The following is a 142,308-nucleotide window of genomic DNA, read 5'->3' on the forward strand; positions in this document are numbered from 1 at the left end:
CTTAGGTGAAGTAGATAAAAGTTTCTATTCTCTTACCTTTCTTTTCTTCCACACTCATTTAATAACGTAATAATATAATATTATTTCTTTCAAATATTTTTAAATTAATTAAACACATCAGTTAATTTAGACGTGTTCTGTCAAAATGACATAATTAACTGACATCACGATATTATAGGTATCATTTTGTTGCATATTTAATTTTGAATTTTAAAGTGAAAATATACTTAAATTACAGGGTAATTTTTTGTATTTTGCCAAAAAAAAAGTCGAGGATGACTCCAATTCCCATATGCCATGGTTCGGCATCATTGAGGATGAAGCGCTAAAGTGAAGAACTGCTTTTACTTGAGACGCGTGACATATAGCATGCATGCATGCCTCTGAACATATAAGCCCAATGCATACTCCCATACCGTTTTCACAAAAAATTAAAAGATCATTCTATCACTTTATCTTTATAATTATTTACTTATGAAATAAATTTATACATTATATAATATATTAATTTTTAAATTCTAAATCTGATATATATATATATATATAACGCTCTACTAAGTAAGTAAAACTCAATAAATATGCTTGCTTTAAAAAAAATTATAACGATAAAAGATTGATCAAATGATCATTTTCATCATTTTTATATTTCCTAGGAATTTAAATTCTAATGAGAAATGGCTAAAACTAGGGATGTAAACGGGTAGGGTACCCGTAAAAATTAAACTATCCGAATCCGAACCCGATTTATATTAGTAATATCCGAACTCGTTCCGAACCCGATTAAAAATTAATTTAAATTATTCGAATCCGTCCCAAATCCGATTATTATTATCCGAATAAAACCCGAACCATTTAATTTTATATATTTTAATTAATAATTTATATAAAAAATATTTTTCATTAATAATTTTTATTTAAAAAATTTAATATTTTTAAAAAAATATTTAAATTTAAATTTTTAAATAAAAATATATAAAAAATTTATAAATATTATTGTAAAATATATTTTTTATATTAAATTAATTATTTATATAAACGAATTCGGATAGTGGGTACCCTGTACATAAAATCCGAATTCGATCCGAACTCGTAACGGGTATTATTTTTAAAACCCAAATCCGTTCTATTAGGGTTCGATCGGATCGGGTACCCAAAAATACCCGATCCGTTGCTATCCCTAGCTAAAACTAAAGTTATTTAGCACACTTAAATTATTTTACAGTTTCATAGGAATTTGTCTATATATATGGAGAGAGGTGTTTAACCCAATGTTGTTGGATCAATAATTGGAGTGTTATCTCTCTTCCTCTTTCATTTATATATCAGAATAATTAAATGTTAAATTTGATAAAACATATAGTATCTTAGTAACATGGATATGAGCTTTGGCCAAAAGGGTGTTGTGGGTGGGATTATACAAGGAGACCTAATTAGAAACATCAATCATTTATTATTCATTAGGTTGCAAGTTACCTCACTTGATATGAATAGGCTTTTATATTTTTAAGAGTAATGGTGGTAAGCAAGGTGCACATTCATTTCTTGTCAACCTAATGCAAAGAGTGACTGCAGCATGTACCATTGGTATTGGCATGGTTTTGGACCCATCACCCTTCTCCCATATATACATAAAAGCTGCGTAAATATTTCAACACGAAAGAGTAATTCCAATCAATTTTAAAATCAGAGTAAAAAAGATTACTGAGCATGCATAGATGAGTGAGATTAGCACAGTGAACATGATTTTTTTTTTCTTACAAATGTGCATGGCTAACAAAGACATTCTAAAGAAGCAACAGAGAAAAATAAAATAAAATAAAATGCAACAAATATTACCAATTTATAAGTAGCCAAGTCAATTCAACAAGAAGCTTTACATGACATCAAAGACCCATCTTTTAAGCATTCAAAACAACAATCAAAAGATGAAATCATAGATTACACTGCTCATCATATACCAATTTTGCCCCATGCCATTGCCAACTCACACCATTCACCTATTCTTCTCCACTCTTTCAAGTAAAACATCGTCATGCAATTATTCTTGTATCAAGCAACCATTTCCATGTGCCAAAACCTTAATCCAATTGCAACAGCCCTCCAATTCTTTTAACCACCACACTATTACACCTACTATCTTAGATGTCCATTGAAGAATCATTGGAACTTACAGGATTAGGATCCCTGTTCTGGTGCTGAAGAAAGTTGGGCTCGTTACTACGGGTTCCATTTCCAGGGGGTGGTCCACCAGGTGGATAATAGCCTTCCTGGGCAATGTGATAGTTCTGGAGACTCCTTCGGACAGGGCTTGATAAAGCATTTGAGAAAACTGAATTCTTGGGTTGTTGATCACAGTGCTCAGATCGAGTACCTTGGCCAGCAGTTATGGGACCAGATGAACCTGATGAAACAAGGAAGCTAGAATTTGAGAACTGAACTGGCTGGGAATTCTGATGTTGTGGGGCACGTGGTGACATCGGTGGCTCTTCTCCAGCATAGTCCAGTTCATTCTACATGAAACATTTCATTTCACACAAGTACAATGTCATAAATATCTACATCCATGCACAAGACTAATATGATTCTTGTACATATTGAAGTCTGCAACTAAAATAAAACTAAGCAACAACAGCTAATATTCCTTTGGTTATCAACAAACCAAGCCCAACAAGTTACTAGTAGGCACAAGGATCAAATTTTATCAATCTTTCAAGTAGAGTAACACAAATTTTAAATAATTTTCAAGCTATAGCTGCATGATTAATAGTAGTCTCAGGTTCTCATCTTGTCATCTGAATCTATGCTTCATTTTTTATTTTATTGCGAAGGGTAAACATCTTCAAACACAAATGATACTCCAGCCAAAACTTTTTGTACTTCCCTACTTATCATCTGTTTTAACGAAATGATTTGTTTCCTGCTACATAAGATTAAGACTCTTTACCTAACAATCTTGTTGGACATCCGATTGGAAGATTAGGAAAAAAATATCATCGTCATATTCAAGAATAGGACTTCAAAGTTCAGATTTCATAATTTGTTAGTTGTTCATACATTCTCTAATGTCATAACAATCATATACCGATATACCCTTATTCTCAATTGTCAATGTTGAACCCTTATAACTGCCCCTTATAAAAGTCTTAAGCACTCTTCTCCTTGAGCTAACTTTTGGGTAGACATAAACCTGACTGAAATTTAACATAGTATTAGAGCCTCCCACCATTGCTAGGTCTCCCATAAATATTTCACAGCCCCAGGCGTGAGAGGAGTGTATCGAATCACATATCAGTTTGGAATAGGGTAATGTGCCTCTCATGTGGGTCTTAAGCATTCCTCCCTCGAGAAAGATTTTAGAACGAGTTAGACCTGACTCAAATTTAACATGGTATTGAAACCTACCCATCGATGTTGGGCCCCCGTAAATATTTCACGCTTCAATGAAATTCTTAGCGCCCCTTGTAACACTTCTCCCCTTTAACTAACTTTTGAAGCGAATTAGACTTGTTCCAAATTTAACAGTCAAAATGGGCATACTTATAGGATGTGTTATCACTTATCACCGGGAGTGGGTGTAGTCCAGTTTCAGTCCTAAGGGCCACGGACCAAGTACTCTACCAAATGGTTCCCCTAGGTTCAGGTCCTAGTCTTGGTTTGGCTTGATTTTGGTTCAGTTCAATCTGGTTTGAATCATTTTTTTTAAGAGGCAGCCAAATTCAGTTTTGGTCCAGTTTAAGACATTTCCAGTCCAAATCCAGGCCATACGCAATTACCCGTTCTAGTATCACTATATATATGCATTATTCTCTATGCGTCAAGTTGTTGCTCTTTAAACTACAATAGTGATTTGACTGCTAAAAATTTTCAGAGCAAGGGGAGAAGCTCTTTCTGAAGAATCTGAACCACCATACACATCCTTTGGATAAAGTAGCTTATCTAGTTCAACATTGTATTCAGCACCCATAGGATAGGTTGACCAACTAGCCTTCTAATGTTTTTTCAGTATGCCTATCTCAAGCAATCACCGAGTTTTAGTGCTTAGATTTAGACCTCCATTAGAGTGTGAAAAGAAAGAAATTTGAGGTTGTTTGGGCTAGTGAACTGCACCTGCAATATTCTAGCAACAGAGGAAAGTAGCAGCAGCAGTGGCGAAGGTAGAGACGAAGAGAATGGAAAGAGAAAAATCAAGCATATTCCAAATTAAGCCAAAGAAATTCTACCACCAAATAACTAAGAAAATAGCTAGCCATATTGGTAGTCTTAAATAACTTATTGCACAGCTGTTAGGATTAGGAATATCAAACTAGGAAAAATTAATCTAAACTAAATAGAAAGCAAAACAAAGCTTTTTGAATATTTCTAATAAAAACAAAAATTCCTAAAACAATACTAAAAGTGTAAACTTCCTAAATAGAAAAATTAGAAGAAAATTTTAATTATTAAGGATTGAATAACATAATCCCTAAATTTGGTTTTCCTTGACTGCATTTGTACCAGCAGAGAGTAAAACATGCGCACATAAAGATGTGTTTATGACTGTAACAAAATCTAATTCAAAGCACTCGCATTTGGAAATCTAGGTTACTAATTCTCACACTCAGCACTTGGACAGACACAGATACAAGCAAAAGTAGATGTTCGATATTCAGAAATATTACAAAGGCACAAGGTATTACAACCATGATGCATCAAAAAGCCTTTTACAACACAAATATGAAGTCAAAAGAAAAAGAGAACAGATTGTAAATAAAGGAGGCAAACCTGAATGTAATTGAGTATATCAACTGTTGCTATTCTTGATCCTCCCTCTTGTTGTCTCCAAATCCACTGATAAAGTTTTTCCTGAAATCAACATGACCCTGTAAGTTTGGCAAATTCTGTAGATTCGATTAAGAGAGGAATACATAGGTCCAGATCAAGGCATGACAAGATTGTATAATGACACAGGTCATCACTGCCTAATGACTATCAAGCAATAACCCATGAGCAACTAAAAGCATCAAACAAACAAAATAACTGGCAGTAGCACAACTCATAATTCAACAAGGAATGAAGAATTGGAGATGACCATTAAATTTTGTTTTGATTTCCAAATATTTTTTATTCTTTGTTACCACATTTCACCCCTTTAAGACAACTATTACTAAAAACCTCTGTTCCAAAATTATAGTTCACAATTCCTATCCTAGAGTTTTGTATCATTTAACCACTGTCAAAATTTAATGATAAATGTCACTATTCAATATTTTATAACACAAGTTCAACCATTGTGCAAAGATATCAGAATACCTGTTTTTCAGGTTCTCAATTCCCCAAACAGGGATTTTCTTTACCAAACTAAACTACCTCATTTTCATTATGTAGATTACCATAGTTGTATTTGTTTGAGGTATATTAGATATAAAATTAAGTCAACCATGTGCTTGCTAATTTGTCCTTTATTTGGAATTTTGTAATAGGATAACACAAGGCTTCTTAATCATTTATCAGAACAAGTTCATACAACACCACATAGACAAATTGACACCCATTATTTTGTGCCTCTTGCTCACAGATTTAAACTATAATTCCCCAACATCAAATCTTGATATCAAAATATCATGTCAAACACATACTTAAGTATGTTATCCATTACTGAATCAGATAGTCACACTCTGTGTTTAAGACAACAAATATTTTATCACCTCATTTCAGTAATCCGATAACTCTTATTAGCTTATACAAGGTTCCCATCATTCTCACAATCAATTTCATTCTTTAAACTCCTAAGATTAATTTTTACTTCCAAAACCAAACTTCCCAATTACCATCCCATGATTCCTCACTGAACTTTTCCATAATATTTATCCACTGTCAAGATTCACGACTAGTAATCACTGAATTAATATTTCAACAGTTCAATAACATAAATTCAACATTTGTTCCAAAGCAACACTAGAAACACGAAGGATTTCAGCCTCACCAATCTCCCCAAATAGGTTTTTACACCAGCTAAGCCTACCTCGTTTCTCATTCTCTAGGATAACAAAATCCATTTACTAGAATCAACAGATCCAAATTAGGGACAATATCAATGTGATGTCATAAATACCATAATCCATTGTTGGTTTGCCTTCCTGTGTTTGCATTATAGCATAGTCCTCTTAATTGCCTAACAACTTCTCAAAATACTATCTATTTTCTCATCCAGACCCTATTGAACCTCAGGGCTTCTCGACTCTCACTAAAGAATTAAGAAAATAATTCCATAGATGAACGCTTTCTTCAATTCATTGCGCAATTTGACAGCGGTACGACAATTAGATACAAGTAGAGGGAAAAAAAAATTTCTTCCACAATTACAAGGTCGTGGAGACTGTTTGTCATCAGCTGAAGTACAACACTCATATCCTCAAGTTCCAGTTGCTTCTTCAAGTTTTAAAAAGAAAAAAGGAGAAAGAAAGTTGAAGAATTGATGCCAGATTCAATCTAGCTCATCGACAGTCTAGTGCAATGGAGTTTCCATCAGCCTCCATTCATTTACAGTACAATCCACCAAAAATAGATAGAAAAGAAAGAAAGAAGGAAAAATGCAAAACCCCATCAAATTGTAAACCCAACTAACAATACCTAAAATTAAGAAGTGCAACCAACCCATCATTAATCCCACGGGAACCAATCCATCAGCTTTTCAAATCGTTAGAATCAAATTAGCAGTAACATTTACACAAGAAGAGAAAAATCTATCCTAAAAGAAATCCAAAAAAGGTAAAATTTTAAAAAGGGGAAAAAAGAAACCTACCTATGTGCTTGATTAATCAAAACAAAAACCCAAAAATCAACAATCTCCACCAGATTGTACAAAATTACAAAAAAAAGACACAAACAACAAACTCCAAACAAAGAGAGAGAAAATCTCACAAGGCCGTGACGTTCACCGGCTTGGAAGGAAAGTTTCTGGTGGTTCATAGCCTGGGTATAGAGCTGAGAGAGAGAGTTAGCAGCGCTGCAAAATGAAGCGTACATGGTCCGATCCACCTCGTCCAGGCTTGTGGCTATCGATTTCCTCTTCTTCCCCATATCTACCAACACTCGAATTCCACTGCAAGAATTCCCGATTCCACCGATAGATTTCTATTATTTCCCCCTTTTAATTTACACAATCACTTAAACAAAAATCTTCTAATTTTCCGTAAACCAAAAAGTATCCCCGCGAAGAAGAAGAAGATAATGATGAAAAGGGAGAGGAAAAGTGTTTGTGGTTCTTCTCTTTTATAAGCGGGAAGGAAGGGCGTACAGTAAGTAACCTGGGGTGAAACACAGTTGATTAGAATAAAACTGTGTCGTATTACAATATGTTTTTCGACTCTCGGCAAAATAAGATTGAGATTTTGGTAGAAGACATATCGGAAACGTAACGCAAAGAGTACAGTACAAAAGTAAAAGCCAGTTACATTTGGACACGTATTATCCACTTGGAGTTTTCACGGCTTTACATCCACCGAAGACGTCCAACTTAATTGGTTATTTGGGCTAATATTATCAATTAATTATGTAAAAAGTAAGGGCAAATTTTTGGTGTTTTTTAGTAGCCCTCTTGTAAACTTGCTTTATGGGCCTTGAATGAAATTTTACTTGCATGGTTAAATTTAAAATTAATAACTATTTGTCGAAATTTGAAAAAAAAAAAGAAAAATCTAATTCAATTAAAAATAAATGAATTTGTTTTTTTTATTTATAATTTTTTTATTAAAAAATAACAATCATTCATGATTATATAAAAGTTCATGTAATTTTTTTTATTTCAAATAATTTATTTTAGACAAAAATTTTAATGTTATTTCTTTATAACAATAAATTTATTAAAACAAAAACTAGTTAAATTTTAATTGTAAATAATGTGATAAATATAAAATTTATATATTTATGTTACTTTAATAAAATAAAAATAAAGAGTTTTTCCGCTTATAATCCGATCCGTCAATAGGGATTTTTATTAAAAAAGGATTCCCGGTAGATATATATAAATATGCAAGTCTCTATATTTTTTATGATAGCGAGTACCTAATCGAATTGATCGGGTCATATATGAACAAGATTCAAGTCTACCGGTCTGTTAAGATGTCTCAGTTGCATATATCACTGCACTTCCACTTGACACCTATCCTAATGATAAATGGCTCGTCTCGCCGTGACCTTCTCCTGAATTCTCAAAACTTCTGTCACTCCATCCCCGCAGGGGCAGAGAACCCGTCGCTGTCTCAGCTATGCTACCGAAGGTTCTGAGGAAGTCGAAATAGAAGAGCACTCATCTTGGGGTGGACTTACTATTTAGATGCTTTTAGCAGTTATCCGCGGACCGAATGAATAAAATATCTATAAAAATTTCTAATTATAAATATCTATAAATATTGGATTGAAATTGTTTAAATAAGCTAGATTACCCTATAAATATTGAAAGAAGTTTATAGCTCAAGAACATAACAACCTATGTAGACATTCGATTTTGGAATAAGGAGAAGAATAACATTTATTCGGAAATCATTACAGAATCTAAAGATCCCTTTTAAAATTCAAAATTTTATTTGGCGAACTTATTATGAGTGTCTTTCTACGAGGTCAAACTTATATACTAAGTATATGCAAGTGAAAGTGTTCAGTGTATTTTGTAATTCAATGAATAAATTTTTTGAATATGTCCTTATTTTATGCATTATTGTCTGATAATGCTGGTAAGCAGCTATACCTTCAAATAGTCCAAATTTAACTTTTCAATTGTGGTTGAATCAATTCGAAATTGTGTATGATTCTGTGAGTTATTTGAGTCGATTAACTCATCTCAAAAGTTAGTTTAAGAGGGAGAAGTGTCTAAAATTTTTATAACGAATACATTATCCCTATTTTAAATCAACGTGGGATTCAATACAAATTCATCGTCTAATACTATAAGTTTTTTTTATTTGTATTTAATTTATCTTCCAATCCTCCCTTTCTTTCTTAGTTTTTTGTGTGGACAAAAATATAAAATGCAAAAAATGTGATATTTCCTCTTTGTTTCTATTTTCATTCTTTTTCAATGGATGGCTACATCAAAGTTTTTATTGAATTTGATCATGTTTAATTTTTTAGCAATTTTATTATTATAAAACTAAAAATTTTGTTTTTTAAGAGATAAATTGATATTTAACAAATTTTATAAAATTTAAAATTTAATTTAGGAGTGCAAATGAAATTAACCCTTTTAAATTATATAGCAAATAACTTGTTTAAGATCCTCCATCTTGATTTATTGTTTTCAGTTTGATACATCTAAAATTTTTTAATACAAGTTTTTTTTTTTTTAATTTGAAATCAACACAAGTTACATATAGGATTATGTAGTTATTAATTTAATTGAAATTTAATAAAAAAATTATCATATTTATTTGTAAAGTACTTAGAGTTTTTAATAAAAAATTTATCATTAATTATTATTTTAATTAATAATTTTATTATATTAATCCTTATTAAATTTAAATTTTAAATTTATAGCTTTTAAAAACGATTGTAGTATTATTAAATTAAAATTATTAACAATTTAATAATTTTTTTTTGTTCTTATATTCATTTCGCTGACTAAACTCTCTCTGTACGATTTTACAATGTAAAATCTTATATTACTCAATACATACAACTAATTTTTTGAATTAGCTTTTGTAATTGGGAAAAAATAAATAAGTTTTACATCAATAATAATTTTTTAATAAAGAGAATGATAATATAAATATTTTAATACCATCTAATTGGGTAAGTTATAAGATTTCTCTTTTGGATAAGGCCAAATATATAATACCATCTAATAAGAATCAAATTATATATTTAACTTTTATTTTGCTAAAAAATAAATATAACAATCAATTTTACGATTAATCTAATTAATCTTTCTTTATTTTCAAGTATTAAAAAGTTTGACAGAAAAAAAAAAAAAAGTAAAAAGAGACTTTTAAATTTAAAGTATCTCTAGCCTATTAGCCAGTTAAGCTGTCAGTTTAATATTAAAAATTTTATAAAAAATTAATTTAATTGATTTATTTTTTAATAATTTTTTTATTTAAATGAATGAATTCAATTTATTTTTATTTAAAAAATTTTCACTTTAAAAAGGAAGTTGAAATTTTATATAATTTTATAAACCTTTATTTAAATTATTTTTTCAAAAAACAAATCAGGGAGTATGAAAAAGAAAAAAAAAGAACTTCGGAAACGAGGCAAAAAACTTCTAATTTCCCTAATGGTTGATCCACCTCAGGTTGGGAATATGCAAAAATGGGAAGCTCTGATGCTAACCTTGTAGTATAAGTAATCTAATTGAATATTAGATTGAGTAGTGGCGTGAGAACATGGGACCAATTTTGCGGGCACGAAAGTTAGGTTCGGTTTCTTCATCAAGGGACCTTGCCAAATAAACCTTTACTTACTTTTTAGAAATTGCATTCGCTAATATGATGTAACTCACAGAATTCATCATGACTAATGACTATGATAAAAAGAAGATAAATGCCGTAATAGCTTGAAGATGCATAGGAAATAAATAATTATCATAGTTTATATTCCTGAACAAGCAAAAAAGAAAATTACAGACTAATTCTAAGGAAAAAAAAAAAAAAAACTCCTTTCCCTTGATAGGATTTAGTAAAAGAAAAACAAGAAATAATTGAATAAAGAAGAAATTAATTAGCATCAAACCATGGAATTTCTACTCTCTCAAATGATTCATAACTTCTGGAATTAGCTATCCTTGTATGCTTTAACTTGTATCCTACATGAATGATTTAAGCCTTTGCATCATGTTCACTGGCTTCTGACAAACTAGTGTGTTTTTGTTGTCTGCTTGTAGGTAGTGAAATGTTCCAACGCTCCTTTCCTCCTGGCTTAGATGAGGCATTTCCATACCAGATCATTCCCACCACTGCTATGACCATACCTAAAACTACCTGTAGATTCAGACCCTCTCTTCCGAAGAAGAAGAATCCCATTATTAATACAAGGATTGTCTTCATGTGACCGAGTACTTGAAATGACACGGCTGTGAATCTGCCTATGCAGATGAACTGGCTGAGGTTGGTCCCAACCGCAATGGTGCATGATAGAATAATGAACGTCTGTGGAGATCAAGATGAAGATAGAGTTGTAAGAGACGATTTTTGTGAACTAAGGAAAGAAGCACACACACACTAACAGAACCGAGTAGTGAACAGAAGTTTATTTCATTTGTACAAGCAGAAAGTTTCATGCATTTTGCAATATAAACTAATTCCAAAATTTAGGTTCTTATAAAGCCAAATCATATCCAGCTTGTAAGCCTACATTAAAGTGGAATGATGAATTTTATTAGCCATATGAAAGCATAGACATGAAAATAAACATAATATGAAGATCAAAACAATAATGAGATAGAATCAGACATCTGGTGCCATGTAGAAATGATAATAATCATGCATCTATGTACATACTCATGCAAGTGGTGGTCTGATCAAAAGCTTAATCTAACTATTCTAAAGCATGCATTAAAATCAACAAACCTGTCCAGATAATTACAAATTACATAAGCCATTAAGATAATAACCAAGATTTTATGCATAATTAACAATTCATACGCTACTAAATCACTCACCACAGAGACTATATTATAGTTGTAAGTGTAAACTCTTCTGTTTGTCAACCAGTAATCCAAAAATGGGCCTATTAACAGCAATGTAGCAGCCTGGGCTGGAGCAGTATGACCAAGTAGGTTAAAAGAACTAAGTGAATACTTCCTTTGAAGGTAATGTACATACTGCAAATAAACAATTCAATATAGTTATAAAAAGAGCAATTCTGAACTGAAAGAGAATTCAGAAAACTAGGTTGGTTAGATAGAAATCAGGTACCGTCACATATGTACAAATAAATAGATGAATGCGCATGGACACTAGCATGCATGATAAAAGGATGTATAAAGGACAACTTACATACTGTTGCAGAGAAGTGCTCCAGACTGCAATGAAAGCAGCAACGAAGCCCTTGGCGTTCACACTAACATCAGTGATAGTGCAAACACCAACCCCCAAGAGAACAACAGCTATACTTAGCTTTGTGTCTCGTGAGTACCGAATCTTGTCAAACAACACTTCCAACAGGCAGGACACAGGAATCATACTCAGCTTTGCTATCTGAAAGTTATAACGGAACATCATGTAATGGATTTATTGCAATAAAGAAATAGCCAAACCCAGGATAACAAAAATTTTACCTGATAAAATCCTACTGAATTCCACATTAGACTAACATTCATTCCAACAATTGAGAAGTTTGCAAAGAAGACAAATTTCAAAAGTTCTGGGAAAGGTAGATGAGAGGCTTGGATGTATCCCAGACCCCTCAGAACCAAAGCCAACAAGGTAGTGGTGGCAAAATGCAAACCGGTTAGTGTAGTAGCTGCAGGAAAGTATATAAGTAGTGAAAAAAATGTTAAGAATCAAATTGATAAGCAGTTTACTTTCAGATAAATTACATATAATATAAAACCCAGATGCCAAGATCCATTCTTTCATCAATTTAATTACTGGTCCCAATTCAATATCGCCACTACAAACAAGAAAATAGCAATCCTAGTTACTTTCATGCCACTTTTATAGAAGAAAAATAACATTGATAAAGAGAGAATTAAATTCACAAGGCTATGCAGTTTCTCCCTACAAAAGAAAGAGGCACAAAAAACAGAAGGTTGAAGGCATTTTTGCCTTTCATTTTTTTTCCTCATTACACTACATATCCTCTATTCCTGATGGACCTATAAATAAGCCATATCATTCAATAAAGGAGTAATCATCATTCAGCCAATAGTTTGACTCAACTCATCTTAGTTCCTCAGTATAACAAACCAAATCCAAATCCAAATCCTACAAGTTAGCTACTAGGGGGATTAGAAAATGGATGGGAAAAAAAGCTGAATTACAAAATTTGCAACTTGCAAGTAAGGTTGTATATTGTAGCCTTATGATCATCAATACTGTTGACCTAGTATTAACCTTTAAAAAGGCCATCATTCACCACAGTCCTTGCACTAAAGAAGCCAAACTATCCACAATCTCACAATCTAAGCTAATCCATACCACTCCAACATTCGAAATATTCACATATAAGCTAAACCCTCTTAAATATCTACAACAGGGTAAGCACATTAACAAAACCTTTTCACCATCCAAAAAAAAGAAGAAGATGGTATCATTAACAAATTGCAAACAGGAGAAATCATAACGAATTTCAATGTCCAGAATGAGACTCCTCTAAGTGGCCTTATTCACCATCCTACAAAAAACATCGAACATACAAGTAAATTAAGGAGAGATAAGGATTTCCTTAATCACACCCCTTGAAGCTGCAAACAAACATTAGAGTCACATTCAAAGACACTCTTCAATATATTTTTTTATTGGGATAGATCTGTCTATATTATATACCAACCCCCTGATATCCATAAAAAAAAAAAAAAGAAAAAGTTGCTGTATATAGCTAACAGAAACCACAAAACCAATCTTTTCTATGAACTAATGACCCAAAAATGTTCCTGCCATTTACCTTTAATCAGTTGAGAGAAAAGCGAGTTTTAACAAACACATCCACCTGGTAAAATTAAGTAATACACAAAATACTTGAGCAAATCTTAATTCCAAACTAGTTGGATTAAGCCATATGAATTGCTTTTCTCCATTTTATCCAAATTAGGACACCATCTTCAAAAAGATCTAGAGCTGCTAAATCCTTAATATATCAGATAAGTAGCTGATGCGTAACTGCAAGCATTGAGTAAGGGAAACAACACGATAAAGCAGGACCAGAGGGTTCTAGTGCTCTACTTGAAGCTTTAATCAATAAATATGATCAAACACCATAAGTATAGGTTGTTGACGAGAACAATTATCAAAGCTCTATAAGACCATTGCAAACCTAAATGTCACTAATATTACACTGCATAATAACCAATGACCACAAACTGAAAACTCTTGCAGGCACAAAACATGAGATTCGAAATTGTATAAAAGTAGGGAGAAAGTGTTGTGCAATAGATATTGCACAAAACATAATGGGCAGCAAATTGTGATTGTAAAATTCATAAAAGAAATAAGGAATTGCTTTCTGGATAAGCAAATATACAAGAAGAACAAAAAAGCATATTATTTACTGTTTTCCATAATCAGAAAAGAATTAATAGATGAGTATAGGCAGGAAAGAAACCCACCATAACTGAAGTCATAAGTGGCCATTAAGGCTTTGTTGACAAGAATAATCCCAACAGAAGTGACAACGTTGAACATCCATGCAGCTGCATCCACTGCAGCCTTTTTATCAGCCTTGCTAGCTGGAGCCATTCCAAATTACTTCAAAATGATTATTTCAAGACTTCACCCTTCACCCTCTATGCATAGTTCCATCTGCATTCAACAGAAGTGACAATGATGGGTATAACAGTTGTCAGAAGCTAGAATTTAACAGTAAAACTTCAAATGGAAACTTCACCAAACAAGGAAGCACATAGATAACTCTAACAACTACAAGTAGCAGAGGACGAGCAGTAACACTTCCACATAAAATGTCAATTCCGTCTGATCTCATCCATTTTTATTTCACTACCCAGAACACCCTTTCAAAAATATCTAACCACCCAGATTTTGAGCCAAAATATCACTGAAAAATTGCCTTAATACTACAATTGAATGCTTGAAAATAAAATTTAGAAAAGAAGAACAAAAATAAAACAATCACAAGCTTGTCCAACAGAAAGATCGCATCTCACATTCATAAATCAAAACAATTTCATCGATCACCAAAACAGATCTCAGATAAATCACGCAAACACTCACAGCTAACAAAAATGAAAATTAAACAAATTGAAAACACAATTCAGATACCAAACAAATCCACTGAACGAGACGAATCATTAACGAGAAGAAAAAAAACAGATCTAAGAGTGAGAACACAATAGATTTCGAATGAATCAAAAAAAGGCGCGTACCATGGAAATGAAAGGACAAAGAAGGCGAGCAATGTGAGCTGTGGAGTAGTGTTTGTGAGAAGATTAGATTGAAAATGAGGAATTGCAGAGAATTGGAGAGAGAGAGAGAGAGAGAGAAGTGAAATTTCAGTTGGGAAACGAAGGGCTCGTGGGAAGGTGTAAGTGAAACATAACATGGACGTTACCTTTGCTCACACATGCCAAAATATTTTTGGCCAATTACGTTCATAATATCTCTTGCTATTGGAGATTCCATTAAATATTTAAATTATAATTAAACATTTCAAATTATAAAAGTTAAAATAAAATAAACATCATTTTTTAAATTTGTTTTTCAAAAATTGATAATATGGCTAATTATTTTAATTATTAATTAATCTCAGCAGAATTTATTGTGTGTGTATATATATATTAACTATTTTAATGAGGATTTTTTAATTAAATTTTAATATTTTTTTATTTCATATTATTATTTAACATTACAGTCCTCAATAAAATTAGTTAATTAGCAAATAAATTTTGGCATAAAAAACTTCATATTGTAAGAGAAAGGATCATAAAATTCATTTTTGAGTGTAAATTTATAATTTTTTTATTTTAATAAAACATGAATTGTAAATCACTTTTTTGTTGTATTCACATTTTTAATTTAGTGATAGATATATTTGAGTAAATATGAGAGATTTCAGATTTTACTTATCTCGATTCCAATTTAAAAAAAAAAGTAATTTTTTACTAAATTAATGTGTAGTATTTTATTAATATTTTTGATGACCGTTGGATTTCACCACCCTGTAAGAGGCTAAGCCCACAGTGACAGGGCCGGTCCAGGACCTGCGGAGTCCCACAAATGAGAAGGTTCAGCCCATTCATCCTTGAGGTCGGGCTTTTCTCCGGACTCAGCTTATTATTTCCGAGCCCGGCCTGGAAGCTTAGCAACATGAGGATCATTGACCCAATCCTGAACTGCTCGATTAACCCGCGTACCGAAAGGGAGAATTAAATGGCCGTTACGCATGGAGCGTATGGCAGAGACAGGTGACCCAATGGCAGTGAGACCCTTACACGTCACTGACAGGCCAAGAAAAAGAATAAAAAGAGATGAGCACCTCCTCTACGACCAAGCTTATAAATCCCTTGTAAAATTCTATTTTCTAGATCTTATATTATCATTTTTAATTTCCTTTTTCCAAAAATTTATGCTTAAGAAAATGAACTTGCTTTGCTGTGATTGAAAAATGTTAGATATATTTCTACGGCTATAAATAAATGTTGGAAGTGTATAATAATAGAACTTTGTATTTATTTTGTACTCAATATTTTTACTATTTAGTCCATTTCACCTTCCATTCTTTGTAATCAATACTGCAAAGTAAAGCTTGAAAATAGGAATACAAATAGGCCATACATTATGAAAATGCAATACATCCTTAGACCATTTCACTTTCCATTCTTTGCCAAGGCCTTCAAGGTTATGGGCAAGCCACTCCTGAGTCTAGGAACATGTGTTGTCCTTTCCATGCTCGGGTCTCTATTTTCGATTCTCCACCTATTTCATATCCAGTAACGATTTTAATAGTATTAGCTAATACTAAGAACATATATGAAATTTTATATGAAATTTGATAACTCACTCGTATCCACCAGTGAGTCGGTGTAGAAATACTAATATTGATAGTTTTGCCATTTCTATTCCTAAGCATGTGCGAGGTCCAGCGCCGAATGGTAAGAAGCTATATGGCTTTTGCATTTCCTATATTAAGAGATTATAAATTGTTAATTGGAATACATGCATAAATAAATAAAATATAAAATATTTATGGGTAAACTGTAATTTAGTCTCTCTGATTTAGTGAAATACAACATTTTGTCCCTCTGTTTTAAAAAACTTTCAATTTAGTCACTGTGATTTTTAAAAATTATGCCATTGGTCTCTCCCGTTAAATTTTCAGTTAAATCATCGTTAATTTTAATTAAAAGAATAAAATACTCATTCTCTTTCCTTCATCTTCCTCTTCTTCTTCTTTCTTCTCCTTCCCGATCTTCTTCTTCTCCTCCCGTGGAGGAGATCGGAAAGAAGAAGATCGGGAAGAAGAAGAAGAAAAAGGAGATCGGAAAAGAGAAGAAGAAGAAGAAGGAGATCGGAAAAAAGGAGAAGAAGAAGAAGAAGAAGAAGATGAAGGAGAAAGAATGGGTATTTTAGTCTTTTTAACTAAAATTAACGGTGATTTAACTGAAAATCTAACGGGAGGGACTAATGACATAGTTTTTAAAAATTACAGTGACTAAATTGAAGGTTTTTTAAAATAGAAGGACGAAAGGTTACATTTCACTAAACTAGAGGGACTAAATTACAGTTTACCCAATATTTATATGTGTCAAAAATATCTAGAGGAAGACCAAGAATTTTTACATCAAATCTTGAAGGGTTGAATCTCATAGGATCTTCATACAAATCAGGATCAAAATGTATGCAAGTTGCATCAACATTTACGACCCATCCTTTCTTCATCTCAACACCTGAACATGACAGCATGGAAACACAAAGTTAGAAACTTCCATTTCAGTTATGTCAAGATTTATACAACACTCTTGGAAGGAACTTGCCATCAAGTGTGCAATCATTTTGTGCAACCCTGGGAAGCCATAAGACAACATTTGACATCCTCAGTGTTTCTTTGACAACCTGGAGAAATGTTTTTTTTTTTTTTGTTTCTTTCAAATGTTAATGACAAAGAGAAAGTGATTTTGTTTCATTGCCTAACCTTTAAACCATAGGACATCTTGTTTATGTCTTCCATTGAAAGTGAGGTTCCCCCTTGCTTATTTTTAGCTATCTCCAATTGTTCTTCCTGTAAATTCATGAACTTGTCAGGTTTATTACAGCATCTATAGATATTGTCCTTTTTGTTAGAGAATTAAAGGATTTTTAAAAATTTATTATTTAATCCCTATATTATAGAAAAAATTTATTAATTGGTCTATCTATTTTAAAAAATATATTAAACTTTCTTAATATTTTAAAAAATTTACTAATTAATTTTTTTATTAATTTTAATAGTTAAATATTATAAAAACATTTCTGATATGGAATCATAGATTAGTATATTTTTTAAAAATTTAAAAAATTAATTTATAAATTTTTCAAAATACAAGAATTAAATAGTAAAATATTTTATAACTAAAATTAGTGGAAAATTAATCGATAAATTTTTTAAAATATTAGCCATGTTTAATATATTTTTTAAAATTGAGAAACTAAATTAAATACTTAGAGAAATGAAGTACGTAAGTTTTTCAAGAATTTGTTACCCTGAGCTTGTCCAGGACTTCACTGTTTTCATCTAGGAACTTGACACTCCACATCATAGCAGCTGCCGAGCTGACCTGTCCTGAAACTAACAAAGTTAACAGGTTGTCCATGATCTCTGAGTCTTCCAGCTTTTCACTAGATGGACACGTGTGTCTTTCCAACAAGTACTGCAGAAAATCATCTTTCTGCTCCTTCCCACTTCGCCTTCTGTCAATCATCTCTTTGAAGATCTTCATTAGCCTTTGACGTGCCTGGTTTCACGATTTGAGTTTATGTAAGAATTTCACAGAACAGGATTAAAATTTTTTTAAGAATTCCAAGAATTTTGGCTTTCTTACTTTCATCCCTTTATAGTAAATGGTTCCAGGAATCATCAGAGGAACAGATAGCAAAGCATCTGAAACAGCAGCACAGTCACTCAGAATCTGATCCAGCAAGGATTCTTCTGTAATGCTCATCAGCATGTTGCAAACTGAATCTAACGTTAGCTGCCAGTGGACATTCACATTCAAACATCTTTTAAGATATTCAGTTTATGAAACTGTAAGAAAATCCTTGTCAAATGTTTGCAAGTGTTTTTAGTACCTTCATGGTGAATGGAAGCACTGCAAAACTTTTCCCAGTTTGTTCTAATTTGTTCAACCTCTGAGATATCATTTGATCAAATTTCTCAACAAATTTAGAAAGAGAAGGCATGGAAAAGAGAGCAGATAGAATATGTCTGATCCTTTTATGGGTCTCAAGTGGTACTGCAAAAACACTCTTCTCTCCGACCACAGTTGCCATTGATTTGATGTAACTCTTGTTGAATTCTCCAAAATCATTAGTGAAAACTTTTCTTGCAGCTTCTGTACTTGGGACAAAAACATGGATTTTCCCAAACATTCTGCTCTTGAACCACTTCCCATACCTTCTTGTTCAAGAAAATAAACAAACAAACAAACAAACAAACAAATAAACAAAAGCTACATATTCAAAGATTAACGGAAACAGAAGAGATCATCACCGACCATTTTCGTCGGAGCCTGACAAAATCGTAACACCCTCTTGTGCTGTTGGTGGCTGAAAGAAAAGAGAAGGTTTCACCAACGAAAGGCAGCCCAAGGCTCCCTGGGATTTCGTCTTCTTCATTGATTGTATTAACTTTTCTCCGAGCTTTGAAGAAAGCAAATATTGCTATTGAGAGGAAGGCAGCCAAGACAATATCGTACTTGTTTTGTACGAGGAAGAGAACATGTTCCCTGAATAGCTTCAACATCTTTAACTTGAAATTCTTCAATATCATAATTGCTGAATATAATGGCTTTTTATATCAAGATTTACTGGAGATTGGAGAAGTTGGTTTGGGTATGAGACAAGAAGAATATAGATTTTACATTGTTTTGATTCATGGCATCTGTGGAAGGATCTATATTATGCAGAAAGAAGATTTTCTACCTTTTGCGGCAGGGTCAAACCCTAAAAAAGAAGATAGACCTAAATTCCATCCGACTTTCTTTAGGTAGACTGACCCAATGTCACGAGCCTAAAGGCAGATCGGGCCTATCATGAGTCCGGATCCAACAAAAATGATATAAACCGAAGGAGAATTATTTCGCAATTCTATTCGCATGCGTGTCGAGAAAATTAAATAGTATACATACAAATCTGAGTGATAAAGACACTGTAACACAAAGTATTAAACATCTGTAGCAAACAAAAAAGGAGATAAAAAGAAGAGAAATGTTTTTTTTCTCTAACCAAACTTATACGACAACTGTAAACTCTATTTTTTAGATCTTATAATATCAAATGTGATAAGAAAAAAAAGATAATTTCTTTATGTTCAAATATTATTTTAAAAATCTTTTCTCAGATAAAAACTAACTGAAGTTATTTGCAAAATTTGTATTTTAATTTGTGCGTGGATGATAAGCGTGAACTCATCATTATTTTATTATGATTATTTTTTTAATAAACTGAAAACTACATTCTGTTTTAATATATATTTATTCAGGGAAAGTGAGATGCTTGATAATACATTATTTTATAGATTAAGCAGGGAACCATGCATTTGTCTTCATATTAATCCCAGAAGAAGCCGCCATGCACAACCATACGTTTCAGAATCCAGCTCAACACATTTTTTACAACTTCTTCTGTCTTTTGCTCACAGAAACAACAAATATTTATTTATTTCAAAAATATATAAAAATCACTTTCACAACCATACGTTACATTTAAGGGAATTTCTACCACACCGAGTGTTTGACTAAGTCATACACCGCCCAAATGGAATGGACGATTTCATTGCCAGAAACAAATCACATAAATTAACTATTTTTTTATATATATTGTTGGTTAGTTGGCTAAACGGCAATGAGAGATGAGTTCAATGGCTGTGTCAATATATAGAAGCACATGGGCCGGACCTATCCAGTAAGAATCCGAACACTGTAGGCCTACTCATATGTTTTAGTTAAAAATATTCAAATCGAGTTAAATTAAATTAAATTAATTTAATTTAATTTAATTTTTAATCAAAATCAATGACGCGTCCAAAATGATTTTAACAATTAAAAAGATTAAAAGTGGAAAACTATAAGGAGACTAGTGCTGACTAAATAGAAAAACTTGGCTAAAAACATAAAACTCCATGTATTTATTCTAGACAAGAATTTCCGGACTCCGGTAACAGAGGTAGAAACATTCCAAGTTATCGATGGTGTCTGCTATGCCAATCTGTGAAAAGAAATATAAATTATATCTGATAATCTACACAACAATGTTACACCCAGGCCTTTTTAGCTGACATACACATCTGGTATAGCTTTAAGAATGTCTGTGAAATTTTATCATGGCCCTGTCTACTGTTTTCACTATACACTGTTATCCTTGAGGCCTTAAACCTAGAAGCATAAAGTGAAAGTTATTTCTCTGGCCAAACATGTCCTTCAAATCCAATTACTAAGGTCTTTTTCTACCTGTAAATGTCTCACTCATAAGGAAAGAAATAATACAGATCAACCTGAAATTGTTACCAAAAGCTAGTTGATGTCAAATGGAAACAGTACAGCCTAGTTCCTTTGCAGCAGTTTCAAGAAATTGAATTGCCATTCCTGTTGCAAGTCGGCTATGAGCTTCCCAAGTTAAGCACTTCTCTATATCAGCTTGCCAATCGATGACATCTACCTTGAATAACTGATAAGAGGGTCCGCGAATATCATTTATGTCTGCTTGGTTAGCTGTAGGTTTTATCGAACAGGTATGCAAAATACTGCGAAGAACTGATGTGCTAAGAGCACGGACATGGGCACTTGGGTGCGAAAGGCATCGGATTGTAGCTGGTAGACGACACTGCATGAATCAGTCAAAAAGTAAATCAAATCAGCAAGTGTGAGGTCTGGATGTCATCTAGCAAAACATCATTCAATCAAAAGCTCAAGCTCTCAGTGCCAGGGGTCCAAGAATGTTTCATATATATTTTCTCAGAAACCCTTTCATACAAAAGTCCACAAAGCTTGAACCTTTGAAATTTAATTAGTATTACAGCGGTATCCCTTTAGTACTATGTTAAAGAACAGTTTAACCTACGAGCTTAATTCGTAACTAATATGAGATGGGTTTAATATCTTTAATAGTTTGTGTAGTTTGTACGCATATGCAATCTTTGGACTGTGAAATTTGATAATGAGGAGTGATTTTTAACCTTCAAAAGATTCGAGAGGCCATCTGCAACTGCAAATCCAGATTCTCCCCACTCTAGCACAGGCTGAACTGCTCTAGCTGTTGCTTCCAGTAACTGCCACAAATTGAAGATTGAAGCATCAAACAGCAGATAGTAAGTGATAGAGAGAATAAATTATGGATGTTAAAAGAGTTGGTCATCAGACTACGTTGGTGAATATAAAAATTACTTAGTTATAAAAAATTTCTTACCTCCAGCTGTGGTAAAGTGCAAGCTTCTCCATCCACAAGCATCCCATCTGTGGCCCGTAAAAGTAGGTCAGACGCACTTGCCAAAATTACCAATGATTCTGGTGTATCATGATTTCTCATCAGTTCTACCATTAATCTAACTATTCTCTGGTTGATTCTCCACAGCTTCTGACCCTGGTCGTCATCTTTGGCAATCCAAGGTTGCAATTCCCTCTCCGCCTGACAAGCACATAAGGCAGTGAAAGTGACTATGCAGAGTTATCGAGTAAATAAAAAATGAAAAAAACAAAATTACTGGAAGTTCAAGCAAGTGACCCTGGAAAAAAAACCTAAAAGCTTCCATTTTTTGACAAAATTCACAAATTGAACAAATTTAGACCTGAAGAACAATTGCTGTAGCTGCTTTTGTGGGCGATGCTGATACAACATTGCAAAGTGCATCCACAACCTAAACACCACAAAATAAGATGATCAATAGATAAATTTCCCATTGAAATAGCAAAAGAAGTTCAAATAATATATGGACCTACTGCACCAGTTGCCCACAACATGGTAGCAGCTCATGCATCTTAGTCATGCTACTTAAAACTTCCACAATCACTTCCTTTCGTTGCATATAGTACAAGTTAAATGTTCCTCTGTACATACACACATACATCCAGAAAGCAGTGCAGACAAACTGCAAGAGCAAGTAGACTTCAGAATCCCGGGTTAATAAGTACAGCCTATTTGGAAGATTGATTAGTTCAGCTAAAAGGAAAAAAAAATTGCACCACAAAGTTGCTGTTTAATTTGGTTAGAGGCAATTTTGTATGTTGTTCCCAAGTCCCTTGGTCATCAGCTTCTTCAAGGGCCTTTTTTCCAAAAGGATGGGTATGGGAAAACAAATTCCTGAGAAGGTGAAATATTACTTTTGCAAACGGGGTAAATTTGGCTAGGGTGGAGCCAACTAAATCAAGATATCAAGAAATTGAGCTCAAAAATCATGAAATCGAGCTTCTTCTTTTTTTTATCTAAATTAATAAATCAAGAAATTTGGCTTAAAATTTTTTACTTTTGGAGCTAAATTGAGCTCAAAAAGGAAATTTCTGGGCTAATTTGGATAAAAAAATTGAAAATGGCTAAATTAAACTTCCCCAATAAGTATAGGGGTAAACTTGAACATTTAGCCATTTACAAATTTCAATCCAAACTTTAGCAGAATATTTCTTTCCTCAAATTCTTGCTAATTTCTAAATAATATCTTGAGATCGGCGTGCTGAAAGAAATTATTCATCAAGTAGAAAATTTTGAGTGTCCAATTTGTAGAGAATGACCACTAGAGCTAACATGATTTGGTCTTTAATATAAAGTTTCCCCCTAAGGTTTCATGCATGATACTACATTATCTCATGTAAACCACTTATCAAACTAAAGCTTATTGTAAAGGTAGTTAAAACTCTAACCCAATTTTTCCAAACCAAAAGAAGAAAGTTTGAAAGAAATTAAAAACTGAAAAAAAAAAAAACAAAAAATTTCCCCTAATCCATGGTTTCAAATAACAGCCGTTACAATATTTACAGGTTTTTGAGAGGTCGTGGCCGTTAAGGCTGTTAAATAACAGCAATAAAATTTTGTTAGAGTAACAGCCGTTACAGGCCGTTACTTTCTATTCTCTGCAGGAATTTGCAGAGAATATTGTGTTCTTGCTGGAACAGCCTTCTTCATGTGATATTTGAATAATTGAAGGCTTGAAAACTATCTTTTCAGCCTTATCACTTCATTTTTCCCAAGCCAAATTGCCAAAACTATAAAAAAAAAAATTGATTTCCCTCAATTCTCAAGCTTTCTTCTCAACTTTCTTCTAAATTTCTGTAAGCTTGACTACTAAGGACTGCAGATTCCTCTGTTCACTTCTTAAAGTATCAAGAACTCTATATTTTTATTTTAGAGTGGTTTCAAAATCTATTGTGCAAAAAATTTAGTTTTTATTATTTTTTTTCAACAAATGTTAGATATTTTTTGAATCATTGTTGTAGTTAATGCAAAAATAAAAATAATTAGAGGTTAGAATGTTAGATAACTTCAATTACAAACTCAGAACTTAAGTTCTTATTATTTTTCAATAATTTTTAAATAATAATTTTTAGGGTTTTTTTGAATCCCTTTAGTTTTTACTTTGTAGTGGATGTATAAATAAAAATAATTAAAAGTTAAAATATTTGATAACTTTTAGCAGAAGAACAAAGTGGACCTACTCAACAACCTACTAAACATTTATTTTGATGGTAATTGAGGTTAATTATCATGCATGATGTTTAAAAATTGTAAATTTTGTGTTTATTTGATATATTTATATTTATTATTAAGTTGTATAACTTAGTTTTAATTGCACCTTTAAATATTTGTTAATTTCATTAATTTTACAAATTTTTCAAAAAAATTTGCATAGCGACGGACCGTTACTATTACGTTATGACTGTTACAGGCCTGTTCCCGTTATCAGCGACCACGATTTAAAACCATGCCCTACTGGCTGAAATTCTAGAACTGTTCACAGTCTGAATTTTAATTATTTAAATATTAGTGTCATAAATTGATTCCTTGCTATTGTTCATTTAATAATTTATCTATAAATAAAAATGACATTGCATTATATGAAACAAAGAAAATTACCTGTCTCCATCCTTGTTGTGCAGAAGTGCTTACTGCACTAGGTTGAGTTTCTGGTGCTGCAATCATTTTGTGCCATAGAAGTGAGACAACAGAGAAACATAACTCCTGTTTCTCCACAAGCAAGGTTCTTAAAAGAACTTGTGCACTGAAGTTGAATCCAATGTGCCTGTCCATTGTTAAGAAATTGGCCAAATCTGAAGCATCTAATGGGAAAGCTGCAATATCCTTGCCCAAGGTACTTCCTGAACCTTCTTTCGAGCATGATGATCTCTCAGTTATAATAGTAGCGTCTGAATGAGTGGATTCTACACACTGTGAAGCAGATGACTGACCTGAATCAAAGCAGCGAATGCTTAATTTTTTATTTTGCCTTTTGCCATCAAAACACACAAGGGAATCTTTCCAAACAGGTACTTGCAAGTGTGCCTCTAAAGGCTCAGCTTTTGTAACTATGGATGCAACAGCTTTGCTGTGAATGTCAATGAGGTTATATAGTGATGATGCCCTGGTGTAAATTTCATTATCCCACTTGCACCGCATCAAAACAGAGAGAGCATGCATACAAGCCTTTGACCGTCTGAATAGTTCAGAAACATGAGCAGCAACCATAGCTGCAGCCACTATCTCATTTGAACTGTAACTCCAAGAGGTACCAACAGAAGATGGTTTCAAAGAAAACAGTGCCTCCAAGATTGCTAAGATTCTATGAGTATGGTGAACAGCAGAGTCAAAGCTACTTTGGAACTCGCTACTAGATCCATTGCATCCATTTAATTTTACAGGCTTGGCCAAAGTCCGTGCATTTTTAGAACTTGAATGATTACTGCCCCTTGAAATAAAGGGGAACAATTGAAGCTCGCAGGCAAGAGCACATACAGCGGCAAGAACATAAGAATCAAATGCGGCAACAGGACCTTGTTTTTTCAACTTCCTATATTTCATGTTTTTTTGCACTTCAGATGTTAGTTGTGAGGGCTCATTGCTATCATCTGTTGGAAGACTTTCCTCATCTCTTGGTCTCTTACTCCCTTTGGATTGAGCTTCATGACTAACACACACAGTTAATACAATAAATAGTAGGCGTGAAGCAAGCTCTACAGAAGCACATGATTCTAAAAAGAGAGAATGGACCATTGTCCGAAGCTCTGCCACAGCAAGATTTTTGGAGGCAGATCCCAAGCCAGAAAAATATCTAGCTTTTCTGGTTTGCTCTCGGGAAGACTGAGGTGGAAATGTTCTTGTAAGTATAGCTTCAACAGTAGCAACAAATATCTTCATAAGACATGCTTCAGATGGACTTCCACGAGGAAGGTATTCCAAGACCTTGAGGAGAGGTATGTACAGGTTCCATGATAATATAGGAGGCTGCAATGGAGTTGCTACTACGATTTCAGGAAGATCAACTGCTGAGGAACCTAAAGGAATCAGGCCATAAGCAGCTTCCCATATGGTGCAAATTCTCCATTCAACCTCAGGGCCATGGGCACAAAGCATAGATGCAATCCCTTGGGCAGTTGCTTCTATAGTTGCTTCAGCTGCAGGCACTTCAATCTGGTCATAAATTTTTGAGATGGTATTAGGTTCAAATAACTAGTGCAAAGCTGTAAGTCATGGTCTTGAAACAAGAGTTTCCGGTTTAAGACATGGGAGCAACCACTTCATGCAAAAATGCGCATAAGATTACATAAGATTGTCTCAGGCTTCCTTTGGCAGGACATAACTGCGCAATGGCCTTTTTTTTTTTCAAGGTAGGTTTAATGGTTATAATTTAACAATGACAGCATATGAAGTGCTTTCATCATCTGAAAGCACAATGAATGACGGTGATAAATTCACTACCATTACCATACCTGCTTTCTGTAGCTTGAAAAATAACCACCCAGAGGTTCAAGTTGAACTTCAACTCCCTCAACTTGCCTTAGTGGAGGAAAAAGCAACGCAGGCTGTGAGAGAATGCGAAAAAGTAAAGCTGCTGCAGCATCAGCAGCAATTCCTGCTCTCATGGACATTGCGATCCCAATTGCACGCAAGAAATGCAAGTGCATCCAGTTCCTGGGAAGCTAGAACAGCAAACAAATAACAATTAAGCAGAATCTAATGGGAGAAAAAAAAGGAAAGATAAGTTGATCGAGTTACAACCAATCTAGAAATCTACACATTGGTGCCCAGAAAAATCAATGAACATGAAAAAATCCTGTTCATACCAAAGAATTTATTTTTTCTTTTCTGTTAGAAACAGCTCCATTCAGTGAAAATTTGTCTACTTTCAAGATAGGAGGGAGGCGGGGAGAGCAAAAAAATATGTTCAGTACAATGTACTAACATCTACTTATTGATGATTTAAAAATTGTGTAAACACGAGCATATGTGTATGCTTTGTTTTTTGTGCAACACTACAACTAGCTCTGACCAGGGTTTCAATTTCAACTCTCAAGGTCTCACAGCCTAAGAGAAAAGCTCCAATACTATTTAACTAAAGCTCATTGGTGGCACCCGTGTATGCTTCAACTCATGCCCAAAGCTCAATGAATCCATGAACCCATGAATAAGCAAGATTCACAGATTATTTTTTTAGCAAGGATACAATGTTATTAATATAGAAAGGAGAAATAGCAATTGGAGGATAGAATATCCTCCTGTCCAGAAAGCAGAAAAGCACATCAGAAACTAAAAAGAAGGATAATTAATAAGGAGTCCTTGAATTTAGAAAATTTTGCAGGTCTGTCCACCTTTTATGTTTTTGATCCAATTATAAAACAAATCAAACAAATTCAAATTATAAATGAAGAAAATAGACTAGAACAACCCTTAAGTTAACATGCCGCTTGTTCACTTCCCATACAATTAGCACTAAACTGATACATTTAAAAGTCTAGGTACTTAGAGAAAGATGATAATCTAGAGGATTCAATTGAAGACTTGTTAAAAGTTCAAGGATTCCCGTCACTCTCAAATATTATCATGTTTTCAACAAGCAAAAGTAACATCATACACCTAAATGCCACTAGAAATACAAGGATAAATAAAGGATAAAATCCACCGTAAGAAAACAAACATTTCTCATTTTATTAATAAAACTAAAGCATAAGAATAAACTTTCACATAAAGATAGAAGAATAGCAGCACATCAACATGGTGTAGATTGTTGGGGAACGCATATAACAGTTTTACTTATAAAACTAAAGCATCACTGTGAAAAAAACATTCATTGTTGTGGCAATAGGACCAAATATATCCTCATAATCAATATTCACCCCATAAGCCTAGGCCAGATTGACAACACATGGTGCAATTCCTATATATTTTTCAATGCAACAAAGAATTTAAACTAGTAAGGACGTTCTCTTTCAATATGACAAAGCATTTAAACTAGTAGGACCTTCTCTTTCAACCACGAAACCAGACTAGGTATTAGTGACAGATAATTAGCATGTTCCACATATATCTTGCAGATGTGAAACAGTAGCATCCTCATCATAACTTTTCACTTTTGGACTAAATAAATGTCTAATAAGCCACTAAGATGAGGCGTATTTAGTAACAAGGTGGAATTCTATAATGATGTAAAATTCACAAATAAATTTCTAAACTATAAGTAAAATGATCATTTTGATGGTTGTTGAGGAAAATTTGAATTTCAACTATCAGACTAGCCAACATACCCTTATGCCAGATGCATAATCTTCAGCAGCTCGGAGGAGTTCCACAAGTTGTACAGCAGCATCAAGTGCATCTGGAGCCCATGAAGGTGGTGCTTCTAAAAGTCCAAGAAGAAGCCGCTGGGTGGCACTTGGAGTTGCAATGGCATAATATCTGACCCATTGAAAGAACAAATTTAACACACTTCAATAGAGGAGCTTCAGACTAGTAACAAGTGGCACTTAGACACGCATATCAAAAAAAGTGGCATTTAGACACTTGAAACAGAGGATCTTTTCTATTTCACTGTCTTGGGTCACAGGTATTTAAGTTTCCACCTTTATCTCTTGCTCTTGTACATGATACCCATTCTTAAAAATGTACTTTTATATAGAACAGGCACAAAAGAAATATGTCACTGTGATGCCCAAACATGGCACATGTGTTCTAGACAATATGCAAAAAGTATTTAAGAAAGGACATCAAATACACATCCACTAAAATACTCACCTATGAAATAAACGTGCATATGGCTCAAGAGCTGGTAGCCCAGCAACTAAATGTTCGTCTAGAGCTGTTGTTGGAGGAGGAAGTAAAAGAGCAGGGACAGCAGCTGCAGTTAATGTAGCAGTTTCATAACGAGCCACTTCATCATCGCACACACTTAATATAACCCCAGCACCATTGGCTACAGCCCATCTAGGGGTTGATGGCATGAGCTGAGGATGCTTCCCAGATCCGCGAGATGAAGCTAAAGAAGAACAAAAATGAAAGAAGATGAATAAGTTAGTTCACTGTGATATATTTTTCCCAAGTGGTAACCTCCCATAATATTTTTGTGCTGCAATAAAACATTGATTCCTCAGTAAAGAGAATATTAACTGTAAAATACACTTTTCAACATTGTAAGACCATAATGCAATTATTGGAAATCTTCATCTCAAAGAATCAACATCTTGTGTCAGTTTCATATCTCCAAAATAATAATATTAACCATGAGAGGTATAATTCAGGATATTTCAAACCGAACTCCCTGCAAGCCTACAAATTATAGTAGTTTGTAAGATGAGCAAATTATATTCAATATTAGACCTAATTCCTATCACTAGTAACAGCTTAAAATCACAAAAGTACTAGTGTTGTATGTACACTTATTTACGGGCACATTTCCACAAGTTACCACTAAATTTTGGCATTTTCAGCAAATTCAATTTAACCAGAAAAGGTCACTATTGCCAAATTTTTTATAGGAATTTTAGGCATTAGTGAGAAATATCCTATTGTTAATTATAGAACTATACTAGAAAAATTTTACTTGGTTATCCTATCAAATTTTTGGATTAAATTTCCATCAAAATCTAGCAGCATTATCCTTAGTGAGTTAAAACTAAAGTGATTTATTGACAGATTGAAGTTCAGTGAGCAAGCTGAAATAAGGGATGAGTACAACAGATGGGCAAATTAACATGTGTTTATATGCCAATTCACAAAAATGCTAACACTACAACAACTGCAAATGCTGAATTGGAATCAGGACTTCGGGAGTTAAAAAAGAAGGAAAAATAAAAACTATAGATAGAGATCAAATTACACAAACCATAATGCATCTACATAACAAATATCAAGCTCCTCACAAACTACTATAGAATTAAAAATCATGTAAACTTTGATAATTAAAAAAATAATAATAAATAAAATAAAACATAATAGGGTATACTTCAAGTCCTCAATAGTCAACAATCCTCCCTCCATCTTGCATTACTGATTTAAAGGGAACTCTTGATAAAATCAGAAGAATAGAGATCTTCAGAAGTAGACCTAATTAGTAGGCACTGGGTAAGGGGGTCTAAATAATATCCTACCTAGGCCCAGCTCGCCAATATAATTAAGAAATTTTGTTTTGAAATTAAAATGTATATTTTTAAATAAAATATATTTAAATATAAAATTATTAAATATGTAATTTTTATGTATATTTGTGTATGAAACAATGTACCAGTTAACTCTTATCCAAGCTCTAAGGACCAAGCGGGTGGGGCCTGAGGTCATGCACAAATCTAATCACATGGTACCACTTTCTAAAAGAAAAGCTAGAAAAGCTTTTAACATTTTGAGAATCTGAACATATTCTTAAATTAGATTATCCAATTCAAATATAATCATAGATCACCTTATGAAAAAGGAATCCACTTCTTGAGGAAATTAACTTTAACCATTTCACCACCAGAGCAACATTTTTAGCCATCAAATTGGCAAAGTATAATAACCTCCATCCCACCCAAAAACTTAGGCTTACAAAAGGTTTCCCAACTTAAAATATAACTTACTACCCTACCTCAAATGAAAGGAAAAGATATCTCATGATTGACTCAATTCTCTGAACCACTCCAACAAGTAACAAAGAAAGTGATCGTGTGTATATATATAGACAAAAATATTTACATTGAAGAAGGAACAGGATGAGCAGTTAAAAATAGATATTATTTCCCTAGAGGTAGATTTAACAAACCAGTTATAGGTGGCTTGAGCTCTCCAGCTGCATATTTACCCATAACACCACTACACCTGAAAACATTTTAACAAGTATGATTAAGGGCATATTCACAAATTGCTAAATTTCTACTACAAGAAATGTTTCACACAATTTTAGCAAATTGTAGTTATTTAAGCAAGATTAAAGAGGAACAACTTAAAAAGGTAATAAATATGATTGGTAGTCCATTAAAAGTCAATATCACTGCAACAAACAAACAAATTAAAAGAAAAATAGAAAAACCATGGTAAACAAATTAAGAAATAAAACAATTGCATCAAATACTGTCATGCAAATAATAAAGTTATGAACCCAAAATGACTGTCAATTATGTTAAAAGGAGGGGAAAAAAAAAATCAAAATTTCAAACTTAGACTGATCTAAATCTCGTGTTTTGAAAATCAGTAGAGGGCACTATAACCTCAACTTCATAACAAATTATCAAACAACAAAAAGAAAATACCATTGCTTACATTACACAATCAAGCGGTATTGGCTTCATATAAAAAATTATAAGATTAGGAAATGAGAAGATTATTGACCATATCAAAAGTCTTTCTGAAAGGAAAATACATGTCCTATCAGCCACTTTATATTTTATAAAAGGAAAGAAATAACAATATACTTGAGTTGCGAGTTCCTATGGGCTCTCATGAACAACATCAACTCTTACTCAGCCACTCCACCTATTATGTTGTAAGCCACACTAGATTTTATATCAGAAAAGGACGGGCTGCTATGGCATTATCCAACCATCATAGAAAGACAATTAGATAGCAACATAGAATTTTTCCGAGTCTCATCACTGGACTAATAGGTTTAAGATTCTAAACCTTTAGAATGTTGATTCTCCAAAACAATGTGATAAAATTCTAAGTCATACTAATTCTAGCACTATTATGAAAATGCCATAAATAAGCCATACAAGACATTAGCATTTTTCCCCTTATCCATCCCAAAAATAATACTTAATCACATTCATCATCCTCAAAAAGCCATCCCACCATCTATTTGTCCCTTCAATTAGGACTCCAGCCCAAATCTTATATAAACCAACTAAAAATTGCTTGTGATAAGGCTTTTAATGGAAACTAATTATTGTCTCTTCTATTAAAAAATTGTGCAATTCATCATTTTGGTTAGAATTAAATCTAGTCCTTTACAAGGCTGGCCATTCATGCATGACTAAGTGTCAGCCCTTGAAAATCAATTACTTCCTAGCCAAAAAGAACAACAAATATTGAAAAAAACAAGGCACTCACCATCGGAAGTAATCACTTCTAATACCCAAAGGTGCAGCAAGTAATATGTCAGTGATCCACGGGGATAAAGGCCTTAAAGGTTTCCTCTCCTGTTGTACTGAAGGCGTGGGACAGGATTCCCTATCTACTGAGCCACTACTTGTAGCATGGTTGCCACCATTGCTTCTCTCTGTTTCACTATTCTGTTGTTCCACCTTATATACTGGGCGATTGTAATGAGTCAAAATTCTCAAAATCTCTCCACATGCCAAAGCCCATTGTTCAGAATATTCATTCTGTACAGCAAATATACATAACATATTTAAATATTCTTTCTAGCTTGTGAAGCAATACAGTTAAAAGGAAAAAAAAAAAAGCCTCACTGAGTGGATAAAATCCAAAAGTGAATTAGAAACTATTATTTATCAAGAATAAAAAATATTGTTAAAGAAAAGGGAGGAGAGGAAGAAGATGGACAGATTTGAAAGCTATGTTCATCTTTTTAGGCAACTTGCCTCACTGCTTGGGCAGACCAAGGAAATGAAAGAGGCAAATGGAGGACTACTCCTATCATACACCAGTCCATCTATTAAACATGAAATAATTGGAAGAACAACTGCATGCCCGTGCTCCGGATGATGGAGAACAAATGTAGCTGCAATCAATAAAATGTATCAAGCAGTTACCATGAAGCTACAAGAATGTTTTCTGTTACTCCCTTCATCCCACAAAGATATGCCTATAGTTATTTTCACATAGATTAAGTTAATATAGTTAAAAATAATAATTTTATATTGCCTTTTCCAATATACCCTCCATTTGTTACTCCATTACTACATTGTTCTCGTAACTAGTAATTTTCACTTTTTTAATGTATATTAAATAAGGGTATATTGGGAAGCTAATAAATTACCATCTTAAAAGGGAAAATGGCCTATAATTTGGGACGGATAGAAAAGAAAAGCAAGCCTATCTTTGTGAGACGGAGGAAGTAATATGGTACTCGATAAGTCTAAAATATGTAAGATAAAGAATCAATACCCAAAACATCATCAAAGAGGCGTTTCTCCTTTGATGGATAACGATTACGAATCAGCTGTCATGTCAAAATAATATGCACATCAATAAACTATAACCTCAATTGAATAGGATATTTCAACATCAGGTATATGCATATGAAATTTAGCATGGTGTTTATTGACATATCATATAAATAAGGAAGCCTAGCAAAGATATGAAACATACCTCAGCAATATCATCAGGAAACTGTTCAGATGTGAATTGCCCAAAGTACTCAACATATGCAGTAATTTGTGCCTGCAGAGTAGGAAGGGGCAGATACAAATTTGCATTTCAATTCTTGGAGGAAATATATTTTATCTTCTAAGGAAACATGGACGAGAAATTTCCAAATCACGCACATTTTCATGTTAATTAATCTAAAATAAAGAATTTTTTGATGCACAAGCCATTGGAAAGGAAGAAATGGGGTGCTAATGAGAGATCATCTCAATCTCAAGCCAAAGTCCAAATCAGTATCAAAAAAAAAATCAAAACATATATTAAGAAGCAGCACCCTGCGATGAGGGATGAATTAGCTCTTAGTTTCTGTTCCACATATCTACTTGCAGCCATTCTTAATTCACTTGTTTAGATAATAATGTTCAGATGTTGAATTTAACAAATTCCAGTGATCTGTGCTCTCTTTTGTCTTTTATGATCTAATATTGAATGACTATATCTGCAGTATTTGATCACGGAAAAATGTCATGTGATGCAGAACCTAGGATCAACTCGTGATCAAAAACCCATCACACAATTTTATATCTTGCAAGGATTACTTTACTACACTAACCAACAAATGTGATTAGAAACATAAATAATTAAGCAATTTCAGCTAAAAACACCACAAGAAATTCATATTAGACCGTCACAAGGTTGAACCATATAAGTTGCTAAACAGCGGAGAAAATGAAGTTCAACTAAGAATTCTCACTATGAGAAAATATCAACTTTTTAACTCTCCTAACTTGAAAAATATCACAACGTTCTTATACTTCAAGCAGTTAAAAATAATGCCCCCTTGTGCACACATCATCATGGCTTTGCATATTGTAAAAAGTTAAGATGCTAGTCATCCTTCATGAATGAAGAAAATGTCCCCCGAACGAAACACAGGTCACAGTTGTATGTCTTCTAAAATTATAAGAATGACCCAAGTCCCGAGTCCAGAGTCTCAAGGTTGCTCGCAGATCAGAAATAATTTTGCTTAAACAATTGTATTTGCTTTCCTTTGAAATGCAAAAAGGGTAGACTGACAGACCTGGTTGTAGCGGAGTGACACTAAATATATAGAAAAATATACCTTAAAATATATCAAAGGTCAAAGGTCACGCCCCTAAGGATCAAGGAAAATAATGGATGAGAGGGAAATAAGAAATGAATGCAAATAAGTCCAAACAGTGCATCTGGACGTTTAGTCTATTTGGTATCAAGGTTGAAACTACTTCTGTCGAAAAGCACAACTTTAGATGCTATATTGTTTAATTTGAAATTGTTGCTTATAGCAAATTTGCGTTTAAAAAAATTTAATAGCTTATAATCAACATATTCAATATGTTGCTTTTCTCAATAACTCTTCCAACAACAATGCTTTCACTCCAAGATATTTGGTTACTCTGTTCCTTCCCAATACACAACATAATCACAAGGAATCTACTCGAAGTGATGTCAGCAAACTAGAACACAAATATTAAACTACTACAAAACTTCATCTCTATGACACGATCTACCCTATTAACATCAAGTAGTAGTAAAAGGTAAAGTAGAGGAACAAAGCACTAGTGTCATCCTCATGACCTTTGCATATTCTAACCTACACTACTATCTCTCATGGTGAAAATGTATTCCCCCGGCTGATCAGATTTTTGAAGAGGCAAATAGATTCGCACCAACTAACCCTTATGCCCATGCTAAGCAAGACTTTCCAGTTCCCACACATACATAAGAACATATGTAGCTTAGGCACAACGAGGTCATAGAAAATAACCCCATAGATTATCACCTCTAATTTGCAAGATTCTGGTATCCAACCATGAATGTCTATCTAGCATTCCATACATCTGCAGTTAGATTTTAACTGTCTTATTACAGTTCAAATGCTACCTAGCATCGCATTAAAAATAGGCAACGTTTTGGAAGCTAGAAAGATCAGTGAACCAGAAAAGAAAGAAGATTAAGTATCAGGACTCTGACATCAGCTTGACATACTAAACATACAATTAAATGCATTTGATATTCATCACCAATAATAAAGTTTATTTATTTATTAAGCATCAAGACTTCTGCAATGAAAGCTAAAAGTGCCTGAAATATTTAATTTCCAAAAATCATTTTATAAGTAAAAGTTAATAATATAAGATACAGTGTCTAGAAGCATAGCACTGAAAATAAGGATTGCATCAACTTTTGCTTTCAGTTCGACATAGTTATTCTACCACCAAATCTCCTCCACTTACATCACCAAGAGTTTCCACTGCATACTGGCACACTTAATTCTCCTCAGAAAGTCCAAAAAGATTATTTCAAATGGCCAAGCTCACCTAACATAGTCAGAATAAAACCTCATGGAACAGAAACCTGACATCCTAATACAATCATCATTTGGCTTTTCTCCATAGACACTGCATAAACAAAGAGAACAAAGATGCCAAAAAATATCATAGGCTTTTCTGCATATTCACCATGGTAAAATAGAGCAACTTTATTGGCCCTGGCAAGCTCATTCCAACTGTAGTATAGAACAACTTCCATCCAATCAAGAATAATTTAACCTTGGAAACTACTTTCTACTTGTGTTTTATTTCTTGTTTGTAGTAGTCGGTTGAGTTATGTAGCAGGATCATTTGCCCTCCATGGTGGACTACCATTTCTTTCTCGGATAAATTTCCTTTCCTTGTCTAAGAATAAATACATAATGTCCACAAGTAATACATTTTGATATATAACAAGAGGTATTTGAATTTAAAATTAGTATTGGTATATATGATTTCTCACTTAAAAAGCCTATGTGAAACAAATTCAGATCCACTTCAAATCCAACTGCACATCTATTCAAATGGACCCTAAGAAGGAATATCATAGATTCTTTCACTTCTGAATCAAATAAAGTGAAGGTGAAACATACAATTGATTTCAAGACAACAATGAAATATAGTACTAGAAGAAAAACTGGTAATAAAAATAAAATACAAAAATAAATGAGAAATTTTATTTATCTGACCTTTCGTTGCTGGGCATCTTGTGGAGGTGGCCAAAACAATGATGAGAACTGAAGACCATCAATCCATCTCTCAGAAGAACTTGCCATAAAAAGATATTTTCTTTTCTTCCAAACAAACCCTTTTCTTTTTATGCCAAGAAATAACAGAACCAACAAGAAATCCCACAAGCTTCCCTTCCAACAACTACCAATCAAGAATCAATATGTCGTAGTTCAACATTCCGGCCCAATGGCTCCCTGAGCCCCAGAGTTGTCAATAGAGAACCAAAATTGAGCTTGATTCTGCGCTGAAATAATTCAAAAACAAATCAGTTCACCTCTCTCATTGAAAATTTCGTCTCAGTATGTTATTTTCTCATCAAAACTCGAAGCCTATGCTCCTGTATAGTGTTAAACGTCCAAAACCTGATAGTTGTAACTCATCTTACTATTGGATTCAACTGCTCTGCAACAAGAAATTAAAATTAAAATTAAATTAGACTTATACGATCAGATTCTGAGAAAAAATTAAAGCAAATACAGAGTTATAATCAAATTAGGCTCAGAAAATCAGGTATCTGAAGAAAAAATTAGAGAAAATGAGACAAAAATTTTATAAAAAATGGAAACCCACAAAGAATCAGAAGAGCCATTGATTCAAACATAACAAAGAAACATCATAGTAAGAATGGCTTTCAGGTAACCATTTTCAGCTGGTAAATTAAGGGTAAAATAAATCATGAAATTTTAGGATTTAATTTAATTTAAAAAAAAAAAGCAAGCAAAAATTATACCCATAAGAAAAAAAAACCAACAACTTTGAACTAAAAAATCCAAGAACCCAGAAAAATAGAATCAGGGTAAGAAGCTGATAATTAAAAATAAATTTAAACAAACAAAAAAAGGAGAAGAAGAAAAGAAGACAAGGTACCTGGTACTGGTGTAGTGGAATTACTAGCATCTGAAACTTGCTTCGATTTTGCTGATTTATTTTGGATATTTGTTTCTGTGACTTGTAAAAATGAGATTTTTCTTTTTCTTTTTTTTGCTTCCAATTTGTCACCGAAATAAAATTTGTTCTTTTTTTTTTTCTCAGGAAGAATTATTAAGAGGTTGTAGTTCGTGAGAGAGAGAGAGAGATAGAGAGAGGAGGAGGAGGAGGAGATCTTTAGAAGGCCTCTAGCTCTAAGATTGCCAGCTGACGTGGCAATGATATTTTCCTCTCACCTGAGAGGCCCAAGTCATCTCCCTTCATATCCATGCATACATACATACATACATACATGATTTGGCATACGACACGTGTGTCCGAAAACAGGCCGAATTTGACGAGCACGAGGTGGAGAAGCTAGAAAGCAACAGAAGGACAAAAACACTAGGCTTATGAAATGACTAAAATGCCCCCAACATGTTAATTATAATATTGTTAGTTGCTGTTTGGAATTATTGCAGGAGTTGTTTGGGATTAAAATATTGGGGTTGGGTAGTGGAACTGTCCTAGATATTTTTCCCTGGGTTTAGTTGGATTTCATTCTCACGAGTACGTCTACCTCTAAATTTCAAATTTATTGTCTAATGTGCTATTATTTTTAATTTAATTATTAAATATCTACATGAAATTTAATAAATTAATAAAATAACTACATATTTTGAATTTAATTATTAAATATAATTTTTTATTAATTTTTAATTATATGAGACAGGGTATTTAAATAAATTTAAAAAGTCTTAAATTCTATTTTTTCGATTATTATTTTAAAAAATATATATATTTATTTTAAATATATTAAGAAATTTATTAAAAAAACAATAATTTTAAAATAATTAAAAAATAAATAAATAAAAATTATGGAACATAAATAATATAATTTCCAAATAAATGAATGAACTTTAAAAAAGTGATAATTAATTAATAATTTTATATTTAAAAAAAATAACTATTTTTATATAAATATTTGTATCATAGTTATTTGCTATACTATGTAAATTATTCTACATGTCTATAATTTTTCATAAAATTGACAGATAGTGAAACTTGGTGGACTTCATGAAGTGGAAAACAACACTAAATGAGAAATAAAAGAAAAGTAATATTTTTTTTGTTGACTTTTTCACTATTTTATAATAAAAAATAAGATGGGTGGTGTAGTTGACTCATGAAAAGTGATTGAGCACTTCATTTGGAAATAACTTTGATGTTTGTAGTGGGAAATACACGCATCTTGATGAAGAGTCGGTTGATATAGTGTTTGAATTTTTCTTTTCACGAATAAAATTATTTATTAATTTATTAATTATATAATATTATATAATTTATTTTGAATGATTATTATAAAAATAACAATAACAGTATAAATTAATTATATTGTTAATGGGTTTATTTAAAAAAAATACAAATTATATAATTATTAAATGTTTTTTTACTTTTACAACATTAACCATAATTATTAAATGTTATTACATTTAAGTACTCCCACTTTAATAAAGTCCACTCACTTGATTGATTTCTATGTTTCAATCATGTTATGTGTTGATGAATTAATGTTAAGATAAGCACAAAATGAAACAATTAGATAAAGTAAACAATAATTTATTATTAATCTGAAAAAGTATTTTTCATCTAAATTGTTAGAAACATCAAGCTTAATCCTCTTATCTTCACTATGAAATTTGTATGCATTTTTGCAAAATTGACTCTTTAATTATTTTTAAAAATATAAAAACGATGTAAATACACTACATTATTAATTTTTATTTTTTAAAAAATATTTTCTATTTTATAATATTTAAATTATTTTAAACACATGAAATTATAAGAAAATAATCTCATCTTTTAAATAATCGTCTATTTATTTTGAATGATATCTTTTTTATTTGATGAAATTTTATTAATATAATAAATAGTTTTATTTTAAAAAAATTAATAGTAAAATATATAAATTTATTAATATTTTTTATTTTTAAATTATAATTAAAATAAAATAAATTATTTCTTAAAAGTATTTTTATAAAAAATAATTTTTTAAATTATAAGTTGTTTTTTTAAAAAAGCAAAGCATATATATATAGTAACGAGTGAATGAAAATGGAAGGCGATTATCCGAATATATTTCACCTAAGACCCAAACGATTCCGTTTTCCCTAGGCGTCTAACTTGGCATCTATCTAGCACATACTGATTCCTGGATCTGGACCCCACCAATTTCCGGGAACAACGGTCAACCGCATCGCACCATCCTTACGCGACACGTAACCACATTGGTGGCTGGGAATTCGCGGGCAGAGATTACGGGCAGATCCCATAAATATCTGGAGCCAAAGGCCCGCCTTAGCATCCTCCATAGATATTTTGCTTCAAAATAGTAAGAAAAATAAATAAGTTACCTAAAATTAATAAATAATAAAAAGAAAAAAGAGTGACGTGTGACCAATCAGAGAAGAGGTATAGATATATATAAAGCATTGTAAATCTCCTAAACACGTGGCATAATGCTGTGTTAGGAATATATCTTGCTTTGATCTTGAGTTTTTGATCCACTTGCCCTCGTGACCTTGTTGTGGGGTCCACTCTTTCCACTGCGTTGCATGTGATGTGATGATGATCATTGTGTATCATCATGTATGTGCATGCGATGTAGGTTCTATTAGCATGAGGCGTTAGGTTTTGGGAATTGCATTGGTAGTAATATGTCGCCTGGCGCAACGGTTGTCGACACGTGTGTAACGAAATTTTGCAATACACGGTTTACGGAAAAATATTTTCTAATTTTTTTAATATTTATAAATATAAAATAAATGAAAAATATTTTTTAATTAAAATAAAAAGTAAACATTCTTAAAAACATTCTATTAGAAAAGCTATTTTTCGTTACTTTAAATGTTTTATTAATTAATAATTATTTAATACTTTTAAAATATCAACTAACATAAACGATAGAATATTTTTAATTAATAATTATTAATTTATTAAATATTTTTATTTACGTATCGTAATATAATTAATAAAAAATATAATTTCATCATGTATTATATAATTTAAAGAGTTATATTTTAAAAAAAATGAAGGGTCATAATAATTTTTTATTTGAAATAATTTTTCTATTAAATCTAACCTATAAAGTTTAGAAATGATATCCATATTTTTTTAGTTTTATAATTTACTTTTTTTATTCCAAATTTAAATAATCTAAAATAATGTTTTCTTAAATAACTTTATATCAAAGTAATTAAAAAATAAAAAAAAAAGCAAAACAACCTTGCTGGCACACTGAATAATGGAGGTTTTGAGTATTACTAATATACCCTTGAAAAATCTTAAAACTTCAGTAAACTAATTTATTTCGATTGTTTTGATTTTTATTTTTAAAAATTTTAATTATTTTAATTTAATTTAATTTTAATTAAAAAATTAAATTAAATTAATTAAAAATATTATTAAAAATTAAACTATAATTAAAATTTAAATATTTTAATTAAATTTTAAAATATTAAAAATAACATATAAAAAAATTAAATAATTAATTTGAAATGAATTGAATTAAATTAATTTGATTTAATTTAATTTTTACTTTCATTTTTATAAAATATTAAAATTTTAATTTTAATTTATTCGATTAATTTAATTTTTAAATTGAATTAATTAAATAGTTATTTTTATATTTAATATATTATTTATTATTTAATTTAATTTAATTTATAGTAATAATTTAAAAGTAAATTTAGCACCAAAAGATAAAATTGGTAGTTTTAGCCCATGTTAATTTAGTCTAAACCTATTTTATATTCTAATATTGATTTTTTATTATTTAAATTTTATTTTATAAAATAAATAGAATCTGTTAATAATATTTTAATTTAAAAATAAAATATCCTAGTATTGATTTGTTTACTATTTAAAGTTTATTCTATAAAATATAAATGGTATATTCTATTTGAACTTATATTAAACAATTTATAAATTTTAATTTAACTTATCCTTCTTAATTTATTATTGAGTGAATAATTTAATTCCCTCTTTCTTCCATATATATCTCTAAATTTTAATCTGTTAATAATTTAATTAATAATCTATTTTATTTAAACTATAATATAAAAATTTTATTATTATTATTATTATTTTATTTTTATTGTACTATGCTATAGATATCTCAAAAGAATTTATTTTATAAATATAAAAGAAAATTCAAAATTAGATAAAGGGACTCTATTTTTCTATGATCAGTACATAAGATTTTTCTATTAATCTATTGAATTTAATAAAATATTATTAATTATTTAATTTAACACAAATAAATTAATTAAAATAATTTAATATTTTTAAATTTATTAAAATGATTTAACACAATAAATTAATTAATACGATTTGACATAATTTAATATATATTAATACATTGACATAATTTAATATTATGACACATTTTGATACATATTTAATATTTTTAAAATAATATATTATATAAAATTTATATATTTATTTTTAACATTCATAAATTTAGTAATATGCTAAAATAGAAATCTTAACTATTCTAATATTAAAAAAGTAAAATTTTAATATTTAATAAATTAATATTTTAAGAAAAATATTACAAGACAATATAATATAAAAATATATCTTATATAATTTTTCAATAAATAAAATAAAAATAAATTATAAAAAACATGCTTAATTATATAATATATTAAAATTACTAAAAATAAACTTAATTATCGTAATATGTGAGTAATGTAAAATTATAAAATTAAAAAAAAAAACAAAAATCAGTAAAAAAAGATTTAATTGATTCTGTGGGTTGATTATGATATGGTTAAAGAAATCGAGTCTACAACGGAACCTTATATAATGGCAATAAATAAAGACATAAAGCAAAATAATGAGGTGAATGTCGGTTACACACTCACTATAAAATAACCGAAAATTGACCAATAGCCAATCGCCACGCATTACCTGTCGGCGCCAAAACCCCAAAGCGACATAAAGTTAGTCATTTATTTAACTCCTAAAACCTCTATCACGAGTTGTTTGTTAAGGTACGTGTTCCTTCGTTAACCGTACACGTGTCCACCTTTTGGTCATGGTCGGCGGGCCCGTGGACTGTGATCTTTTGTAGGCCAATGATAAATGATTTCAAAAACATTGGACGGCTGGGAGATAATTACAAGCTTTGATTGATTTTGTCTGACTGAGCTTCCATTAGTTAGAAGTGACAGTGTCAGCTTGAGAAAATTAACATTAAACAAGAAAGAAAGAAAAACAAAGAAGAAGCTTGTTTGGGCCTTGTCAAGTTCTTGTTGGGCCTTGAGAAAATTCTGTTCCAACTGCTGATAATGGCTAAGTGACAAAGGTTCCTTGCCTGATTGTTGGTTTTGCTTGTGTAATAAGCCTATAACCTATTTGACCCAATGTTTGGTTTATACACGATCTCACATTTTACTTATAGAAATCAACCAAGCCCCAGTCTGCCAACTTGAACAAATCATAAAGTATCTATTGGTATTCACCCGGCAATTTGTCACGAGCTTCTGTTGTCCTTCATAAGGTTGGTTGTGAGATATTTATCACCTTACTTTGTTGTTAAATCAGTAGGCAGAAAGATAGATATTTCATGTGCAACTCCCTTTCTGTGCTTCCACCTTTGCTTGTAGAATATTGCCTTACAAAAATACTCATGCCTACTTATCTAACTTCTGCTCACAGATCTGCTTCATCACATGGTTTTGCTTCCCATGTTACGTTTCCTTTGGATTGGCAATGATGTTGCGATAGAAGTATTCAATCTCGCTGAAGAAGAGTTGGGATTGGCAAGCATTAATGTCCCCTTGTGGTGCCATGCGATGCAGTGCTTTTGGAGTACTTAATTGATTTAATCCAAAGGCGTATGTCTAAAGATGTGGAGAAAGCATTGATGATATCTATGGCTAGCATTCGCTGCAGATCCTCATCAAGCAATTCTAAATCAACAATTACCAAATCTGCAGCTTTTAACACTCATTATTGATGAGTAATGGCTCGGATCGCCAAGCCTACTGCAGTCCAAACCAAGGAAGTCTGGGCCGATCCAATACAGGCTCACAATGTGTTGCGTAATAGACTCAGACCAACTGAATTTCTGAGTCCACAGGCCAGATAAGGTTCGAAGGAACTCAGGGCAGAGGAGTCCCCCTAATCATTAACAACCATAGTAATAGGAATCATTTTCAAAAGGAATTAAAAGAAATTAAATAGCCGTTTTACGAGAATTGGAACACCGTACTCACAGGGCTGCCGTATAAAAGTGACCAACCGGTAAGGGTGTTTAAACAGACCTAATCCCAGACTTATTTTCGATCTCAATCATCAATTGTGATTTTGTTTTGGTAATTGATCTACATAAGCGTACGTGTATTTATCTATGAAAAAGATTTCAAAGATCATCACTAGTGTTATTTTTTCTTGAACTGTTATTTTCATGTAAATTTACAAGCAATCTCAAGCAGGGAATGAATAATTGTTCTTCGGGTTTAAAAATGACATGCGAAGCAGAAGAATAAGCTATCTGTAGCAGCTTTGTTTCTACAAAATGATTGAATATCTTATTCAAAAGGATACTTAAACATTCACATGCTTGATACAAATGAAAATTTTCAGATTTCCCAGTTCTAAAGAAACTACTAGCGTTTTCCTGCTTGACAGTGGAGAAATGATCATGGGACAGATGCCATGCAGGTCAATAAGACATGACTTTACGTTTTTCACATACTTTGTCGGTCATCTTCCTCGTGGACCAGCTGGTTTAGCTTGAGAATCAATAAATCAAAATCATCTTGGCTTCGGATGAGGCTGAGACGCACATACCGATCTCCAGCGAAGAACAAACCACCAGGCCGACCAGTGATATTGCCTGCTTGAAGAACTGCATAACAGTCTTTATCTTCTTCTCTCTCACACTTCACCCACGCATAAGCTGAAATGAAATCGATGTTTATCGAAATTATGTTTAACATAAACTAGATCCTACGTGTTCATAAATGTCTGTAATCTTAAACCGAGAGTTACCAGGTGAAGCTTCCCTGACTTTATGGAAAAATGTGCAGTACTGGGGTGGTATTTTCTGGACAGAGAAGCGCTTTGACATTGACATTGTCTTGCTCAATCTTTCCCAACGTTTCCTCATTGTTTCATGTCCAAACTCAAATATGTCCTTTCCTCCTTGAAGGACAACTTTCAGGAGCTGCAGAGCTCTTAATTGAGTTTCCCGAGAAACTCCCATGACTGTTAATTGCAAATACGATTTCATTCTTTGATATGTGGCCTCATCCTTTAATACGGCCCAACTGTACAACAAAAGACAAAAGCTATTGGAGTTGTTCAGGGAACAAGAGAGTTAAAAGTTTTATATTTACCCAAATCTAGAGCCAGCATGACCAGTGAGTTTAGAGAGAGTAAACAGCATCACTTCTTCATCTGCTGGAGCTGGAATTGCTGTGAAATGAGGCCAATAATAGGCACGATCATAAATTGCTTTCACATTTCGGCCTTGAAGAACTGCCTCGTTCAGCTGGCCATCAGGGTTATTTGGAGAAGTTACAAACTCAATTATATCAGTATTAGTGTCTGAATAATTCTTCCACAAGGAAGCATCTCCTTCAAACCTGAAATCCATCGACCTGAATAAAGTTGTCTGCGCTTCATAAACCTGTAAAACGCATTTTAACATCACGACCTCAGTATAGATTCAAGAATCAAACAATGAAAATTCAAGAAATGAACAAGTACAAACCGGGTAAAAAGGGATTGAAGCTACAACTCTGGCAGGGGATGAGGCATTATAAGGGGACAAAGCATAAACTGCAGCATTAAGGAGTTGGGTTGAACCAACACCAAAAAGAATGTATCTTCCTTGTGTTACTGCATTCCCTACAGTGTCATGCAGCTTGCGAATGTGGCTTTCTAGCACTTGTGAGATTTGGGTTTGATCTGCGTGTAAGTAGCTCATCCGATGCCATCCTGCTATAACAACTGCACTGCTGGCTGCGTGCTGCACCCAGAAAGGCTCCAAGAATAATGGATCTCCACTGTAACATTTAATCCAATGTGGATGAGAACATAACTATGAATAAGAGTACAATTACGATAGAATCAAGGATAATTTCAACTGTAGGGTATGAGTTTTAAAGTAATAGGTTTGCTTGGCAGCAAATTCCTTAAGAAAGATCGACATTTTCGAGACTTTAAAATTTCCGATGCACAGTGAAATTTCTTCACATACCTATAAACCATTAATAAATGAGTAGAGATGATTCATGAATACTTCTACTGATTTCTATGATTCTATAATTATCCTATGGTTGGATCAATTTTGCAAGAAAATGGAGAGAAATTATACATTTAAAGCTTGCGTGTGTTTTTAGTTTGATGTGTGATTGACAGAGAAAGAGAAGTACCCATTAGCATTTACAGAACAGTGAGGGAAGAACTGGGAGCAATCAGGACCTCCATAACAACTGTGACACTCACAGATCGGTGGTTGTCCCCTATGAAGAATGAGGCCGTCCAAGAAGGCTCTTCCATGGCCTGAGCAAGAAATGGCTGCTGCTGCCTCAGCTTCTGCTGCTGCTCTTCTTGTCCAACTCACTTGAGAATCCTCATACCATTTGTACATAAAAAACAGATTAAGAATGACGGATGACACTAAGCACCACACATAGAGATGGTGAGTTTTTCTTGAATTTTCCATTTTAATCCGATTTTATTACTTGTTTTGGATCGGAAGGGAGAGCTTAAGATCTGTGTTTAAGAGAATAACGAGCTCAACATGCTCATTTTTTAAATATTTTTTTGGTCAATTACATTATGTTATTGGCGATTATAGCTGTTGGGATTACTTCTTTAGTTCATAAAACGAGGCGGCGGGAGGAGGGGAAGCTCACCCTAACGGATCGCACTCATGTAATTTTTAGATTATAAATTGCAAGCAACCAAAGGAGCATCATAGAAGAAAAAAAAATACAGGTTATCTCCTCTCATCTCTCTCTAAAAGTATAATTCTATGCTTATAGCTATTACAAATCTTTCACTAAGTTTATAAGCCTTTCAATTGTTATAATTGACTTCCACAATCTCAAATTTTAAAAAATGAGATAAAATAATACGAATCTCTTGTTTTTTCGATTAAAAATATTAAATTAAATTTTAATTATAAAATATTTTTAAATTATGAAAAAGAGCGTTTTAGTCATTAATGAATATACGTATTACATTAGCTTTTCTCACAAGCCATGATTATATTTATTAGTTATTTTTTTTATTTTGCATATTATAATTTAATAACTCAGTTTTATAAGGCTAACGTGCTCAACGTGTTCATTTTTAAACATTTTTTGGTCGGTGATTAAATTTTAATTTTAAAAATTATTAATGAGTAACTAATAATATGTATTATATAATTAAATTTCAAATTAATTTTAAATTATAATTACTCGAATTTTAATGTATTTTTAATTTAGTCAAACAAATTTAATATTTTTTAAAACTGTTTTAAACTTTAATTTTACTTTTATTAAATTTTCTTTTACCTGCTATTAAAAATATAATTTAAAAAAGTTAAATAATTAGATGTATTTAAAAAAAATAAAATTAAGTGATTAAATTAAAAACACATTTAATACATATTATTAATTACTATTGAATACACTCTATTTACATTAGGGTTTCATGATTAGTATTTGATTCTTGACGAATCCATGATTAGTGTTTGATTCTTAATATGGCCATAGAAATCACAAATAATAAATTTTTTAAAATATCAATATATCACATTCATAAAATCACAAATAATAATTTTTTTAATAAATAATAGAATTAATAAAATCTTTTTTAAAACTTATATTATACTAATTATTTCATTTTGGTTAATAATAATATATAATAATAAAATACGAAATTCACATATGAGAAAATAAAAACTATGTCTCCATGCATGTCCAGTGTGGATTTATTACATTTTCATGATCAATAGGCATAATAAAGTTTAATCTCATCCATATTAATTTTTTTTTAATATGAAATTGAGAATATGTAAATTTAAATATGAATTTTCAAAATAATACATGTTGCTTTGAAATGTAATTATACAGTAAAAAATAATATATTTTTATGAAAAATTGAGTAAAATAATTAAAAAATACAAAAAAAAATGAAATTTAATCAAAATTTTGATAGATTTATAATAATAATAATAATAATAATAATAAAAAGGACAAAAACGTTACCGTTGCACGACTTGAGCAGACCGGTCCCAGAACCCGATCTAACTCAAACCTTGAACCATCCCTCTCCAGCAACAATCAATCGCATCGCCTTGCTTAAACCTCAAAAACCTAACAAAATTAGACGGCCTATCCTCATGCCCCTCTACTCCCTCTGTTTTCCTTCGTGGCTCCGTCCTTCGCGTCCAGTCGCAGTGGTTCCAAGCTCATTTCTGTTATCCTCCATCAGTTCAGAGGTCGTACGTGGATAAAAGTGGGAATTTTTTGTATAGCTTTTGTTGTTTTACCCAACCGAAATGCTCGAGGCTGCCTACAGAAACAGCTCAATCGAGTGGAAGCCTTCTCCTGTTGTAGCTCTAGCCACCAGCGTAGACGACTCCCAGGTCGCTGCCGCCCGTGACGATGGCTCTCTCGAGATTTGGCTCGTGTCTCCTGGCTCCGTTGGTTGGCATTGTCAGCTGGTACTTAACGCTTATGTTTTATCTATGTATATGCATATTTTAGGTGCTTATCAAGTTGTTTTTACTAATTAGCTAGTCTTTTGGTTGATTGTTTTTTTAGACTATTCATGGAGACCATCTTTCGCGTGTCTCATCACTCGTTTGGTGTCGAGTTGGCTTAAAAGGATTGCCTTGTGGAAGGTTGTTCTCCTCGAGTATTGATGGTTCAGTTTCTGAGTGGGATCTTTTTCACTTGAAGCAGAAGGTATAATTTTAATTGCAATGTTTGCTGTTTGTATTTATTTCACTCAATTCCTTTGCATTTAATAATCAGTTAAGTAGCTTTTTTTTTTTTTTTTTTTGCTTTTCTCCACAGTTTTAGATAAATTCTTGGCTGCATTACTAAGAAAGTTAGATTTTTTAAGTATATCCATGGTTAACAAATTGGAAATGAGGGTTTTCTTTTTCCATATATTTCACCGCTGGAATGATATAGGTGTTCAATCTATTGGGTTATACTTTCCTAGTGAAAGATATACTAGAAGGGTTATCTTTATGCTATTTGGGAGCCCATTTAATGCAACCAGGTTAGATATTTTAATAATTTAAATTACCCATTGAATGACCTGTATTTCTTTACATCTTGCAGACTGTCCTAGCGTCAATTGGGGTTTCAATATGGCAGATGGCTGTGGAACCCTCTAGGGATCCCCCAAGTCAAAAAGATATTGGGTCCAAGCACCTTGGAAATGGATATTTAAATGATAAACACAATGATATTAATGATTATCCATCCAGTGAAAGTGAAGATGATTCAGACTCAGATGAACTTCATGAGCAATCCATTGTTCAAGATCCACTTGTCGCAATTGCTTGCGATGATGGCTGTGTGCGGATATACACTATTCCCGACTCAGATGAGTTAATATACAATAAAACATTGCCAAGGGTCAGTGGTGAGATTTCTTTACCTAGCGAACTGCTCTTCTGCATCATTGCTTCTTCCTTTATGAAGAGCTCTTAACTTTTATAACTGTTTGCAGGGCGAATTTTAAGTGTGACATGGAGTTCTGATGCAAGTAAGATATATTCAGGAAGCAGTGATGGGTAAGTTTCACCCAGACTGGCAATGTGTATGTTTATGCTTGTGATAGATAAGCTTTCAGATGCATGCTTTTAGCCAATAGTTTCCCCAGACTAACAGAAAGTTGTTGCATTTGCTGTCTAGAGCCTGCTTCTTCCTTTTTATGTATGCTTTTTTTTTAGTATATACTATCATATGACGTTAGACTTCTTGCAGATTTATAAGGTGCTGGGATTCTAAAGTAGGTCATGAGATATATAGGATCACTGTTGGGCTTGGTGGTTTGGGCAGTGGACCTGAACTTTGTGTGTGGTCTTTACTTGCACTGAGGTAGAAATGGAAGCATTCTGTATTTGTGTGCTTTGGTATCTTCATATTCTAGCCACAACTAAATTTTGTGGCCTTGCTAATAATCAATCATTGCCAATTCCAGGTGCGGGACCCTAGTCAGTGCAGACAGTACTGGTAGTGTTCAATTTTGGGACTCTCAGCATGCAACACTCTTGCAGGCGCATTCTTCTCATAAGGGTGATGTGAATGCTCTGGCAGCTGCACCCAGTCATAATAGGGTGTTCTCTGCTGGAGCTGATGGTCAGGTACAGGCTTTTGTTCTATTTGGAATACTAACTTGTTATGATTTTCTTCCTATGTTCTGCTGATCCAAGTAATGCAAATAACAAATTCAACTCCTGGTTTGGAATATTCTTTATGTTAGGTTGAGTAGATGTTGTCTTAACACAAATTCATATTTAAGCATGTTATGCTTTACTTTTCATTTTAGTTGGGACTTGGGAATAGAGTTAGGCATCCTGCTAAAGTTTATTTGTTTCTGTTGATAGGTCATTCTGTATAAGCTTTCTAGTGAGACAGTTGGATCTAGTGAAGATTTGTCAGCTAAAATGATGAAGAAATGGATATATGTTGGTTTCGTAAGAGCTCACACACATGATGTTAGGGCATTGACGGTGGCACTACCAATCAGTCAGGAAGGTCTGTGCAAGATTTAGTTTTATATCTTTTATTTTTCGTAGTTCTTGCGTTGGTTCATTAGTCAGTATTTACATTAAGCATTTTCACACATCCACACCTTTTGTTGTCAGACTCTACGTCTCAAAGCTTCTCAGTTAACTAAATTGCATGCATAACTTGGCAGATCCATTGCCTGATGAGAAGGTAAAAAGAGTTGGTAGAAGGAAGAGAACCATTGATTTTAGTTATCGTAAGTGGGCTCATCTGGGAGTTCCCATGCTCATCTCTGCTGGTGATGACACAAAGCTCTTTGCCTATTCTGCTAAGGAATTCACTAAGTTCAGTCCATATGATGTCTGTCCTGCACCTCAGAGAGTGCCTATTCAGTTAGTTCTTAGTACTGTATTCAACCAGAATTCTTTGCTTCTGGTTCAGGGATCTTATTGGTTAGATATTCTGTGTGTTCATATGAGAAGTGGAATCATGCCTGATATTGGTCCTGGCCCTTCAAGGGGCCATGCAAATACGGATTTGGTAGCTCGAATTAAAACTAAATCATCTCGGAAGATCATATGCAGTACCATTTCTAATGCAGGAACCCTATTTGCTTATTCAGACCATGTTAAACCCAATCTTTTTGAGTTGAAGAAGCATAGTGGCCGAACTGCATGGACTGTTAATAAAAGGCTTCTTCCTCAACGATTACCATATGCACATTCCATGGTTTTTAGTTCTGATTCTTCAAGGTTGATGATAGCAGGGCATGACAGACGAATATATGTAAGCTTCAGCACCTTCACCTCTCTTTTTGTTAAATAAACTTGAATACATTATAGATTAAAGATTTATTTTTATTTTTTGAATTGAAGGCTAAATGTATAATAAGGATTCTAGATATTAGCAAGTAGGCTTTGTTTGAAATATATTCGGTCTTGTTTACAATAATTGCTGCAGGTTGTGGATGTTGGTAGCTTTGAACTATTACATGCCTTCACCCCTCGGCATGGGGAATATGATGAAAAAGTATCACCCGCAGAGCCTCCTATAACTAAAATGTTCACCAGTGGTGATGGGCAGTGGTTAGCTGCTGTTAATTGCTTTGGAGATCTATATATATTTAATCTGGAAACACAAAGGTATTCTAGCATGCTTTGTATTCTCTAACATCATTTACGTTTCTGTCATGATCTTCTGTAATTGTATTATTCTACCTATAACTTGTTCATGAATGCCATACTTTTATGACCGTCTTTCTGTTGCTTGATTTACTTGGATATATTAGTAATATTTTATATTTTTTGGAACAGGCAGCATTGGTATATATCACGATTGGACGGTGCTTCTGTTACAGCTGGTGATTTTTCTCCTCAAAATAATAATATGCTTGTAATCACGACCTCTTTAAATGAGGTTTATGCATTCGATGTGGAGGCAAAACAGCTGGGAGAATGGTCCATGCGGCATAAATTTGTTCTCCCCAGGAGATACCAAGAATTTCCCGGGGAAGTTATTGGGCTCTCTTTCTTGCCTTTGTCAAATCCACCTTCTGTTATTATCTACAGTGCCAGGTGCTGCTCTCCTAATTTCATTACATAACAAATGTTTTTATGTTAATTTCTTCATTGGTCAGAGGAGATGATACAGGCCAGGGATGAAACAGTTAAGCCAAGAGTTAAATGGGCTGAAGAAGCCGAGGGTCTATGCAAGGGGAAAGTGCATGAATGTGCAAGAAGGAAGGGTCGCGTCATATGTGAAGGGAGAAGATTCTGGTATAGGGATTACAGTAGAATATAGAAACAGCTGGCAGAAATTAGTTATGCAATGATTAGGAATGAAATATTTATAGGTTTTGTACAGGAAGAAAGGGGGAGGCTATTTTCGATTTTTGATTCATTCTAGTAGTTGGTATGAACGGTGAACCCCCGAGATTGATCCGGTAGATTGAACCAAATTGTTATAGAGTTGAGAACATAATCTAAGAACACAAGACGTATCAAGCAAACAAGAATTCCAAAGCCAATAGCAGAGTAGGAGATTGCTAGTTTTTTACTGAGAAAGGAAGCCAAACAGCAATACAACCATGAGTATGTATCTCAGGTCTCTAAGCCTTAAGGCTGAAAAACATAAAATATCCTCCTCCTTTCTTCCTGTTTAAAATCCATAAATATTTTATTTCTAATCATTGCATAACTAATTTCTGTTAGCTGTCTCTGTGTTCTGCTGTAATACCTGTGTCAGAATCTTCTCCATTCATATATGACGTGCTCCTTCCTTCATGTAGACCCTCAGCTTCTTCAGCCCATTTGACTTTCGGCCTAACTGTTTCATCCTGGGCCTGTATCAGTAGATAACAAAGATATAAGTTCCATTTGATTGTTTTTGCTAGAATCCGCTCCTACTATTCTCTGCCATCTTTTTAAAATTTTATTTTATGATGAATCTAAAGCTTGGATTTTGCTTATGGTGTAGGGCAATGTGCTTGATTAACTTGGGGATGCCATTGGATCGAGAAGAGGACAAAGCTTTGGTAAAACTTCATCCTTCACCATTAAAGAAGTTACAAAATAATCTTATTAATGGGAGATTGAAACGTAAGTTGAAAGACTGTCACACAGAGGCTAAACATCAAAAAAATTTTGAATTTCTTGCTTTCAGAGATCCTGTTTTATTTATTGGAAACCTTTCTGAAAAATCTATATTGATCATAGACAAACCATGGATAGATGTGGTTAAAGGTTTGGATGCCCCTCCTGTACACAGACATATATATGGGACATAATAGCTTCAGCTATGCTATGGTAGTTTACAGCTAGATGGGTGAATGCTGAGTTGGCATTTGGTCCCACAACTTTTGACATTAGATTTTAAGTTTTTCCATAATTCAAGGGATTAAGGGAGTTGGAGGGTGGGAGGATTCATTGCATGTATTCTATTATATTTCTAAAAATAATTTCTGAAATGTTAAAGTAGCATTTTTGTCTTACCATGCTTTTCCTTGTTTAACCATGTTCAAACTCATGGTTTGGATTTTTTTGAAATAAATTTTTAAAAATTCATTGAATTTTTATAAAATTATATATAATTTTTTTTCTCTTTAAAAAAGTTGAAAAAAATTAAATAAAAAATTGATAAAAAAAATAAATTTAATTAAATTTGAAGTATATATTTTGTTAATAAGTATATAATAAGTTCTTACGTTAGATTACATTTCAGCTATTTTAAAATTTGAAGGATCTTTTAATTTAATTTTAGAATTTGAAGGGTTTGTGTAGGGAAATATATTTGACTTTTTGTTTTTTAAAATTAAAAGCACTAGTGGATTTATTTTAGTAGTTAAATGAAATATTTAAATTTATATAATTTTTTATTTATACTACCCGAAAATGACCGTTGCCTAAAAACTATTTATTTTGAATCATTTAAAAAGAACAAATAAATTTTGAATGAAATGATAAATTACTAATAAAAAATAAATTATTACCAGCAGACAATATAAAATTATTAACGTTATTAGTAATAAATATACAGAAAATTTATTCTTTAGTTTATATATTATAAAAATTTATTAATTTTAAAAAATTTATTAAAATATTTTTAGTGTTTATTAATTTTAAAAAAAAATTCTAAAATGCACGGGATGTAAAGAGATTAATTAACTTTTTATAAAACTGAAAACAGAGATTAAATAATGAAATATTTAATTATTAATGTAAACGTGAAAGAAAGGAAATAAAGATAAAAGAAATTATTAATAGAAAGAAATAGATAAGAGAAAAATGATTTGGTTATATATATAATTTGAATTAAAATGCAAATTCAATGTCTATATAATTTGATTAAGATTCGTTTTGTAAGTAAATAAATTATATTTTATGAAAGAATATAAAACTCTATTTGTTTTCAAAAAATAATTTCTACTTAAAAAATATTTCATAGAAAATAATAAAAAATATTTTTCAATTAAATAATTTATTTTTTATTATTTAATTTTAATTTAAAAAATAAAAAATATAAATAAATTTATATATAAATATTTTATAAAATTTTTAAAATATAAAAATTGAATTTTTTAAAAAATTATTTTATTTAAAATAATTTAATTATTCTTTTAATTAAAAAAATATTTTTATTAAAAATGTGTTTTTTTTTTTTTTTTAAATATTCTCCCTAAAATAAACGGTGTTTAAGTGGAGGACTTCCAGATTGTGCAAATGAAACAATTTGGGTGGAACAATTCAATTCATTTCAATTAATTAATTAATTATTGTCTAAGAATAAAAATGGAAATAGCCAAAAGACGACTTTGAGCACTTGACTTTGAAAATATATTGTAAATAAAAAATGTATTTTTTTTTCGATTAATTTAAAAAAATTATTAAAATATTAAAAAATCTACTAATTAATTCTTGATTAATTTTAGATATTAAATATTTTATTATTTAATCTTAAATTTATTAGTTGATCCTTAATTTTATAAAAATTAAATTAATTATTTATTTATCTTAAACTTTTTTCATTATTTAATGGATAATATATTTACTATAAAATTTTCATAATTATTATTATAAAATAAATAATAATAAAATAAAATTATTCTATTATTAAATTTGAAAATTGTGTATTTAATAGTTAAATTATTACTTTTTAAAATTAAATGATAATTAATATTATTTTATATTTAAAAAAATAATAAAATATTACATATAATATACAACTAAAATTCTCATACTTATTATCATTCTTTTATAAATAAATTATATTAAATATAATAAAATGATGACGTATATTTATATTATATATTTTTCTTTCCTTTAAAAATATAAAAATTTTTCTTTAACATTCAAAATAAATTTAAAAAATATATATTTTTCTTTAATTATATATATTATATGGTTTCTAAAATTTTAAATATTCATATCATTTAGTTTCTTTAATCAAAATTAAATAAATTAACTAATATTTTATTTGACATAATAATTGAAATGTTTAATTTCACAAAATAAATAAATATTTTAACAATTTAGAAATAGGAACTAAATAATTAAATTTAATAAAATATAAAACCATAATAGTAATTCTATTTCTTGCAACACAATATCTAAAGGAGAAGAAACTCAAATTAGCTAGAAAACTGAAGTATAACCTTCTAGACTCTATTATTATTATTGTTATTATTAATTAATTATTAATTCTATTTTATTTTAATTATATTTTTATTATTATTTAATTATTTATATATAAATATATTATCTAAATTTTCCAAGGAGATTGGAAAGCGTTGATCAAATCTAATTGTGAACAAGGAGACAAACTTAGGGCAATTAATTATTGCCTAATAATTAAATAAAATGCAACTTATGGTATTAGAAAATTATAATTTAATGAGATTAAAATTATTTTTATATAAAATTTTAAATATAAATGTTATATGCGAACATTATAATTTCTGAAATGTGAGTCAATTTTTAAAAATATATTAAAATATTTTTGATATTTTAAAAAATCAATTAATTAATTTCGTTAATTTTGTAATTGAACATTTTACTATTTAATTTCTATAATTTTAAAAAAATTATTAATTAGTCTTTCAAATTATTAAAAAGTTTATTAATCAGTCCCTTTGTATTAGACGTATTTTAATTTTTTTTTATAATATTTAATAATTAAAATTAATGAAAGTACTAAGTATATTTTTTAAAATGTAATGATATTTTAATATTTGTAGGAGACGCGATCGATGAGAGATGCAAATGGCTGAAGACACGAGAAATGAGCGACGCGAGCTGTTGGAGATGTGATCAACGAGTGGCCAAATATGCAAGGAGTGAGTGACGCAAATGGGAGGCGCATTGAGTGGCAAGCAACAGAAACAACTAGCGACTCGAGCAGTGGGCAACTGGAATAGTAAACGGTGAGCAGTGATTGATAATGAGCAGTATGGTATTATAAATGCAACTCGTATTGAATTTTAATTTTTTATTTTTAATAATTTAAATTTTATATATTTTAATTTTTATTATATTTATTGAATTTAAATTTTGAAATTATTAAAGTTTTTATTTATTTATGAAAATTGAGTTTGAAAATTTTTTTTTGAATTCTGACGAAAAATTTAAAACTTAAAAGGGAATAAATTTGTTAATTATGTTATATTTTAAAGGATGGGAAAGTATTTTTTCCTTAATTTTTATTGTATTATAAATTTAAATCTTAAATTTATTAAAATTTTTATTTATTTATAGAGATTGAGTTTGAAATTTTTAATTTATTACTGAAATTTGTAAATAAGATTTTATTAATTCAATGTTTTTTGGAAGACTTATAAATTTGCAAAAATTAAATTTTAAGTATTAAAATGTTAAATTTTAAAAAATAATTCGATCATGTTTTTTTTATCAATAACAATACTTTTAATGGAAAATTTTTTAATTTTAATAAAATTAAATTTCAAAAATCAAAGTGTTGAGTCTTAAAAAAAATAAATTTATTAATTATACTATATTTCAGCGATAAAAAAAGTAATTTTTATAAAATAAATTTTATATGATTATATTGGATTTTTCAAAATAATTTTTAAAATGAAAAAAAATTAAATTTAAACATAAAAAATTTAGGAACATTAGTATGATATTCTTGTCTCTAATCAAGAAATTGGTAAAAATTTAATAGTTTGATATTCTTGTGTCTAATCAAGAAATTAATAAAATTTTAATTTAATTAATTTCTTTCCTTAACTTTATGCAAATGAAATTCTGGTAAATTACATTGCAAGTAATCAGGTGGGCAATTATTAGAAGATTTAGAAGATGTTCAATGTAATTTATTAAAATTAAATTATAAAAATTATTTTTTTTTTTAAATGGAAACCGGAGATTGAAGGACAGAATATGAATATTTTTAAATTTATTCAGAGCTATTTACCGTTGCGAAATTAAATTTGTGAGTGAAAAAAAATGTTTATAAATTATTTAAAATTTGTAAGTATTTAAAATTTTAAATAATTACAAGCAAGGGTGAAACCAGCTTTGTTAATAATGGGCCAAAAATTCTCTCTCTATATAAATTGTATTAAAATAATTAATTATATAATTATTAAAAAAATAATTTGAAAAATGTATATTGATCATCGAATGATATAGTAATTTATTTTATTAAATTAATTTATAAATATTATAAAATTGGTTCATTCCATTTATTTTTTAATTTATAAACTGAATTTATAAATATAAAAAAAATATTTTAAATAAATAAATAAACTTATTTAAAAATTTATAAGTTGATTTGATCCTTTCATAAGATAAACCCTTAATTAAATTAATGTCATTCAATTGCCGCCGCTGTCCTCATTATTTTGAACTGGCCTGGCCTTCCCATTGGCCATCAATATATTTTTTAATTTTCTAACTTTTTTATTATTTTTTCCCTATTTATAACTAGGCTGCGTAAGTCTTTTTAAAATATTAATTATTAATTATTATTATTATTATATATGTAATGATAATAATAATAGCAGTTGTATTCAACACCCAATAACAATTGAAATAACTATCCATGATATTTATAATTATAAAAAAATATCAATTAAAAATATGTATATATATATATATATATATATATACAAATTAAATGTAATTAATTATGATTTATTTTTAATTTCTATAATGTGTTTTTTTTAAGAGAATAATATGAGATGTATCAAATATTAAATATATTTAAAAATAAACTATATTTTATTATCATTTCAAATACAAGACACAAGATTGAGCTATTATTAACGATTACAAAAAAAATTAAAAAATAATTGAAAAATCATCGATAATTTTATTGCTGGTGCTTTAAATGTATTAATAATTATTTCTTTTAATAATAAAACATATAGTTTTTAAAATTTAGGTAAATTTGATTTTTTATCTAATTTTTTAAAAAAATTTTGTGACTTTATTATTCCATCGAAGAAGGTGACAATAGAAGGGAATTACCGTACTAAACTCTTAAATCTGATTTGGAATAAGCACCATTTGCTAACAAATGGATAATTATATTCGCAGATCTATTGCTAAAATAATATTTAATATCAATAATTTCATTTAAAAGATATTTATAATCACTGACAATTAAATCAAAGTATGATCTTACGGTAGAATCTAATGAGTTAATTGCTTGAACAATTGAAAGTGTATCCAATTCAATTAAAATTCGCTGTCAAATTTCACTCTTTATCCAACTTAAAACTTCAATATAACTTAAAACTTCAATAATACCTATAGTTTCTGCGTTTTTTGTTGATAAGAAACCTAGATAACGCCAGACTTTGGTCGTCACAAACTCCCCATATGAGTCACGTACAATACCATCTAAACCTACAAAACCCAAACTTGAACCAGTAGATGCATCCATATTCACCTTCATCCATCCTTCCAGTGGCCATTGCCATGAACGCAAGTGGTTTGGTGCAGTCTATTAATGAATTAACACCTAGATACTGCCATCCTACATCAGTTTACACCCAAACTTCTTGAGCAAAAGAATATTGAATTAAAGTATGCATTATAATCTCACTTTTACATTTACAAACTGGACATACATTATAGATTTGCATCTGACGTCGTTGAAGTACATCATAACAAGACACTACATTCGAAAGTGTCCTCCAAACAAAATTAAGAACTTTAGAGGGCACCTTACACTTCCAAAACTTGCTCCAAAAGCCTGAGATAGATGCAGAAGGAGAAGCATAAGAACACTGCAATTTATAAGTACTTTTAACAAAAATTTCTCCATCACGTTCAAACTTCATGCTAAAGACTGACCAAGTGGAATTGATTCATAAAACACAAAGGCAATAATAAATAAATTCCAACAGTTCTCAACAATTAAATCAGAAACATAATTAATAGCACAAGGCTCAGGAGAAGGAGGTATAGAAATAAAAGAATTGTGAGGATTAGATAACCATGGAGAGTACCATACAAAAATATCACTATTCGAATCTACTCAGCAAACAATATTTTGTTGTACCAGCGACCAAAACTCTCAAATAGAACGCCATACATAACTAGAATTATAAGCATGAAATGCCAAACTTGAGTTCTCATTCTGCTAAACAAGCCAATTTTAAATTTAGGTTTTAAATTTAGGAGTTAAAATCGCGACTAGATTAATAATAAAATAAGCATACATAACTACCACAATAATGTCAGTATTCATCCTAGTCAAGAAAAGATGATGATGTAAATAATATATCATCGTATAGAATCAATAATATTAAGACAATGTAAATTAAAATTTTAATTTTTTAATTATTTATCCTAACAATGATTAATTTAGTATACCACCTGGATTATCTAATAAGCAAGGACGTTATTAATTATTAATGGATCTGCAGTTTAAAAAAAACAACGTAAACGTGGTCTTTCTTTAATTAATTACGTATTAACACGCAGGATTAGGTAATTAATTAGTGATTAAACTAAGTACAGTTGCCTTGTTTCCCTGCGGTTTCCCATTTGTGCACATGTAAACTTTTTTAATGATTCCTACAGCCACCTACGCGGTCTGCTCTATATAATACTTTTTACACTTCTGTTCTGTGTCTCTATATATAGCAGCTTCATCCAAAAACAACGACCAGGTCACTGGTCAAGATGGCTAAGCAGACACTTCTCTTGTGCGGTTCATTGATTCTGAATCTCTTATTGATTAATCTGTTCATGCATGGCGAGTTAGAACGAAGTAATTGGACTAAAACAGCAGCAGTAGAAGCTGAAGCTGTTGCTTCCATTTCATGCTCAGGCCATGGACGGGCATTCTTGGATGGTTTATTAGGTGTTGATGGTAAACCTGTTTGTGAATGCAATTCTTGCTTTAAAGGTCCTGATTGCTCAGACCCAATTCCGAATTGTGAGGTTGATGCAGATAGGTAGGGTTCAATGTTCATAAGAACATCTATATGCAGTGGCGGAGCCAGGAACTTCCCTTTGGTAGGGCACCACCGGCTGCGCCGCTGCGGCACCTTCATCCCCTTCAAAATATTTTTCGGTCGCAGGTACGGCACGTGCCCCTTGCCGTACCCTCCCTCCGTCCCTGCCTAATATATAAAAAATTGAAATAGTGAATATTTTCAGTACTAAAATATGAATAAATACATTCATGAAGTATCAGAAAAATCACTCTATTTGAATTTGATTAATATAATCCATACTCAGAATTCATTTTAAATTTAATTGAAATTTATTATAAATTTAATTGAAATTTATTACAAATTATTCAACCCGTCAAAAATTCAATTATTATAAACTGAATATACTAAATTTATTTAATTTTATATATTTTAATTAATAATTTACATAAAAATGCATTTTTCATTAATAATTTTTAGTTTTTAAAAAATTTAAAATTTATTTTTTAAATAAAAATATAAAATAATTGATAAATATTATTATAAAATATATATTTTATATAAAATTAATTATTTATATAAATAACTTCAAGTAAATTCATATGTATAATATTGTCCTAATCTTTGTAACGTACAAATTGGAGTCCATTTAATAAGGCTGATTTTACACAACTTTATTTTTTGTATTAATTATTACACTAATTAAATCCCTAAACAGAGTCAATAATCAATAAAGAACCACATAATCACGTGAGACATGACGTGGCCCAATTAAAACCCAAAATTCGGTGAACGTGCAGTGACCTTATTATTTCTCTCTTTTGACAGAATGAAATGCGCTGCCACCGTCTTCTATTACAACAGCAACAGAAAAAAGATTTCACTTTTCCAGCTAAAAGAAATTCTCAATTTGCTCTCCCTCGAAAAAGCAGGCAATTGCGACTGCGGCAGCTCCAGCAGCGGTGAACGGAGGAGGCAAGGTGACTTCTCAAGCTTATTTGGAGAGTATTGCTGTGAAGGACACGAGGGTGTTAATCGCTGATCTCTGCCGCCAGTTCTACAACCTTGGATGGGTCTCTGGGACAGGTGGAAGCATCACCATCAAGGTCCACGATGATTCCATCCCTAAGCCTCAACAGCTTATCTTAATGTCCCCTTCTGGTAAATATTGTCGTTGCTATGCTATTCCCAAAATTGAGCTCCTCTGTTCATCTGTCTACATGTGTTGTCGGATTACTGCGCGGCACCACCGGGGGACGCTGCAACTGCACTGCTGCGGCACCACCGGCTGCGCCGCTGCGGCACCTTCATCCCCCTTCAAAGCATTTTCCGGTCGCCGGTACGGCACGTGCCCCCCCTTGCCGTACCGTCCCTCCGCCCCTGTCTATATGTGTCAATAGTTTGTTAATTAGTTACTAAACTCAACGTTCTTACATCTGCAGTGGAGATCCCATGTTCTTGGAGCCCTTCTGGTTGAAACATGCTGCGAGTAGCTCACTGGTGTTGCCTGGATGGCATCGTATGAGCTATGAATTCGAAGGTGGTTCTCTGATCTCAGAAGAGCTCAAGAATCATATTCGAAGACTGCACTCTGTGGTTGGGAATGCAAATACAGATGGGAGATTTATTATTTTTGGTGCAGGAGCAACACAACTTCTTAATGCTGCAGTGCATGCTCTTTCTTCTGATCATGATGGTGATGCTCCATCTTCATCGCCTTCTAGGGTTGTAGCTTCAATCCCATACTACCCAGTAAGCTTCATTATCTTCCCTCATGTGCTTCATCCACCAGATAGTTAGATTATGGTTAGATTTTAACAGTTGTGTCTATCTTTTGACAGGTTTATAGAGAGCAGACAGAGTTTTTCAAGTCTGAAGCTTACAGGTTCCATGGAGATACTATGTCGATGAAGAACGAAATGGATTACTTGTCAAGCAATTACATTGAACTTGTGACGTCGCCCAACAATCCTGACGGTCAGTTGAAGAAGGCAGTTCTTGGAGGAGCATCAGTGAAGACGATTCATGATCTTGCCTATTATTGGCCTCATTTTACTGCCATCCCAGCTCCTGCCGACGAAGACCTCATGATTTTTACAGTTTCCAAGCTCACAGGTCATGCTGGCAGCAGATTCGGGTAAGCTTCAGATTCTTAATTTCAGTAACTATATATATTTTGCATGCTTCATAGTATAAAAGTTTCTGACATCTGACATATGATGTTTCTTTGCAGATGGGCAATAGTAAAGGATGAAGCTATATACCAAAGAATGTCAACTTATATGAGTCTAAGTACCTACGGAGTCCCTCGAGAAACTCAGTTGCGAGTTCTGAAACTTCTGAAAGCAGTTCTTGAAGGAGAAGGAAAGGAAATGTTTGAATTCGGATACAAAACAATGGCCAATCGATGGAGAAAACTGAGGAAGATCTTTTCAGCATCAAGAAGATTTTCTCTCCAAGATCTTGATCATCAATACTGCTCCTTTTCCAAGAAAATCAGGGGGCCTTCTCCAGGTGAATTTTATTACAACAAAATCTGATAATTTACAAACTGCAAGCTTTAACGTATAATAAATTTTTGCATGTCTGACACAAAGTTCATAATGATTTGCAGCTTTTGCATGGATGAAGTGCGAGAGAGAAGAAGATAAGGAATGTTTCCAAGTGGTGAAATCAACAGCCAATGTCAGTGGACGCCATGGCAGCTTGTTTGGTAGTGAAAGCAGATATGTGCGTCTCAGCCTGGTGAAGAGCCAAGATGACTTCAATTTATTACTTGAAAGAATGGAAGCGTTAGTGCAACAAGAACCTCACAACAAAAAAATCCAACAAGGAAATGAGAGAAATGCATCCATGACATTTGGCTTTGGCCACCATTTTCTGCAACACCCAGATCTTGTTTCATACATTAACTCTTATAAATCCATGGATGAAGATATGTAGAAGCATTGCGTACCCATATAGATGATGAGAGATAGAGCATACGGCATCATAGATAGGTATAGTTTTTTTTTTTTTTTTTTTTTTTTTTTTTTTTTTTTTTTTTTTTTTCAAAATAAAAACTCTGAAATTTACCTTCCAAGTGTAAATAAGACTAGCTTAATAAATATATTTTTTTAATAGTAAAAAATTATTTTTTTGTAATTTGAATAAAATTATTTTATATTTTTAATTAAAATTTTAAATAAAAAATTCAAAAATAGAAGTTAAATATTAAAAATTTTTAATTTTTTTGAAAAAATATTTTACTAAGTTAGATCTAAATAACTTATTTAGAGAGGAGTTATTTGATAAAAATATTAAATAGGGTTTATTTATTCTTTGATTATAAGCTCAATAATTTATTTGGTTTTTTAGTAATAATTTTAAGGAATCAATAAAGTTTAATTATTTTGATAAATATATTCCGATGGAATCAATTATCGATTAATAAACTTTAAAATTTAATTGTCAGTTTGATTATATTTAATTTGTTTAATAATTAAAGTAATTGAAATAATCAAAATCTTAATTAATATATTAATTATAAGATATTATTATTTTAGCAAAATGTTTAATTTATAATATTATTGTACCAAAAATAAGTTACATTTATTATTATTTTTTTATAAACAATAGTTATTATTAATTAATTAATAACATCAAATATATATCTTCTTTTGACTCAATAAATTCAACGATATTCATTGATAACCGCTGGATTTTTTCAGGCCATTCGCCTTGCAGGACCATTCGCACGCGTGTCCGGGGAGAATCAGGAGTCGTTACGCATGGGGCAGCGATCTGATTTTCTCGTACGTCCATATCAATGTGACAGGGACAGGTGGCCCAATGACATATATTCTGTTACACGTCACTAGCAGACAAAAGAAAACATATAAAAGGAGAAATACTCTCCTATAGGTCTAAGTTTCTCTCCAGTTTTATATAATCCATTGTAAAACTCTATTTTCTGAATCTCAGATCATCAACCAGAATTATTTGAATATTTTAATTTTGATTAATTTCTTTTTTCTTCTTTTTAATTTCGATTTGAATTGATTAACAGTTAAAAAGTAAATTAAAACTTTTATTTAATTAAAATTTTAATTCAAAAGCAAAATAAAAATAAGGCAGAAAAGTTATGATTCTTAACGGTTGAATCCCTTTTTTCAATTTCATTAAGAAGAAAAAAAGAAAAGAAAAAAGAAAAAAAGGGTTCGACAGGAAAGTCGTTTCGATTCAATCCATTCTTGGGGTCCCTCTGCTTGGCATCAGGGACTCCAGAAATCCTTGTTTCCCAATTAAGTGAATTACATAGCTATACTCCAAGATAAACGTCTTCGTTTTGTTAGTCCCTGCACATATCAACCTAAGATATTTGCATAAGTCGGCCTAAATATTTTTTGAGGTAATTTACATAAACGGTATATTAACTTAGAGTTATAATAAAAAATTATTTAATATTTTAAACTAAAAATCAAACAAATTATTTGATTGACTTTTTTAAAAAAAAATTAAAAAATTTAATTTAATTAAACATTAGAGATGAAAGAAAATATATTTATTTTTAATTTAACAAGTGTTATATCAGTGAATAATTTAAAAATCTATTAGTACATGTAATATGGAGTTTTGTGTTATTTAAATAAAAGTGGAGGAATTTTATGTTAAAAAAATAAAATTTATACATTTTTACTGTTACAACTCTTTTTTTTTTTTTTTTTTTTTTTTTTTTGAAAAAACTGTTACAACTCTTTAAATGGTGTATTATCTGTGTAAATTAAAGAAACTTGATTTTCAGGCAACAACCCAGTAAAGATGCTTGTCAAGAAGAGATCAGACCTGATTATGTCTTGAAAATTTCAAACTTTTGCATGGTTACGTGAACAGACTGGATTGGCTGAGACAAACTGAACTCTTGGGATCATATGGTGCTCATGCAAACAGTCATGTTATAGCATGAGAGGTTCCAGTCCTTTGAAGCTCACAAAAGGAAGTAAAAGATATTTTCATTGCCAAAGCTATCTATCTCATCCAAATCCAACTTGTATAATGAAATAAAATGTTCAAATCTTCTATAAACATCATACAATGCTATCAAGATATTTTCATTTCAAGAAGAAAGTGTAGACATGGCATGGAGATTGCTAATGATGCTGTCTATTAATGCATGTGAGCCACTGGTAGCTGCAAACTTCAGGTGTTTAGGGGCTTGAGCTCTATCAAAATAAAATTCACCTGATACTAGCTTTTCCTTAGGCTGTAAAGCTAGCCAAATAACTGTGTCTGCACCTTGTTCGCTCGTTCTTAGCTTTCCTGAGAACCTGGAATCAATTTATTTACAAGGAAAAAACTAACGTTCAGTAAAGTTGTTGATGTATCTTGTTCGAAGTGTATCTATCCGAACAGGTACTTACGACTTGCTAAAACTCGGTAAACTCTTAGCAACTCCTGGTGTCTCAGCCCAACCTGGGTGCATTGAGTAGAATGAGATCCCTCTATCCTTGTATATTTCAGCCCACTTCTCAGTTAATGCCACCTAAGAAGGATCACATTATAGAACCGCTCAGTACATAACAGTTGGACCAGGGTCCAACCATGGGTTGCAACATAGTCACATAGTAGCATAGTTGAAACTGAAACTTCATTTAGCAGCCTTGCCCAGTCACACAGTCAAACAAGCATTTGCTCAGACAGAAACTGGGCAAGTCAACCTTTTCTATTTGTTTCCAATTTTCCAGATTGCAACATAAACTACCAAGTTAAAATTTAAATGTATTAACACAAATTTCTCTCAAGAGTTCACAGAGTATAAAGAATATTAAGTTTACAAACCTGAATTCGCTTGTTTCGAGCATATTGTTCCACCCCATCAAATTTTTCATCACTAAACTGCAAAATTAGTCGGAAGTTCTGTAATAACCCAATTAGGAAACTATTGCAGTTCAAGGTGGCTGCCCAAGAGGGAATTTTACCTGTAGATCAGTAGACAAAGGAGCTGTGTACATTCCACCAGATGAAACTGTAATCACCCGAGCATCAGGTGCAGCTTTCTCTAATAAAGGCACCATTGATTCTGTAATTGCAAAAGTGCCCAACACATTCACAGCAAAAGTCAATTCAAACCTGGAGCAAAAATAAAGACAGAATCAACTTTTCTGCCAAAAAACGAATCAAACTTGTATATAGATTTTGGCTTTTAATGCAGATTATCAAGGAGATGAACCCTTCTGATGTGGTGATTCTTTTATTCTCAAGCAAACCAGCATTGTTAACCTAGAGACAGAAAAGAACATCCACATTAGACCTTAATCTTGGCAGAAATAGCAGTCCATATAATTTGCAAACTAAACTTAATGGGAGAGTTACTGATTAAGTATGTCAATAGATTTCCAAAAATAAAAAATATTTGCAAGAAATGGAAAACAAATATATTTCTGGAGTAATTGGAAAAATTAGGTTCCATAGTTTTCTGCATTCAGCCAGACTGACTTTCCAGACATATAAATTGTAAAAAGGAAAAAGAAAAATACTTATTCTGATTACTTTAGGAAAGAAGGAAGTTTACCAAAAGATGAACTGGAACTTCCTTTGAAGCAAATTTGGATGCAAAAGACTTGACCTCACTAACAGATGAAAGATCACAAACCTGCAAACTAAATGTAATAAGCTACATAACATGAAAACTAGATGTATGAAAAATGTTACTCAATACTCACCCAACATATTAGCAACCAAATCCCCCTTTAAGTTCACTGAAGGAATATTATGAAGTAAGCTTAAAGAGATTCACAGAGTTGACCCAAAACTACTCAAGCAAACAGCAGCATTTGATTACAATTCCACATGATATTCCTTCTGTGTGTATAATTAAAGTTTGGAATTATGCTCTACTTCGCTTATGTTTCAAAAAGGAACTAGTACATACTGAAACTATATAGGGTACAAATTACCTAGGACTAAGGAAGCTTCAGTTTAACAAATTTTAACTTATGACTTCAACAAACTTCTAGGAATCTGTTTATGACTTAATTAACTATTGCTATCAGATCAGCTACCAGTATATCTAGAATACCAACATCTCCTCCTTCCTATGAACTGCACCAAGTTCATCCACGTCCAAGATAATTTAGTATCAACAGCACAGAAACATAAAAAGATGCAGAATACCTCCAAGTGAACATTTTGGTTGCCTGTTGTTGATCGAATTTTAGAAAGGGCAGCCTCCCCACGCTCCTTGTTACGACATACCATATATACATTCGCCCCACTGAAATAACAAGGCAAAAAATGTATTATAACAGTACAAGATTATATTCATGAAACCACTTAAGATAATTAAGAAAAAAAGAAGAAGAAGAAGAAGAAGCACCGTGAAGCGAGGCCCTCGGCAGTTGCATAACCAATGCCAGAATTTGCTCCTGTTACTACACAATTCTTCCCTTCAATTCTAGTCTGCATATCTTCTGGCTTGAAATGTTTGGAATGCTCCCTGCAGATCAATCAAAGTATCAATTATTCAAGGAACACATAGAACAATCCCTACAAAAGCATATATAAACATGCACGCATGTACAAATTCATATACAAACGTCATATTAGCTGACAAACGTATGAAACTTGGAATTTTCAAAACTCGAAGAAGAAAAGAGAGTAAATATTCAATTAGCCATCAACTCAAAAAGGAAAACTATGGGGTTTTGCTTCCCTCTTCAAAATTGAATACAAATTACACTCCTCTTGAATCGACTTTCATAATTAAGCTGGTAACTAAGCAAAACCCAAGAAATAAAAGTGGAAATGGACTTACAGGAAGCCAGTTTTTGTGAAATTGAGGTACCCATAAACACCAAAAGCAGTTGATCTCCATGTCTGTGAAAGAGGAAACAGAAACTAAAATTTTAGCTCCTGATTAAGAAAAAAAAAAGGGAAAGAACTCGAAGTGAATTGAATGGCTATACCTTTAGAAGGAACATTTGAAGTGCTATAATTGAAGAAATGTGAATTTGAAAATGCAAAGTTGCAGTGATCATAAGCTCTCTTTTCTTCTTCTTCAGCTTTTTTTCTTCTTTCTGGGTGAAGAAAAACTCTGCTACGAAATGTATTTATAAGAACGCCACGTGGCGGATAATAGTGCCAGAATTTCCGGGGATACAGGAGACCTATATGAGAAATTACTGAAATTTTAGTATTTATAAAAATCAAACCGAATTGATTTTGGTTAAAAATCGAATCGAACCGATCTGATTCGGTTTGATTTAATCGATTTCGATTTTTAATAAATTTTTTATTTTTATACTTTATTTTTAATATTTTAAAATTTAATTAAAATATTTTAATTTTAATATAATTTAATTTCTCTATATTATTAAAAATAATATATTATTATCACTAATCGGTTCGATTTAATTTTTTCATTTTTTTTATTAAAATCAAACAGAACTGAAATAACCAAAATTTTTAAAATTAAAAATCGAATCAAATCGAATTAAATAAAAATTAAATTAAATTTTAAAATTAATTCAGTTCAATAAATTTTTTCAATTTCAATAAAATACTGATCACGTAACACCAATATCAGGGAAAATGACTAATTAATGCTTGTGGTGTTCTGAAACTAAATAATTAGTCCATGTGTTTACTAAATTGTCTCTATAGTTTTAACAACACAACTAAAGAGTTCATGCCATTAAATTTTAATACTATTATTGTTAGTCTTATATTGTAACCATTAGTTTCTCTTACTTTAATGGAATGATATTTTAGTTTAATTTTTAAAATCATGATTAGAGATTGATATTTGATTGATTCGATATAAAATTAAATAAATAAAAATTAAATCAAATTAAATAAAATAATAAAATTAAATCGAATTATTTTAATTTAATTCAACCGGTTCTATAAGTTAAATTTTTTAATAAATTATATTTTAAAATTTAATTAAAATATTTTAATTTTATTTTTGTAATAATAATCATTTAATAATATAAATAAAAAATAATAAATTTTAAATTAAAAACTATAAAAAATAAAAAGAAGTACTTCAAGTTCATATATATATATTTATAAAATCGTTTAAAAATAATTATGCAATTTAATTCAATTTCAATAAAATATTTTTTTATTAAAATCTAATTACTGAGATTTTAAATTAAATTAATTATTTTAATTTAAATTAAATACTGTATATCTCTAACCAACCGGCGATCGGAAAATGCTTTAAAGAAAATGAAGGTGTCACAGCGGCGCAGCCGGTGGTGCCGCAGTGATACCCTACCAAAGAGAAGCTCCTAGCTCCGCCACTGCCTCTGACTATTTATCATATTTTTAAAATACGTAAAAGTAACTGATAAATTTCTCACCAAACTAAATAATAATTTTTTTTGGCAAAAAAAAGCTGGGGATTTAACTTGAGTTTACGACATGGTTGAAGCGTTTTAAACCATAACCCATTAATATGAAAAACACCTAGAATTTATTAAAATTACATTGATCAAATTATTTGAATATAAAAATTAAATCTAACGGATTTATAGATAAAATTAAATCAATTAGTTTAATATAATTTCATTAATCAAATTATTTATTCACTTTATTTTGGCATTTTTGTAAAGTCTATTTTTAAAGAGTTAAATATTTGTGTACGTTGACAATTTAATTTTCAATTTCTAAATTTTGGCACAAAGTTTATATTTTCAAAATCTGTTGTAATTTTTCTAATTTTAAAATTCCATTGGGGGAATGTGTATAACCACACATGGTAATGAAATTTATATTCTTTATTCTTCATGTCTGAGCTCCATATTATCTATGGTTAATTAATTATTTAACCAGCTGTTGTAAATTTTTTTTTTAAAAAATCCCTAAATTTACTATATATTCATTTTAAAAACCCGTGTCATGCGGGCTAAATTAACTAAGAAACTTTAAGTTCTCGAAAAATTGACATATGCTGTTTTTTTTTCCAATTTTCTAAAAACTTAAAAAATTTATTTTTTTGAGTGAAGAAAGTAATTTACTTAATTAAAATAAGTTATTTTTAAAAAAATAGAAAATTTGAACCAAACAAGATAATAGGCCAGTTATATTAACATTTAAAAATTTAATCGGTGGCATATTAATAAAATTTTATGGGTAAATTATAGTTTAGTCCTTCTAGTTTAATGAAATGTTTACTTTAGTCCTTATATTTTTAAAAACCTATAATTTAATCTCAAATTTAAAAAAAACTGCAAAATAGTTCCTATTATCAAATTTTCAGTTAATTTTTTGTTTATTTTAATGAAAATGACTAAACTACCATTTAAGTAAAAAACTCAACCAAACAGTATTCACTCCATCCCACTACCTCCCCTTCCCAATCCTCTCCTTCTTCTTCTCCTCATCCTTCTCCTTTTTCTTCTTCTTTTTCTTCTTCTTCTTCTTAGTTGTGGCTGCTCTTACTCGCTTATCTGCTCTATTTTATTATCATCATTGTTCTTTTTCTCTCTTCAGATTTACCCCATATTCGTATATATAATCACCACTACTATCTCGTCCAATTGCATGAAATCAAATACAAAAAAAGAAGGAGAAAAGGAAGAAGATGATCAGGAAGGAGATGATCAGGAAGGAGAGGTAGTGAGATGAGCTGATTTAAAAGTAAAATTTATTTAGCAGGTAGTATAGTTATTTTTATTAAAATAAATGGAAGATTAATTGAAATTTGACGGTAAAGACATTAAAATAATTAATTATATAATTATTAAAAAAATAATTTGAAAAATATATATTGATCATCGAATGATATAGTAATTTATTTTATTAAATTAATTTATAAATTTATTATTTATAAATATTAAAATAAAATTGGTTCATTCCATTTATTTTTTAATTTATAAATTTAAAAAATATTTTAAATAAATAAATAAACTTATTTAAAAATTTATAAGTTGATTTGATCTTTTCATAAGATAAACACCCTTAATTAAATTAATGTCATTCAATTGCCGCCACTGTCCTCATTATTTTGAACTGGCCATCAATATATTTTTTAATTTTCTTATTTTTATTTTTCCCTATTTATAACTAGGCTGCGTAAGTTTTTTTTAAATATTAATTATTATTATTATTATTTATTATTATTATTATATATGTAATAATAATAATAATAATAATAATAATAATAATAATAATAGCAGCAGCAAGTAGTTGTATTCAACACCCAATAACAATTGAAATAATTATCCATGATATTTATAATTATAAAAAAATATCAATTAAAAATATGTATATATATATATATATACAAATTAAATGTAATTAATAATGATTTATTTTTAATTTCTATAATTTGTTTTTTTTAATAGAATAATATGAGATGTATCAAATATTATTTTAAAAAAATATTTTAAAATATATTTAAAAATAAACTATAGTTTATTATCATTTCAAATACAAGACACAAGATTGAGCTATTATTAACGATTATAAAAAACTGAAAAAATAATTGAAAAATCCATCAGTAATTTTATTGCTGGTGCTTTAAATGTTTGGTAAATAATTAATAATTATTTTTTAATAATAAAACTGTATAGTTTTTAAAATTTGGGTAAATTTAATTTTCATCAATTTTTTTTTTAAAATTTATGATTTTAGTGTTCCATCAACAACAGAAAGAGGTGCATTAACATATCAAATTCTCAAATCTGATTCGGAATGGATACCTTTTGTTAACAAATAGATAACTATATTCGCAGACCTATAGCTAAAACAACATTTACTATCAACAATTTCACTTAAAAAGATTTATAATCATTAATAATCAAATCAAAGGATGATCTTATAGTAGAATCTGATGAATTAATTGTTTGAACAACTGAAAGTGCATCCGATTCAATCAGAATTCGCTGTCAACCTTCACTCTTTATCTAACTTAAAACTTCAACAATACCTATAGTTTCTGCGTTTTTTGTTGATAAAAAACCTGAATAACACAAGACTTTGGCCGCCACAAACTCCCCATAGGAATCATGTACAATACCACCTAAACCCACAAAACCCAGATTATGCATCCATATTCACCTTCATCCATCCTTCCAGTGGTTGTTGCCATGAATGTAGGTGGTCTGAACTTAGTGCAGCTGCAGTAGCTGAGGAAGAAGCAGCAACAACAACAGTCCAGTTTTATAGAAATTGTGAGGCCATATGGAAAACTTGAGAGGGAATTTGTCCTTTATATTGCTACACAATAGAGTTCCTATTCGTTTACAATGCCCAACAAACCATGAGTATTAATTTGCATTTATCAACAGAGGCTGAAATAAACACAGTTAAAAACCAATCCATCAATAAATTAACACCTGGATACTGCCATCCTACATCAGTTTGCATCCAAACTTTTCAAGCAAAAGAACATTGAATCAAACTATATATTATAGTCTCACTTCCACACTGACAAACTGAACATACAATGTAGACTTGCATCTGACGTCATTGAAACACATCATAATAAGGCACCACATTCGAAAGTGTCCTCCAAACAAAATTAAGAATTTTAAGGGACACCTTGCATTTCCAAAACTTGCTTCAAAAGCCTGAGATAGATGCAGAAGGAGAAGTATAAGAACACTACAGCTTATAAGCATTTTCAATAGAAAATTCTCCATCACGTTCAAACTTCCAACTAATGCAATCCAACGCCAAAGACCAACCAAGTGGAATTGATCGAATCTGTTGAACATTTCATTCATTAAACACAGAGACAAATTTTAACAGTTCTCAATAATTAAATCAAAAACACAATTAATAACACAAAACTTAGAAGGAGGAATAATGTGTTATTATACCAGCGACCAAAACTCCTAAATAGAACACTATACATCGCTAGGATTATCCACATGAAATGCCAAACTTGAGTTCCCATTCTGCCCAACAGGCCAATTTTAAATTTAGAAGTTAAAACCACGACCAGATTAATAATAAAATAAGGGTGCATAACCACCACAATAATGTCAGTATTCATCCTAGTCAAGAAAAGATGATGATGTAAATAATATATCATCGTATAGAATCAATAATATTAAGACAATGTAAATTAAAATTTTAATTTTTTAATTATTTATCCTAACAATGATTAATTTAGTATACCACCTGGATTATCTAATAAGCAAGGACGTTATTAATTATTAATGGATCTGCAGTTTAAAAAAAACAACGTAAACGTGGTCTTTCTTTAATTAATTACGTATTAACACGCAGGATTAGGTAATTAATTAGTGATTAAACTAAGTACAGTTGCCTTGTTTCCCTGCGGTTTCCCATTTGTGCACATGTAAACTTTTTTAATGATTCCTACAGCCACCTACGCGGTCTGCTCTATATAATACTTTTTACACTTCTGTTCTGTGTCTCTATATATAGCAGCTTCATCCAAAAACAACGACCAGGTCACTGGTCAAGATGGCTAAGCAGACACTTCTCTTGTGCTGTTCATTGATTCTGAATCTCTTATTGATTAATCTGTTCATGCATGGCGAGTTAGAACGAAGTAATTGGACTAAAACAGCAGCAGTAGAAGCTGAAGCTGTTGCTTCCATTTCATGCTCAGGCCATGGACGGGCATTCTTGGATGGTTTATTAGGTGTTGATGGTAAACCTGTTTGTGAATGCAATTCTTGCTTTAAAGGTCCTGATTGCTCAGACCCAATTCCGAATTGTGAGGTTGATGCAGATAGGTAGGGTTCAATGTTCATAAGAACATCTATATGTGTCAATAGTTTGTTAATTAGTTACTAAACTCAACGTTCTTACATCTGCAGTGGAGATCCCATGTTCTTGGAGCCCTTCTGGTTGAAACATGCTGCGAGTAGCTCACTGGTGTTGCCTGGATGGCATCGTATGAGCTATGAATTCGAAGGTGGTTCTCTGATCTCAGAAGAGCTCAAGAATCATATTCGAAGACTGCACTCTGTGGTTGGGAATGCAAATACAGATGGGAGATTTATTATTTTTGGTGCAGGAGCAACACAACTTCTTAATGCTGCAGTGCATGCTCTTTCTTCTGATCATGATGGTGATGCTCCATCTTCATCGCCTTCTAGGGTTGTAGCTTCAATCCCATACTACCCAGTAAGCTTCATTATCTTCCCTCATGTGCTTCATCCACCAGATAGTTAGATTATGGTTAAATTTTAACAGTTGCGTCTATCTTTTGACAGGTTTATAGAGAGCAGACAGAGTTTTTCAAGTCTGAAGCTTACAGGTTCCATGGAGATACTATGTCGATGAAGAACGAAATGGATTACTTGTCAAGCAATTACATTGAACTTGTGACGTCGCCCAACAATCCTGACGGTCAGTTGAAGAAGGCAGTTCTTGGAGGAGCATCAGTGAAGACGATTCATGATCTTGCCTATTATTGGCCTCATTTTACTGCCATCCCAGCTCCTGCCGACGAAGACCTCATGATTTTTACAGTTTCCAAGCTCACAGGTCATGCTGGCAGCAGATTCGGGTAAGCTTCAGATTCTTAATTTCAGTAACTATATATATTTTGCATGCTTCATAGTATAAAAGTTTCTGACATCTGACATATGATGTTTCTTTGCAGATGGGCAATAGTAAAGGATGAAGCTATATACCAAAGAATGTTAACTTATATGAGTCTAAGTACCTACGGAGTCCCTCGAGAAACTCAGTTGCGAGTTCTGAAACTTCTGAAAGCAGTTCTTGAAGGAGAAGGAAAGGAAATGTTTGAATTCGGATACAAAACAATGGCCAATCGATGGAGAAAACTGAGGAAGATCTTTTCAGCATCAAGAAGATTTTCTCTCCAAGATCTTGATCATCAATACTGCTCCTTTTCCAAGAAAATCAGGGGGCCTTCTCCAGGTGAATTTTATTACAACAAAATCTGATAATTTACAAACTGCAAGCTTTAACGTATAATAAATTTTTGCATGTCTGACACAAAGTTCATAATGATTTGCAGCTTTTGCATGGATGAAGTGCGAGAGAGAAGAAGATAAGGAATGTTTCCAAGTGGTGAAATCAGCAGCCAATGTCAGTGGACGCCATGGCAGCTTGTTTGGTAGTGAAAGCAGATATGTGCGTCTCAGCCTGGTGAAGAGCCAAGATGACTTCAATTTATTACTTGAAAGGATGGAAGCGTTAGTGCAACAAGAGCCTCACAACAAAAAAATCCAACAAGAAAATGAGAGAAATGCATCCATGACATTTGGCGTTGGCCACCATTTTCTGCAACACCCAGATCTTGTTTCATACATTAACTCTTATAAATCCATGGATGAAGATATGTAGAAGCATTGCGTACCCATATAGATGATGAGAGATAGAGCATACGGCATCATAGATAGGTATAGTTTTTTTTTTTTTTTCCAAAATAAAAACTCTGAAATTTACCTTCAAGTGTAAATAAGACTAGCTTAATAAATATATTTTTTTTAATAGTGAAATATTATTTTTTTTGTAATTTGAATAAAATTATTTTATATTTTTAATCAAAATTTTAAATAAAAAATTCAAAAATAGAAGTTAAATATTAAAAATTTAGAAAATAATACTTTTAAATTTTTTTGAAAAAATATTTTACCAAGTTAGATCTAAATAACTTATTTAGAGAGGAGTTATTTGATAAAAATATTAAATAGGGTTTATTTATTCTTTGATTATAAGCTCAATAATTTATTGGTTTTTTAGTAATAATTTTAAGGAATCAATAAAGTTTAATTATTTTGATAAATATATTCCGATGGAATCAATTATCGATTAATAAACTTTAAAATTTAATTGTCAGTTTGATGATATTTAATTTATTTAATAATTAAAGTAATTGAAATAATCAAAATTTTAATTAATATATTAATTATAAGATATTATTATTTTAGCAAAATGTTTAATTTATAATATTATTGTACCAAAAATAAGTTATATTTATTATTATTTTTTATAAGCAATCGTTATTATTAATTAATTAATAACATCAAATATATATCTTCTTTTCCCTCAATAAATTCGACAATAACCATAATTATTTGAATAATTTAATTTTGATTACTTTCTTTTTTCTTCTTTTTAATTTCGATTTGAATTGATTAACACTTAAAAAGTAAATTAAAACTTTTATTTAATTAAAATTTTAATTCGAAAGCAAAATTAAAATAAGCCAGAAAAGTTATGATTCTTTGAATCCCTTTTTTCAATTTCATTAAGAAGAAAAAAAAAAAGAAAAAAAGGGTTCGACAGGAAAGTCGTTTCGATCCAATCCATTCTTGGGGTCCCTCTGCTTGGCATCAGGGACTCCAGAAATCCTTGTTTCCCAATTAAGTGAATGACATAGCTATACTCCAAGATAAACGTCATCGTTTTGTTAGTCCCTGCACATATCAACCTAAGATACTTGCATAAGTCGGCCTAAATATTTTTTGAGGTAATTTACATAAACGTTATATTAACTTAGAGTTATAATAAAAAATTATTCAATATTTTAAACTAAAAATCAAACAAATTATTTGATTGACTTTTTAAAAAAAAATAAAAAATTTAATTTAATTAAACATTAGAGATGAAAGAAAATATATTTATTTTTAATTTAACAAGTGTTATATCAGTGAATAATTTAAAAATCTATTAGTACATGTAATATGGAGTTTTGTGTTATTTAAATAAAAGTGGAAGAATTTTATGTTAAAAAATAAAATTTATACATTTTACTGTTACAACTCTTTTTTTTTTTTTTAAAAAAAAAAAACTGTTACAACTCTTTAAATGGTGTATTATCTGTGTAAATTAAAGAAACTTGATTTTCAGGCAACAACCCAGTGAAGATGCTTGTCAAGAAGAGATCTGACCTGATTATGTCTTGAAAATTTCAAACTTTTGCAGGGTTACGTGAACAAACTGGATTGGCTCAGACAAACTGAACTCTTGGGATCACATGGTGCTCATGCAAACAGTCATGTTATAGCATGAGAGGTTCCAGTCCTTTGAAGCTCACAAAAGGAAGTAAAAGAGAACACAAAAGGATAAAAATTTAAGTATACACCTCTGCATTGCCAAAGCTATCTATCTTATCCAAATCCAACTTGTATAATGAAATAAAATGTTCAAATCTTCTATAAGCATCATACAATGTCATCAAGATATTTTCATTTCAAGAAGAAAGCGTAGACATGGCATGGAGATTGCTAATGATGCTGTCTATTAATGCATGTGAGCCACTGGTAGCTGCAAACTTCAGGTGTTTTGGGGCTTGAGCTCTATCAAAATAAAATTCACCAGATACTAGCTTTTCCTTAGGCTGTAAAGCTAGCCAAATAACTGTGTCTGCACCTTGTTCGCTCGTTCTTAGCTTTCCTGAGAACCTGGAATCAATTTATTTACAAGGAAAAAACTAACGTTCAGTAAAGTTGTTAATGTATCTTGTTCGAAGTGTATCTAACCGAACAGGTACTTACGACTTGCTAAAACTCGGTAAACTCTTAGCAACTCCTGGTGTCTCAGCCCAACCTGGGTGCATTGAGTAGAATGAGATCCCTCTATCCTTGTATATTTCAGCCCACTTCTCAGTTAATGCCACCTAAGAAGGATCACATTATAGAACCGCTCAGTCCATAACAGTTGGACAAGGGTCCAACCATGGGTTGCAACATAGTCACATAGTCGCATAGTTGAAACTGAAACTTCATTTAGCAGCCTTGCCCAGTCACACAGTCAAACAAGCATTTGCTCAGACAGAAACTGGGCAAGTCAACCTTTTCTATTTGTTTCCAATTTTCCAGATTGCAACATAAACTACCAAGTTAAATTTTAAATGTATTAACACAAATTTCTCTCAAGAATTCACAGAGTATAAAGAATATTAAGTTTACAAACCTGAATTCGCTTGTTTCGAGCATATTGTTCCACCCCATCAAATTTTTCATCACTAAACTGCAAAATTAGTCGGAAGTTCTGTAATAACCCAATTAGGAAACTATTGCAGTTCAAGGCGGTTGCCCAAGAGGGAATTTTACCTGTAGATCAGTAGTCAAAGGAGCTGTGTACATTCCACCAGATGAAACTGTAATCACCCGAGCATCAGGTGCAGCTTTCTCTAACAAAGGCACCATTGATTCTGTAATTGCAAAAGTGCCCAACACATTCACAGCAAAATTCAATTCAAACCTGGAGCAAAAATAAAGACAGAATCAACTTTTCTGCCAAAAAACGAATCAAACTGCTGTATATAGATTTTGGCTTTTAATGCAGATTATCAAGAAGGAGATGAACCCTTCTGATGTGGTGATTCTTTTATTCTCAAGCAAACCAGCATTGTTAACCTAGAGACAGAAAAGAACATCCACATTAGACCTTAATCTTGGCAGAAATAGCAGTCCATATAATTTGCAAACTAAACTTAATGGGAGAGTTACTGATTAAGTATGTCAATAGATTTCCAAGAATAAAAAATATTTGCAAGAAATGGAAAACAAATATATTTCTGGAGTAATTGGAAAAATTAGGTTCCATAGTTTTCTGCTTTCAGCCAGACTGACTTTCCAGACATATAAATTGTAAAAAGGAAAAAGAAAAATACTTATTCTGACTACTTTAGGAAAGAAGGAAGTTTACCAAAACATGAACTGGAACTTCCTTTGAAGCAAATTTGGATGCAAAAGACTTGACCTTACTAACAGATGAAAGATCACAAACCTGCAAACTAAATGTAATAAGCTACATAACATGAAAACTAGATGTATGAAAAATGTTACTCAATACTCACCCAACATATTAGCAACCAAATCCCCCTTTAAGTTCACTGAAGGAATATTATGAAGTAAGCTTAAAGAGATTCACAGAGTTGACCCAAAACTACTCAAGCAAACAGCAGCATTTGATTACAATTCCACATGATATTCCTTCTGTGTGTATAATTAAAGTTTGGAATTACGCTCTACTTCGCTTATGTTTCAAAAAGGAACTAGTACATACTGAAACTATATAGGGTACAAATTAACTAGGACTAAGGAAGCTTCAGTTTAACAAATTTTAACTTATGACTTCAACAGACTTCTAGGAATCTGTTTATGACTTGATTAACTATTGCTATCAGATCAGCTACCAGTATATCTAGAATACCAACATCTCCTCCTTCCTATGAACTGCACCAAGTTCATCCACGTCCAAGATAAGTTAGTATCAACAGCACAGAAACATAAAAAGATGCAGAATACCTCCAAGTGAACATTTTGGTTGCCTGTTGTTGATCGAATTTTAGAAAGGGCAGCCTCCCCACGCTCCTTGTTACGACATACCATATATACATTCGCCCCACTGAAATAACAAGGCAAAAAATGTATTATAACAGTACAAGATTATATTCATGAAACCACTTAAGATAATTAAGAAAAAAGAAGAAGAAGAAGAAGAAGCACCGTGAAGCGAGGCCCTCGGCAGTTGCATAACCAATGCCAGAATTTGCTCCTGTTACTACACAATTCTTCCCTTCAATTCTAGTCTGCATATCTTCTGGCTTGAAATGTTTGGAATGCTCCCTGCAGATCAATCAAAGTATCAATTATTCAAGGAACACATAGAACAATCCCTACAAAAGCATATATAAACATGCACGCATGTACAAATTCATATACAAACGTCATATTAGCTGACAAACGTATGAAACTTGGAATTTTCAAAACTCGAAGAAGAAAAGAGAGTAAATATTCAATTAGCCATCAACTCAAAAAGGAAAACTATGGGGTTTTGCTTCCCTCTTCAAAATTGAATACAAATTACACTCCTCTTGAATCGACTTTCATAATTAAGCTGGTAACTAAGCAAAACCCAAGAAATAAAAGTGGAAATGGACTTACAGGAAGCCAGATTTTGTGAAATTGAGGTAGCCATAAACACCAAAAGCAGTTGATCTCCATGTCTGTGAAAGAGGAAACAGAAACTAAAATTTTAGCTCCGATTAAAAAAAAAAAAGGAAAGAACTCGAAGTGAATTGAATGGCTATACCTTTAGGAGGAACATTTGAAGTGCTATAATTGAAGAAATGTGAATTTGAAAATGCAAAGTTGCAGTGATCATAAGCTCACTTTTCTTCTTCTTCAACTTTTTTTCTTCTTTCTGGGTGAAGAAAAACTCTGCTACGAAACGTATTTATAAGAACGCCACGTGGCGGATAATAGTGCCAGAATTTCCGGAGATACAGGAGACCTATGCGAGAAATTATTGGATGCCTCCCACCGACCATTAGGGAAAATTACTAATTAATGCTTGTAGTATTTTGAAACTAAATAATTAGTCCCCGTGTTTACTAAATTGTCTCTATAGTTTTAACAACACAACTAAAGAGTTCATGCCATTAAATTTTAATACTATTATTGTTTAGTTTTATATTGTTACCATTAGTTTCTCTTACCTTTTTCCGGTATAAGTTAATGATATTAAAATTAACAGAATAATATTTTAATTTAATTTTTAAAACTACATCAATAAAGATAAATATTGAATTGATTCGATAAAAAATCGAATAAAATTTAAAAATTTATAAAAAATTTATTAGTTAATTTCTCAATCAAATTAAGAAAAAATTTAACTTAAATTTACGAATCGATTGATATGTTTTAAACCATAACCAATTAATATGCAAAACACCTAGAATTTATTAAAATTACATTGATCAAATTATTTGAATATAAAAATTAAATCAATTAGTTTAATATAATTTCATTAGTCAAATTATTTATCCACTTTAGTCAGTTTAAAGTTATTTTGGCATTTTTATAAAGTCTATTTTTAAAGAGTTAAATATTTGTGTAGGTTGACAATTTAATTTTCAATTTCTAAATTGTTTCTGAATTTCTGAATTCGTAACTTGAGTATAAAAGCGTTTTGTGAATATGTCGCAAAATAACCTGCGCTTTGCCTTATTAGTGGATATGTCACGAAATAATTCGAATTTGTCAGGCTACTGGGCATCGAAATCCAGATACTTCAGAAAAAAAAACAAAAACATAAACAATGTAGGATTTCCTTGTTTTGTAGGTAGATTACAGTGTATGATCGACGCTGAGCAGCAGTCAACAATATTCAATTTAAATCAAAAAAATCGATCAAACTAAATTAATTTTAAAATTCAGTTTAATTTTTTATTCAATTCGATTCGATTTTTAATTTTAAAAATTTTAATTATTTCAATTCGGTTCGATTTTGATAAAAAAAATTAAAAAAATCAAACTCAACCGATTAGTGATAATAATATAGAGAAATTAAATTATATTAAAATTAAAATATTTTAGTTAAATATTAAAAATAAAATGTAAAAAATTTATTAAAAATCGAAACCGATCAAACCGAATCAAATCAAACCGATTCGATTTAATTCAATTTCTAATCAAAACCAATTCGATTTGATTTTTATAAATACTAAAATTTCGGTTTTTGGTTTATTCAGTTCGGCCGAATGCTCACCATGTTAACACGTGATGGAGAGGAGAGTAAACAACTGAGGATTGATCTCTAAATATACATATTACCTTTCATCAATGCACACGTATAAACCACCAGCGTTTCTATTCTATCTCTCTATGAAAACACACCACCATTAACACACTAATACAATATAACTGGAATATAAAATATCATGAAAAAAAAAAAAAAAAAAGAATCATATGAATGAATCTAAAGTTCATTTACAGTGAAGAATGGCTAGGTTCTCCATTAATGATCCCATGGAGAAATATCCTGCATCAGATTAAAAAGAATTTCAAGTCAGAAAGGTACATCAAGCAAACAAGAGAAAACTCCAAATTGAGTGCAAGAAATCCGTTTCAGGCAACCATGAGATACATGCATGACTATGCAATGGCCTAAGGTTTCTTAGTTATTTACCCTAATTGCAAAATACCTTTTTTTTTTTCAACCAGAATCTGATATGATCATGTGATAGGATGAAAAACCTAATAGACTGCTACTACTAATATAAAATGATGGTTTTCTATAGGCTCCTTGTATCCTTTTTGTCATTGTAATATATATGGAAAAATCCCATCTAGAGGCTAGCAACTAGCAATTCATTCCCTCGTTCACATGGCAATAGCGCTAAAGTTTTTCTATTTAAATGGCAGACCCAACTGAACCTTCTCTTCCTTCAACTGGTCCTCCTCCTCGTCGTGTCATCTTCTTTTTCTTCTTCATCCAGTCCTCTTCTCACCACTTCTATTGGAAACACAGTTTCCACGATAGATAAACTCCCTCCTTTGCGGATAAGCCATAGCATATATTGCAACATTGTAGGTGGTTTACAATAGCTATATTGCTGTTTGCAATTAATTCCCCGTGCCAACACATGCATAATCCCTTAGATTCACATTGGTCATTGGTGAAGTGGTTACGGCATTATACTGAAGGTATATTGCACTATGGCTTACAATTGTTTTCAGCTAATGGGAAAAGTTTAGCTGCATAGAGTGATTTTGATAGGGAAGGCTGCCTAAATACACATCGTTCAACTACATGCTTTTCTATATCCCCGGGTCATAATGTTGTTTGTTGGGCATCTAAAAAGCAACATACAATTTCCAAAGCAGTGAAAAGTCGAATATACAGGGCCCTAGAAGTTGTCGTATCTCTACTGTCTAATCTTCATGCCTCTTTGATTTAACCATTGAAGTCTTTCTGACAATTTTACTGAAACATATCTAGCAGCCAACCTGGTGAATCATGCTCAAATAAAACATCTAGAAGTTAACCTACATTTTGTAAGAGAACATGTACAATGGGGAGATATTGTGGTTCCTCATGTGTCTAGCACTCAACAGCTCATAGATATTATCCTTTCATTCGCTTATGTTGAGGATTTAGAATTTAAGATTTGCGGATTAGCAATACCCTGGTCTTTCTAGTAAAAACAGATGAACTACACTATTTTTATAGTATATTTTGTTTTCAAGTGTATGATTAGGCTTTAAGAATTTTATAGATTTAACAAGCACTTCACACACAATAAAGTATCAGGCCTGTAGACATTTTTGCAATGCACAAGCAAAGGTTACTGCTTACCTGCTCCAATCTCGAGTCGCTCACTTCAACATCAATGGTTTCTCTAAACCTTCCTCATTTTCAATCTATGCACCTGTGTATCTAAGTGCCCGTTGTAGCTTCCTAGCACAGAAAACCTCAACCTCAACCATATATGTGGCAGTCACAGGTCGATGATCAGATAGTTTGAGCTCTGCTCTCCGGTAATTGAGTAGCCTCATTCCCTTTCCATATGAAAGGATGCGATCACACCTAGAAGTTTAGAATACATTAGAGAAAATTTTGCAGAAGAATTTGATTATCAAACAATAAGGTGTCAGTGCTACTAATCATGGTACAAGGGGGGAAAATCTATAAATTATACATATACATATACATACACACACGTGCAGACACAGTCGCACACATATTATACATATGAGAGTTGGAAATTTCACAAAGAAGTGTATAAAATTAACATGAACATATTTATCGGTCTATAATGTTCAATTTTGGCAATCATCTTTCATATATCAAGCATTACCTTTACCATGGAAATACATAATCATGGAGTGAAATTTGCACTAACAAGAAAGGTAAGATCTGAAGAGAGAATCATAATTGCAAAGAGCAAGATAAATTTAAGTAAACCAGAATAACAAATGTGAGTATATCATTTCCTCATACAAGTGAAAAGAAAACAATGGTTGAAAACTGATTGTGGTGGTGGCTGAAAGAATATTAACATGAGAGACAGTAGGGTTACAGTTCTTGGGATTCCGAACCAAACTAAAGAATTGTACCGAACCATACCGAAACCGAAAAATAACCAATGTTATAGGAACTGAACCGTATCAAACCAAACTTATTTAACTATTTGGTTCTAGACTTTACCGGAAACGTGCCGAAAAACTGATATTATATATATGTTTTTTAAATGATTTTAGTGATATTATGGTTATATTATGTAATTTTAGTAATATATTTTATATCTTATATAGTTTCAATATGATCTTATAATTTATATTACTAAAATTATAGGATTTTATTTAATGAATTCAAATCTTAATTTTATAAATTTAAATAATATATAATAGAAAATTGTAAATAAGTAAAGATATAAACAAAATAGTTTTTTGAGAGTTATTTCAAACTTAATAAAAGTTTAGTTTCTTGTGTGTATATACACCCTCTTTGATTATTTTCATATTTAATACTACCTAACTATTTTTATAAATTAAATTATTCATATAATTTAAATATAACTCTCTTTTTTAACTATTAAATAGTTACTAAGAATATTATAAAATAATCATATAATCTAATTAGTTATTAAAAATTTCTAACAATATGATTTAAATGATTTAATTAGTTAATCATAGTTTATTCTATCTATCTATCTATATATATATATATATATATATATATATATGTATATATTTGTTATTTCAAACTGTACCAAAACCGTACCGAAATTTGATTTCAAGTATGGTTCCTAAAAATGAAAGAACCGGAGGTTTGGTTTCAGTTTTGCTTCTTAGCAAGAACCATACCAGAACTGAAAGCCCTAAGAGACAGCATACTTGAAAGATGGAATGCATGGGCCCAGAGAGAGAGATGATGGGAGGTGTGGAGGAGGGTGAAAGAAAGCTCATGGAATTTTTTTTGCTGAAGGGTTATAACTTGGTAAGCGGTAACCTTTAGGTCATAATATATTCTCTCCTATATTCAAATATAATCAGCATCTTCCCCGACGCTCACTATGACTAGGACTTTTGAGACAACTATTAAAATCTACTAAGAACTAGAGTTCCAGTAATCAGAATTACTTCTGTAGCCCATGAAGATATGAAACTACCTTTCAACTCAGAAGAACGTATAATGTACAGAGAACAAAAAATGATGACTACCACATGCTCAGATATGAACAAATGCAGCAAAATAAGCAACTGAATTGCAAGGAACCATGTATACTTTACAAGCATAGATATATACCAGTATGTATGTAATACTACAACAGAACAAACAAAAAAATTACTGTAACCAAGAAATAAAAAATTACAGATTTAAGTGAAGGGCTTATTTCAACAGGAAGAAAAAATAATTAGAAAAAAAGCAGGCAGAAAAATTGCAGTAGCAAAACCATATGGTAAACAGGAGAAAGATACTTGAGCAACTGCTAAACTCAAAATCCGGCAGAAGCATACCATGCTGGAACACGCCTCCCAGCCTTAGGATCCTCTCCACAATATTTATCTGAATTAATTTCGTACTTATATGTTGGTGGAAAATTTAATGTACCCTCAGTCCATCCATCAAATGCACAACCTTTTTTTAGTTCCTGTACAAGCTGCCATCATAAGATATTAACGAATTTAATGGTTAGTTGTTATTTTATCTGCTTCACATCACTTTTAGCCTTGTGTTACTGACAAGAAAGGAGAACTGCAAATAGATGCGAGACCCAATTAAATTGCAATGTCATACAGTGCAGATCTTTAAAAAGGAGAAAAAAAAAAGTTGACCTAGTAACCGTAGTTAAGAAAATTATCCAAAATAATGTTTCAAAGAGTGAATCAAAACAACCCATCTCTGAGCATACACACGCATGCAAACACATAGATAACCTAGTGCCTGCAATTGATGATACCAAGCAAAGCCTTAGCCTGGTACTGACCATGGATAATGTACGAGTCATTTACAGTTTATCACAAATGATAAATAGCAATTCCATTTCTACCTGATCCCTCTCCACCAACTTGGACCACTCCTTTCGGGATATTAGTTCACATGCTTCCTCATATGACAAGTTGATCCGATAGTTCAAATCACCCAGCAAAATAATTCTTCTGCAGAAAATATAGAATATAAATAAGAATTTATTATAGATTGGTACAAACTTCAATTTCATCAAAACAAAAAGTTCTGTAAAAAAGAAACATTTTTTTCTTTTAATATATTTATGAAATTATTTCCATTCTCCTCTGGCTACATGTGAATATGCCTGAAATTCAGTCATACAATTACCCTGAGCATAAACAGTACGCTTATTTTCTGAACCATTAATTCAAAATGTCAGGCTAACGGAAGAAAATGCAACATAGGTTGGGGAAGCTTCAAGCAAAAATTGAAGGATGGCCTTTGCTGAAGCGTCAATTGCACCTTTCCCTTTATATTCTTATTTCTTGTCTTCTTATCTTAAGCAACAAAATGTTGCCAATTTAATTGGATTCCCCACCCCCACCTGCTCCTTCTATGAAAATTTACACGCAGCACAAGTGTGAAGCAACATCTAAAACATACATTAATTTTTTTTTTTTTTTTAAAGTAGGTATTTATGAAGTCTATAGTATCCAATTTCCTTCCATAATTCTAGCACATATTAATAAGTGGACCAAAAGATAAGTTTCAAAAATTACTTCTTAACCAAAAGTACATGTAGGTGCTTCCTTTGTCAATAACAGAGAAAGTATAAAGTTTAAGATTCTTTTCTAAAGTATACCTTTTCAGAAAATCATTTTCAATACTCTGCAAAATGTCAGAGGAATAACAAGTCATCTGCCAAGATATTACCATGCAATTTTGACTTTAAATTTCTTTATGGAAATAGCCCATAGAATATGCATGTCTTTGATGCTAAATCAAAATGCCATGCTCATTGCAAACTTGATTCTTTATTTCTTATGAAATAGTTATCAGAAAAATTTATTCTGGCTTCTGGGTATATCAGAATTCAGAACATCCATAAACAGAAAGATCTACAGGCTATTAAAAAGGTATTCACCAGAAAAAGGCTCCCTCTCCCTGCTCTGGCCTTCTCACTCTGACAAGAGATAAAATGTTAATCACTCCCTAAGATAGATGCTCCACTTAGTTAATTTCTCGAAATTAACACCCATAAGCATAATTCAGTTTTATTTTGGAATTTTACAGCCCCAGTAACATGCTAAGTTCATACATTATCTTACCAACCTCTCCCCCCCTTCCCCCCTCAAAAAAAAAAAAAAAAAAAAAAAAGGCAAAAAAGATCCTGAGAATGAAGGAATCCCACATGTTTACACAGAAATGACAGACCTATTAGCTTTGAACAACTATCAATAACAACATAATTCTATTTATGCTCACATTCTGTTATTAAGCATTAAAGAGGACTGTAACAAACAGTTTGAGAAAAATTCACAGAACAGGGCAGTTTAATTTTATCAGATGTTGGAACAGCTGAAAAGAAACCTGTTCTCCATGTCTTATTAAAATTCTGTATACTCACTCATGATCATGGATGGCTTTTGGAAGCCCGATACCACAATTGGTATGAAACAGAGTTCTCCTATGTATTTCATGCACATCAGCATTTCTTTTGAGTTCATCTCCATCTTTTTCACCTGACGTCAGGTGAGTACACATAAAACAGAAAAGGGTCTGATATATAGACATACTGACTGATATTGATCCCTGGAAGATTGAAGAACATTCTTACACTTTAAACAATTTCTATAAAAGAATAATAAGCCTTGGTGCATTTCAAAAGAAACATCAAAGATACAATTAGTTATTAAAATAAGTTGAATGGAACTCTAGAAAAACAAAATGCTGGTAAGTTAAGAACAAACAAGACATTCAAAAACTATCTTTAAAATGAGTGGAGCAGACCTTGTTACCAATGTAGCCCATGACACCAACACCAACAGTGGACACTTTCAAGTTTTGAATATACTTGCGCAACCTCCTACGAACCCAAATTGTGAGGAAAATTCCAACCATCTGCTTACTTACTACCCTTACATATGATGATCTTCTTTTGATTTTCATCAGAGCATCAAGGTCATGTTCTGCAAGCAAAGATAGTCCTGATTGCATTTCATTTGTGATCGACTTGAAAGAACTATATGCTCCTAAAGACTTCCTTGCTTTAAAAGATTTAACTGCCGTGGAGGAAAATGGCCTTGGTAAAACATGCTGAGATAACAAATCTAGTGGGAGTTCTGGCCAGCTCAAATTAAACCTTTCGGTGCCACTAAGCATTTTGGTTAAGTTGACATTGTTTTGACCTGCTGGTACTTCTACGTCTCCAGCAGAATCTTCTGTCTGCAAACAATTTGGATTACCTAATTTCTTTGGAGAAGAAAATTGCCTCTGTAAATCCTGTTCTACTGGGACACCCAATTTACCACTATTATTGGCTGTAACTCCAGAATTCAAATCCATGTCACCTGTGTTTGGACTATCTTCAACTTCATCCAAAGGATGTATTTCCTCACCAACATCACTATCACTTTCAAGTAATATCTCTTCTTCGATACCTGGAACATCATCAGATGGCTTAAACTTTGATGGAGATGGGGGATTGCTAACGCATTTAACTTTGGTTTTTGTGGGTGGAACTCTATTTAGTGCATCACGAATAATGTTTTCCCACTTTGGAACTGGACTGTTATCTTCAGCACCAAATATGTTCCCAGCATTCAACGGAACAATCTCTTGAAGACTGCAAATTTAAAAAAGCTAACATTTCTCAAATGAACTATCGTTGCTTGCAGCCATGCACAATAGATTTAAACCAATGAAGACCCTTTGCAAAATAAAATAGAATAAGAAAACCAGGAAAAAAGATTATACACTTGGGGAAAAAAGTAACCACGTCACAGAAAGTTAAAGCATTAGCAAGTAAACTAAGATTGCTCGAGTCTTTTCAAGTAAATAAAACACCGCACGTCAGTTTGCCCAATGTATTGGGCAAAATTAATGTTTGATTGCATGACAGTTACAACATTTCTGTTATACATGTGAGTTTCTCACCACAAGAGAATAACAAAAATTAATGAGACTAAACCGAAAACATAAAAAGAATTAATGAGACTTACCCGAAAACATAGATGTCAGCAGGTTCATCTGTATCAATCCAATCATCAATATCTAGATCATCGGGTGGTAGTTTTCCTCCAACATTCCATGTACCCACACATATTCTACAGGTGAAAAGTTTGACAAGTTTCAAGTGTTTAGTAACTGAGACCTGGGGAAAGGGGTTAAGAAAAACAAAAGAAAGGAGAGGAAAAAAAATAGAGGGAGTTCAGCCAACAAAATTTAATAGAACGGCAGTCTTTAGAACCAATACAACTATACAAGTATACAACTAGACCTACACATGTCAATTGTGAGGATAAAAGTTATGAGCACTAAACCTGAGTTCCTTTGTGTCTGTATACTGTGCCCTAAAAATTTCTGATTTCTGTCTCCTTAATCTTGGAAGAGCATCTGAAACCCAAAAAGTTCGGCAAGAAACAATTTAACTGAAAGGAAACAATATAATATGTTGAGACTTCTGATTATACAACCTTCAAAGCAGCCAAGAATAGTTAATTTGAAATAGGAACCACTTGATCTTTAATATTATTTATTTACGCAAATGCTTTATTTATCTATTAAGAATTATTTGGAGAGCCCATCTGTGATATGTAAAATGAAGTTATCACAGAAAAAGAAAACATTTTATCAACAAACTCTGATGCTATGGGATGATCTAATATTAATGCAGGATCCAGAAGGTCCACCAAAACCTGAAGCAAACTACAAGCATTTAATTTTCCAAAAAGATATGCATATTTCGTATGATGATGATGATGATGATGATGATGATGATGAAGAGAATTGCATACCAATGGACCAATATGAATTGCATACGCACCATAACCATAAAACAAACAAATAATAAACATACAAAACAAATAATAAATAATAACCAGATAACATGTCCACTAAAGGCAAAAATAAGATTTCCACATCCCAAATCAATCAAATTTCACCAAAACAAAGTTCGGAGAAAAAGTTATCTGCAAGAACCAAATGCTTTAAATCACTGGTTTTTTATTCCCAACCAATTCAAAATTCACAATAGAAAACTAACATAATATTTGGTCCAATTCAACTAAAGCTAGAATTCACTTGAAATGAATTCTACCATTTGGTCCGATACAACTTAAAAGGAAAAATTCATTTGAATTCTATATAGCTCATACCTGGTATAATTTTACAATTGAAATTCATCTGTCTTCACTTCCTAAACTGCCTTCAATAGTAAAATTAAAATATATACAATTTTCTACTCTATCAAAAAAAATATACCTAATTAATTATTAATAGTTAACAAACGTATAAACCAATTAAAATTCACATGTCTTCTAATATAGGAGATTTTGACAGAGTAGAAGGGGAGTATGAACAGGAACTTAATAAGGTGGATGATTGAGAGAAACTTTTGATATGGCCATTTTGGTCAATAAAAAGATGTTTTTATATTAGTTTTGTGGAATTCATTTTAAATTATCAAATTTGATATGGATTGATTTTAATTATAACCAATTCCGTATAATGGAATTACTAAAATTGCATTATAATTTTATTCAAACAAGACAGCTAAAACATGGGATTCAATTGAATTTTGTTGAATTCCACAAAATTTTGTGAAATTGATTTGAACCAAACATAGCCTAAAAATTATCTGGTGTCCAGTATAAATATAAGTCGAACAGAACCCCAAAAAGTGGGGAAGCAGAAAACAAGAAGATGATGAAGAAGAAACTGTGCAATTGCCAGGATCAATCTGAGCATTCTCTCCTCCATTACCTCTAAACCGTGATTCTCTCCCCCAATCACAAAATTCTGAAGAAATTACCTAAACTTCTTTAAAAATGGGAAAAAAGAAATTCAGCATTCTTTTCTCTTCTTTGGTCACTTAAGGGTATTTTATCAAAGGTTGGGGAGGAAAGGACTGAACAAGCACGCTACCTACCTTGGGTATCAGAAGCAGAATCATCATCGCCGTTGTCGGAGTAAGTGTCGGCGCTGTAATCGGACTCTATGGCGGAGATATTAAGCCATTTACGCATGATCACTCTGGACCAAAGCAGCTGTAGGCACGAACAACTCAACCAATAACAGATTTCAGCCCAACTTTTGCTCTGCCCAATTTCTCTCTCAGTAATCCCATAATCGAAGCATTAAAAGTTAACCAAAATCCAAGAGAAAAGCAAACCAAGATTTCAGATGGGAAAAATAAAGTTACCTCTGGTTGTTGCTTTGAGGGAGACTTCATGGTCTCTGGATGTTTCATGACTTGAAACTGTAATATATTAACAGAAAACAAAACACATACATATAAAATTCGAAAGGAGGAGGAGGAGGAGGAGGAGAAACAATGGAGTGAAAGCAGCTTTCTGAAGCCGAGCAAAAGAGAGAGAGATCAAAGGAAGTTGCAGAAATGGAGGGAGGGAAAGAAGGGTAACGGTTGAGAGCAGAGTGAGAAGTAAGAGTTTAATTAATTAAGAGAAATGTATTATTTAGTCGCCACCTATTACCATTATTAACAAATCAATATTTTTAAAAATTTATTAAAATATTTTTAACTTTTCTTTTTATTAATAAAATATTTTTTTTATTTTTTATTAAAAATAAATAAAAAATAAAAATAAAATTTAAAATTTTATTTCTTTCAAATAAAATTTTTTATTTAATTTTTAAATATTATTATTATTAATAAATTAATATCTATATTTTAAAAATTTATTAAAATATTTTTATTTTTTTATATCTATTATATTTATATTTTTTTTATTCACGAAATAGTCTATTCTTTTTTTTAATAAAAAAGATAATAAAAATTACAGAAAAAGAAAAAGAATAAAGAAAAGAAGAAAAAAATATCGTCTCCTCCTCTTGTTTGAAAATAAAAAAATAAAAAAAAGAAAAAAAGAATAAAAAGGAAAATGAAGAGAAATGATCAATGAAGAAGAAGAATCGATGGAGGACATAGACGAGGGATAATTTAATCTTTTGTTATATTTTTAATTATAAAAATAAATAAAAATATTATTTTATTAATAAAAAAAATAAATATATTTTAATAAATTTATGAAAATATAAAAAGTGATTTATTAATAATCACAATACATATGGATTAAATTATAAATTTTCCATTAATTAAGGATAGATCACTGGATTATTAAGATTAAACTTAATGCTTATCACATACAAGTATTTTAACTTTAACAATTATTAACATGTAAGAATATTTTTAATATCAATTTATATTTATAATTAAATATTTTTTTTTACCATGCAAATAACACTGAGCCCAATCAAACAGTCAAATACAAAGTCCTATACATTATCAATTTTTAGACTTGCCATCCTATTTATGCATATTATAAAAAAAAGGCTTTTATATACTTTAAAGAGAGACTAGCTAAGAAAGATATAGAACCGATAAAAACACTCTATCTTAATAAGAAAGCTCTCATTAAGTCAGTTGCTACTGCATTATCATCTTACACCGTGTTATGTTTTCGATTGCCCAGTATTCTCAACGAGGAGTTGAACTCGTTCATGGTAAATTTTGGGTAGGTCAATGTGAAAATGAAAGAAAATTGCATCGGATTAGTTGGAAAAAAATGTCCAATCCGAAATGGACATGTGGTTTGAAGTTTAGAGATCTTGATCGTTTTAATAGAACTCTATTTGCTAAACAATGCTGGAAGCTTATTACTAAACCTGATACTCTGATGCCTCGTCTTCTCAAAAGTAAATATTATCCTGTCATATTTTTTTCTCAATGCAATACAAAGCAATGGAGTTTCTTGGTGATGGTAGAGTCTGATGTGGGGTAAAGGGATTGTGGAAACAGGTTATAAGTGGCACATTGGCAATGGTGAGTCAGTACTATGTAAACAAGAAATCATAGCCTAATAGTCTCGCTTGTCTCTCATCTGATTGATAGCAATCCAAGAGCATGGAATGTACGGAAACTCCTTCCAGAGGAAGTTAACAACATTCGCTCTATTCGGCTTTCCCTTTTTCCATAGGAAGACAAAATTTTCTGGCACTATGACCGGAAATGAGAGTATTCTATTAAATTGAGATACTTTGTGGTGTGCAAGTCAAAAGCAGCAAATAATTTGGGAGGAGAACCGGGATAGCCAATTAAGCCTTCTAGAGAAAGATTTAGAGTCTAAAACTTCATCTAAAATTGGCTATCTTCCTATGGATGTTGCTCAAGGATAAATTTCTAGTAAATGAAGGGTTACACAAAAGACTTTCTCATGTTACTCCAAATTATCCTAGGTGTGGCGAGATAAAATCTGCTTTGCACTTGTTCCTCCACTATCCCAAGGCGACGGCAGTATGGGTAAACTCACTGCTGAGAATGAGATATGCTCTTATTGATAGTCATAGTATGGTGGACTGTTGGAATAGCCTCTTCTTGCCTCTCCTTGATCAAGAAGATACTAAAGATTTTGCAAACATAGTTTTTTTCCTTTTATGGCATCTTTGAAAGGCAAAGAACTCCTTCAACTTCAAAAATGAGGATATCTCCTACCAACAGATTATTGAATCTACCCTCTCCTATTGAGAAGATTTTCTGGCCTCCCAAGATATGCAAATTCAAGCTCAGAGGGCTTTTGTGGTTTCACCTCTTAGCTAGTCTCCTCCACCCCGTTGATACCTTCAAAGTTAATTTTGATGCAGTATGTTGTAACAAGGAATCGACAGGAGCCTCTGCGGCTCTGGCTAGAAATTTAGATAATCAACTTCTAGGCTAGTTCATTAAGCGACTGCCATCTATTTCTAATCCTTTATTTGCAAAAGCTTGGGCTTATAGGGAAGCAGTTTTACTAAACAAATACAAAGGCTTTGATAGGGTCATTATTGAGGGTGATGCTCTGGATGTTATACAAGCAATTCAAGGATCTTCTCGGGTGCCTTTAGCGATTGCTAGTTTGGTCTCTAATATTTGACTTGGAAGTTAAAGTTTTTTTGATATCTCCTTCTCTTTTGTGAGAGAATTTTGTAATATGGCTGCAGACTTGTAAAAAATTGCATAATGTCTTTTATTTGCAATCCTTGGATGCAAGTCAATTATGTATTAAGCATTATGTTTCCTTGATTTCAATAGATTCAATCCTTCGCCAAAAAAGTAAAAAACCTAAATCAACCTAGGCTCACACACTGGAAGCTTCCAAGATTATTATCTAAAAACTGATTAGAGAATTCTGATAAGCAAAACTACATATGCAACACGCATGTTAAAACAAACATATGCAACCAAAAAAATCAAAAGAGAAGCTAAATCAAAAGAGAAGCTAAATCAAAAGAGAAGCATCCCTGAAAATCGATTAGAGCACATTTTACAAAAATTCCTTAGAAGCAAAAAACCACGAACTCATTAAAATTTGATCTAGATGCCACTGACGATAAGCGAAGTGACTAATACCCACAGCAATTGCATTCTCAAATAGTCATGCGAGTCGTGCCCATTTTGGAGGAGGTCCAGATGTTCCGGCAGCTTGCCTTTGCAGGCAACTCGTGTCAACCATACATTTATGGAGTAAAAAGGTGAGAAAGTAGAGTAGTTTAAAGGATAGCAAAATTTGGAAGGAAAAATACCTTATTCTTCCCTTTGCCAACCATACATTTATGGAGTAAAAAGGTGAGAAAGTAAAGTAGTTTAAAGGATAGCAAAATTTGGAAGGAAAAATACCCTACTCTGCAGTATAGGGAGTGATTTTCCGAGGGGTTTGAAGTCTGCGGTTGAGGCTGCTGAGACCTCTTCCTCATCTCTCCGTGGTTAACTCCATCCTTTCTGAGCTCCACATATAGGTTCCAGTCCAGAACTAGGATGAAAAAATTATTTTTCTGATGCTTTAAGGAGGAGGGTATCTAGTCGAAAAGATTCTGGCACTTTTTTCGCTGAAAAATCAGGAACCGAAAATCCACTTTCAGCTATTCTTCATATACCATGATTGTATCCTTAGCAAAGATCTGGTCGTTCATGTGAACATTCAGATTTTGAGCGTAAACCGGAAGAACTCTTGAGAGATCTGGTAGTGATCAGACAAACGGTCCACGTCCCTCTGTCAGCATGGATATGATTTCATTCACCAAGAGACTATCATTATTGTGGACAGCCCTCAACGGAACGATGAGAGTTGGAGCGCGAATGAGGCTACCCGAAGAAGAGCTTAAACGGGAAATTCCACCAAAAGATGACGACGAAGAAGATGAAGAGATCATCATCCCGTGAAACAAGGAAAAGGAATGAAAGTAAGAGTTACCTTTTAGAGAGAAAAAAATCAAAACCGATTAAGTGGTCATTCGTAAGTAGAAAAAAGCACTTGAAAGTTAAATGATAATCGTAGGAGAACAAGAGAATTATCAAAAATATTATATATTTTAAATTTATCTTTATAACATTTTATTTAATAACTAATGAAAATATATTTATCTATTTAATATTATATTTATATTTTAAAAAAATATAGAATAATAATAAATTAATTATCATTTATTTCAATAACCGCGTTTTGATAATTTATAATTGAAATAATTGTTAATAATTTTATTAGAATTGTTAATAATTTTACTAATGAACATTGAAATAATGCTACAACTAATTAATAATTATCATAAAACTTATTGAATAATAGTTCTCTCTTATTTTTATATTATTATTACTATTGTTATTCTATAATTCATAAAAATCATGTTAAGTAAAAATAATAAATTTAATTAATAAAAAAAATAAGAAAATGATTATTTATTTAAAAATAATTATGATGAAGTATAATTATGTTTTTAAATAGTATTTAAAAAAAATAAATTATAATTATAAATGATAAGTAATAATTTTCTTTTAAATGATAATGATGATAATTGTTACAAATGATAATTATTGTAAAAATAATTATTTTTATATGTATTAAAAATTAGTAAATAATTATTTTTTATAAAAATGAGATTTTATAAATTAAATTTAAAAAATTTTAAATAACAAATTAAATTCAATTTAACTAATAAATTGCAGTTTAAATATACTGAAACTCATTCTCTACTCCTTATAAAAAATTACTAAATTTTTTTATTTTTCTTTCATTGTTTTTTTTTTATTTGCTTTAACTTTTTTTTCTCAACATTTAAATTAGCAATGGTTGAAATAGATTGATAAAAATAAAATTATTGTACTCATAAATAAATATTATTTAATATTTTATATTTTAATAGCATTGTAAGGCTTGATATTCTATTTATTATGATTAAAATTTTATTTTTTTAGGAATATTTATGAATAATTTTTTTATATTTTATTGGCCGCTTTATTTTAAATTTATGATAAGAATAAATAAATAATTTTATCAAGTAAATTAAATATTATTTAATAAAATAAAATAAATTTTAAATAATTCATTTCTGAATATTTTTTGAATAAAAATAAATCACATATTTATATTTTATATAATATAAATTTTAAAAAATAAGCATAAAATAGATAAATATTAGAAAGATTATTAAAATAATTATTTTATATTTTTAAGCACAAAATAAAAATAATAAATTCAAATTTAATTAATTGACATTAAAATATTAATGAAACAAAAATTTTAAATAATGAATTATATTATTAAAATAAATTATTTAAAATTTTATTTAAATTTAAAATAGATAATATTTCTATTTATTAGATTAATTTTAAGAGTTAGTTAGAGAAATTAAACTATTACAATATTCTTAGTATTTAAAAATTTTAAATTAAATAGAGGATTCTTTATTTAAATTCATATATACATATTAAAATTATATTATTGTAAAAAGAAATTTTAGAAATTGAGGTTTTATTTTGATAAATTTCATGAATAAATTAATAAATTATATTTCAAAATTTTGATAAAATTATTAGTTATAAAAATTTTAAAATAATTATTTATAACAAATAAGTTTTTAAATATTTATTATGATAAATAATAATTATTTTTTAAATGTTAATCGATAATGATAATTTTAAATAATTATTTTTAAGAAAATGAGATTTTATAATTTAAATTTGAAAATATTTAGATATAAATTAAAATTTAACATCATAACAAATTATTATTAATAATGAAATTGTAATATAATTGCAATAGAACTGATATTTTACTCCTAATAAATAACTATAAAAAAATTTCCAATCTCATATTTTCTTTCAATTTTTTAATTGTAGTATTTGAAAAAAAATTAATGTTAATATTATTAGGAGTTTATTTTGTTCTTTTTTAGTAATATTTAGAATTAATTTTCTTGATTATTATATTAACCATTAAATTTTAAATTTATAATTAATTTAATTTATTGATATTTTATTATTTTTATTAGATGAACCAGGAACCAGGTACGAGTTTGTGTTGATTGAGCTATATTCTTGTTTAGATTTCTCATCTCACATTCTGACTTTTTATTGCATATACGATGTCGTAATTAATAAACCCGAATGAGAGATGCCATGTAAACAGGGAAAAGCTTCTTGTGAGGCCACTGTTCCCACCATACAACAACAACAATGAAATCAATAGGGCTTTTACAAATTGCATTATGCATTTCAAAAGTTGGTAACAGCATATGATAATTGCTATCAGAGCCTGGGCATGAGTTGTTCCAAGATGTTTTACACAATTCTACAACGTAAAATTATTATATTTATAGACTTAAAAAATATTAAAAAATGAGTTATCATTATTTAAAAATGTATTGTTTAAAGCGTTGTTAAATGAATTTTATCGAAACTTAAACCTTGTTTCAACGAATTTGGTAATTGTTGAATTTAAAAATTATATTCGATATATATTTTAAAGTATCAGTAATTTTTATTTTTTTATATAGCTAGCCTGATCTCTGTCTGTTATTAATGTTGTCTTGCTTTTGTTTTTATAACTTGTTTGAAATCCAAGTGAAGAAATTGTCAAGTAGACAAATCCTAATTCAATAGGGTTGAGGGCTCCATACATTTATTTTATACACAATATACCCAAAACAGACACCCTAAGAGTCCACCTCCGTTTTGTTCGGTAGAAAATCATTAAAGCCTGTTTTTCAAAAATAAAATTATTTTTTCATTTTAAAAATCTTAATTTCTATGTATAAATTTATTAATATGTTTTATTTTTTAAATTAAAATTAAATAAAAAAAATAAATTAACATTAAAAAAATATTTTTTAAATATAAATTATTTTTTCAAGCAAACCGACTTTTAATTCGCAATATTTTAATTACCTGCAGCTGCCTGTTTTCTCGTTTCTCAGTTATATATGTATATTATTTTTTAATTTTAATTTTATTTTTAATATTTTAAGCGTAATTTTTCATATTTCAATATAATTTGTTTATTTCATAACCAAAATTAATTTAAAAAAATTACATTATTATTGATATTGGATTAGACTCAACCCTCTTAATTTTAGAATAAATTTTTATAAAAAAATTACACTTAAATAGTTACAATTCAGTGAATCTTTGTTATGTTTAGAAATTTCCGATCAATTAGTTAGTACATATTTTCTATTAATGAATCTGCCGCATATCATTAATTTATTAAAAAATATTATATTTATTTTTTTTTTATAATATAAAAAAAATAATCATAAAAGTAAATATATATTATTGTTTACATAGTTATTTTTAAATTTTAAATATTATATATATTTTTTTTATTAATTTAAATATCAGTTATAAACACTTTCTTTTTTTTTAATTAATCACTGTACAGTTGGACCATATCATCAATTTAATTTTATTATTATTAATTTAATTTTAACAATATCAATTATTTATTTATCATGCTATATATTTTAAATATATTTCACATCGCACATAATTTTATAATGTATAAAAAAATTAAATATCAATTGTAGCATACTGATTATAATAGTATAAATAAAATATTTCGAAGTTCAATTTAATTTCTAGACTTTTTATCAAATTTAAATAAAAATACATTTCAATATCTTTATCAAAGTAAAATCATAAACTTTACGTTTGAATCAAACTAAGTTCTTGACTATCAAAATATTAATTTTTAATATAAATTTTGAATAAAAATATTATCTTGTAGTTTTAAATATTTAAAATTAGTTCTATTTTTTATTTTTATATTTTTGCATTTACAAATATTTATTTTAGTTAAAAATAATAAATATAAAAAATATTAAATTTTATTTTTTACTCTAAATTTATCTCTGAATTATTATTAAAAAGGTTGAATAAAAAAATTCACTCTATGTATCTTGAATATATAATAAATTAGATCAATTAAAAAATTTTCACATCTTAAAATTAATATTATTAAATTTATTAAATTCAGTGACTTTTTTTAATTTGATTTAATACTGTGATTAAAAATATATAATTTATTTGCTACATTTATCAAACTCAATGACTTTTCTTATTTTGGTTAATTATTATCATCAAGCTTTTTTCCCTCTTTTGAAACTAAGCATTGAGCTAAAAATATTCTTAATAAATAGCTTAAAGCAAGAGTTTAAAAATTATATATTTTTAATTTTTTTCATTATAGAATTTACCTATTTATACGTTTAAAATTTCTTAATTTATAATTAATTAAATTTAAATAAATATGTCTCGAGCCTGAAATCTGAAGCCATGGATAAACCCTAATCGTAAGATGTGCCCAAATTTAATTTATTCGAAAACCAAATCTCTCTCTCTCTGTGTTCGTAGTCTGTAGATTTATCTTTAGCCACCGCTACCCTACGCTTCTCCCAAAACAAGCCCACCGCCCTTTCCTCGTCGTCAGTAATTAAATCAGCTTTACAATACTTAATTTTCACCATTGCTCCCTAAAATAATAATAATTATTATAATAATAAACAAGTAATTTAATATTTTAAAATTAGGGCTAGAAAATCCACAGTATTTTTTTTTACCTTCAAAATTACTCAAACAATTAAATTAATTTATTTCAAACTATTATAATTGTTTAATATTCTTTAATTATATATTGATATAAGCATATAATAAAATATATAGAAAAATTACACAATGCCCAATTCCCCTAACTTGAGTTTTCACAATCTCCGAAGCTTAGGTGCCTAATCACAAAACATTAAGCAAATAATAAAGGTAAGGTCTGCAGAAAAAGACACATTGAAATTTGGTTGCTTACCCTAATTTCACCTTTCACAATCTCCTAAGCTTAGCTACCCAATCACTCCAACACCTATTCTCATCAAAATCTTCCATTTCCCTATGCACCCTCCGTTTAGGTTAATAAAATGGATAGGTGAGAGCTAAAAATATTCGGTTTAAATTAAAAAATTAATTTAATTAATTTAATTTAATTTTTTTATTTAATTTTTTTATTTATTTTAATTTAATTTAATTTTTAATTTAAAAATTTTAATTATTTTAATTCAGTTTAATTTTAATTAAAAAAATCAAATCGATTAAAAATAATAGTATATTATTTTTAATAATATAAAAAAATTAGATTATATTAAAATTAAAATATTTTAATTAAATTTTAAAATATTAAGAATAAAGTATAAAAAATTTATTAAAAATTCAAACTAATCGAATTAAATTGAATTAGATCAATTCAATTTAATTTTTAATTAAAATTAATTCGATTTAATTTTTAAAAATATTAAAATATTAAAATTTTAATTTTTAATTTATTCAATTTAATTTAATTTTAAATCGAATTATCCATTTAAAATTCTATGATTTTTTTTAACGATAAAATTAATTAATTATTAAATTTAATTAAATTAAAATTATAATATTTTTAACAAAATTGTTCAGTAGTATATTAATGTGAAATTTTAAAAAATTAGTTCATAAAATATATTTTCAAAAAATTCTCTAAATAAAAACCCATATCATATATGTATATTTATATTTATATATCCTAAAAAATTTTGGTTCCGCCTCACATAAACATTCCCTATAGTTGACACGTGTAAATACTGCGGCAGCTAAATTTGTCGTTTCATTACTGCCCCCACTTCAAAACAAAATGCAGCATTGCTTCCCGGCTCACAGTAAGGGCAATAAACTCGAAGAACATCCACCACCACCGCCTACGCCGCAACCACCATAGAAACCCAGAGAACATTCAAGAAATCTCCATGGCCACCAGTTGTAAAAAATATGCAGACAATGTATTTGAAAGCTTGCCATATAGTGAGTATCAGTCTATGTATTTATATAACCACCAACAGCAGCACCATCAGTGAAGCCCACACCACCAGTCGCCGCCATTAATGATATTCCGGTAACGTTATTCCGCCGCTATCTTGATATGGTTTGATTAGATCCAGCACATCTTCCACTAATTTAATGGCGGTTAGCTTTTTGAAATAGTTCACATGCATGGTTCCGACCTTTTAGTGTAAAACTGAAGCATTCTTCTCTCCACAAAAATCTCTCTCACATGCACTTTGTCTCCTAATATTGGAGCTCCTCCTCCTCCTCTCCAACCACCATCGCCATCATCACCACCGCCAAAACAAACCAGAAAAAGGAGTTCCCTTTTATCAGCCCAAGATTTTCTTAGTTCATTAACTTGTGTCCTGATATGGAGAAGCTGAGCTACTCTGTCTTGTTCTGTTTGATCTTGGTAATGTTAACGATGCCGAGAACATTGGTACTTTTTGTTGCTTCTCTATCTTCTGATGGAGAAGCTCTTCTTTCTCTTATCTCAGAAGCTGACCCATCTGCAAAAGCATCGTCTTCTGTTCTCTCCACTTGGAACCCATCAAGCCCAACTCCATGTTCATGGCAAGGCATTACATGTTCTCCTCAAAATAGAGTCATTTCTCTATCTCTGCCTGACACATTTCTCAATCTTTCTTCATTGCCTTCAGAACTCTCTGCTCTTACTTTTCTGCAGCTTCTCAATCTCTCCTCTACTAATATCTCTGGTACTATCCCTCCTCCTTTTGGCCAACTCACTCATCTCAGGCTTTTAGACCTCTCCTCCAACTCTCTTACAGGTTCTATACCTCAGCAACTTGGTCTTCTCTCTTCACTTCAGTTCCTTTACTTGAACTCTAATAGATTATCTGGTAGAATACCTCCACAGCTTGCAAATCTCACTTCTTTGCAAGTTTTTTGCCTGCAAGATAATCTCCTTAATGGCTCAATACCAGCCCAATTGGGTTCTTTAATCTCTCTCCAGGAATTTAGAGTGGGTGGAAATCCTTATCTAACTGGAGAGTTGTCACCACAATTAGGACTATTAACCAATCTCACAACATTTGGAGTTGCTGCAACTGGGCTTTCTGGTGTGATACCACCTACATTTGGGAACTTGCTCAATCTTCAAACTTTAGCTCTTTATGACACAGAGGTGTTTGGTTCTATACCACCTGAGCTCGGTTTGTGTTCGGAGTTGAGGAATTTGTATTTGCACATGAATAAGCTCACAGGTTTCATACCTCCTCAGCTGGGTAAGTTGCAGAAACTTACTAGCTTGCTTCTATGGGGCAATGCACTCTCTGGACCTATCCCAGCTGATATTTCAAATTGTTCATCTCTGGTTGTGCTTGATGCTTCAGCTAATGACCTTTCTGGAGAAATTCCTGGTGATTTAGGGAAGTTGGTGGTTCTTGAGCAGCTTCACTTGTCTGATAATTCATTTACCGGTGCAATTCCCTGGCAGTTAAGTAATTGTACAAGTCTAACTGCTTTTCAGATTGATAAGAACCAATTATCAGGTGCAATTCCCTGGCAGGTTGGGGAAATGAAGTATTTGCAAAATTTCTTCGTGTGGGGAAACTTAGTTTCTGGTACTATACCAGCCTCTTTTGGAAACTGCACTGAATTATATGCTCTTGATCTTTCAAGAAACAAGCTTACAGGGACAATCCCAGATGAGATTTTTGGTTTGAAGAAATTGAGCAAGCTTCTGCTTCTAGGGAATTCTATATCCGGAGGGTTACCGCGCAGTGTTGCAGGCTGTCAGTCGTTGGTGAGATTGAGGCTTGGAGAAAACCAACTTTCAGGTCAGATTCCAAAGGAGATAGGCCAGTTGCAGAATTTGGTCTTTCTTGATTTGTACATGAATCATTTCTCTGGTGAAATCCCGACTGAGATTGCCAATATCACAGTCCTTGAGCTCTTAGATGTGCACAATAACCTCTTTACTGGAGAGATACCATCTCAGCTAGGGGCGCTAGTGAATTTGGAGCAGCTTGATCTTAGCAGAAACAGTTTCACAGGTGAAATTCCATTGAGTTTTGGAAACTTCAGTTTCTTGAACAAGCTGATTCTCAACAATAATCTGCTATCAGGTTCTATTCCAAGATCCATTAAGAATCTGCAAAAGCTAACTCTGCTTGATTTGAGCTACAACAGCTTCTCTGGCCCTATCCCACCAGAAATTGGTTACTTGACAAGCTTAACTATCAGTTTAGACTTGAGCTCAAATACATTTACTGGAGAACTCCCTGAGACAATGTCGAGTTTGACCCAGTTACAATCAATTGATCTTTCTCATAATTTGCTTTATGGAAAGATTAAGGTTCTTGGTTCTCTTACTAGTCTCACTTTGCTTAATATCTCTTATAACAACTTTTCAGGTCCTATTCCTGTAACGCCATTTTTCAGAACTCTGTCTTCGAATTCATACCTTCAGAACCGAAATCTTTGCGAATCCACGGATGGTTCTATTTGTACATCAAGAGTTATCAGAAGAAATGGACTGAAATCAGCCAAAACTGTAGCATTGATTTCTGTGATTCTGGCTTCAGTAATCATGGCAGTTCTTGCTTCCTGGATTTTACTTGGTCGGAACCATAAGTATATAATGGAGAAAACTTCAGGAGCATTGGCTTCTTCATCAGTGGATAAAGATTTCTCTTATCCCTGGACTTTTATTCCATTTCAGAAGCTCAACTTCTCCATTGATAACATCTTAGAGTGTTTGAGAGATGAAAATATAATTGGGAAAGGCTGTTCTGGTGTTGTCTACAAAGCTGAAATGCCCAATGGGGAGTTGATTGCAGTAAAAAAGCTTTGGAAAGCAAAACGAGACGAAGAAGCAGTGGATTCATTTGAAGCAGAGATTCAAATCCTGGAACGCGTTCGACATCGAAATATTGTCAAGCTCTTGGGCTACTGTTCCAATAAGAATGTGAAACTCCTCCTCTACAACTACATTCCAAATGGTAATCTGCAACAGCTTTTGCAAGGGAATAGAAATGTGGATTGGGAAACAAGGTACAAGATTGCAGTAGGATCAGCTCAAGGTCTCGCCTACCTCCATCATGATTGTGTGCCTGCAATTCTTCATAGAGATATCAAATGCAACAACATCCTACTAGATTCCAAGTTTGAGGCTTATCTAGCAGACTTTGGCCTGGCCAAGCTGATGAACTCTCCAAACTATCATCAAGCCATTTCCAGAGTTGCTGGATCTTATGGTTACATTGCACCAGGCAAGTATTTGGATGTTCCTATGCTCTTATTTTCAAGATTAATCAAGTGATTTCTGTAACACTTAGTCTTATTTCTAATTAATTTCCATGACCATTCTTTGCAGAGTATGGATACAGCATGAACATAACAGAAAAGAGTGATGTTTACAGCTATGGAGTGGTGCTGCTAGAGATTCTAAGTGGCCGCGGTGCTGTGGAATCTCAAGTTGGAGATGGGCTGCACATAGTTGAATGGGTAAAGAGAAAGATGGGAAGTTTTGAACCAGCTATTTCAATACTAGATTCAAAGCTTCAAGGTTTACCAGATCAAATGGTTCAGGAAATGCTTCAAACACTTGGGATTGCAATGTTTTGTGTCAACTCTTCACCAGTTGAGAGGCCAACCATGAAGGAAGTAGTGGCATTGTTAACGGAGGTGAAGAGCCCACCAGAAGAATGGGGAAAAACATCTCAACCTCTAATAAAACAGTCATCAAATCAAAGTTGAAATAAAGTTTTCCCTTTTTTTCTTTTTTTGTAATTTTATTTCTTCCAAGGACATCAATGATTGATTGTTCTTTTCTACCCAAGGAGAAAAAAGAGTGCAATTGTTGAGAAAAATGATAAGAGGAAGAGATGAAGGTCTTGGGTTTCTTTGTACAGTTTTAGAAAACATCAATTTGGTTGAATTGCTTTATGCTTCTTATTTTAATTATTATAATTTTCTATTGTCTATTCGTTTCTCTTTTGTGCCAATTTAACACCAGGCAGAATTTTCAGTAATTTAGAGCTCTTCCAATAGATACAATTTGAACTTTATTCTTCAGTTCAACTTTTCCAAAATTTCAGCTTACAAATTGGTTGGTTTTAGTAAACTGAAAAAAAAAAGATGTTTGAACCCATTAGCAGGAGTGGAGATGCTGCTAAAACTCAGAAGGGAAGACAACTTCCCCTGTGCACATATTGCATGTAGGCTCCATAATGCAGGATAAAAGCAGACAGACAAACAGGCCATGACTCAATAAGCAAAGGATTTGCTCCCCTGTCTTCATTATTCTTCAATGGCTCCATGATCCTTTTTAATATTCCGTCACAACTCAATAAGCAGACAGACAAACAGGCCATAACATAATCACTTTAAAATTAAAATGAAACTATAAAAAATCAAAATCATTTTTTTACTGTTTACAAATCAGGTCAATTCCGATTCAATCTATAAATTAGATCCAACTGCCAATTCCAAACTGAAACTAGGCCTGGGGAAGAGAGGGGGACATCACAGTCATTTATGCTGGTAATGGGGCCTCCACAATGGGGAGGTGACCTGACTCTACAGAGAAGCTGCAAAGGGGAACAGAAGCCAGACAGCCCATGCCCACTACGTGAGAATCTATGTACTTTTCTCAAGATAAAATTCCATAGGCACACTTTCAGCAACCAGTGTCTTTTAGGTCTCATCTTAGGTCTGCTCCTAGTGCATTTGTGTGGCTAAGTGCACACTTTACGCCATGAAATCATATAATTATCCCTTTAATACAGCGTGAAGACAGAAAACAGATCTTCAGAGACCCACAGCTTCAGCATAACAGCTAGAATTTTCTAAAATTAAATGGTCAGACTCAGGCACATCATATGCCACTAAACTGCAATATCACTCTTCAATAGTAGAGAGTTTTAGAACCTCAACCTAACTAAAAGATCAATTACACAAATTATCAAGGTTGGGAAGACATCCAAACCCCAATTCCATATCAAGATTGGGAAGAACATTAAAAGGTCAATTGTGGGTTCAGCTGTAATCAACTAACAAAATGAGTTGAATGGTAATGGAATCTGAAATCCAAGTTAAATCCTAATATCACTAGCACAGTCCTGATTGCAGGTAAAAAATAAATATTGGGAAAATCCTTTTTGACAGGAGCCTAAAAGTAGATAATATCCGCAAGAAGATAAAATCTGAAATGTTTGGATTGAGAATACATGCATGAGGAAATTCAACCAGTCCATGGATTTCATTCAGTTCCATTTTTTTCGTTAGTAGAAAATATGCCAAAATCCATGCATTGTTGAAGATCCATCATCAACCACGATCCCTCAGAATATATCATTTTGAAAACCCACCAAGGTGGTGAGAGTAATATTACCCCTTTTTGTTTGCAGGGGCGAGCAAAAGGTCATGGCAAACTACACAAGGCAATTTCGAGCATAGGACATATCCACTAGTATCAAGTAAAAGCTAGAAGGGAAGACTACGAGGAGAATCCACCAAACATTAATTTCCAACAGAAACAGAAGAACAGAGAAGTCACAAAATTAGCCAACCAATCCATGCAAAAATTAGCTTAAACATAAGGGTGACATACTCGAATCTCTCAATTTGAAGGGAGCAACTGCTGAGAAGAAGTCACTAAAGAATGTAAGCTACTAAGTGCCACATCACTGCCTTGAATTAGCACAGCCATACATGAGCTATCACACTCAACCATAACGCTCCGCAGGCCCTCAAAATCTGCCCTAAGCTCCGAATCAGTGACCAAACATTTCCCAAAGTGCGAAACCTCCACAAATACATTGGCGACAAGCATTTCAAATCCACACCCCCCCCCCCCCTCACCCCCACCATAAGCAAAACCACTACCTTTTTTGTGAAATCCCTCATTTTAATGAATAAGAGATTCTTTAAATCATTCTTTTATTTCAAAAATACCCTTCAAATCCATAGCTTTCCTCTACAAAAAGAATAAAATTGTAAAAATCCATGAAATTGAAATCCGTAGTTTTAATTTAATGGATTTTGTCAAATTCAATGGATTTTAGATTTCCAAACTCAAAACAGGTGCTGAATCAAATTCACTTGCTAACGACAAATATACAAGGATAGTAATCATGGCTCAGAATTTGTCCTTCCTATATAAAGAAATTTGAGCAGCTCAAGCATCTTGCCAAAAAGTATAATTACAGCTGAGAATTCATGGTTTTTATGCACATCTGATTGTTGCTGCAAAAAATTCATTGCATTCTAAAATTAAGATTGCTTTGAGATGCATAACAACACTACCAAAAAAGCATCAAAGACCAAATCAGAGAATAGCTGCCTATTCAACTCACTGGACTAGGAATTGCAAAAGAGATTCATAAAATCCACTGGGAATTAGGCATCATTAACTCCCATATTAAAGACAGTTGTATTAGTTAACAATGAGAATGTATGTAATAAGACTATAAGAGAGTGAAAACAAAATTTCAGATGCACGCTCTTTCCACAATGATGTAGCAAATGCTATGCCGAAAATTGGATGATGGTTTTCTTCAAATCCAGCACCTAAGGAAAGGAACTTGAAGGTTTCTAAAGGCTTATTTGAGGAAACAAGTTAAGAAGAGTGAATGCTCATGCGAAACAATTCAAAGGAGGGGCTATATTGCTAAGAAACAGAGGTGTTTTCCTAAGAAAACAAAGGAAAGTCTTAAAAGAACAACCAACGATAGAAAAACAACACAAGGACCAACATGAATAAACCCCATCACATCAGAGCTGGGAATTACACTGGGGATTCTTACTAGGAGGTTCACATTTCCACTTCAACTTCATTTTGAAATAAAGCACTGCAGCACTATGGTAAAGTTCTCTCAATAACCATGCCTTGTACTATAAAAGAAGGCAGTTCCTTGCATAACTGCATAATCTAGATAATATAGATCACTAAAACCACTTGAGTACTTGACTAAATTAATAATGGTAGAGAAATAACAGAATCTCAATGGCTTGTGCATACATACACATCTCTTCCATCATATAAAAGATTATTTGACTTTCCATGAACTTACTCTTCTTGTCACTGCATTACAAAATGCTCAAGTTGCAGTCGTGCAGTCTATTCTAAAAGTACAAGGAGCTACTTAGTTGAACTGATTGCCTTCTCAGGAGTTACCATCTCACAGCAGATGTACACTTATTTTCATCATAATAGTAACATTTCTGATGTAAGACAAAGCATCAGCCCATCAATCAAAGCATGACCAAATTAGAAGCATATGACTATCACCATGTGACGTACCAGTTTCAAATGATCAAAAGTCACAGCAAAACAAAATCTTTTCGTTCTGAAGGCTAAAAAAAAGTTATGATTTGTGCTATAGGATAATTAAACTTCAGGAACAAACTCCTAATCCATTATTCAAAATATTTCTTTCTAACTTTCCATCAGAGAAACCTTTTCACCTATGACATCAACATTGAATCATCCTTAATAACCTGAACAAAAACATAGTACTTCATACAACACCCAAAAATGAATGCACCAAATGAATTCGGCCAGTACCCACAACCACCAACCTCATTAATCATCCAACTGTTGAAGCTCAGCCTTCAACTGCTCAATCTTCAGCCCCATTGACCTTTGTAATGCCGCCTTTTCGCTCTCTGGCAACTTCTCCAATAACCCCTCAAACATGTCCAGCACTTCTTTCACAGCAGTCCGTGCACACTCTGCCTCTTCATTGAAATACACAGTCTCTTTTGACTCCAATGCCATCTCTATCTCCTCTCTTGCTTCTGCAAACTTGAGATTTATCATGTCGACTTCTCTATTAACATCCAGTGCAGGAGCTGGGTCACCTCCCGTCTCAGTACTGTGTTTTCTCCGAGTTCTATAAGTCGGGGGCCACGCATGGACAGCATAGGGAAGTGGAAACGCGGGTATGCAAAGATTTGAGGTGGAAGTGTGAAGAAATTTGGGGCTCAGAGGTACGAGTGAGTTGGAAAGGGGTCGAGTCAGAATCGGCGAAAGTGATTCGAGGGAAAATGCATAGATGGGTTGTGGAGAAGGTCGAAAAGGGTGACTCCGGAGCAACTTGAAAAGAGAAATCAGTGATTGTTTATGCATTTTTTGGTCTCTGATTTCAGCGTTTGCAGAATGAGAGGGAGGAGGAGAAGCTGAAGAACCCCAAATTCCCTTTTTTTTTTTTTTTTTTTTTCCAAGTGTAGATGGGTTGGGTTAATCGGAAAATGCAGACAAATGGGCCCTAAGTGAAATTTGAAAATGAAAAGTTTATAAGTGAAATTTTGTATGGCATGATTTATTTTATAAAAAAATTAATAAATTTTATAAAATAAATATAATTTTATTTTTTTAAAAAATAAAAAAATTATAAGTTTAAAAAATGAATTTTTTATTTTTAATTAAAAAATTAATAAAAAATAATGAAATTAAATATATTTTTTATAAAAAAATTTTATAAAATTTTTTATTTTATTTTATTTTATCTTTTTTATCATTTTAAAAATGTTAAATAATATTTTACTGAAATTCAATTGTACTCCTTTAATTTATATTCAAATTTGATGTAATTCGAACGGTTATAACATTTATATTTTTTATATTTATATTATAATCTTAAAGTTTTAAATGATAAAATCAATTCCTTCACAGTTGTTTCAATTTTAGTTATTTATTTTAATTAATTTTGATTAAAAAGTTTTTAATTCATGTGTCTGCCATATAAAATTATACTTTAAAAAGATTTATTAAATAAAAAAAAATTAAAATGTTCACGTTAATCTATATTTATATTCAAAACTTTAAATTTTAGAAATAAAACTTTTTTTTTATTTTATCTCAATTATAATTAAGAAAAATAAGTTGAATATGAAAAGTTATTAAAAAATTATAATATAGTTCTCTTTAACAAATAAAATAATTCTTAAAATATATATTTTTATTTCAACAATGTCTTTTTTTAATCTCATTATTTATTTTTTATTCTCATTTTCATACACATATTATAATTTAAATATTTAAAAAGTAAAAAAATTATAATATAAAATATATAATATTTTATTTATTTAATATTATTGATATGAAATACAATTTTTTTTTAATTAACCAATAAATTAATATATATCACATGTATAATTATATAAGTGAACAAAATAAAAATATTAAATATCTCAAATAATTTACAAGAGAGATAGTTAACATATCTAAATTTTTATAAAAATCATAAAAAGATTATTTACATAGTAAAATATATACATTTAATATTATTAATGTAAAATATAATTTTTTATATACTAAAAATATGTATAAATTTTTAATAAAATATTTTAATATATAATATTTATATGTGATATTTTATGTAGTAAAAATTTATTTATAATAAATATTTATTTAATATTACATATGATAAACATAAAATAAAATTATTTTTAATATAAAATTTAAATTAAAAGACTATATATTTATTAATATAAAATTTTAAGAATTATATTATAATTTTTATTAATTTTTAAAATTTAATTTAATTTTTTTTAATTATAATTGTGACAAATGAGAAATATTTAGTTTTATTATATAAAATTTAAAGTTTTGGATATAAGTATGATTTAACGAAAATGTTCAAATATTTTTATTTAATAAATTTTTTGAAAAATAATTTTATTTGATATAACACGTGAATTATAAATTTTTTTAATTAAAATTGATTAAAATAAATAATTAAAATTGAAGTAAATATGTAAAAAGTTTTATTATCTAAGATTTTAAAATTAGAATATAAAGTAAAAAGTGATAAATGTTTAAATTTTTTATTCAATAAATCACTCAAATATAATTGCAATCTCTACTGCAGTCTCACTGGGTTGAATTTGAAAATTAATATTCAGATTGGATTTGAATTTTATATGTTAAAGCATCATAATTTATTTATACAAATAATTAATGAAATATAAAATAAATATTCTTCATAATAATATTAATTTAATATAATAATTATTTAAAATGTGTTATGAGTTGCCACCATATGAATAAGTTACGTGATAATAAGTTGATATGCAGTCGCAGAATTCTCACTCATAAAAAAGAAGACTCGGACTATAAATGATCGAAACAACAAAAGACTCGTTCTCTCTTAAATCGGTTGAATCCTTCACGGTACAAAATTACCGTTAAAGAATATAATCTAATAGGTCTCATTGCACCTATTATCGCAGGATCTCTTATCTACTAGTCAGTACCAATCTGATTTCCAGGAAATTCATCAACTGTCTCTATTTTCTTACAGTATAAAAGCAAAGTATTATAGAGTTTCAAATATGCATTTTTACACACTCATCCGAAACTCAAGATATGTAACGACCCAAAAATCGAACCGCTACCGGCGCTAGCATCCAGGTCGGCATAAGGCCGCCGGGACCCGTAGCAAGCCTAACATTCATCCTGTAAACCTGTTTAATCCCATACATGATCAACAACATACATAAAAATTTTGAACTTTTCTTTCCATTCAATTACCAAACTCAACCTGTGCATGCACTATTTATAAATATAAACATTTACCCCACCTTGGAGTCCTCATCAATACTCCAATGGAGTGACATAACATAAATTAAGTTTGGTTACAATAATCATCATTAAATATTAAGATCATGTACTGGAAAGGGATTAACAACTTACTATGGTCAAGCACAACTCTAAACTTTCATAAGCATTATTACATAACATTTCTATACCATACTTTTACATTACAACATGTTCATGTCCACAGCTAGCTATTACATCAAACAAAACTCTACTCCTGCTGACCTCCTGGTCTACCCTGTACCTGCAATCCTGGGGGTTAAGGGAGATGGGTGAGCTATAAAGCCCAGTGAGCAGAATAGATAAACATTATAATTAAAACACATGATAACATGGAATGCATCACATCACAACTAATCACATCAAGGATGAATTTGTCACCAATAGTCCTCAACACAATCCAATAGTGCCAGGGGCGTAGAATGGGCCTCGACCTGGTCTTTCTCTTATCATAACATACATAACATAACATTCCAATAATGCCAGGGGCGTAGAATGGGTCTCAACCTGGTCTTTCTCTTACTATAGTGCCAGGGGCGTAGAATGGGTCTCGACCTGGACTTCCATACCATACCATATCACATCATGTCATACCATACGAGGACTAAAGGATCATTCAACATTCATCCACATCATCAATATAATATGCAATGCAACATATTTGTGAATTCTAATGCAAGCATCTTATTATATCTCATGGCATTGATGATGCGTGAATCATGTTAAAACTGATTTATTTATTTTAAAGTATAAGGAGTTATTCCACGCACCTCTGGCTGAAGCTCTAATGACTCTGAAGCAGCTATCTCACTGCTGAGGTCCTCGGTTCCTCGGGTCCGAACCTACACAGGTGGACTCAAATGAGGGACCTAACATACATAAACATGACTTTGAAATACTCCCCAAAAATCCCCCTAAAACACCTTAAAACAATCATAGAAAACATGCAAAGGAGGGCTGAACAGGGCACTTTCGGCGGCAGGTTCGGCGGTCGAAAGGCCCTCCAGAGCAGAAAGTCATGCACCTTCGGCTGCACTTTCGGCGGCCGAAGGTTCCCTCCAGAGACGAAACTCATGCATGTTCGGCGGCACCTTCGGCGGCCGAAACTCCCTTCCAGAGCCGAAAGTCCACTTTCGGGGGCAGGTTTCGGCAGCCGATACATGCTACCAAAGGCAGGTTCGGCGGCCGAAAGAGCCTTCGGCTGCCGAACCTGGTTTCTCCCAAAGGGCAGAAACTCGGTTCCAACATGCACAAACGCCTCCCAACTCATTCAATCATGCATACTCAAGCCTACAAGCTCCTAGGGGCTTCAAACTATCCTACACCCCATCTACAACACATCAAACATGCATAACCAACATACATTGTTCATAAACGCACAGTAAACCCATAAACTTCACATAAACCTACACATGCATTTCTACTCCATAAAACCTCATAAAACTTACTTAAAACATGTAAGGGACTATGGATCTACTCTTACCTCTTATAGAACGAGAGGAGAGACGATCCAACTCGGAGATGGGAGAGATCCGCTCTTTGGTGTCCAAGTTTCCAAAACTTGCTCTTTTTGCTCAAATCTCTTCAAATCAACATAAAGCTTGTTAAAACATGAAAGATCGGAGGAAAAACATCAAAGCAAACCATAGGAGAGCATGAACTCACCGTGGCCGAAAATGGGGAGAAAACTCGCCCGTTTTGGCCATGGAGCTCTTATATAGGGCTGGCAGACCACCTTTCGGCAGCCGAACGTGCCCCCACATCTCATGCAAGTTCGGCGGCCGAACCTTTGAGACTTTAGGAAGCCTAACTTGCCCCCCTAAACCATCCAATGTTCGGCGGCCGAACCTGGAAATGTCTCCTTGGCCTTTTTCATTTAAAACTCAATTTCCTTTTTGCTTAAAACCGTAAAATACATTAAAACATTTATGAAAACATGATTTTACCCTTCTAGAGGTTTCCGACCTCCGAGATTCCACCGGACAGTAGGAATTCCGATACCGGAGTCTAGCCGGGTATTACAAGATATCTATGACACTCGTTCTTTCTAACCATTTACTGACTTGAGTATCAGAGTGATTACCCATAAGCGTCAACCACCTCACTCTCTCTTTTGCAAATTAATCGGTCACATTTCAACTCATTTTCAGCTACATCATTTGGTTCCACTGTCGGGATCTCCATTGAATTCTTCCTATTCATTTGAATTAAATCTAGTTTCCTATTCATTTTCTCTCAAAAACACATTTTCATTTCATTCTACTCTCCAAATGGCTAACAACTCATGAGCTGCTGCTAAGACTACTGCCCACAAAGAAGGCCCCATCTCCTCCACTCCTAGCAGTAGACAGAACACTTATTCTCTAGTTAATGAGACAGACCTCAACAACCTGAATAATGAGCAGATGCTCCAATATATTAAGAAGCTGCAGGCAACTCTCGAGCAATACAAAGTCTGGGAGGAAGCTTCCTTTGAGACCCCGAGGATACGGATAGAACCGATTTAAACACAGTCTAGAGGAAATGCCAAGCTGGAGGATGAGCAGTTATCGGATGAGATCTTGAAAGATGTTTGTTGAAAGCTAGTCTGTGTTGTACAAAGATACCAGAAAGAGCAAGAGGAAGACTATGTCATAGATGATGCTTTTCCCCTGTCGAAAGAAATCCTTGCAGAGACATTTTTAAAGAAGTTCAAGCTGCCTAGTTTGGACAAATATGATGAGACTGCAAACCTCAGGAGGCACTTAGCTATCTTCCAAACATCGATGCAACTCCATGGTGTCATTGATTTTATATTATGTTAAGTCTTTCCATTCACACTCACAGGTTTGGCTTAGCAGTGGTACCAACATTTGAGTCCAAGTTCTATTCACAATTTTACACAGCTTGCTATGTTGTTTAAGTCTAAATTTATTACTTGATACCTCTTAAAAAGCTCTCCTCAGACTTGCAAAAAATCCAACAAGGAGAGGGAGCTTTATCTCATATTTCAATGCTGAAGCGATACAAATGGAATAATTAAATCATGAAATAGACTGTGAGGCACTGAAGAAAGGGACTCGCAACATAAAATTCATGGATTCATTAATTAAGAACCCAACAGTCACCTATCAGTAGCGGATGAGCAAGGCTCAGAAATACATTTGACTAGATAATGAAGTCCAAGCATTGAGAGGATAAGAAATTGAACCATAAACCAGAGGAGATTAGAAGAGCTATTTCGTGTCAAGTGGGAGAGATGACCGAGGTAAGTAATAAAAACTATACACCCTTAAATGAGTCATGAACGCATATTTTCAAGTAGATCAGAAAAAATGACAAGGAGATTAGATGACATGCTAAGCTCAACCCTGATAAGGTGAGTAGGTGAAACAAAACAAAGTATTATCAATTCCGTGAAAATTATGGGCACACTATAGAAGAATGCAAGCAACTAAAAGACGAGATTGAAAGACTCATAAGGGATGGGATTCTAAGGAGGGTTGCTAGTAAAGACAAAAAAGAAGGAGGTCAAAACATGAAGTAAGAGAACCTACCAATTATGAGGAAAACGAACCTGTTATTCACGCAATTGTTGGAGGACTAAGTGACAACTAGGAAACAAGCATTGATAAGATGGTCATCTACGGAAATAAAATATCATGGATATTAATCTCCCGAGTAAAACTTCGAGGCTTTATAATAGAGGATTAGTCGACGAACTTAGATAATAAGAGGGCATGCCGGGCTTGGTAAGTTGCGCAAGAATTGGAAGGGACCATTCAAGGTCTCCAAAGTTACTCGTCCTGATACTTATAAGTTGATTTAGTTAGATGACCGAGTCATTTAATCCATTCTTATAATATTTGTAATTCATGAAAACATTATCAATCTTTTAGTATTTAAATGAGAAATGATCAGACAATAATTGATGAAAATATTAGGCTAAAGAGCGTTATAAGACAGGTTACCACTAGGCGAGTAACTACCAGGCGAATCTCTAGGTGTTAGTCTCAAAAAACAATAATTAAAATGTAATTTTTATCAAAAAATGTTACAAAGGGAAACACTATCAAACGACCTACCAGACGGGTAATCGCTAGATAAAATGTTTGAGTATTAATTCTAAAAGATAATAATTAAAAGATAATTTTTAATAAAAAAATGGCACTTGATTCAAAATAAAAAAATGCCACAAGACGTGTCACTACTAAGTGAGCCGCAAGCCAAGTAATTATCGGGTAAAATTTCATGATTTTTTATATCAATCAAAATAATAAATAATTTTATATTTTTTTTATTTTTTTATTAACTAAAATTAAACTTTAAAATTATAAAATCTTTTAAAAATTTTAATATGTTTTTAAGAAAATATAACTATTACAGAAAAATAATAAAATATATTAAAAATTTAAATGTAATATTTTTATATAGATATAAAATTTAAATAGTATTGTAAATTAATTGAAAAAATATCTTATAATTTTTTATTAACTTTAAAAAATTTTTAGCAATTCTTATATTTTCATAATTTCTACGATTAAGTTTTATTAAAAAAATATTAATTATTTTTTTTATAAATTATAGTACGTATTATTTATCTTATATATGTAACATTATTTATGATTATAATAATATTTATATATTTTAATAACACTTATAAATTTTTAAATGGAATGTTAATATTAAAATTAGTGTTTAATTAAAGAAAAAATAAAAAGGTTATTTAATTTTTTAAAGTGAATATTCTTTTATAGTTTATAATAATTTTAAATTTAAATATTTATAAATTTCTCTGTTGTTTTATTTATTTTATAGAATTATTATTTTTATTTATAAATAATATAAATATAAATAAGTATATTTATAAATTAAATATTAAAATATTAAAATTAAATTTATTTATACTGTAAGAGTTTAAGAGACTATTAAATTATTTTTTAGAGATTTAAATGTTTAATTTTTTAATTTGTAAATAGAGAGTTAATGATATTATATTTTGAATTTAAGCGGTAATTTTTAAAATATTTATAAATTTAAATAATATTTGATGATCGCTGGATTAATTGATGATCGCTGAATTTCTCCACCCTGGTCTGGGGCCAGGCCCACGACACCAGCCCATCATCTGGAAGCCCTCAAGCCTCATCGCATGCATCAAGTCCGGTCCACTCAGTCTGGAGATCGGACTCCCATCAATTCCCTTAGTCAGGCCTGCCTAGCCCCTTGGGCCCGATGAATAAGATCCTCTCTGGATTCAGCCCACATCATATCTTTCAGTCCGGCCCAGAATCAGGAAGAAGACCTACCCATCCTTCACTTGGGACCACCCGTACGCGCGTCTGTGAGAATCAAGGGCCGTTACGCATGGGGTAGCGATCTGATTTCCTCGTACGTCCATATCAACATGACAAAGACAGGTGGCCCAATGACATGACATTCTATTACACGTCACTAGCACACAAAAGGAAACATATAAAAGGAGAAATACTCTCCTCCAAGTCTAGGTTTTTTTCCAGTTTTACAGAATTCTTGTAAAATCCTATTTTCTGGATATCAGATTATCAATATTAATTTAATTATTTTACTTGATTAAATTTAAATAATTTTTTAATAAAATCTTTAAGAGTATAAAGAGATTATATTTGCATAAATTTTATTATTATTTTACGCTGCAATTCATAGAAATATGATCAAAGATTAGATTTTTCAGTTAGCGATAACATCGTTGGCGGAACCTCATAAATTCCACTTCAGTGCTAGGATTTATCATCACATGGGTGAATTAGATCCCACCAAGATCAGGGCCGACGCGGATAGATCCAACTTTAAATATACTTACTAAAATTTATAAACTATACTTTTATTATTTTAATAAATTATATAATTTATTAATTTAAATAATTAAGAAAAAAAATTAACAAATAAGATTTACACTATATTAAACTCAGCAAATTCATTTTATGCACCCAATAACTAATTTAAGAATATATTAAATACGATTGAATTAAATTTTTTATTGATATATAAATGCAATCAATTAAAATAAGTAACATAAAATTATCATAATACTAAATTAATTATATTTTATTGATAAAAGTATAATATATATTATAAAAAAAAAACTCTGATATCAATCACTTGTATATCAAAGCATATAAAAGTATGAGTCATTGGGACATTTTATCAAATACATTAAAGTCATAAAAAAACAAAAAAAAATATTTAAAAGTTAATTTAGTATGAGACTAATAATAATAATGCCATTCATGAAGTGATGAACGCTTCGAAATTACGACATATTTAAGTCTCAACTAAAACCATTAAAGTTATTTAATTAATTATGTTAATTTTTTTTTTAGTCTTTATATGTAGCTTTTTTTTTACACTCACAGCTTAATTCGGTAGTAACGTATATCTGAGTAAATATGAGAGATCTCTGATTTTATTCTTCCAATTTTCATCTCTCATTTAAAAAAAAAAATATAGCTCTTTTTATCTGTTTTTTAAAATTAAATAATAAATATTAAAATTTAATAAAAATATTGATGAGTAAGTGTGAATATTCGATCAGTTTAATTTAAAATCGAATAAAATAAATTAAAAATCAAAATTTTAGTATTTATGAAAACTGAATCAAATCGATTTTAATTAGAAATAAAACCGAATCGAATTAATTTAATTTAATTTGATTTAGTTTGATGGATTTAAACTTTTAATAATTTTTTATTTTTTATATTTTATTTTTAATATTTTAAAATTTAATTAAAATATTTTAACATTATATATATTCTAATCTCTCTATTAGTAAAAATAATATATTATTATCACTAATCGATTCAATTCAATTTTTTAAATTTTTTTATTAAAATCAAATCCAACATAAATAATTAAAATTTTTAAAAATAAAAATTAAATTGAATCAAAATAAATAAAAAATTAAATCAAATTTTCAAATTAATTCAATTCGATTTAATTAATTTAAACCGAAATCATATTGGTGAGCGGATTATATGTGCTATTTACATTGACACATACATTAAATTTTATATTGATTAAAATTAATAACTGTACAATTTTAGTGATTTAAAATTTAACTAAAATTTATTAAATAAAAGGATTGAGAGAATTAATTAATTTAAAATTAAAATAATTAGATAAAAAAATTAAAATAAATTATTATTTAATTTCTACGTATTATTATTATTAATAAATTATTTTTTATATTTTTAAAATCTATTAAAATATTTTTATTTTTTTAAATAAATTAAAATTTTATTCTAACTTTATTCTTCCTTAATAATTAATTTGTTTCTTTCTCAATAAATTAATTTTTAAAATTACTTTTTTTAAATTAAAAAAATCAAAAAGAAGAAAAAAGTAGAAGTGAATAATTTAATTTTTTAATATATTTTTAATGAAAGAAATATATGGAATTGAACAAAAAATTTATTTTGTTGAAAGAAATAAAAAAAACATTTTAATAAATTTTTAAAAATATAAAAATTAACTTATAAAATATCCATACATTAAATAATAAATCTTCTGAAAATATATAAAACATTGACGTTTGGACTTTATTATTATTGGCCTAAGTACATAATATTATTAACGTAAACCAACTCCACTAAGCCCCACAAAAGCAACTCCTCGAAACAACATAAACCCACCAACCTTTAGGAAAAAAAAAAAAAAAAAGAAAGCCGAAAGCCAAAAAGCCACCCCACTTTTTTACATTAGATCTTGGAAATAGCCTTCTTTTAAGAAACTTTGTAAATACCACTTCAGTCCCTGGATTTATAATCACGTGGGTGAATTTGATCCGACCGAGATGATATCATTTCAATTCTAAATCTTGGTCACGGGCAACCTATAGTTAATATTTGAAACATTTTGGTGATTCAAAATTTTACTAAAATTTCATTAATTAAAAAATTGAGATAATTAATTTAAAATTATATAAAACTGATTTAGGTAAGTTTCTCTAGAACAAAATCAGTAAACTGCAATTAGTCCTTCATTTGCTTAGCAGGGTCAAGTACATAAACCAACTCAGACGACAACTCGAGTAAGCCCCACAAGAGCAAGTCAAAACTACATAAACCCGACAAGGTACACAAACCCAACAACCTTAATTATCATTCTGGACTAGTAATTCATTCAAGTTCACTTCTTGTTTTTATTTCATTTTAGAAGATGAACCTAAATCCTCTCCTACCACAGACGCCAATTTATTATTATCAGAATTCCTCACTGAGCAATCTCCACGAATTTCACCTTGTCCGCCTGTCAACACTTCGATTTGCCCCATCTTGATCATGGCAAGAACAAACTTCTCAAAGAACAAACCTTCATTAACAGCAAAGCTTGTAACAATGTCCTTTGTCCTGGCATCTATGAACAGGTCTTGGTCTGAGGTAAATAAACCCTGACGGTTCATAAGATCAACGAAGTATTTGTTGTCAAATATGTCGGGAGTTCGAATGTCCAGTACTGTAACAGCATTGGAGTTTGGTCTGGGACAAATTTGTTTGAGATTATTTGCGAAGCTTTTGTCCATGTTGGGGTCTTGCCTGGGATAAAGACGATCGGTGAATGAGCTGCACTGGCTGATTCCGATGGTGTGGGCACCTGAGAGGGCTACTGTATCAGTGGCATCTAAGCCCTTTCTAGCAAATTTCGCCAGGACTGTGCCGGTGGTGGCGAAGGGTGCTACCAAGTCAACAAAAGTTTGATTTACTTCTGCCATCTTCACTCCGTCTCGTCTTCCCAACGGGACATCGTAGTCAGGACCGCCGGTCTGTGATAACCCCACAAGGAGAAAATGCACAGTAAGTAGAAGTTCACTTAAATACGAGCAAGAAAACGGAGTCACTATCAGCGATTTACCAAGAAAACGGAGTCACGAGCGGCGATTGTAAGAATATCAGCGCAAGAGACGACACAGCCACACTGCTTATGAACACGCTCGCGGAGGTCATTGACGATCTTAAATGCCTCTTTTCTCATTGTCAAGTTGGGAATTTCAGATCTTTCATTGGATTTATCAAGCAGCACAGATCCATCACATCCCTGTAAAATATTCACGTAAAATATTAAATCATGCATATTATAAACTTTATCTAGGTAGAATGACACAATAAACAAGAAATTAATGTATATAAATAATAGTGACCAGAACAAAGCAGTCATGGGAGTGTAGACGAAGCAACCCAGCAGCTTGGCCAACGTCCTCCTTGAAAATTTTCTTGAGCTCATTTCTGATGATGGATTCAAGTTTAGGACAAGAAGATTGGTAGAATGTCCAGGAGAGACCATTCACTATTGGAGGTCTGCTTTGTGCTTCAATGGCAATAAACCAAGAAGCAAGTAAGAGAGAGGAGGTCAGAAGGAGACAAGTGACAGATGGAGCAATAGCCATTGTTGAGTTAAGGGTTAGGGTTTATGTGTGATCAATACTCTAAGAGGAAGCTTATTTATAGCCGGATTTATTGGGTTAGTGCATGGTTTTTGTAGTTTTAAATAAAAAAAATAATAAATTCACTTAAATATCTCTTAATTTATGATAAATCAAATTCACTTAAATTTTTTTTAAAATTAAATTAAAAAAATATTATCATAAAATTAAAAAATATTATTTTAATTTTATTATTTGTTATCATTTTAACGTTAGAGATTCAATTAAAAATTATTTATTGCTTCAAAATAAATATAAAAAATATGCTTAAAAAATCAAAATTTAAACTGAAAATTAAAGTTAAAGTCAAAATAAACGAAATTTTATTAATTGAATCTATATAAAAATTACTCGATATGATTTTTAAAAATAAAAAATAAAAAAAATTAATATTTCTTTTAATTTTTAACTAGAATTGCATCGAGATTGCAGCCATATAGCCGTATAAAAATATGTATAAAAGAATTAGGTATGGCATATTTTAGTTGGGCAGGTGTCATTATTGGGAAAGCATGAATAATATAAAGTCAAATATATAATTTACCTCAAAATTTATATAAAAAGTAATTTAATATTTTATTATTTAATTAATTAAATTTTATAAAAGTAGAATTATTTAATATATAAATTTTATAAAATATAATTATAAGAGTTAAATTATATATTTTATTATAATATAATATAGTAAAAGGATAAGCCTAATTAAGCATGCAGGGACAAGATTCATAAAGGGGAAGAAGACGAATGTGCTTTCTTGTATTAAAATCTATTCTCACCGTTCTTTCTTTATGGGCGGCACGCTCCATCCCATTATTTATTAATTTTTATAAAGAAGAATTTGTCAAAAAGAAAAAAAAATACAAAAGTGGAATAGTTTTAATTAATAAGAAATAAAACTTTCACTAATAATTCTATTGGTGGGTGTCTAATTATTTTAACTTTTTATTTTTTTTTATTAGGTAATGTTCTAGAAAATACTTTTTGTTATTAAAGGTTAAATGTATGCTAGTTGACTTTTTAAATTTCTTTCTAATATAATTAATTAAAATGCATGTGATTAATTTTAAATATAAAATAACAAAGGAAAATTTCTTATAAGTTCTATTCGCTAAAAAAATCATAATTTTATGTATTTTTTATATTTATAATCTAAATTTTTAATTTAAATAAAAATTTTTAGTGATTATTAATATGGAAAAATTTTTTAATTTTAAAAAGTATATTAAAATACTTATAACATTTTAATATATTTAATTTATTTTTTTCTTTTTTAAATATTTATCGATAAAAAAATTATTTATTTATCGTGAATAAATAGACAAATTAATATAACGGCTTATATTGTAATAAGAGCTGCATATTTTTATCTGTCTTACTATGTGGGATATTCTACTAGGGACTATGTGGGATATTCTACTAGGGACTAGGTTGGATATTTAGATGTTGATCTACGAAATATATTGTAACAGCTCGGCCCTTTCAACCGGCACTGATATCGTTCACGGTCCAGAGCTATCCCTCGCCTGGCCTCGTGCCATCTCGGACTTTCCACTGGCATTGTGAACAGCTTTTAACATCCATTCAGTTGTTGTAAATATATTATGGATTGACTAGTTCAGTTATCAGTTTTCTCTCCTATAGATTTTATAATTTGAAATTATAGCAGGTTACATGTTTTTATATGTATAAATATCATGGGAAGTTCTGTCAGTTTTCCGGATTATATCAGTCTCTACAGTTGGGGATTTGGTGTGACATATATTTTCTTTTTTGTTAATGGGATATTCTACTAGGGACTATGTGGGATATTCTACTAGGGATTAGATTGGATATTTAGATGTTGATCTATGAAATATATTTCCTTTTTTGTTAATGGGAAATGTGTTGCTAATTTGGATGCACATGACAAAGTGGATTGCGGGATACCAGAGGTGCACGTGAACCACATCAAAAAAACACGTGACTTTTAATTAAACCAAAACACATGCATTCTCTGACAGAAATCGTGCAGGAATTACTCCATTTGGTTTAACAATTAAACTCAAGCAAATAGACATATAAAATTTGATATTTTTAGATTAAATTTATATTAAAATAATATTTTATGGTAACACTATTAATAAATAAAAAATAATTTTTTAATATTATTAAAAATATTTATTTTAAAAAAAATATGATGTAATTTCACTTACTTAATATTGAGTGGCATCACTGGTGAGCAGAATCCCAATTAATTATTTTGAATGATATATGCTGTCGAAGTTTTCTTGATTTGGTAAAATCTCAAGACCTAGTTGTTTTTTTAGGCAAGGGGGCTTTTCTCGTTTCATCCTGCCTAGTGGTGAGTCTTCCTTCTCCCACTTCTGAGAAGTGTATATTGGTGAGTCTTTTTTTCATTTGGCGATGGTTTGATGGTGGTTGCTCGCACATGGCAGAGACATTGAAGATTGTGACTTTTCCACCGTCGCTGTTCTTGCTTTTAGTTTCGCCGAAAACCTACCAAGCCTGGTTGAGTATATTTCTTCATAATTCTTCACTCTTTTGCTCAAATCTAGTGGTTTTTGTTTTGAATTTGAGTTTTGCTCTTTAAGTTTGATTTATTTAGAAAATAAACTAAATTTGTATTAAATCAAATCTCAAATACTGTAAATTTTTAGATTTAAGATAATAAATTTAAAATTAAATATTTTTAATTAAATAAACATATAATTAACTTATTCCGCAAACTATTTCGAGATGAATTTAAAAAAATTTACAAGTTTTAACAAGTTAAATTTAACTTATTTTTTAAATAATTCTAAAAATTTAGTTTTATTTTAGCTTATTTAAAATATAAATTTATCATTAAGTTAAATTTTTATCGTGTGAATAGTTTGATCTAATTTCAAAAAGTAGGATAAGATCCACATTGAATATAATATTATGGATGTTAACCACAAAAAATGATTCAACAAATATGAACCATTTATTTTAGCAAGCCAAAGTATCCAAGTCATAGACACAATATATCCTAACTTATAAAAAGACAAATTAGATTGGTGAATTGTTGTAAAAGTAAGAGGTAGGTCTATTATTGAAATAGTTGAAAAGGAAAATATTATAGATATTTTCACTCTAGATTTACCTTATCAGCAGAAAGAGATGTAAGCAGTGGAAATTGAAAATACTATCGAGTCAGACCAACAGCTCTTTAATGATTTAAGTGGAGAATTAATTAAAATGACTAAAGACAAGTCAAAATTAGAAAAAGATCCAATAATAGAATCAACACCAAATGAAGAAGAAGAAATCGACATAGATGGCGACATGAAGTAAAAGTAATCTTAGTATTACTTGTAAAATTTTAGAAAAATTAATTTTTAATCCTTGAGGTTTAACGTAATTAACACTTCTATCCCTCTATTTTGACGACCCAACACTTAACTCCTTTATTTTCTCTTCTGTCCGAATTCGTAATCCTCCCGTCAAAAATAGCCGTTTAGTCAAAGAGTCAAAGGTGAGAAGTGGAATTTTTTACCAAAATTGCCTTTAATGATATTGAGGTGAAATCCCTCCATCCTTCTTCTCTCTCGTATATTCTCTGTTTCTTCCCACCATCCTTTTTCTCCCTCATATCTTCTTTGTTTCTTCCCTCCATCCTTCTTCTCCCACGTATCTTCTCTATTTTTTTTTTCTTCACATCTCTCTTTCTTCTCCTTCCTCTCAATCCTCCCCTCTCTCATCTTTTCTCTCAATTTCTCAAACTTCCTTTACATACCCCACATTTTCAAGGCTCCTCTCTGTCTCAACCTTCACTAGCGGTGGTCATGCAATTATTGGGTTCTATTTGGCGAAAGAGCTTTTGGGTTCTGGCCATGAGGTTACTATCCTCACTGTTGGTGATTAGAATTCTAACAAAATGAAGAAGCCGCTCGAGCATATGACGCCGCCGCCCGAGAGTTTCGGGGCGCTAAAGCCAAGACTAACTTCCCGCTGAAGAATGAACATGTGAATAGGAATATTATTGTCAATAAGAAGAATGATACCGGCTCTAATAATCATAGCCCCAGCCCCAGTAGCACCGTGGAGTCACTGGTCGGATTATGGAATTCACCTTGCCTTTGGATCTTAATCTCGGCCCATCTGCTGCTGTGAGGTTTCTGCTTCAGCCTGTGCCGATGGTAGGAGGTGTTTTTACAGCACCGATGGTGAATCATCAACACGTGCTTTATTTCGATGTGATGATGAAGAGTCAGTATCAATATCAGAGACTGTTGTTTGATCATCAACAACAGCAACATCTTCATCATCAGACGATGTCAATTGTTGGAAATGGCGTTGGTGGAGGGGTCCAGACTGATTCAGACTCATCCTCCGTCGTTGATTTGAAACAACGTGAGATCAACCCACCACGGAGATCTCTTGATTTCGATCTCAATCTACCTTCGAAACCAAAAATTGTCTAATGTTCTTTTGATTTTTGGCAGGAGATGAGCCCATGCCCATCCGTTTTCAATAATTCTTTGAAGAATTTTTTTTTCCTATTTTTCTCAGATAGGAATTAAATTAGGCTAGAAAAAGAAAATCCAAAAAAGCAAGAGCTTTTTCATTGTATACGTAGTGGCTGATCTCCTTTTTTGCAATAGAGTCTCACCCTGATGTTGATAACTAGCTACTGTATCAATTTTCTTTCCCGTAAATGCAGTTTTAATCAATGGAATGGCCAAACTTTATGCACAAGCTGCAGGACTATCAATTGAAATTGTGTATTATAATCCAAAAGTTGTTGGAGTTGATGTAAAGAAAGCTTTTTCAATACGCGGAAGAGGAAGGATGGAACGTTGAAAGGGGTTTTAACAATTTCATTAAGGGCATTTTTGGTAAAAAAATTTACTTCTCACCTTTGACTCTTTGACTAAACGACTAGTTTTAACAGAAGGACTATGTATTTGAATGGAGGAGAAAGTGAGGGAGTTAAGTGTTGGGTTGTTAAAATAGAGGAACAGAAGTATTAATTACGTTAAATCTCAGGAACTAAAAAGTAATTTTTCCTAAAATTTTTAATTTATTAAGTGTAATGTACTATTTATTTATTACTTATATTATTTTTGAAATGCATAATATGATCAAATTTTTTATTTATAGATGAGAGGGCGAACATTAAATAGAGGAACAAGCCGATTGAAGCCAAAGAGGCATCTAGGCCCCTTATTGCAGATAATGAAGACACTGAGGAGGATATGTAGAGAGACTCAATTATTCCCTCCGATGTACATACTGCCCCTTATACAGGCCATACTGACTTAGTTGGCTTAAATGTTGCCCCTTTAAAGTTGCAGGCTATTCATTTAGAGCCACAAACTTCAATTGACTCACTCTTTATAAATACACAAATGGAAATTTTACTACCTGCTGCACTTACTTTACCTACGGCGGTACCATCGAGGATACATTTCGCATCTACAACATCAAGTTCTATATCATCTCAAGTACGTGTGCCTTTACCACAGTCTTCACAGATTCCTCCTGCACCTGGCATTACATTTGCTCCATCACAGGCTACTTCTCCACCTGGCAATGCATTCACTCAATCACCTGATAGTGCATTTGCTCCACCACATACATATGTATCATCTACTCCATCTTCAACTACAACACGTGATTCTCTGTTGTCATCTGTATCATCTATTAATATCACTTCTAAGGTGTCGTCCTTTAGACAGTGGATTTCAATTCATAATTGTTTGTAAGTATGATATATTTTCTCATTTTTTTAAAGAAAACTTAATGTAATACTAACAATTATATTGTGCATTGGACTTTGTTAAGAATGTTATATTGTGCATTTAACAAGTTGCATCCATCAGAAACTTGTTTGCAAAGAATAACATCGACTTTCAAGAAACGTCTTATTATAGAAGGTTATTGTTAGAAAATAGTTCCTAATGAGATTAAAGAATTTTACTCACAGAAGTTCAAGATGTAATAAATATTTCCATGTCTATTGAATTTTTAAAATAAATGTGAGTTTGTTGTAATATGCTATATTTTTCATGTTATGCAGAAATGAAAGATTGTTTAAGATAGCATGGAAAAAGAAGGCTGTTGAGCGTTATAGATGGCTCATGTGTGAAGTTAGAAAGGAAAAGATGAAGAATGTTTCAATGGCGAAAAATGTTCTTCAGAAATGGAAAAAGGGTTGGAGCACTAATGAATACAGAGCAAAATGTAAAAAGACACTATAAAACCAAAAGAGTGAGCCTAGTGGATCGGGTAGTGGAGTATCTAGACATTGTTGTGAATTTGTTTTACAGTTTACTCATGCAAAGGATGGTAAAAAACTAATTATGTTAACAACTTTATTTCAAATGAATGTATCTACTGATTTTAAATTATTTACATTTATTCAGCGCGAGAGGCTTGGACGGAAACTAATGCCACATGAGCTGTTTGAGGCGACACATAAGAAGAAGGGCACAGATGAATTCATAGATGCACGATCCAAAGCTATTCATGTAAGTAATTTATACAATGTGTTTAATATATTAATGTGCTTATTACTTTTAATGAATAGTATACTTTTTACTATTATATATATAATTTCAAATATTGCTATAGAGGTCTTACTATATATTATGCGAGCAGGAGCGCTTCTTGCAGCTAAAGGAAAATGCATCACAGCAAGCAAAGGGGTTAAATGAGCCAACTCACGTGGATGAGACTCATTTGTATTATGAAGGTAGTTGGTGGGTATAAGAAGAAGCGAGTATATGGATTAGGCTCACAAACATATGCATATTTCTGTTTAAGATTATTCATGTCTGGATCTTACTCCTCAGCACTACAGATAGAGCAAACTCAAAATGATTATGAAAACTTGAGGCATTATATCGAGCGCATTAAGACTAAAAAGGATACCTTGCAAACAGAAGTGAAGCAGCTGAAGGACCTCGTTGTAAACCTTCTTTCTCAACAGGGTGCATCGCATCAAAATTAGTCAGGTCTTCGTACAACAGATACTTCACAGCCTCTGCACGGTGTTGTAGCTCCTCCATCGAGTTCTTCCCAGCATGCCTCAGATGAAGGTGGATCAGATGAGGATATCAAGGATCTCTGTTGATTACTTACAGGTTATTTTGTTCTATACATTTTGGGTTACTACTTAGTTTGACTTTTATTACATAAATATACTTTTAATTATATATTTTATTTTATAATTGAACTATTTATATTCAATTTTAACTATTAAATTGTCATTTTTTATTTATGATAATCGAATGCATTGGATTTATTGTTGAGAATGTTATATTGCACATTTAACAGGTTAATTTTATTATATTTATTACTGTGTTGGATCAATGGCATGAAAATTATAAGCAATAATACAAACTGAAAATTTGTTTATAAAATTACAAGCAAATTTGCAAACAAACATTTCGCTGCATTTACAAACGATTAAATCGGGTGTGATTTGTCAACGAATATTCTTTTGCATTTACAAACAGATAAGCTGTTTGAATCATAAACGTAATTATAAACAAAATTAGTCGTTTGTATTATTAATAAATTTACAAACAGATTATCCGTTTGATTCACAAATAGATTTTGCAAATAGATTTTGCAAATAGATTAGCCGTTTGTATTAAAACAGAATTATAAATGATTTGACCGTTTGTAATATAATAAATTATAAATACACGAACCATTTCAATCACAAATAGATTTATAAATGTATTTTCTATTTGCACGTGAAATTCCATTTGGAAATAAGAGGGAACAAGTAAATGAAAAATAAAAACTGATACCAAATTCATTTGTATCACAAACAGATTTATAATCAAATTAACTGTTTGTTCATAAAATTTCGCTTATATTTTATTTACAAACGAACATTTCGTTTGTGAATGTATTTGAAATATAAACAATTTATTTTACATTTAAAAAACTTTATATACGAGGTTTACACAGATTTCAGCCCGTTTGTGAGAATTACAAACGGAATTTCATATTTTACGAATAGATTTATCTGTTTATAAATTTAAATTTTTTTAGTGTGATATATGAAAAAAAAAAAAAAAAAAGAATAGATTTATATTCACCTGTAATTGAAGAATGAAGTCCACCTCTTGCCTTTGTATGTCGAGGTGACAAGCCTCTACAGATTGAGAAAGAGCCGTGGAGGTTGACATAAGGATTTTTTAATTTAGAGTTTTTTATTAAAAGAATATAAAAATTACTAATATATCCTATAGTTAATAAGTAACTATATTGCCTATATGTCAATATTGGACTCAAAATTTAATATTTAAAATTATCACATCCCATGCCAAGTCAACAATGACACACTCAATTAGAATAAAATATTTATAAAAATTTAAATTTTAGACTAAATTATCAAAATTAAAATATTAAAATTAAATCAAATCACGTTTGGCTTTTTAAGACCAATTGGACATTCTCTAATTATATGAATTTAGTGAAAATGGAAGAAGAACAAATATATTTGAAGTTCATAGCGAAAGTATACAAACTTCTAACACTTCATTAAAGATAAAAAAATCTAATTAAATTTTAAAATCAGTATCCCAAATGTTTATGCAGTTCCAAGAATAAGAACATCCATAAAGACACTTTGCCTTCACAAAGAAGTATAAGATTATGCTATGTAATTCCAACAATGCCAATTTCTGCAGGTGTAATAAGATTATGGTCTTCAACAGTTATAAAATTTTTCATGATGAATCAGATCACTTGTAATATTCAGGTTTCAAGACACCAATATAAGGCAAATTCCTGTATAGTTCAGCAAAATCCATTCCATAACCCACAACAAAGTGATCTGGGCACTGCAAGAGGAATTGTAAAGGGAAATAAGTCAATAAGAAAAATTTTGATACATGCCAGTGAAAAAAAGTATTCATACTTATGATAGTAGCAAGTAAAAGTAACAAAAAAAAAAAAAAACTGTGGAATGTACCTACGGTCACCAAGTTTTTAGAGTGTTGCAGTAGATGGTTTTATGAAAGTTGTCAAAGCCTGGAAATCTATCTAATCTGTATACGATTCCAACTATCTACCCCAGGATTAAAGTCCAGGTAAAGGTTTGCAAACGCTACCAAACACAAATCATCCATTTCTATCTTACAATTAAGATAATTTCGAGAAAAGAATGATAGTTTCTGCCTTGCTGGGCAGAAAGCTTTGATTTTGCATGTGTTAAGAGTCATTCGTGATCAGTGCAAAGCAGACATAAATATGATATCATTGCCACATTAGAAAACGGGAATGGACTGTTCATATGGAATGCTAGCAATAAGCATTACACCCAATTGGCATGAGAGAAATGTTCATGACTAGGCTGAGGAGTTCCTATCATATTTCAAGGAAATAGTTGCTAGCGGATTGAATATGGATGTCCATTGTTCTAGTGTTGTGAAATTATAAAGAAAAATGCTACGCAAAATTAAGTCAAGACTCGCACAAAAGGGGTTTCTGCCAATCAAGTATTTCTATAATGGTAGATTAGAACATGATATCCTCTCAATGCTGTGCACATACATGTGGAGAGAAAGAGAGCATACCTCAAAACCTAGGTAGTATTTTCCATCACCCACTGGTTCAAAATGGACTTTCCTTCTTGCTGGCTTATCAAGGAAAGTGCAAACAGACACAGAGGATACTCCCTTGGATTTCAAGAGTGCAATGAGATTGAATAAAGTGCTTCCTGTGTCTACGATGTCCTCAACCTGAGACAAGATCATCATGAAAGACATGAGCACTAAAAAAAACTGTAGAACTTCTACAATTGTACAGAATCCAAAGCCTATTTCTCTATCTACACTAAAAACTGCAGAAAAGAGTAAAGCTCTTCTTTTGGGCTACATTAACTAATTGCAACTTCTCATCTTGCCAGCAGAAGTTCTGAGAACTAATTGCTACCCACGAGAGAAAGCCTCTTCCTTTGGGAAACATAAAATTAATTGTAACTTCTTCATTTGCCTGATGAAGTTCTGAGAGTTAATTGCTATCATTAGTCCAAGGACCTCACCCTACAGTAGCACTCCCAATGCAGGGCACAGGGAATTCTGAGAATTGTAGCTCTAAGTTACAATGCAAGAGATTGCTCTATAGATAAATAAATAGGAGTAGAGGAGGGGAGCAGTACCAGGATGACATGTTTGCCTTCAACATTGAGCTTCAAGTCCATGGAAATGGTGGGGGCACCGGTGGACTCAGTACCAGAACCGTAGGATTCGGCGCGAATGAAATCAACGGAAATAGGCAACTGTATTTGCCTGACCAAGTCAGCCAAGAACAAGAAAGCGCCGGTGGCCACGCCCACTATCACCGGAGGAGGAGAAATAGAGACAAAATCATTGGTGATTTCGGATGCAAGCTCCGTGACTCGTTTAGAGATTTGGAACTTGGTCCATAGCACCCTCTCTATGTGAGAATCTAGCGACATAGTCCACACAGAGATAGAAAAGAGGCAGAGAACGAAGATTTCTTTCTGCACCTAGTGCTTAACCTTAACGCCGAGAAGTTGTTATTGAAGGGTTTTGCAAGTCTATGGCCCAGGAGCAATGGGCTTTGGCCTGTGAAAGCCCAAGCTAGGAGCTTTCTAAATCTTCGTCGCCGTTCAATGCTGTTAGTCCTCCGGCGTGCAGGTATCTTCCTCTCTCTTTCACATTCCCACGAAGATGACGATGCCTTGAAAGTGGCAAGCGGAAGAAATTTTGCAGATGCTATGGGTCTATGGAGTCGTGATGTTTGAGGGACGATGTTGGATGATAGAAGGAAGACGACAAAAATAGCCAAATACTGGCACCTTTAAGTTTTACATTTTAAATTTCAACGTCTTATACATTTTAATTATTTAAAAGATTATTGTTTTAATATTAACAGCTCATCTTAATTTTATTTTTAAGTTTGTCAATTAAACGTTTTTAAAGTTTAAGGTATTCCACAATTTTTTTTTATAAGTTTATAAGTGCAAATCAATATCAAGCCCAGACGAAATCCAATAGCAATTATTTCATACAAATTTCTCATAATATGTTGAATTTTCTGTGTGGAACATGAATCATAGATTACAAATAATTTGAAGATCTGAAAAGCTTTTAGCTGAGAAGAGGTAAAAAGCTTAAGGTGTCAAAGAAAATAAAAAGTGTTTTCTCTTAATTATTTTCTTTATTTTTAATTGAATAAAAAAATAAATAAGAAAAAAAAAGGTTATTTTACCATTTGAGAATGAAGGAAAATAAAAGAAGAAAAAAATTATAGTTAATTTATAATTCTATTTTATATATTAAAAAAGAAAAAAAAATAACTTCAAAGGGTAATTTTGTAATTTTGATATATAAATACAAAAGAAAAAATAAAGCTTATTATTTTCCTTTCCCTTCCACAATATAAAACGTCAATCAAATTTTATTTTCTTTATTTTTTTTTTAATTTTCTGCATATCTAAACAAAGGCTAACTCTAGATCAAAAGGCCTAAAATATTTCAACGTATAATCTTGTCAAACAAAATTGAACCTATCAACACGCGATTAGCAGTATTCGGTTTAAATTAAAAAAAAATAATCGAATCGAATTGATTTAAAAATTTAGTTTGATTTTTTATATATTTTAGTTCGATTCAATTTTTAATTTCAGAAATTTCGGTTATTTCAATTCGGTTCAGTTTTAATCAGAAAAAAATAAAAAAAATCGAACCGAACCGATTAGTGATAATAATATATTTTTTTCAATAATATAGAAAAATTAAATCATATTAAAATTAAAATATTTTAATTAAATTTTAAAATATTAAAAATAAAGTGTAAAAAATAAAAAAATTATTAAAAATCGAAACCGACCAAACCGAACCGAATCGAACCGAATCAGACCGGTTCGGTTCGGTTTCTGATCAAAATCGATTCGGTTCGGTTTTCATAAACACTAAAATTTCGGTTTTCGGTTTATTCGGTTCGGTTCGATTTTAAACCGAACTGACCGAATGCTCACCCCTGACATACTTAAGATTAGGGGTGAGCATTCGGTCGGTTCGATTCAAAATCGAACCGAACCGAATAAACTGAAAACCGAAATTTTAGTGTTTATGAAAACCGAACAGAACTGATTTTGGTCAGAAACCGAATCGAACCGAACCCTGTCTGATTCGGTTCGATTCGATTCGATTTGATCAATTTTGATTTTTAATAATTTATAAAATTTTTACACTTTATTTTTAATATTTTAAAATTTAATTAAAATATTTTAATTTTTATATGATTTAATTTATCTATATTATTGAAAAAACATATTATTATCACTAATCGGTTCGATTCGGTTTTTTTTTATTTTTTTTATTAAAACCGAGCCGAACCGAAATAACCAAAATTTCTAAAATTAAAAACCGAACCAAACCGAAATGTATAAAAAATTGAATCAAATTTTTAAATCAATTCGATTCAGTCAATTTTTTCGGTCTGAACCGAATACTCCTCGCTCCTACTTAACATTACACCCCCAAAATAAAACGACTGGCTATCAAGCCCCATTGAAATATGGGCTCATTAACACCAAAAGATCAATAGGAGTAACCAAAAATAAGGTCATGGAGCACTTCACTGTGAGTGAAGCCCATCAGCAACACCAGAAAAATCATAGCTTAAAAAATTTTACTTTGTTCTGACCCCTCCCAAGCAGAGGGTTAGCTTTTCGGAGAACTAGCATTGCTTCAGACACCACCTTTTCAGAGCATCTGGGGACTCGATGAGGTGTAAAATCTCTATTTGATCCATCCCTATTCCGAATCATATGTAATTCAACAACTACTACATACCTCATTACCCATCTCTGGCGCCGAAGAAGCAGAAGCCAAAGCAGACGCAAGAGTTGAGTTGGTAACTAGTTGCTGAACATTAGTAGGATTTCCTGATATCTTAAAAGGGCAATGGCATCTTTGGGCCTTCTAGCACTGGAGATAAGTCTATGTTGAATTGCCCATGTATATTAAGCCTTCATTCTTGGTACAGTGCATATAATTGAGTTTGGCAAGGAAAGAAAAAATATAATCCAATCAGTCTTTGATTCACATATCAAGGTTATTAGAGCTAATGCATTACATACGAGAGATTAATAAGAAAAATAATGTACCTGTTGGCGCTGCATTTGGTAGGGATTTCCCCTATGCAACATTTCCATCCATTACCCAAAGCTGCTGTGGTGCAATGAGAAAGCATAATCCCGATAGGTTTTCCATTCAAAGGAGTGGAATTCAGAGCCGCCATAGCAGTTGCAGGTTACAAATTATGCTCCAGATCTCCCACGTAGAGAAACGCATTCCCAAACGGCACACCAGCAGTCCCAGAAGCAACAGCTGCAGTGGGCGTAGCACGGGTAGCAGGCACTGAATTGGCGTCCGCTGTAGTTGGAACCGCATCACTCCTCTATCAGAGAATAATCAAGAACAAAAAACTTCGGGAAATAATCAGATAATTAGAGAATATGATATCCGATAACAAAAAGAAAGAGGGAAATGGAAAGCGAGCCAAGGAAAAGAAGCGGGAAACCAATAAATTAAAAGTTAAAATTTTAGTGTTTATAAAAATTAAATCAAATTAATTTTTATCACAAATTAAATCAAATTAAATCGGTTTAATTTAATTCAATTCGATTTTATTTAATCGATTTAAATTTTTAATAAATATTTTATTTTTGACATATTTTAAAATTTAATTAAAATATTTTAACTTTAAATATGATATAATCTTTCTATATTATTAAAAATAATATATTATTATTAACTAATCGATTCGATTCAATTTTTTTAATTTCAACCTTGATTGCATTATTCGATTTTAACCTTGATTGCATTATTCGACTTTATAATGTAATTTTCTTATTAGTGAAAAAATGTATTTGTTCACTTTAAAGTAATATTTTCCTATCAGTGAGTATATTTAAAAGAGAGAATTATTATTAAAAAAATTAAATATTTTATAAGGCTAATAAAATAAAGAAATTATATAATTTTGTTTTTTAATTTATAATTATTTAAGTTAACATCGAGGTAATATTTAACGGTAAAACAAATGAAATATATAGATAAATTAGTATATTTTTCTTTTTATTTTAATATAACACATTTTGAGAATAATTTATCTTTATTTTAGCTTTGAAGCAGGAATTATAAGGAATAAAATCAATTCCTTTTTTTTAATTTTATTTTAAAATGTCAACTAATCCTGCCATCTTTTGGACTAATGTAAATTGATAAAATTACATAAAATTAAAATTCATGCAAAATTTTTTTTATTTCTTTCTGCCATATATGAAATATTGCATTTCCATGGTTTATATAAAGGAAATATAAGTGTAAATACTACTTAAAAAAGCTCAAAGGTCCAAAATTAAAATAAATTTAATTAAACTAAACAAAGACTATATATAAAAAAAAAAAATTAAAACCCAACTCAAAGAACAACTAAATAAAAAAATCAATCCAGAAAAAAAATCAAATTGAAACACCAAACAAGCAACAATTGCCACAGTTCAGCCACACCGATATATGGTTGCAAGTAGGGCTGTAAATGAGCCAAACTATTCGTGAGTTACTCGAGACTCGACTCGATAAAAGCTCGAGCTTAATTTTGAGACTCGTCACTTAAACGAGCTGAATTTGAACTCCATAGTATTCGGCTCGTTAAACCTCGTGAACTGGCTCGTTTTTAGGCTCGCGAGCTGGCTCGTTTTTAAGCTCGCGAGCTGGCTCGTTGAGAAGGCTCGCGAGCTGGCTCGTTGAGAAGGCTCGCGAACTGGCTCGTTGAGAAGGCTTGCGAGCAGGCTCGTTGAGAAGGCTTACAAGCAGACTCGTTAAATAGGCTCGTGAGTAATATTGTTTAAATAAATTGGTGAAACAATTCGTTAAATAAATTTATGAATAAATTTATATATTATTAAAAAAATAAAAATAACTATAAAGTTATAAAATTTAAACTATTATAAATACTTGAAAATTATAGTATTGAAAATTACAAATAATTAAAATTAATTATTATAATTAAGATTAATTATTATAATTAATATTCTTTAAAATTAAATTATAAAAATCTTTTGTATATAATTATTATAATAAGATTCCATAAAATTAATGTATAATCACAAATAATTAATATTAATTATTATAATAAATATTTTTTAAAATTATAGTACTACATGATAAATTGAGTTGTAAAAATTATATACATTTTAAAATTAAAGTATAATTATAAAAAAATTTTTGTATATAATTAAGCATATAATATAAAAGATGATAATAATTATCAAAATATATTAATAATAATTAATTAAGGTTATATGGATGTTGAAGTTGAAATTCAAGTTAACTAATTGAACAAGCATGAAGATGATTATGAAGATAATTAAATTATATTAGCTTGTTTCAACCGTTAGAAGTTGGAATCAACTTTATTCGTTTGTTATGTTGTTGAATTTATATTTATTTGTGTTATTTTAGTTATAAATTGTGTTACGTAATTTTTTTATGTACTATCTTTTTTTTATATTATTTAAATTAATGATAATTAAAAACTGATTAAAGTGTAATTATTAATTCGAGCTCGAGCTTGAACTTGAGCTCAAACCAAACTTTTTAATTTTGAGCTCGGTCTCGAGCTTTTTTAACGAGTTTCTTAATCGAGCTTTCCGAGTTCGAGCTCGAGTTTTATTAACGAGCTTTTCGAGCTCGAGCTCGAATGAGACTCGTTATTAAATCGAACGAGCCTTTCACGAGTCGAGCTCGATTATAATATTTAATTCTCGAGCCGAGCTCGAATCAAATATTAGAGTTCGAGCTTCCAAACTTTTTTAATAAACGAGTTTGAGTTTTACAAAACTCGACTCGGCTCGACTCGATTACACCCCTAGTTGCAAGCGCCAAAAAGATGACAAAACACAACCCAAATGGAGAAACGGCCAGCACAAAATAAAGAACAAAAGCAACCAATAAAATACACAAAAAACTAATAGAGGCCTTTGGCTCATAAGGAAGACCACAGACAGCAGTAAACATGGGGAGAAATGCTACAGAGGTTAGCCAAATATAACTCTGGAAGAAACTCTTTTCCGAAATAAATATGAAAAACCTAAAAATAAGATTAAAAAAAAAGGGCGTAATAGCAACATATCTATACTTATAAGGGAGAATGGATAAAATGAACCAAATCGACTGATTTTAATTCAGTGATTCAGTTAATAGAAATGTTCAGTTAATAGAAATGTTCGATTAATATTTTTCAGATTATTTAGTTTTCGATTCGTTTTAATTTAAATATATTAAATAACTAATTAATTTACCTAACCAATTTTATTATATATTATTACACTAGCTTTTATTCAACTCAGCCAACAATCCAAATCTAATTTTTTTCTCCTCTCTTACTCAATTTAGTTAACAATCCAAGTCCAAACGTATTAAATTTACAAACTTTAATTTTAATATAACCAAACTGAACCAAATCGATTTTTATATATTTGATTCAGTTTGATTATATCTTAATAATTTTCAGATTATTTGATTTTCGATTGGTTTAAACATGTTAAATAACGGACTAACCAAACTAATTGATTTTACTATATACTATTCTACTAATCTTTATCCAATCCAGTCAGCAATCCAAATCTGCCCTCTTTTCCTCTCCCTTATTCAACCTCGCCAAAAATTTAAATCCAAACCTATTGAATTTACAAATTTCGATTTTAATATAATCAAACTGAATCAATTTTTATCTATTTAATTCGATTCGGTTATATTTTAATAATCGATTTGATTTGATTTTTAATATTTTTAAAATAATTTTTAATTTTTTTAATTTAATTCGATTTGAATTTGAATCGAGAAATTCGAAAGACCCACTTCTACTCTTTACTATTCTCTCCTTAAGGACCCGGATATGCTTATTCAATAGAAATAAAGTCATCGAGTATCATTTACCCTTTGGAATATATACCTCCAAGATATTGACGTCATTAAATAACAAGCTAATTTTTTTGAAATAATAGAAAATAAAAATTATTTCCATATTTTTGTATAAATAAAGGAGAAATGTGAGGGGAGAAATAAAGACTATATCGTGTATAAGGTGTGATGGGATAACTTTTTTATTTTTTTTATTTTTGGGTAATTGCTTTTGTTAATTGCATCGAAGTGGACAGGCTGCTGGATATTAACAAAAATTTAAAACACAAATTGCTTAATTTTTATTTTTTAAATTATAATTAAATAAATAAATTATTTTCTTTCAAAATGTTTTCTATTTCATGAAAAACATTTTACATCGAAAATATTTTTTCAGAAAAATGTTTTTAAATACAAATAATTAGTTAAAAGTAACAAATTTTTGTATTTTCTTTCCTAAGAAGATTACTATTGCAAAATTCTTGGCCTGCACCATTTACCCAGATGGAGTGAGTCAGGTTATTGGTACTTCTCTCCATAGGTCTTTTTTTCATTTTTTCAGTCACATGTACTTCTCTACATAGCTAAATTCATATTTTTCAATTTACAGTTCTGTACTGGTGAAACTGTTCTCCATGGGCAACTCCTTTCCACTTCTCTACATTTGTAAAACAGCAAAACCATATTCAAATTAGCAACTCATTTATGAAAGACAGCCACCATTAGATCACCACCCAATCTTGTTAGGACTAAACTTCTAGTTTTGCAGATGATTGATCTCTGCTTTCCAGACAATATAAAACAACAGAATCACTTAGAAACCTTATGCACATGTTCTGATCTGAAAATGCAGAATCATAGTAAAGATTGAAATAGCAATCAATCATATAACCAACTCCCCATTCAAATCTCTGGTGGTGAGATCATGAAATTGATGAGAGCTTACTTCAATCAAAACAGGAGGCTCTAGTTCTCTCCTTCACAGCTTCCATAAAAAGTTCACGCAAATATCAACCATAAGGGGTTCACAAATTAATCAAAACATATAGCAGACATGTAATCGTAGAGAAAGGAATGAAGAGAAAAGAAGACCAGTTAAAGTAGGCACTGATATATCCTAGTGGACAAGTTGGAATCATAGAGAGTTAAAGGAAAATGCACAATTTCATGAGCAGAAAAGTTGATCAGAACATGTTCTCCATAATATTCTTGTGTTTATCCACACATCACAACCCAACAAATATGTCCATTAAGTACTCATTCGCCACAACCTCAACAAGTAGAATTTCCTGATAATATAAGCAATTTCTAGATATTACCACCCCTCAGGGCAAGCACAAGATGAAGGACAGAGCCACCCTCAATATTGTAGTCACGAGCCGTCTTGTCATCTGCAAGCTGCTTACCAGCATAAATAAGCCTGCAATAAGTAGTATGTGTCAACAAACTTCAATGTAATCCAGATAAACAGAACAAAAAATAGCATCGCAGTGCAAAAACTAAGAACACAGGCATTGATGATCTACAGTCATCATGGCTACAAAAAATCAAAGCTAGATGATGTGCAAACAAATTGTTGTCTACAGTTCAGATGGGTCATGGGTTACAAGAACAAATTGATCACAAGTGAGAAGCAATGTGGGGAAATGATATTAGAAGGTAGAATCCTCGTCACCTATGGACTTATAAACTGAATAACAGTAAATGCAGCCAAGCCACTAACTAGACAAACTTGGAACACTGCTGTTGCGTACAATGATAAAGTTAATTAGGGTAAGATAATCTTGTTACCTTTGTTGAACTGGAGGGATTCCTTCCTTCTCCTCAACACGTTCTTTGATTCGATCAATGGTATCGGTTGGTTCAATATCAATTTCAATTTCTTTCCCAGTAAGGGTCTTCACTTTGATCATAGTTCCTCCCCTAAGCCTCAAAACCAGATGAAGAGTTGACTCCTTCTGGATGTTGTAATCAGCAAGGGTTCTTCCATCTTCCAATTGTTTCCCAGCAAAAATTAATCTCTGCTGATCAGGAGGAATGCCTTCCTTGTCCTGAAAATTACATCCACAAACAGAGATATATGAGCCAATCAACTCATCACATACATATATAAAGAGACACAGCCCCAAGAAGCATTAAAGACAGTGAACCAAAAGCTCATTAGAATATCAAATAGGTAAATAATAATATGCTGATTTTTGTAGTAATTCAACTTCATCCATACTAAAACAATCATCTAAAACCGCCATTAGAGGCTTTTACTAGGGAGAAAAAAAAAATCAACTTCAATGCTACTCACAGCAGTATTTCTCAGCAAGCAAACATAGAGCAGCTGATTATAACTAACAAAATTAGACCCATGAGATATTAATGGTAACTATTATAGGCAAACCTAAAAAAACAATTTTTTTTTTCATCAAGAGAAACAGACCCAGAAAGAAAAATACATGAATAAAGAAGAAAAAGTAAAAAAAATTGGAGAAAAAGGCTACCTGAATCTTGGCTTTCACGTTGTCGATGGTGTCGCTGCTCTCGACCTCGAGAGTGATGGTCTTACCAGTGAGGGTCTTGACGAAGATCTGCATCTTAGCTTCGATTGCTTACGTTTGGTTTCTGGGTTTCTGAATAGAGAGAGTGAACGAGCGAGGAAGAGAGAATTTAAGAATGTGAACTGGGCTGCTTTATTAAATTTATTTTGAAAATTTATGAAGAAAAAAGTGATTTTTTTTAAAAACAAGTTTTTTCTTTTAGAATTTTAAGAAAAAGTTATTACATTTGATTTTCAAATTGTATAATGAGATAAACACTCTTGTTGGTTAAATTATTATTATTATTTTAAAAAAATATAAATAAATATAGGAATGTAAATATGCAGAGTATGTGCCTGAAAATTAAATTATTTAATTAAAAATTAATTTAAATTATTTAAATTATTATTATTATTCGAATAAAATTTAAATTTATTTAATTTTATATATTTTAATTAATAATTTATATTTAAAAAATTTTTATTAATAATTTTTATTTAAAAAATTCAATAATTTTTAAAAAATTTTAATTTTTAATTTTTAAATAAAAATATATTAAAAATTTATAAATATTATTATAAAATATAATTTTATATTAAATTAATTATTTATAAAACAGCGTATACTCTATATATAAAATTTAAATTTAATTGAGGTAATATTTTTTAAAACTCGAATCCGTCCCAAATCAATTAAATTTGATCAGAATGGATGCTAAAAATTATTCCCCTGCCATCCTGAATAGATAAATCAAATCAATGATAAATAACTTTTATTTTATATGAATTTTATTTCTAGCAATAAATTTTTATTGAATTTTTAATTTTTAATTTATAAAAGTAAATAAAGAAAAATACAAAATTTATAATAAATATTTCCATCCTATAATTTTATCCATTTAATTTTTTCACATATATTTAATAATTTTTTTCATTAACATTTTAATTATATTATTTTAAAAAATTAAATTTTATTAAATATTAAAAAAATTTCAAAAAAATCATAATGTAAAAAAATAAATAATAATTTTAAAATAACTTATAAATAAAAATTATAAACCAAAAATTTAATTGATTGTTAAACTAAATTTCACAATATTATGAGTGAATTGTAAAATTTATATAAATTTAAAATTTGTAATCATATTACACTAAATTTTCCTTAACTAAAATTTTTAATATAATTTAATTTTTTAAAGAAAAATGTATGATTTTATCGTTTAAAAAATTTAATTTAATTTTATATCATTTTGATATTTAAAAAGTTTAAATCTGTCTTTGAAAACTATGTATATATGCTAAAAATAGAATATATTTATTTATAATATTTTAAAAGTATTTAATATGTTGAAAACTAAAAATTTTATAATATATTAAATTTAAATTCTAATAATTAAATATAAAAAATTCTAATATGTGACTATAAGAGATATAAACTAGAAAAACTTACTTTTTTTAAAATATATCTCAAGCATTAAAATTTCAATATTAATTAGTCTGCATAAAAAAATTAATATTAATTCATAATTAAAAAGTATTTTTTTTATGTTGATTAGACTAGATATGCGAATAAATTTTATATTTGTTTTGTCTATAATTAATATTAATTTTTAAAATTAAACTAAATT

At 31.1% G+C, this 142,308-nt stretch overlaps 16 protein-coding genes and 1 pseudogene across 22 annotated transcripts; 5 read left to right on the forward strand and 12 right to left on the reverse strand.

Annotated features, from left to right (window-relative positions):
• Nucleotides 1–1,811: 1,811 nt before the first annotated feature.
• LOC110606640 lies at nt 1,812–7,226 on the reverse strand. Its single transcript, XM_021745543.2, has 3 exons — nt 6,901–7,226; nt 4,762–4,842; nt 1,812–2,510 (listed from the first exon to the last, which is right to left on the reverse strand). The coding sequence occupies exons 1-3, from the start codon at nt 7,057–7,059 to the stop codon at nt 2,139–2,141; spliced, it is 612 nt and encodes a 203-aa protein (XP_021601235.1). The 5' UTR covers nt 7,060–7,226; the 3' UTR covers nt 1,812–2,138.
• A 3,315-nt stretch (nt 7,227–10,541) lies between these two features.
• On the reverse strand, nt 10,542–16,444 carry LOC110606059 (UDP-rhamnose/UDP-galactose transporter 6). 2 transcript variants are annotated; one of them, XM_043953665.1, is made up of 6 exons: nt 16,422–16,444; nt 14,240–14,432; nt 12,251–12,435; nt 11,970–12,170; nt 11,633–11,794; nt 10,542–11,120 (listed from the first exon to the last, which is right to left on the reverse strand). In XM_043953665.1, the coding sequence occupies exons 2-6, from the start codon at nt 14,367–14,369 to the stop codon at nt 10,791–10,793; spliced, it is 1,008 nt and encodes a 335-aa protein (XP_043809600.1). In that variant the 5' UTR covers nt 14,370–14,432; nt 16,422–16,444; the 3' UTR covers nt 10,542–10,790. The 2 variants fall into 2 exon arrangements, with proteins under 2 accessions (XP_043809600.1, XP_021600485.1); XM_021744793.2 differs by lacking the exon at nt 16,422–16,444 and adding an exon at nt 15,014–15,219.
• LOC110606357 (abscisic acid 8'-hydroxylase 3) lies at nt 16,299–19,850 on the reverse strand. Its single transcript, XM_021745127.2, has 9 exons — nt 19,337–19,850; nt 18,912–19,236; nt 18,665–18,814; nt 18,326–18,577; nt 17,779–17,865; nt 17,621–17,699; nt 17,427–17,533; nt 16,648–16,766; nt 16,299–16,562 (listed from the first exon to the last, which is right to left on the reverse strand). Exons 1-9 carry the CDS (start codon nt 19,609–19,611, stop codon nt 16,454–16,456), a joined length of 1,503 nt encoding a protein of 500 aa, XP_021600819.1. The 5' UTR covers nt 19,612–19,850; the 3' UTR covers nt 16,299–16,453.
• Nucleotides 19,851–21,048: 1,198 nt separating this feature from the next.
• Nucleotides 21,049–37,724, reverse strand: LOC110606591 (protein GIGANTEA). Of its 4 annotated transcripts, none has more exons than XM_021745467.2 (16): nt 37,505–37,724; nt 37,000–37,034; nt 36,595–36,881; nt 33,558–33,629; nt 33,354–33,408; nt 32,828–32,967; nt 32,334–32,608; nt 31,048–31,103; nt 29,049–29,289; nt 28,562–28,712; nt 26,750–26,959; nt 24,900–26,450; nt 22,624–22,692; nt 22,245–22,463; nt 22,015–22,107; nt 21,049–21,662 (listed from the first exon to the last, which is right to left on the reverse strand). In XM_021745467.2, the coding sequence occupies exons 3-16, from the start codon at nt 36,679–36,681 to the stop codon at nt 21,363–21,365; spliced, it is 3,519 nt and encodes a 1,172-aa protein (XP_021601159.1). In that variant the 5' UTR covers nt 36,682–36,881; nt 37,000–37,034; nt 37,505–37,724; the 3' UTR covers nt 21,049–21,362. The 4 variants fall into 4 exon arrangements, with proteins under 4 accessions (XP_021601159.1, XP_021601157.1, XP_021601158.1 ...); XM_021745465.2 differs by having other exon boundaries at nt 37,000–37,039; XM_021745466.2 differs by having other exon boundaries at nt 36,595–37,034.
• A 6,322-nt stretch (nt 37,725–44,046) lies between these two features.
• On the reverse strand, nt 44,047–46,432 carry LOC110607077 (tryptophan aminotransferase-related protein 4). The gene is made up of 5 exons (XM_021746135.2): nt 45,994–46,432; nt 45,330–45,624; nt 44,953–45,245; nt 44,606–44,883; nt 44,047–44,513 (listed from the first exon to the last, which is right to left on the reverse strand). Exons 1-5 carry the CDS (start codon nt 46,284–46,286, stop codon nt 44,302–44,304), a joined length of 1,371 nt encoding a protein of 456 aa, XP_021601827.1. The 5' UTR covers nt 46,287–46,432; the 3' UTR covers nt 44,047–44,301.
• A 1,404-nt stretch (nt 46,433–47,836) lies between these two features.
• LOC110606737 (WD repeat-containing protein PCN) lies at nt 47,837–53,293 on the forward strand. Its single transcript, XM_021745700.2, has 11 exons — nt 47,837–48,278; nt 48,379–48,522; nt 48,907–49,213; nt 49,301–49,364; nt 49,558–49,671; nt 49,775–49,937; nt 50,181–50,331; nt 50,495–51,090; nt 51,265–51,446; nt 51,618–51,878; nt 52,780–53,293. The coding sequence occupies exons 1-11, from the start codon at nt 48,114–48,116 to the stop codon at nt 53,087–53,089; spliced, it is 2,457 nt and encodes an 818-aa protein (XP_021601392.1). The 5' UTR covers nt 47,837–48,113; the 3' UTR covers nt 53,090–53,293.
• An 11,890-nt stretch (nt 53,294–65,183) lies between these two features.
• On the reverse strand, nt 65,184–68,301 carry LOC110607090 (dehydrogenase/reductase SDR family member 12). Its single transcript, XM_021746144.2, has 10 exons — nt 68,152–68,301; nt 68,001–68,062; nt 67,563–67,682; nt 67,361–67,460; nt 66,759–66,839; nt 66,417–66,466; nt 66,166–66,316; nt 66,026–66,082; nt 65,608–65,729; nt 65,184–65,514 (listed from the first exon to the last, which is right to left on the reverse strand). The coding sequence occupies exons 1-10, from the start codon at nt 68,221–68,223 to the stop codon at nt 65,304–65,306; spliced, it is 1,026 nt and encodes a 341-aa protein (XP_021601836.1). The 5' UTR covers nt 68,224–68,301; the 3' UTR covers nt 65,184–65,303.
• Nucleotides 68,302–73,630: 5,329 nt separating this feature from the next.
• LOC110606197 (tryptophan aminotransferase-related protein 4) lies at nt 73,631–75,536 on the forward strand. Its single transcript, XM_021744956.2, has 5 exons — nt 73,631–73,905; nt 73,990–74,299; nt 74,389–74,684; nt 74,781–75,061; nt 75,162–75,536. The coding sequence occupies exons 1-5, from the start codon at nt 73,631–73,633 to the stop codon at nt 75,488–75,490; spliced, it is 1,491 nt and encodes a 496-aa protein (XP_021600648.2). The 3' UTR covers nt 75,491–75,536.
• Nucleotides 75,537–77,212: 1,676 nt separating this feature from the next.
• On the reverse strand, nt 77,213–80,350 carry LOC110607089 (dehydrogenase/reductase SDR family member 12). The gene is made up of 10 exons (XM_021746143.2): nt 80,192–80,350; nt 80,044–80,105; nt 79,606–79,725; nt 79,405–79,504; nt 78,803–78,883; nt 78,461–78,510; nt 78,205–78,355; nt 78,065–78,121; nt 77,647–77,768; nt 77,213–77,553 (listed from the first exon to the last, which is right to left on the reverse strand). The coding sequence occupies exons 1-10, from the start codon at nt 80,261–80,263 to the stop codon at nt 77,343–77,345; spliced, it is 1,026 nt and encodes a 341-aa protein (XP_021601835.1). The 5' UTR covers nt 80,264–80,350; the 3' UTR covers nt 77,213–77,342.
• Nucleotides 80,351–81,676: 1,326 nt separating this feature from the next.
• LOC110606767 (type IV inositol polyphosphate 5-phosphatase 3) lies at nt 81,677–91,505 on the reverse strand. 2 transcript variants are annotated; one of them, XM_021745747.2, is made up of 10 exons: nt 91,260–91,505; nt 90,987–91,155; nt 89,380–89,452; nt 89,059–89,163; nt 87,848–88,682; nt 87,465–87,649; nt 85,938–86,046; nt 85,405–85,538; nt 83,240–83,470; nt 81,677–81,922 (listed from the first exon to the last, which is right to left on the reverse strand). In XM_021745747.2, exons 1-9 carry the CDS (start codon nt 91,305–91,307, stop codon nt 83,305–83,307), a joined length of 1,824 nt encoding a protein of 607 aa, XP_021601439.1. In that variant the 5' UTR covers nt 91,308–91,505; the 3' UTR covers nt 81,677–81,922; nt 83,240–83,304. The 2 variants fall into 2 exon arrangements, with proteins under 2 accessions (XP_021601439.1, XP_021601438.1); XM_021745746.2 differs by having other exon boundaries at nt 85,405–85,547; nt 91,260–91,504.
• A 9,495-nt stretch (nt 91,506–101,000) lies between these two features.
• LOC110606342 (LRR receptor-like serine/threonine-protein kinase RGI5) lies at nt 101,001–105,180 on the forward strand. The gene is made up of 2 exons (XM_021745099.2): nt 101,001–104,458; nt 104,563–105,180. The coding sequence occupies exons 1-2, from the start codon at nt 101,596–101,598 to the stop codon at nt 104,943–104,945; spliced, it is 3,246 nt and encodes a 1,081-aa protein (XP_021600791.1). The 5' UTR covers nt 101,001–101,595; the 3' UTR covers nt 104,946–105,180.
• A 3,279-nt stretch (nt 105,181–108,459) lies between these two features.
• Nucleotides 108,460–109,425, reverse strand: LOC110605980 (embryogenesis-like protein). Its single transcript, XM_021744677.2, has one exon. It carries the CDS (start codon nt 109,318–109,320, stop codon nt 108,775–108,777), a length of 546 nt encoding a protein of 181 aa, XP_021600369.1. The 5' UTR covers nt 109,321–109,425; the 3' UTR covers nt 108,460–108,774.
• Nucleotides 109,426–119,771: 10,346 nt separating this feature from the next.
• LOC110607069 (peroxidase 12) lies at nt 119,772–121,216 on the reverse strand. Its single transcript, XM_021746124.2, has 3 exons — nt 120,947–121,216; nt 120,661–120,843; nt 119,772–120,571 (listed from the first exon to the last, which is right to left on the reverse strand). Exons 1-3 carry the CDS (start codon nt 121,190–121,192, stop codon nt 119,951–119,953), a joined length of 1,050 nt encoding a protein of 349 aa, XP_021601816.1. The 5' UTR covers nt 121,193–121,216; the 3' UTR covers nt 119,772–119,950.
• Nucleotides 121,217–123,656: 2,440 nt separating this feature from the next.
• On the forward strand, nt 123,657–125,819 carry LOC110606190 (annotated as a pseudogene).
• Nucleotides 125,820–126,495: 676 nt separating this feature from the next.
• On the forward strand, nt 126,496–128,385 carry LOC110606113. Of its 2 annotated transcripts, none has more exons than XM_021744870.2 (3): nt 126,496–127,462; nt 127,618–127,722; nt 127,853–128,385. In XM_021744870.2, exons 1-3 carry the CDS (start codon nt 127,364–127,366, stop codon nt 127,961–127,963), a joined length of 315 nt encoding a protein of 104 aa, XP_021600562.1. In that variant the 5' UTR covers nt 126,496–127,363; the 3' UTR covers nt 127,964–128,385. The 2 variants fall into 2 exon arrangements, with proteins under 2 accessions (XP_021600562.1, XP_021600561.1); XM_021744869.2 differs by having other exon boundaries at nt 126,504–127,540.
• A 1,305-nt stretch (nt 128,386–129,690) lies between these two features.
• On the reverse strand, nt 129,691–132,012 carry LOC110606118 (hypoxanthine-guanine phosphoribosyltransferase). The gene is made up of 3 exons (XM_021744880.2): nt 131,373–132,012; nt 130,789–130,953; nt 129,691–130,053 (listed from the first exon to the last, which is right to left on the reverse strand). Exons 1-3 carry the CDS (start codon nt 131,670–131,672, stop codon nt 129,955–129,957), a joined length of 564 nt encoding a protein of 187 aa, XP_021600572.1. The 5' UTR covers nt 131,673–132,012; the 3' UTR covers nt 129,691–129,954.
• A 7,286-nt stretch (nt 132,013–139,298) lies between these two features.
• Nucleotides 139,299–140,825, reverse strand: LOC110606011 (ubiquitin-NEDD8-like protein RUB2). The gene is made up of 3 exons (XM_021744723.2): nt 140,646–140,825; nt 139,945–140,204; nt 139,299–139,573 (listed from the first exon to the last, which is right to left on the reverse strand). The coding sequence occupies exons 1-3, from the start codon at nt 140,736–140,738 to the stop codon at nt 139,462–139,464; spliced, it is 465 nt and encodes a 154-aa protein (XP_021600415.1). The 5' UTR covers nt 140,739–140,825; the 3' UTR covers nt 139,299–139,461.
• Nucleotides 140,826–142,308: the final 1,483 nt, after the last annotated feature.

The sequence above is a fragment of the Manihot esculenta genome, chromosome 18 (genome assembly GCF_001659605.2).
Source record: "Manihot esculenta cultivar AM560-2 chromosome 18, M.esculenta_v8, whole genome shotgun sequence".
In the NCBI taxonomy this organism is placed as follows: domain Eukaryota; kingdom Viridiplantae; phylum Streptophyta; class Magnoliopsida; order Malpighiales; family Euphorbiaceae; genus Manihot; species Manihot esculenta.

Bases quoted from the DNA above. Each gene is read 5' to 3' on its own strand.
- LOC110606640 (XM_021745543.2), bottom strand. From the start codon at position 7,059: ATGGGGAAGAAGAGGAAATCGATAGCCACAAGCCTGGACGAGGTGGAT. The intron at 4,843-6,900 runs GTGAGATTTTCT...TGTTGATTTCAG, and splicing joins CCGGTGAACGTCACGGCCTT to GAAAAACTTTATCAGTGGAT. The intron at 2,511-4,761 runs GTTTGCCTCCTT...TGTTTCATGTAG, and splicing joins ATATACTCAATTACATTCAG to AATGAACTGGACTATGCTGG.
- LOC110606059 (XM_043953665.1), bottom strand. From the start codon at position 14,369: ATGGCTCCAGCTAGCAAGGCTGATAAAAAGGCTGCAGTGGATGCAGCT. The intron at 12,436-14,239 runs GTGGGTTTCTTT...ACTTTCCTGCAG, and splicing joins CACTTATGACTTCAGTTATG to CTACTACACTAACCGGTTTG. The intron at 12,171-12,250 runs GTAAAATTTTTG...TATAACTTTCAG, and splicing joins ATTCAGTAGGATTTTATCAG to ATAGCAAAGCTGAGTATGAT.
- LOC110606357 (XM_021745127.2), bottom strand. From the start codon at position 19,611: ATGATATTGAAGAATTTCAAGTTAAAGATGTTGAAGCTATTCAGGGAA. The intron at 18,815-18,911 runs GTACTAAAAACA...GTCCACTGGCAG, and splicing joins TGCTTCCATTCACCATGAAG to CTAACGTTAGATTCAGTTTG. The intron at 16,563-16,647 runs GTGAGTTATCAA...GATATGAAATAG, and splicing joins CGACTCACTGGTGGATACGA to GTGGAGAATCGAAAATAGAG.
- LOC110606591 (XM_021745467.2), bottom strand. From the start codon at position 36,681: ATGGCAAGTTCTTCTGAGAGATGGATTGATGGTCTTCAGTTCTCATCA. The intron at 28,713-29,048 runs GTGAGTATTTTA...TCAATGGGTCAG, and splicing joins TATGCACGTTTATTTCATAG to ATATTATGCCATTGCAACTC. The intron at 26,960-28,561 runs GTATGTTGGCTA...TTGCTGTTCTAG, and splicing joins ATTATGCATCTGGCATAAGG to CTTCCCAGGAACTGGATGCA.
- LOC110607077 (XM_021746135.2), bottom strand. From the start codon at position 46,286: ATGGAAAATTCAAGAAAAACTCACCATCTCTATGTGTGGTGCTTAGTG. The intron at 45,625-45,993 runs GTACTTCTCTTT...TAAATGTTACAG, and splicing joins TGTTCTGTAAATGCTAATGG to TGGAGATCCATTATTCTTGG. The intron at 45,246-45,329 runs GTTTGTACTTGT...TGCGTTTTACAG, and splicing joins CTTCAATCCCTTTTTACCCG to GTTTATGAAGCGCAGACAAC.
- LOC110606737 (XM_021745700.2), top strand. From the start codon at position 48,114: ATGCTCGAGGCTGCCTACAGAAACAGCTCAATCGAGTGGAAGCCTTCT. The intron at 50,332-50,494 runs GTCTGTGCAAGA...ATAACTTGGCAG, and splicing joins ACTACCAATCAGTCAGGAAG to ATCCATTGCCTGATGAGAAG. The intron at 51,447-51,617 runs GTATTCTAGCAT...TTTTTGGAACAG, and splicing joins TTTAATCTGGAAACACAAAG to GCAGCATTGGTATATATCAC.
- LOC110607090 (XM_021746144.2), bottom strand. From the start codon at position 68,223: ATGATCACTGCAACTTTGCATTTTCAAATTCACATTTCTTCAATTATA. The intron at 68,063-68,151 runs GTATAGCCATTC...CCTCTTTCACAG, and splicing joins TTCAAATGTTCCTTCTAAAG to ACATGGAGATCAACTGCTTT. The intron at 65,515-65,607 runs GTAAGTACCTGT...AATTGATTCCAG, and splicing joins TTACCGAGTTTTAGCAAGTC to GTTCTCAGGAAAGCTAAGAA.
- LOC110606197 (XM_021744956.2), top strand. From the start codon at position 73,631: ATGGCTAAGCAGACACTTCTCTTGTGCTGTTCATTGATTCTGAATCTC. The intron at 73,906-73,989 runs GTAGGGTTCAAT...TTACATCTGCAG, and splicing joins TGTGAGGTTGATGCAGATAG to TGGAGATCCCATGTTCTTGG. The intron at 74,300-74,388 runs GTAAGCTTCATT...ATCTTTTGACAG, and splicing joins CTTCAATCCCATACTACCCA to GTTTATAGAGAGCAGACAGA.
- LOC110607089 (XM_021746143.2), bottom strand. From the start codon at position 80,263: ATGATCACTGCAACTTTGCATTTTCAAATTCACATTTCTTCAATTATA. The intron at 80,106-80,191 runs GTATAGCCATTC...CCTCTTTCACAG, and splicing joins TTCAAATGTTCCTCCTAAAG to ACATGGAGATCAACTGCTTT. The intron at 77,554-77,646 runs GTAAGTACCTGT...AATTGATTCCAG, and splicing joins TTACCGAGTTTTAGCAAGTC to GTTCTCAGGAAAGCTAAGAA.
- LOC110606767 (XM_021745746.2), bottom strand. From the start codon at position 91,307: ATGAAACATCCAGAGACCATGAAGTCTCCCTCAAAGCAACAACCAGAG. The intron at 87,650-87,847 runs GTCTGCTCCACT...TCAATCTTCCAG, and splicing joins TGGGCTACATTGGTAACAAG to GGATCAATATCAGTCAGTAT. The intron at 83,471-85,404 runs GTATGCTTCTGC...CTAAACTTCTAG, and splicing joins GGGAGGCGTGTTCCAGCATG to GTGTGATCGCATCCTTTCAT.
- LOC110606342 (XM_021745099.2), top strand. From the start codon at position 101,596: ATGGAGAAGCTGAGCTACTCTGTCTTGTTCTGTTTGATCTTGGTAATG. The intron at 104,459-104,562 runs GCAAGTATTTGG...CATTCTTTGCAG, and splicing joins TTATGGTTACATTGCACCAG to AGTATGGATACAGCATGAAC.
- LOC110605980 (XM_021744677.2), bottom strand. From the start codon at position 109,320: ATGCATAAACAATCACTGATTTCTCTTTTCAAGTTGCTCCGGAGTCAC.
- LOC110607069 (XM_021746124.2), bottom strand. From the start codon at position 121,192: ATGGCTATTGCTCCATCTGTCACTTGTCTCCTTCTGACCTCCTCTCTC. The intron at 120,844-120,946 runs GTCACTATTATT...AATATTTTACAG, and splicing joins CCCATGACTGCTTTGTTCTG to GGATGTGATGGATCTGTGCT. The intron at 120,572-120,660 runs GTAAATCGCTGA...GGGTTATCACAG, and splicing joins CTCGTGACTCCGTTTTCTTG to ACCGGCGGTCCTGACTACGA.
- LOC110606113 (XM_021744869.2), top strand. From the start codon at position 127,364: ATGTTTCAATGGCGAAAAATGTTCTTCAGAAATGGAAAAAGGGTTGGA. The intron at 127,541-127,617 runs GTAAAAAACTAA...ACATTTATTCAG, and splicing joins GTTTACTCATGCAAAGGATG to CGCGAGAGGCTTGGACGGAA. The intron at 127,723-127,852 runs GTAAGTAATTTA...TTATGCGAGCAG, and splicing joins CACGATCCAAAGCTATTCAT to GAGCGCTTCTTGCAGCTAAA.
- LOC110606118 (XM_021744880.2), bottom strand. From the start codon at position 131,672: ATGTCGCTAGATTCTCACATAGAGAGGGTGCTATGGACCAAGTTCCAA. The intron at 130,954-131,372 runs GTACTGCTCCCC...ATCTTGTCTCAG, and splicing joins AAGGCAAACATGTCATCCTG to GTTGAGGACATCGTAGACAC. The intron at 130,054-130,788 runs GTATGCTCTCTT...TTCCTCTTGCAG, and splicing joins AATACTACCTAGGTTTTGAG to TGCCCAGATCACTTTGTTGT.
- LOC110606011 (XM_021744723.2), bottom strand. From the start codon at position 140,738: ATGCAGATCTTCGTCAAGACCCTCACTGGTAAGACCATCACTCTCGAG. The intron at 140,205-140,645 runs GTAGCCTTTTTC...TGTAATTTTCAG, and splicing joins ACGTGAAAGCCAAGATTCAG to GACAAGGAAGGCATTCCTCC. The intron at 139,574-139,944 runs GTAACAAGATTA...TACTTATTGCAG, and splicing joins ATCCCTCCAGTTCAACAAAG to GCTTATTTATGCTGGTAAGC.